This window comes from Pantherophis guttatus, chromosome 5, assembly GCF_059756535.1.
Source record: "Pantherophis guttatus breed Tessera chromosome 5, ASM5975653v1, whole genome shotgun sequence".
Lineage (NCBI taxonomy): Eukaryota > Metazoa > Chordata > Lepidosauria > Squamata > Colubridae > Pantherophis > Pantherophis guttatus.
In genome coordinates, this window is record NC_142067.1 from 29401724 (window position 1) to 29545902 (window position 144179).

Here is a 144179-nt window from a genome sequence, read left to right on the forward strand (position 1 = left end):
CTTCAATAGAATTTGAAAAACTATCTAAAAAACCCCAAAGCTTCCGGTTCTTAGCATACCACCTCTCGGGGTTCCAAAACCCGTCCTTGAGGGCGGCCCTAGATAACTGGGAGGGCCAAACTTGCGAGAGGGGGGAATCTCGCAGTGCTAGGAGTTCTGTTATTGAATACATCAGAGGTGAGATAGAATTGGAGGCGATGAAAGGCCATTTTCTTCTTAAGGTGTTAAAGATGGTTTAAAACAGATGGTTAAGACAAAAAGGGTAAAGTAGATAATTGTACAAGGAAGCTAATATAATAGAACATCGGAATACCATCTCCCTCTTACAATGATGGGAAAGTCTTGTGATTAAAATAAGTTAGTCATAAAAAGGGGGATGAGAGTTACAATGACCGCCCTCTCACGGCGACCAGTCCAGAGTTACAGAAACAAAGGAGAAGATGGTCCGTCCCATCCACTTGTATAAATATTACAAATAAATTGTTCAAGACTCTCGATGTCTATGCTTCCTCCCTTTCTGATACCAGCAAAAATCCGAAGATAAGGTCGAAAAAAGCAAAAGTGGAGCATCCAGGTGGAAGAGATGAAATCAAATAATCAGGATAATTAGGATAGTCAAGGAGGAAAAGATATTTTAAAAAGGCTATAAGTTGATTGAAACAGCTGCAAGTTTGTTTGTTTGTTTGTTTGTTTTTGCTGAATGGCCAAACTAGGCCTAGGTCTAGTAAGGGGGGGGAGAAGCAGACAGGGGAAGATCAAAAAATGTCTTCAGTTCTCAGCCCCCACCACTACCATGCTCTTTCAGATAGGGCCATTCAGGTGATTAAGTATTGGCATCACATGCTCAAGGATAATAATTTTGTGAATATTTCCATAAAGGTCTCTTCCTACTAAAGGTGGTTTCAGTAAAAGTAAGAAGATGGGGGGGGGGGGAAATCAAAATTGGCTGAACAATTATCAGTTGATAGAATTTCAAAATTATTAACAAATAATTCTGAGATGATGGAGCCTTTCAATATTGTTCCTTCCATTTTGAGAGATAGGGAAGAGTCAGGGAAGAGACGAAAACAACCTTGAACCTTTATATTGCAAGTTTTAGGCCTTTTGTATACATGCCTTTTGAAGGTACATGTTTGTATTGTGATTTCAAGATGCTGATGTCATAATTTTATTCATTATTTATTGGATAAGTCTATAAGGCTGTCCAAATGCATACAAACTTTGAATGTCACACATTAAAAACAGTAAGGAAAAATGTAACAAAGAAAGATTGATATATATCTGGAAGACATAAAAAATATTAACATGTAGAATCTTAAAAGAGGCCTGCCAGTCATATTAGTCCAAAGCCTGAAGGGAAAGTCAGATTTTTAAAGATTATTAAACATAATTAAGAAAAGAGACCACAACAATATTTGGAAGAGGCTGTTCTACCATAGAAGGCAAGCTCTGTGACAGAGTAAGCTCACTTCCTGGGTTCCATCAGATGATATTGTTTAGTCAATGGGAAGATACCAATCCTATTCCCTCAAAGCCAGGCCCTATAGGCTTTATAGGGACTAACCACACCTCAAATTGCACTCAGAAGCTAATTGGCAGCAACAGCAGTAGTGTCACCATGGCATGTCCATTAATGTCTGTAACTGGTGCATTCTGGACCATTTGAATGGTCTTTCGAAGACAGCGATATATATAGCTCATTGTAATAGTCCACACAGGCTTTGGCCAGGTTATGATAGTTATATGAATGTGTTGTTTTTTTTCTGGAACAGATGCAATAGTACACAAGATGGCTCTGCACAAAAGCTTTCCTAGTTACTACAGTCATCTTCTCTTTGAGTCCAGGAAACCACAAGACTGGACTGGTTCCAAATGAGAAAGTGCGACCACATTGAATATCAAATATGAGAATTACATAACATTGAGGACCAAAATATCCATGGCCACTTGGTCTTGCTAAGGTTGAATATAAGTCTGTTGTCATTCAGACCCTTTCGTCTGAATGAAACACTGGGACAGAACCTTTGGCCCAGGTTCAAAGAGTGCAGTTGGCTCTCAACAGCATACTAATGGTATCTGACCCCAAACAAATATATGACTTTACCCAGTAGGTTTATGTAGGAGTCTCAAGCTCAATCCACACTCCCACTCCCCACAACTTGGAACTACTCACATAGAATGGATACCTCTGCTGATTTTCACTAAAATGGATTTTAGGGAACATCAAAATTGAAGATAACTACTATCCCATATTCATAAAATAATTTTGAGCTAGGGTACAACATTCTGTATTTGCACACAGCTTTCCTCCTTTGTACAATTCAAAGAAAGCCATTTTTTCTTTCAGTAATCCTGCTGGGGAAAAAGTATATTTTCTTTTGGAGCTCCTTTAAATGTTCCTGTGACATACACACATACATAGTATCTTCCTAGTTAAAAAAATGCTAATTTCAAGTGATAGAAACGGAACCTCTAACTACATCAATTATGCATAGGGAATGGTTAATGTATGTGTCAGTGTGTATAAGAGTAAGAGAAACTTCCTTTGGCTATTTCATACTTTTGCTATGTTAGGTTCAACCTCTATGGTAACTCTATAGAGAATTTCTGGTTTTTGTATGGTTCTCAGCTCTTTTTGTTTCACATTCATCTACACAAATAAGTGTAAAAAACGAGGAGTGCAAATATGCAAAAATGTGACATAATATTAATATTTATTAGAATCCAAAAAAGAAGAGTCACACAGGAAAAAAGGAGCCACACCAAGAGAAAAAAATTGGTTGTTTGAAGTTTTAAGAAAGAACGAGAAGACTACATTTATTTTCTGTATATTACAAAAAGAGCTATGCAATGCTTTTGATTCCAACTCAAAACAAAATTGCTTTTGTAACGATTGAAAATGCGGGAACCAAACATGCTCAGGTAAAGAAGGGCATTATGCCATTTTTCATCAGCCTACCAAGACCACCAAGTGAATATAGTAAGGTCCATTGGACTATTGATATATGACTATCTAATTTCTTTGAACTGCAATTGCAATCAACAGCAGTATTTGATGCTTCATTGTGATCCTGGAAAAACAGCATTTAAAGAATTGCAGATCAGTATTATATTCCACTATACATAGTTTGAAACAGCTTTTTACCTTTTTTCAGTTAATTATTAAATTTATATGTACCACACATAATACAGCCTGATAAAAATGGTTTGCTGTTGCTGTTTAGATCAGAGTTTTTTTTACCTCAGAGTTATGAATTTTGGGATGTACACATATATTAACTCCAGTATAAAGAATAAAACACATGGAAGAAAACCTCTGGACCAAAGGTTTTCCCCCTTTGTTGCTGATTTGTCTTTTAAAGAACATAAATACAGAACATTAGAATCTCAATCATCTTTCAAGTTTGCAGTTTTCATTTTACCTCATTGGGAATGGGTCTGTTGAAAGAGCCATAAAAAGAGAGGTGGAGGTCAAAGCCTCTATTAATCTATTTCATATTTTAAAGATAGGCTTGGCTCTGCCCATTATTTTGTACATATGAAATGTTTTACAGGAAAAGAAAATCTCTTGAGTTTTGGTTCATTGTTTCAAATCTGAAATTCTCTCTATGCTTTGATTTTCTTTGCCTGGCCTTTATCTAGCCCTCGCCTGTAGTTTTTTTTCCTTTTTTCTTTAGTACTCTCTCTAGAATTAAACTCCCTTCTGACTGCTCCCTTCAAGATTGCTAATGCATCTGATCTATTCCTGGAAACTTCTGCTAGTTTCTTGCTGTAAGCATTTCTTGGTTACCCTATGTAGCAGCTTTTACATGTGCATTTTGTTATTATGGTTCAATTGCTTATCTATTCATTCAAAACAAGTTTTCATAACATTTTGAATGTTCTCAAAGAAATGGCACATTGTAGGCAGTGCTGGGCTGCAACCGGTTTAACAACAGGCTCTGTGAATGCGCGTTTCTTGGGTGCATGTGCGCTTCATGCACACGCAGGCCTAATGCACTTGCATGCAGCGTTCAAAATACAGCAATTTGAAGCTCAGCTGCTTACCTTCTAAAGCAGCCCCGGTAAGTAGAACAGCGGAGGTGCAGAAATAAACTGTGTCACACAAATCAGATGAGCCAGAAAAAAGGAAATATAGGACAGGATAGGGCGGGGATGGGTGGGCAGGGTCAGCTGATCGTCGGAACTGCCAGTTCGCCTAAACCAGTCCGAACTGGCAGCAGCTTGCTACTGATTGTAGGTTGTTTAATGCATCTCAAATAAATCTTGTTCAATTAGCATTACTTCAAACTAAGATAATGTCACTTATACTGAAATTGAGTTAATAAATCTCATTCACTAATTCTGTAATAGTAAAAAAAAAAAAAAGTCCTACAAAGATGTTCTTCGGATTCATTTTAGCACAGTCAACTGGAAATTTTGAAGGAGGTGCCCCTTAATATTTACTTCTAGACAATCATAATCATAAGTTTATTTGTCAAGCATATATAAGATAACAGGAAAAAAGTATAAACATAATCTGAATACATGAAAAGAGTAAGTAAAAAGGAATATTAGGACAGGGACGGTAGGCACGCTGGTGCACTTATGCACGCCCCTTACAGACCTCTTAGGAATAGGGTGAAGTCAACAGTAGACAGTTTAAAGTTTAAGGTTAAAGAAACTACAGAGTCAGGTAGTGCATTCCAGGCATTGACCACTCTGTTACTGAAGTCATATTTTCTGCAATCGAGTTTGGAACGGTTTACCTTGAGTTTGTATCTATTATTTGCTCGTGTATTGTTGTGGTTGAAGCTGAAGTAGTCATTGACAGGAAGGACATTGTGGCAGATAATTTTATGTACTATACAATGAGGAACTATATCTGGACATTCCTTTAGTTTTATGAATTATTTAAGAGGTTGGAAGGTTACAAAATGTAGATACTGTGTATTTTTTGTTTTCATTTTAATAAGCTATTTTTTCTTTCCTGAATGTTGAAAATGCCAGAGGAAGCAAAAGAGAAAGGCTAGTTTAGTGATTTCCTCTAATCACAGGACAAATGCCAGGTGCAGGAGATGGCAAAGCTGAGTGGATGGCAAGCCCGTGCTCTAATGATAAAGAATAGATTACCATGAGACCTCCAATCACAGAGCTTTGGGGAATGACATTAATTAGAATGTAATGATTTCTTTCTGTCTTTCTTGTGTTATTTTTGTTTCTTCTGAGCAGCAATATTAGAAAAGCTTTGGTGGAAACAGTGAGACAGAATATAGTAAGATGCCTCAGAGGAGACAGGAAATTGTACTGGGTAAGCCTAATTTAACAGATTGCAGCACTTCTACCTGTCTGCATTATATGAGCAGCGGCTATGTCACTGTGAAGTTTAGTAAATTTAGTAAATTTATGTATTTATTCTCAGCTCATCTATGATATTTTTTTGAAAAAAATATTTCTAAAACCTGAGCAAAGTTTTATACTGCATGCTGTCATTTACATTTGGTGAGTCATATCTTTCCTAGTGAGCCAATAGCACAAAATCATGAATTAATTCTGGAGGCGAAATTACAGATGAGCATTTCACCTCTCTTATTTAGAGTAACTAGATTGGACTGCAGCCCTATATATTTGTATCTTCTGGGAATAGGTGCAAATGAGAGTAAGGCTAGCACTGGAGTTTGAGAGAAGACCCTCCATTTATGTGGCAGCATAGAAAGGGGATTGTTCACTGTCAGCTATTTTTTTTCTCCAGAAGAAGTCATTTTAGAAAACTCTCAGCCATGAAGCAATGCTATTGCTGTTTGCCGTTCTATCCTGTCACTGAACCATTGGAGCATTATTAGCAAACATGTCTCCACAATCTTCTAGCATTATTAAGAAATGTTTTGCATTATATTTTTCTGCACTATTGTAAGGCAAACAAGGAAAGATGGACAAAGGAAGGCGAAAAGCAATCTAAATGCTCATGTACCTAAAATGGATGCATCAGGAGTTGATCCAACTTCTAATCAAAAACTTGAAACATATTCAAATGTCTGATAAGATATTAGCTAGTTAAAGATAGCTTGGTTTCCAATCCTATAGAGTGTAACTGGTGTAGTTGATATTGCTTAGATTTGATTGCCAATTTATTTATTATAACGTTCTCATCTATTCCAGATTTATAATAGTTGGAAATATCTGTACAGCAAACTATGAAAATATCTGTACAGCAAACTATTGCCAATGTCCCTTATTGCCACTAATTTCATTAGAGCAGAAAACTCATTTGAATCCTACCTATGAGTTTTCTTAATAACACCTTCGTCCAATAATTATTATGCCAGTAGAAATGTTATACTGTTATACTAAGTCTCAGGACCATATGGGTAAAAGAAATGGTTGTCCATCAATGATGGAGGAAGCCTATGGTCTTGCTGAAGAATATTTTATTAAGGACTTTTTCAAACTTAAAGCCAGCTATACAGATGTTGCAACTTCTTCCATTTAACATTGATTCCAATCCTGTCTTCTACTAATGCAGAAACTAGTTTGATTTGGAATCTATTTGGCCATAATTCAAAGATATTGGAGATTATATTGCTAGTCATGGGATATTATTTAGTATTAATACTTGTAATTTCTATATTGAATCTGTCATGGACTTTCTACCAGGAGAGTGTGTTTCCTTGTGGTTAGCATTGCTAATCTGAAGCATTTATGAAAACAATTCTAAAAAAGTCATATATAAATGTGTTGTTCCAAGCAGGGCAACAGAAATAAATCTTCATTGGGGCCTATCAACCAAAGTCACACATGCACCCCCCCTCCCAATATATATTGTTATGTTACAAAACAAAAGGGGATAGGGAAGAAGCAAGAAAGTATTAGGAGTTGTTCCTCATGATGAACCTGTAAAGAAAATCATAGATCATCCCAAATCATGGTTTGTTGAATGGATCACAGTGGCCAGGGTTCTCACACACATGTGACTGATTGAATTCACACAACATACTAATGTTTTGTCCCCAACCCCATGCACACACACCAACAGACGTTCAGGAGTTAAAGACCAAACCAGCCGGCAAAATTCTTTTCCTTATGATAATGGAACTTGGTAACAACCTAGTGGCTGCCTGCCAAGAATTTATTATTTACAAAGAGGAGAGATAACTTCTCCCCACTTCTGATACATCAAAGGAAAGCAGCTCAATAATTACAATCAAGTCCAGAGATAATCCTGTCAAGTCTTAAAGCAAAAGTCTGGCAATGCAGAATGACGTGGAAGCTTTCAGCTTTGTTCGTCACAAAGTTGGACTGGCCACCACGCTCCCTTTTATATCCTGTGGGGTGTGGTCCAGTGACTCAGCCTAATCTTGGACACACCCTTTCTTCTGTTGCGCGCGCTTATCTCTGCGATGCTGGCGTGGGTCCAGCCAAGACTCATTACCCTCATCACTGTCCATCTGTGGCTGCGTGGACGTGCTTGGCCCTGGCCCTATCTCTTGCCCTTCGGCAGACACCGAAGGCATTGCCAGAGAGGAGGGTCCTGGAGAAGGAGGCCTTGCCAACTCCTCCCCTTCACTCTCGGAGTCCTCTCCTGACGATGACACAGGCCCGGTAACGGAGCCACAACAACTAAACCACTACATTTAGTCAGGAATGGAATAGTTCAGTGGTGGGTTTCAAATTTTTTTACTACCGGTTCTGTGGGTGTGGCTTGGTGGGCATGGCTTGGTGGCATGGCAGGGGAAGGATGCTGTAAAATCTCCATTCCTACCCCACTCCAGGGGAAAGATACTGTAAAATCTCCATTTTCTCCCCAATCCATGGGAAGGTTACTGCAAAATCCCCATTTTGCAAGAGCCAAGGTGGCGCAGTGGTTAGAGTGCAGTACTGCAGCTACTTCAGCTGACTGCTAGTTCAGCAGATCAGCGGATCAAATCTCACTGGCTCAAGGTTGACTCAGCCTTCCATCCTTCTGAAGTGGGTAAAATGAAGACCCAGATTGTTGGGGGCAATATGCTATTTAGTATACTGTCTTTGGTGTAAGCCGCCCAGAGTCCTCAGAGAGTGGGCGGCATAGAAATACGAATGAATAAATAAATAAATAAATAAATAAATAAATAAATAAATAAATAAATAAATAATAAATAAATAAATAAACAAACAAACAAACAAATTTCCTCCCGATCAGCTGGGACTCGGGAGGCAGAGAATAGATGGGGGCGGAGCCAGTCAGAATTTTTACTACCGGTTCTCTGAACTCAAAATTTCCGCTACCGGTTCTCCAGAACTGGTCAGAACCTGTTGAAACCCACCTCTGGAATAGTTCCTTAATATCAAAAGGGTACAGGAGACCTAGAAAGAGTTAAATATATAAATGGTATTCAGAATATCTTTGTGAAGCATAACACTCTTTCTTTTTTGCCTGATTTCTTCCCTCATCCGCCTCCATCTTCTAGCTCTTTTAAGAAAAATAACAAGAAGTTTAATGGTATCGACAGACTCTTGTCTTCTATGTAAAACTGTTCTCTATACAAATGTATTGGGGGCTTAAGGGCACTCAAAGAGAGCAAGATTGAAGTTTCATTAATACATCCCCTTCAGCAACTATTCAGACTGACTCCATCACCCAGCTGTCTGGATCCCTTCTGGCTGGAAATGTCAGGACAAGAATCCCCAATTCAGCTGACATGAGGAGGAAGGGAGGGAGAGCAGGGGGATAAGATTAAATTAGTTGTTTGGGGTTGGTTTTTTTTTTTTTGTATATTATATTTAGCTTTTGCTTTTTATGTATGTCTTGTTCTCTCTCCATATCTCTTTGTCTTTCTCTGTCTTCATCATCTGCACAATAAATATAGAGTAACGCATGATCATTACAAAGTGTATGGTTAAATGTCATAGAAAAGTATTTTGCTCTCAGGCCACATTTTATTACAATGCTCAAACAGCAGCAGTATTTCAGATGGAGAAAGAAATAGCACCCTGAACATTTAGGATGATTAGTGCAATCTTATTTGCTGCAATGTTTCCAGGAGATTGTAATTGTTTGGCTTTCTTGGCACATTTTAATATTGCCATCACATCTTCCTAGAAGTCTCTTCACAGCAGGGTTTCCAAATCTGGAAGTTCACGAAGAAATATTGGACTTGGCACAATAGCATCATGGAACAGTATTGATTTGATCATGGGAGCTGCCCTCAAAATTTAACAGGTTCTTTTTTGCTTCCATCACATCTCCCTTCCTCCACACCCACAAGATTTTTGATTCCCTCCAACCAGTTTTTGAGTTTATCGTAGTGGTCAGTTAAGAGGGAATCATCTCAAAGATCCTAAATTATGAGTTTCACTGTTTGCACATGCATAAATGCTCCAATTTAAATTGCAAGTTCTTTAATTATTTCCTTGTTAGTGAGCATTTAGGAAAATCAATTTGTCAACATTGTCTGTGGACAATTTCATAATGTTAATTTGTATAAAGTATATATCCCATATATAAGTTCATTGTATCCCTTTTTTCCAGATATTTTACAGTTTTACAGTATATGAAGTGCCATGGTAAGAGTCCACTCTGTTTGGAAGTTGTAGGCTGTATGTTTATATCTTCTTATTTATTGCATTATATTATATTTTCATTGCTTCTCTGGTTGTTCCAACTGCAACCTGTTTTTATCCTTTTAATATTTCAATTACCATTACCATTCAATTACCATTGCAATCGAGGCACAATAAAATCAGTCAGTCACCAGCCCTGAAGTCATATAGGTTCCTTGTCTAGGAAACAACAAATCTCTTTAGCATCTCAAATCCACATCTTCTTCAGCCAAGCAAAGAACTTGTTACCATAAATAGTCTCGTGTTATTTCATTGTAACTTATTATCTACAAGTCATACATCAGCAGTTCTATTCACCTGTCTTAAAATCAAGTTAGATAGCTACCAATAATCAAATTTATGCATGAAGCACATTAAACCACTTCTAGCATTTCAGCTTGCAGTGGCTTAATCATAGAATATACCTATCCTGCAAAAGTCATTTGAAAGTAGGGTAAATGCAAATTCACCAATGAAAGATTCACCACTCAGAATAACAGTTCATTTTTAAGGAATTGATAGGGGTGAAATTTAGGTACGTTAGGATATGTAATTTGGATCCAGTTGTCTTTTAGATATATCCTTTTCTGGATGTTGTGATATTTTTCTAATTCAAACTATTGTGAGGTTTAAAAAATATTTTTAATTAGAATAATTTATGTAATATATTAAAAAAAATAGTATACAAAATAAAGGTGATTTATTGCATATTTTGCCATCAGAGATATTTGAACATGAAATGAATTATTAGGTTCATATCATTAATTTAATTAATCAATTCTGCATTGAATGTCACTAAATTAGACATGGAGAAAGGTCTTATTGTTTAGTCTTGGAACCATATGGAATGTCTGTATTCCTTGTACATATTTGAAAATGCTGAAACACCCATATTATTCTCAAGATGTTGCATTCTTCTCATTCCGAGCCTGTGAATAAGAGAGGTATAACTCATCATTAATGCTGCCAATGTTAAATAATTTTTTTCCTTTAATCCAACATTATTCAAGAGTAACTTATAACATGAGTTAGGACAGAGTTCCCCAAACTTTTCGGCTTTGCAGACTGGTGGGGGGAGGGAGTCGGGATGGTTCCATGTATGTGGTGGGTAAGCACATGTAGATCCATTTGTGTGAGTCACGGCTGCTCACTTGTTCCTCATGCAAGTAGGGATGCACACATGTGCACTCAACCACCTCTTCCATGGCCCAGTTCTGAAAGGCTCAATGCCTGGTAATGGGTCATGGCCTTGGGGTTGGGTACCCCTGAGTTCCTTTGTCACCCATTACCTTGCAAGGAAGCCAGATTACTGGGAACAGAGCCTAGATATTGTTCACACTGGTACCAATAAAGAAGACTATTGTTCAGGCTGGGAACACCAAATTTCATACCAGTGTAGCTTTCTGCTCAGTCAAAAATTGAGCACTCATGGGAAAAGAGTGCAAAAGGGAGAAAAGGAGTGGTGAGCCAATGATGAAAACTCAAATATGACACAAGTATGAATAGTGGAGCTTCTATTCACAATACACAATACACATTTTGATATTTTGGCATCATCATAATTGATGTCGCTGTATACAGGTAGTCCTCAACTTGCAACCACAATTTCTGTTGCTAAGTGAGACAACGAGAGAGTTTTACCCCATTTTACAGCCTTTCTTGCCCCAGTTCTTAAGTGAATCACTACAGCTGTTAAATTAATAATATAGTTGTTAAGTGAACCTGGGTTCTCCATTGACTTTCCTTGTCAGAAGGTTGCAAAGGTGATTACGTGACACTCGGGGACACTGCAACCATCATAAATATGAATCAATTGCCAAGTCTCTGAATTTTGATCATGATCATACAGTCAATGAAAAACAATCATGATTCACTTTTTTCAATGCCACTGTAAGGATCACTAAATTATCTGTTGTAAGTCAAGGACTGCCCGAAATAGTATAACTCAATAGCAGAGAAAAGTCCAAAATTTTGCTTGTGGTCCTAGGTATCATTGGAAAAACAATCTAAATAACACAAATCTCACCCACTTCTAGCCAAAATTAAAAATTTAGTATTATAAATAGAGAAATACATCCATGATAGGAGGAGGGTAGTTAGATCTGCCAGACAGACAGTTTGAGAGCCTGGTATTTATCATCTTTAAAAGAATAATGTTAATGAATTCTAAAATTATTTTAATGTGGTCACTTGTAATGTGGCCTCTTCTATTTGCTTTTTTTTTAACTTTTGCAAAATATGCATTTTATTTGTTTGCAAGGGAAGCAGCTGACAGAATAAGGCTAGAAATTTAGATGGAATATAACACTCAATGCTAGCCAGACAAGCATGTATCTGAACTGAATTGAAATGTGGATAAATTTTTAAAGTGTGATGTCCCACAAGCCATCTGTATGTATTATTTCAATAACTATGTCATTGCATATAGGCAAAGGCACATGTTTCATATATTTATAGGTACATGCATGTTACAGTCTCTAGTGCAATCTACATTGGTTCCCAGTTTCCTTCAAAATACGATTCATGATGCTAAGCAACACCTTTAAAACCCTACATGGCATGGGACCTGATTATTTGTGGGACCTTTCTCCCTAATAATACCTACCTGTCCCAGTGAATTGAATAGGGTAGACATAATCCAAAGCCCTTTCCTGAAATCCTACCACCTAGCTGCCCCAACCTTATGGAACACCCTCCCCGGCATGAGTGATTTGGCAGGTCCCCATCGCATTAGTCTTTCAGAAGGCCATTAAGACCCAGCTTTTTACTGAGGTGCTAAGAAAGGATGGGATGGGATGGGATGGGATGGGACGGGACGGGACGGGACGGGACGGGACGGGACGGGACGGGACGGGACGGGACGGGACAGGAATGCAATGCAATGCAATGCAGTGCAGTGCAATGCAATGCAATGAGGTGCAGTGAAATGCAATGAGGTGCAGTGCAGAGCAGTGCATTACAGTGCAGTGCAGTGGAATGGAATGGGGGTAATTAGAACTTTCTCTGAGGCATTTCAAGGAGATGATTAAGGTACAATATAGGGTTTTTGTTTCCATTTAATCATTTTTACTGTTTTGTTTTATGGTTGTTTTACAGTTGTAATTTTTACTCCTTGTTTGTTTAAGATGGGCAGGTATACAAATCTTTTAAATAAATATATAAAATGTGGTAGAAATATTTGCTATACTTCTTGCAATTGGCATAAATGAAAAAGTACTACACAGATTTAAGATTTTTTTTCCTGATATGCATATACAGCTATAAAAAGTGTTAAGAGAATAATAATAAGTTTATCTCTTTGTTCTATCAGATTTCTATTCCACGTGATTAAAAGATATATGCAGTTAAGATGATATCAATAGTGATGATTTTAACGCATGCTAAAATTCTTGACTAAAACACAAAATGTATGGAAAGACAAACCTGCTAAATGTTTGATTATTCTGTGAAATTGATATTGTGCATTAAAATTCATACAGAGATTTGCACACAAATTCATATGTATTCATGTGCATTTCTGTAATATTCTTCTAATCTCCAGTTTTATTTTAATAGACTTTTTTTTTTTACAAAACTATGCATTTTTATCACACTTTTTACCAATCATTCACATAAAATGTTTTAAAAATTAAAACATTTTTAAAGAACTGCATTCATATTGTTTGGAAAGGTGCTGAATGTCTTTTTTTTTTTAAATGCAAGAATATTAGGAAAAATAAACACAATAAACATGTAAAAACATTCAGCTGGAACAAACTTCTCAACCATCCCTGTGCCTAAATAGAAGTAATCCTTGAAATGTAGCAGGGAATATGTAATGCAAATTGCCAAATCCCCCTATGAGGAACTATATCTAAGAATTGGGGCACATTCCACCCATCACTGAATTTATATTCATCACTAATTTTACTCCAAAAGCATATTTAAAGTGGTCTGTGACTGTTTTCATTTCTTCTAACTTGAATTGCTGAGAATAAGAAGCAAAATTCATTTCCTACCTAAAGCTGCTGCTACTGGGTTTGCAACAAGAAAAATATACTTACTCCTGTTCCAAGCAAAATGAATAGGGGGAAATTTCTCCTGTACAATTCAATTTCTACCACCACTTCTAAAGAGAAAAGAGGCACTTATAAAATTCCATCTTTGTTCCAAGAATTTTAAATAGGTCAAAGTGACATTTTCTGTGGAATTTATATCCCGAGAGTTGGGAAAAGATCTGTTCAGTGACAAAAATGAAACTACAGCATACCCCTACCCCCCCAAAAATACAACAATATCCCACCCCAAAGTTTTATTAGTTTCTTTTGGATGTTAGTTCTAAACTAATTTTGCTACAAAAAATGATAAAATTGCGTAAGGTTGGGGACAGGATGGTGTCAGCCCTATAAGTAGATGAGACCAAATTAATGACTTCACAGAAATTCTACAACTACACTTTTCTGAAATAGACTACAATCACAGAATCTTGTAAGTGTTGTAGCACCTCTCCTTCTTATGCCACAGTAAATCAGAGAAGCATTTCCCATTTCCATGAAAGTATCTTGTTTCCCATAACTTAAATAATATTACATAAGTCAGCCTAGATAACAGTTCTTGCTTATTTCTGTCATAGTTAAATCAGTACAGACAATAGTTTTCTAAAATGGTTGAATTCAAGGAGAAGGCACACGTCTGCCTCCTTCAGGGTCAGATATACTACCCAGCCTTTGAAAGCTATTGTTGTGGTCTGCCAACAGCCTGCAGAGCTGGCAGTGGAGTTGGACAGTGAGGAGGCTGGGGAGGGAACATGGGCCAGTCCTGGAGTCTGGGGAAGGCCCAGACGAAGGCTCTGTGTCAGAGGCAGAGATGAGGCCAGGGCCATCTGAGAGTGATGCGCAGACTCTGGACCCTCCAGAGTCAGACAACAGAGAGGCAGAGGAACAGGGGGAGCCTGTTCCTAGTACGTGCATGTGCAGAAGGCACAAACAATTAAAACAAAAGGGACAATTCAGGAGTAAGGCCTGGAGATGATTGGCCCCTCCTATAAGGCTTAAAAGAACAGCAAAGGCACATGGGCACTTAATGGATTGTTAATTCTGTTCCCAGTTGGCATCTCTGTTTGATTCTGGAATCCATGTGGCTTTGCCAAGTAGGTCTTTGGCAGAATGTCAAGGGAGATAAAGGTTGGTGATTATCCTGAAGGACTTCTCCCGAAGGACTTTTTGCAACTAATTGGGACTCAGCTTTGAATAAACGTAATTCACAGCTGTTGCAATAAAAGAGGTTTTTGGGACTACTCATGTGTTTTAATGACTTAGGAAGCCTAGGTCATTGACCTAGTTATTGACACCTCCATGGTGCTTTAACAAACCAGAAGGATCTGTTCTGTGCTGTCCATCTATTTACGCAACACCATTTTTATGTCCCTAATTTCCTTCTCAGCTCCTCCCTTCATGCTTTTGTTCCTTGCTGTTTCCTCACAGGGCAAGGGACACATTCATCAGCTTCATCCACCATACCACACAAATACAAACCAGGGCCTCAAACAACTAGAATCACCTCAACAAAGCTCTCCATTTTCCCTGCCACACCTGATTTTTTCTGTTCCTACTGGCTGCCTGCTAACAAGATAATAAGCTGAATGCCTGTTGTAGTCCAGTGATATACAACTGAAGCAGAATGTTTACGAGACAAGAGTCCTTTTTACTTATATTTAAAGATAGCAACTATAAATATAATTTGAGACTTGGCACAGGTCAAGAGCTGAAATCCACTAAAAAAGCAAAAAACAATCCAAGACTAACATGTTTTTACATGTCCTGAGAATAGCATGTCAAAAGAAGTATCAATTGGATCTGACATGTCACAGCAGGCCCCAAATATCTGTCAGACTACAGCATTTTCTCCCCAACCCTAGTCTTGGTGGCATCACTGACTTTGCATCCCCACAGGCCCCACTGATTCCACTAATCCTGCTGGACCTAGAAACCCAACTTCACCACAGAACCATCCCCCTCCCTTACAGCAGCTGTGATTCACCATATGCAGACCTACCACATCAATTTCCTGCTACCAAGGCCTCCACAAACCCCAGATTCAGCAATGGCATTCCTTGGGTATTATAACAGACAAGTGTTAGTGAGTGCCAAACCAACCTTTCCACCTGATGTCAGAGGGATCACAACTACCACCAAACAAAGCAAGAAACCAAAAACATAACCACAAACACACACACATATTCACACCTATCTTCTCAGCCACCTTCCAAATACCATATTTTTCACTATTCACTTTGAAATGAAACTGGATGCAAATAGAATAGAATAGAATGGAATAGAATAGAATAGAATAGAATAGAATAGAATAGAATAGAATAGAATAGAATAGAATAGAATAGAATAGAATAGAATAGAATAGAATTTTATTGCCCAAGTGTGATTGGACACACAAGGAATTTGTCTTGGTGCATATGCTCTCAGCTTACATAAAAGAAAAAAAAATATGTTCATCAAGAATCATAAAGTACAACACTTAATGATAGCCATAGGGTACAAATAAGCAATCTGGAAACAATCAATATCAATATAAATTGTAAGGATACAAGCAACAAAGTTACAGTCATACATTCATAAGTGGAAGGAGATGGGTGATGGGCACGATGAGAAAATTAATAGTAGTGCAGATTTAGTAAATAGTTTGACAGCGTTGAGGGAATTATTTGTTTAGCAGAGTGATGGCATTTGGGAAAAATCTGTTCTTGTGTCTAGTTGTTCTGGTGTGCAGTGCTCTATAGTGTTGTTTTGAGAGTAGGGGTTGAAACAGTTTATGTCCAGGATGTGAGGGGTGCTACTGTTTAAAGCACTCTTACCATAATGTAAAACAGGATAAGCAACATTGAAGGATGTTTTATTAGGTTGCTTAAATCTAATGTTGGTGTTGTGATTCCATTTACTCAGTCACAGAATCATAAAACTAGAAGCTATTAAGGCCATTGTATCCAAGCTTGCCATCCTGTCCCCAGTTTCATGCACAGTAGGCATCCAAATTAAATCATCCCTGATTAGTGACTGTCAAGCATCTGCTTGAACATGTCCATTATGTGATGGGGAACCCATCATGTCTTTTGATATTTGGTTTTTCTGTCAAACTTTTCTTGCTATGAATACATTTTGTGTAACGTTCAGCCAGAAATCATTTATACTACTGATACAAAATGAATTATTCACTCTTTCTGTATTTGTAGCTGATTGGCATGTGTTAAAGGTGGACAATTATGATTTTTCTTTCCTAGTCTATTTTTTTCTTAAATCTTTATTCTTCCCTTCCTGTTAGGAGGTAATTACTGCATTTTAATCAAGTGTTTTTTGTTTTTTTTATGTCCCCCATTTCTCTGGCAGAGGGTTTGCAATAGATGTTTCTCTCTCTCTCTCTCTCTCTCTCTCTCTCTCTCTCTCTCTCTCTCTCTCTCTCTCTCTCTCTCTCTCTCTCTCTCTTTCCAGCACTGTGACTCTGGAATTTAACTCTTACAAAGCTCATCAGACTTTGGTCATTCAAGCCATGATCTATATTTACCAAATGTCAGGTAGATAACCTCCTGAATTGCATTTGTCAGTCTTGAAGTAAATAAATAAGCTTACATGTCAGAGTAAGAGTGGCAGTATTAGCAACATGGGTAATAATTAGAAGATTTGTTCAGCCTAAGTAGAGACTGATTTCAGTTCCCCCAGCAAAATTGCCCTAATCTGACTCAGGCAAACTTTTTCAACTCCATCCTTTGCATTCATATGATGTCCAAGCTTTTCTAATTTGTATGTATTTCTGAACATAAATTCTTGCTTAGCTTTTTAAAAAAATGCTTAAAAGGTCATGTTCCAGTTGAGAATGGCTTACACTTGAAAAGATACACAACGATTCTCAAATTTGAGTGTTGTCAAGGTTTATGTAGTTTCCAACCCTGCTACTCTAAATTGCACAGTCGCAAGTCACTTCAATGCATGGGTCAATGAACAGCCACTGACTTTTATTCATATAAACATTTGCAAAATGGAAATTATAATTTTGTTACTGAACAAACAGGAGAAGAGAGAATTTGGACCTGCTCGGTCTAGTGAAAGAGAAGCCAGTCCCCTGCATAAGCCAGGTAGGGCCAGAGATGTTTGAAAATAGGTTTGTTGAAAACCCAAACAAGGGCTTCCATGTTGATCTCCCTGTAAAAGGAATACTCAATTTGTCAAATCAATGATGTATAAAACAGCAGTTATTGCCATGCATATTTCCCCCTAATTACATCCTATTTTCGATCTAGTGCTATACTGTACTAACAAATAATTGCTGTGATTGCATTCCCTTTTTTTTTTTAAGCATTGGCTCTGATCTTAAAAAGAGAAAATAAACATTATTACCCCTAACACTTTTCTGCTCCACTCAATTCAGGCAGTGTTTCATATGATGGGTGACATATGATGGCAAAAAATTTTTGTTTATTCTTTGTTTTTAATTTTTAAATTTATTTATTTTGTCAAGCTTATATAAGATAACAGGTAAAAGTATAAACATAATTTGAATACATGAAAAGAGTAAGTAAAAAGGAATATTAGGACAGGGATGGTAGGCACGCTGGTGCACTTATGCACGCCCCTTACAGACCTCTTAGGAATGGGGTGAGGTCAACAGTATACAGTTTAAGGTTAAAGTTTTGGGGGTTTGGGGAAGAAACTACTGAGTTGGTAGTGCATTCCAGGCATTGGCCACTCTGTTACTGAAGTCATATTTTCTACAGAGGAAATATGGAGAGGTTTATCTTGAGTTTGTATCTATTATTTTCTCATGTATTGTTGTGGTTGAAGCTGAAGTAGTCATTGACAGGTAGGACATTGTGGCAGATAATTTTATGTACTATGTTTAGGTCAGACTGAAGTTGGCATAGTTCTAAGTTGTCTATGCTCAAAATTTGGAGTCTGGTGGCATAAGGTATTTTATTGTGGATAGAAGAATAGAGGACTCTTCTCATAAAATATCTCTGGACTCTTTCGATTGTATTTATGTCTGATATGCAGTGCGGGTTTCAGACAGATGAGCTGTATTCAAGAATTGGTCTAGCAAATGTTTTGTTTACTCTAGTTCAGGGATGGGCAAATGTGGCCCTTTTACAACCTGTCTCAGGAATTCTGGGAGTTGATGTCCACAGGTTGTAAAAGGGCCACATTTGCCCACCCCTGCTCTAGTTAGTAGTACCAGAGAAGAAGCTACGCAAGATTAGGTTAACAATTCTTAATGCCTTTTTGGCAATGTTGTTAGAGTGGACTCTGGCACTTAGATCTTTAGAAATGAGTACTCCAAGGTTCTTGACAGAGTGAGGGTCATCTACAAGGTCATGTCCATCTAATTTGCATTTTATGTTTTGATTTTTTTTGCCAATGTGCAAGACAGAGCATTTGTTGGCTGAGATTTGAAGTTGCCACTTGTTAGACCAATCTGACACATAGTCAATGTATTTTTGAAGGGTAGTTGCATTGCCGGTGGTGTTGAATAGTTTAACATCATCAGTGAAGAGAACACAGATGCTTTTAATATGATCGCAAAGGTCATTTATGTAAAGTATGAAAAGTGTTGGACCAAAAACACTGCCTTGGGGAACACTACTATTAACATGTACAGGATTTGATAGAGCGCTTCCTATTTTGACCACTTGTTGTCTGTTTGATAGGAAGGCAGCTATTCATTTATGTAGGAGTCCAGAAATGCCATAGGATTTTAGGTTTAGAAGTAATTTGTGGTGTACCACTGAATCAAAAGCTTTACAGATGTTGAGATGCTTCCTTCTGTCCCTCATCTATCCATTATTTGGACAAGTTAGAAATGTGACTGTGTGATAGAGCACGTGTTTTCTACCTATTCAGGGCCATTTGAATGTATACTTTTTTTTTTAATTTTAATATTTTTTAAAAAAAAGTACACTTTCATCTATACTTTTTTAAAAGCTTTCTCAAATGTCAATCTGAAAGTGATGGATACAAAGCAGTGGGCAGACTTGAGAGCTTACCACTGAGGAAACCCTGATGTTCACCTCTGTTTTAATGGAAGGACATATCAGCAAGGCCTTAATAATAACAGATAGGTTGGTATGCTGCTTTTGAATGGAAATTCAGGAAGCAAATGAAATATATACATTTCATATATACATTTCTGTAGAGAAGTAGAGAAGAATCAGGCAATACAAGGAAAGCCAGCATTTGTGAAGTGACTAGGCAAGGGCTAATTATAGGGCAATGGAATAGATGAGAAATGTTCATTTGACAAATTTATTTAGGAATACATTACATCACGGAGGAATGGTTTAATGATAAAATACCTTCTGTATTTCCAAAAGGTCTTGAATCCTTGGCTCTTACCATTAAGATTGGAAAGCCATTCTGTCTAAAGTATGAAAAAAATATTGTCACACTGGCTTGTCTCAGCATATGGCAGCTTTCCATGTTCCATAAAATGGTGGGTCTGAAGGATAAGGGGAAAAGTTATAATGGGCAACAATTTGATCTCACATTTATCTTGCAAGAAAATGAAATACTCCCTTTCTGAACACCAATTCCTTCCAAATGTGTAGAATTCAGCTTTCAGAATGTTCAATAATGAAAATACTTTGAGGTAATTTAAAAAGCTGAAATTCATACACCTGAAAGACACCAAGTTTTAAGAAAGCTTAAGTAGGAAATCAGAACTGTAGCTGTGCAATTGCACAATGGACCAAAGACTGATTTGGCACTTGGAAATATATATTCCTCTAAATGCTGAAATTTGACTAAAAACTATATTTAGCAATGTTCCTTGTACCTAAAAGAGGTGTGTGACATCTGTGATAGATATGGAACAGGAAAACCTTTCCTCAACATCAGCAAGTAATGAGGAAAATGTCTACTAAATTTCCACCTGCTTTGTTAGATTTATAGCCCAGAAACACTGTCAGGAAATTGGTGAAGGAAAAAAAAAATGGTGAAGGCAGGAGACAAATATGCAGGACCATGGAATTGGTGGAACAAGAGTAGATATGCATTAATAGGTAATTTATTTACATTATTTATATATTAATATAATATATAAATAATAAACAATATTACTGCCAATTAATTAATAATTGCTTATACTTACAGTTGCTTCTACAAGCTGCAGTAGCATGTGACAACTCCAGCCAACCTTACCTAATCTTGGAAGCTAAAATTAGTAATGAATATGGATGTATGATTGCAGGAAATCCAAGAAAGATTGAAAAGTCAAAACAGCTTCCTGAAGGGAATGATAGCCAACTTTTTCCTGTCATCTCAATCATCAGGAGTAGCTTTTGACTTTAGAAAGTCTTTAACTGATTTCTCCTCTGCCCACAAGCATGACTTGTGATGCCTCTGCTATTGTTCCAGAGAAGGGGACATTTTAGAGTTGTAGAGCCAATTAGTTTCCAAGGTGATTGTGTTTCTCGCTTTCCTTTCTTGAAATATGAATATGTTGTTTTAGTCTTTACTTCACAGCATGATGGGGTTCTTTTTGAACTGTAGAACTACTGCATGTTTGCATACTCAGTCCAACTTGAACCACAGGGTTATTATAGGGAAAGGAGAGCATCATGCATACCAATCGATTTACAGAAACAAATGAAGGTGGGATGCAAATCTAATAAATAATAAGTTGGTTTCCCATCTCAAAATAGCTAATGGTCATCTACGCCAGGGGTGAAATGCTACTGGTTCACTCCGGTTTGGGTGAACTGGTAGTGATAAAAACTACCAGTTTGGGCAAACCCATAGTAAAAATGCTTTAAAAAGTAAAAAAAAAAAAAAAAGGTTATGACGATCACAGCTGTGCCACACAATCGTTGGGACCTTTTTTTACTTCTTTAAGGCATTTTTTACTATCGTTCGGGTGAATAGGTAGCAAAAAAATGCTTTAAAAAAGTAAAAAAAAAAAGGTTCCGATGATCGTGCGGCATAACTGATTGACAATCAGCTGTACTGTGCAATCGTTGAAACCTTTTTTTCTTTTTTAAAGCATTTTTTTACTACCTATTCACCCGAACCGGTAGTAAAAAATGCTTTAAAAAGTTTTTTTTTTAAAAAAATTGGCCATCCCCACCCACACACATGACCCTCCCACAAGCCACACCCACCAATCCACACCCACAGAACTAGTAGCAAAAAAATTTGCATTTCACCACTGATCTACATCCTCTTACCACAAAGCAATTATTTCAATACATTTTGTATTCTTCACAGAAAAACTTGTCAGAGTTGCCAAGCTCTATATCTTTCAAATTTATCTACGATTTCAGCTAATCAACTAATTTATTAGGTCTGATTGGTAAGTTATATTAAACAGAATAGAACTCTTTTTATCTACAAATAGGATTGATTATGTGTGGAATGTGGAATGAGACTGGGTTTAACGTTAAGAGTATTTTGATCTCGAAAGTACATCTGGATTTATCTAATGCAGCAGTGCAAATTGCCTCATGATCAGAAAGGGAATTGTAATCTAATCATTTATCACAGCATTGTGAGATATCTGAATTTGAGTAAATGCAAAATATCTTTTCTTCAGGGGAAAAAAATCTGCAAATCCCCCCCACCCCCGGTTTCATTTTTTTTTTCTTCCCATGATGTCTGTGATTCCTAGCTTTCTTGACTATTACTACACAATGCAATAGTCTCAAGCCAAAAGAACCAGCTTATGGCTGACAGGTCACTTGGGGGGGAGTAATTACAGCTAAGTGTAAAAGAATAACGTAAAAGAATATTGCCAATCTGTTAATAGTGGGTTTTCTGTGAAGATAAATTATGCCCTAGGTTTGACCTTAGCATACTGGACGACATCAATTAAAGATTTGATTTCCTTTTAATTCCATAACTGTTTAATTCCAGGCAGTGTTTCAATGTCTCCTTGTCTTTTGCAACTCCTATTGTCTTCCTGGCCAGGGGCTGCCATTTTGTTTATGAAATGCTCTGTTGCACAGCAGGGAACTCAGACATTGCTCAGTATACGACAGCAATAATTCAGCTCAGCTCATCCCTGTTAAAATGTCAGATTTAGCATGGGTATCTGTGAGTGTGTGCATGTACATACAAAGAAATCACACATTCTTTGATTTAACACAATGTCAGTATTTTGTTTGGTTTCAATACTTCTATAAAGAAAACTCTTTGTTTTGTTTTGTTTCTCTATTGACATTTTCTACCCCTTTGGCTTATTTTGTCACAGTGCTACTATTGCTGTTAAAAATGTTTTTATAATGAAACACAGCAGTCCTTGAAATGCTCTGCCATCCATGCTTTTAAATCGGAACTAAATGGTTTCCATCTGTCTTAGCATCATCTGGTATTGGCGAAACGGTTTCCTTGTTGTTATTTAATGACTTTTTTGTGTATTAATTAAAAAAAGAAAGAAAGAAGCAGCAGAACAGGACATAATTTTATTTATTCATATATAAAGACAAGAATCTTGATTTTGCTTCCTGTTAGTAGGGAAATATGAAACAAAACATGTTTTGTTTGTGATGATAGCATGAGAATGCTTTCTTGTGGCATATGGTTAAGGTTAAGCAGCTTGGTTTCCCATGAGCATGACTGCTACTTTCACTCGGATGGCAGCAGCAAATTCAACAACAAATTCAGTATTGAAGTAAAGGCTATTTTTAGAAACTTTTAAAAGTAGACATTAATTATAATTGAACAATTCTGTACACATTACCAACAAGAACTTAAGGGTTTTAAGAAGCATAAACTTTGTGGAGGAATTAATCTATCTGCCAACATTCCAAAATCAAAAGTAAAGACATCATAATTCAACATACATTAACACAAGATGCAAACACTTTTTTCTACCTCTCCTCCTATCTTCCCTTTCCAAGTATATGTCCTGCCTCTTTAGCCTTGAGGGAATTATTTTTGCGTAGGTAAGTATACTGTATCAAGATTGCAAAAATCTGATAATCACTAGATGACCATAAAAAGTTAACTTTATGAATCTTTTTCCTACCATCTAGTGGCCACATGTAATTTTGCAGACCAGACTTGGTAGCTGATAGCAGTGTTCCTCACCCTCAACAACTATAAGATGTGTGGACTTCAATTCCCAGAATTTCCCAGCAGGATGCATTTTGCTTCTTTTTCCTCATCTGTCCTCTTTGGAAGAAAGAAATAACAACTTAGATGAAGGAGGAAGTAAAGTGACAATTTTGGTAAATACAGAATTCCAAGAGCTGAGTATGCAATTTCAGAAAATACAGTATAGAGTTCTAATGTCCTGAGAAATACGACACGAAAAAACAGACAAGTGCACACACAGGCAGACACACAACTGGCAGGAAACATGCACCTTCGTCAGAAACTAAAACAACAAACACTGGCCTTGTGTGACTGAAAAAGCTTAGGAAGCAAGCCCAGAGAAGGAATCAGTCAGTTGTCAAAGATGATGACAAACATCTGACATCTAAGGCCTCTGATTTAGGCTTGGAATAGTCTTTTGTTTAGTTTTAAAAAACAATAAAAACAAACTTAATGGAGTCTTAAATAAATATATTTGAGTTTCTGTAACACAAAACAAAAAAGTGGAAGAATCCATATTTTATAAACAACTAGATGCAATGGATTATATTCCATATTTTAAAAAACCAGCAACAAGCAGATTACAGCATATATTACAGCACCGAGGAGGAAGAGAGAGCACTTATAAAATTTTGCCTTATTGTTTGGTCTCCTGTCTATATCTCAAGCCTTTTCTCCTATTCTCACCCTCACCTTTGCTTATGTTCCTAGAATCACATGTTGGACATTGGGATAAGTAACTTACATTCTGGAAACCTGTTCCCTATAATAAGTACACTTTGTAGGCACAGAAGCTAGGTTTTCTTTTGCATACAAATTTTGGTTGCAAAATTTATATGCAAAAAAAGGGCTATTCTGCCTACCTAAAAATTGGAACAAAGCAAGTAATAATCTTAAATTCAATTGTTTATTTTTTATTATTTTAAAAACAGTATACTACTCTTCCAAGTACTTTTTTTCTTCACATCCTGCATCATTATATTTCTGCACAACATACATTAGCGTTTCTCAACCGTATAACAGCCATGCTGGCTGGGAAATTCTGGAGTTGAAGTCGACACATGCTCGCTGTGAAACTCTGAGAGTTGAAGTCCATGCATCTGAAAGTTGCTGAGACTGAGAAATACTGATATAGTTCTAACCAAGCATGACATCCCACAATGATTTTTTAATGCTTATTTCATTATGTTTACCCTGGGGTAGAAAATCATCTACAGCTCAACTTTAGGATAGATGTTTAGGGTTATAATTCAATTTTGATATGGCTAAAGTTGAAATGAATAGTCCACTTTGCAGAAAAGAAAATGAGTTTCATGTACTTTCCCTCTACATAGTGCTTGGAAATATTGTAAGCAGGAGGCTCAATTGTAAAATAATTTACTTTGTTTTTTAGTCAGGACTTAGTGTCATACTACAGTGTTTTTTTTTATTTAGGTAAGCATTTATAAGATTGTAGTCTTGAACTCTTTTATCTAGCCAATACAGAACAATTTGAGCTTCTATGGAAAGTCTGAATAAGTTACACAGGTAGGTCTTGTTCAGCAACCATAACTGGGTCTTAATGACACTCAGTCATTAAGGAAAGCAATTACTAAATGAAACATCACAATTTTATGATTTCACCTTTACTTTGCTTTACAGATCTTCAGAAGCTGTAAATGTGATGACTAGTTGCAAAAGTGCAATTTTATAATACCTACAGGAAATTGCTAAACAGATATTACCTGTACTTGCCCATTGCAGTCCAATCCTTTAAATGCATAGGCAGAATTGAGTACAATTGGGTTTATTTCCAAGTAAAAGGACAGCAGGATTTCAGCTGTCTTAGAAACAGAATTAAACAATTAATAGAATAAAACAGCACTGATCCAATTCAGGATATTAAAGCAGCTTCTAAAAACAAATATTTTTAAAGATTCCTCACCTGTTCCTTCCTGTCTTCTAATAAAGAAACCAAATATAATAAATACATAATATTGTATTTGAATTTTGGCTCCAACAACAGGTAAAAGATGAACTCACCATAGATGGTGGGTGGGGGGACCAAAGGGCTGTTTTTCTCAAAGCAATGTTAACATGCACTAATCCAATACCTGAATCAGCAAAAAAGTATGTCAACATAAATTATGATGCCTCTATAGCTCAGCTGTAATCTGCCTCATTAATGAGGCTGGTGAGTGGTCTGTCCTTACAGTTTTGATAAAGAATAAGTTGTGGAAAGTAATTGATGGGTCCCCTGTCTTGGTTTCTCCTTCCACTGAGCATCACTTGCTGGCAAGAAAAACCAACTACAAATCTATCTTCTTAATTTCTAATGGAGTGGGACAAATGAGTACTAGGAATAAAGGGTCTATCCACCTTTCAGTACAGTCAAATATTAGACCATCAGCAATCCTTGCTATGCACTTGTAATAAGTATTCTTGGAGGACTGTTAAACCAATGTCCAAAATTCATTTTGGTGAACTGGTCAAAAACATGGAGGCAGGCCCAAGAAGAAGAATATCCTTTCACTTCAGTCTGTGCCTTCACTATGCACCATTGAACTGGCCCAGGGGTGCTATTCAGCAGGTGCTGACAGGTTCTAGAGAACCAGTAGCAGAAATTTTGAGTAGTTCAGAGAACTGGCAAATACCACCTCTGGCTGGCTCCAGAGTGGGGTGGGAATGGAGATTTTGCAATATCCTTCCCCCAGGAGTGGGGAGGAAATGGAGATTTTGCAGTTTCCTTCCCCTGCCACGTCCACCAAGCCACACCATGCCCACCAAGACATGCCCACAGAACCGGTAGTAAAAAAAAAAATTAAATTCCACCACTGAACTGGCCACAGAGTAAAGCTACTTTAGGGCATGGCTTTAAGGTCCTTCAGAAGAGCAGTAGAGCTAGTAGTAAATAGCCTGTACGTATTTATCTACATTGCGGAACTTATTGCAAGAATAAATGGCATACTGGTAGACTTTAAATACAGCTTGAAAATTTCCTTTCTTGCTGTTGAAGCAGAGACATACACTGATAGAATTCAGAAGTTATTTACCCTGAAAAGAATGTGTATGTGTAATTGAACATGTAATTGAATTTTTTGTGTTTTGCTTCAAATAAGTAATGATGCTGACAGTGAGCGACCGAGGCTTTCTAATCAGACCTCATGGTCTGCAGCTTCTTCCCACTTAGCCCTATGGCCCTTCTCCATACCTAGTCAAGCTACCAGTCATGGAGGCAAGGCATGGGAGAATGTGAGTGTTAATCAAAATGTTATAGCACTAAATAGTAATAAACAGCAGCATTCAGAAGTACACAGTATAGAATATGAAATACAGCACAAAATGGTATTTCTCCCACTATACCAAAATAGTACAAGTGAAAACTAGAACCTTAGTAGAAAATCTGTAGTATATATTGATTGGTGGCAGCACCAGCCTGGTAGGACCAGCTTTCTTTCCTGGTTTAAATTGAACTCCCGTGCAGCATACAAGTAGTATTTCCTCAAATACTAGTCTTTTTTGTTTTTATTTGTTTGTGTTTAACCAGAGATCTCATGCTCTTTTGAATGTGTAAATCTGGTTTTTAAAAAGCAGGTCTAATGCTACATCTATGTATATAAGGAGACAATGTAAGCCTTTCTGAAATGCTTTTCAAAGCAACTAGTATCTAGTTGAAGATCAGCTGAAGATGGAGCCATGGAAAGCTCTATCCAGTGATAAGAAGGCATGTCTGAAGCAATCTAAAGAACCCATAGGAGCTGATCAAATCCCATCCCATCCCATTTCTAATTTTCTTTTCACTAACATCATCCATTAAGTGTCCTACATCAGGACTACAGTGTGATGGAAGAAATAAAACAGTAGTTTAAAACTGGAATGCAGATTATCAATGATAATGTTAAAGCTGTCAATAGTGAATGGAGAGGAGACATAAGCAATACCATTGCCATTACCATATTTCCCCAAAAATAAGACTCTGTCTTATATTTATTTTTTAAGCCTGAAATAAGTGCTTGGCCTTATTGCCATGCACTCAAAAACCCGATTGGGCTTATTATCAGGGGATGTCTTATTTTGGGGAAAACAGGGTATACATGATTAGTTGTCATCTTAATGCCATAGTTAGCAAGATTTTAGGATGAGCACAGAGACAAATTAATCCTTGAAGAAGGAACCTAAATAAATTGATTCAGTTTAGCTGCTTAGGATCCAGGATTTTTCCAGAGCAGAGTTTTGCTGCTAGAATGGACCTTTGAAAATATATTGGTTCTTGGAAAATGTTCTATGCAACTTAGATATTTGATCAGTTTGCTTTAATTCCTATTTCACTTTATGATCTCCATAGGTCCACCTTCTTGTTTTTTTCATCTTCCCACAAATCAGTGTTTCTGTCCTTAATGGGAAAGTTTATTTGAAGGTTAGGTTGGTGACTCCTTGCTATGTATGGCCCCTTTCTCTTTCCCCATGCTTCTTTTCAAAATACCTGCAGGATATGCTGATCCTCATTTTGTTTCGGTAGAATGAAGTGTCAGAAGAAATATTTCTGAAAGACAAGACTGGAAATATCTCCTTTTTGAAAAGAAGTGGAGATGCAAGTTAGGCCCTTTCTGTTGAGCTGTACTGAAATTAGTAAATGCCTTGCCATCCTCCTATCCTAATGTGTTAGCATGAGCAAAAGGTACTTTGAGAAATTCCATTCAATGATAATTGGATATATAAAATCTTTAGCTTTATTTCTGGAAACAATTCTAATAAATACATTTGCATTGGCACACACATATCTCATAGCTAATCTAGTTATTGAATTAAGACATTTTTTACATTTATACATACTTTGACCCATAAACTGTCTAGAGGCTGGGTCCTACAGAGCACTAAGACCATGAAAATGAAATATTACTATTAATGAAGCCATTTTTAAGTCTTTAACTGACTTGGTTCTAAATAGAACCAGAGAGTTTCCACTTTCAGTAAGTTATGAGAAGAATTCTTAGATCAGCATGAACATTAAGAATGTGCTTACTTACTTAAAGCAAGGCAAAGGAAAAAAACAATAGTCTTTCATGCACAGTAGCTGTTTGGGAGAAAAACATACATTCTTGTTAAGAAATTACCAGCAGGCAGACTATAATTCTTTCACATATATCTGGGAGAAGGTTCATATCTCATCCTAATTTCATTGTTTCCCAGTAAAAATTCCTTCATGAAAGCCAGGATCAATCAGAAATCTTGCTGATATATCAGCAATTAGGAGAGGGATGTGATCTGTTAAAAAGCAGGAAGATAGTATATCTGCGAAAATCTAGAGGACAATGGACATTGTTGTAAAGAGAAAAGAAATGCACCTTATTACCTTAGAGAAGTAAAGGTAATAAGAAAAGTACTAATGAGAAGCTTCTGGAGATGGTCTAGAAAAGTGAACCTTCCAACAACTTTTTAATCTCGACTTAAGAAGATATAAGTTTAGAGGGCCTACAGCAGGGGTATCAAACTGGCAGCCCATGGGCCTGATGCATCATGTGCAGGCCACACCCATCTCAGCTCCGCGGAGGAGAAAAATGTTATGAAACATCACGTGATGACAATGTGATGCTGTGAGTTTGACACCCATAGCCTAAAGTAATGAAAACATTCCTAAATATTACCATTATGCACAACACTTGAATCTTAAAGTACATGTGCTTGCTTTCTAGGATTAAGCTCTATTAATCATGCTGAAATTTAAAATGTGATTCTATTATTTTTTTAAAAAAAGAGTAAAATGGGAACTACAAATAAAAGCTCTTTGCGAATGATAATTGTCCATTAATACTAATTTTGTATTCATTTTGTTTTAATGACTGAATTGTTGACAGACAAAAAAGGCAGAATAACAAGGATGATTTAAAGACAAAGGGTGTTGATTTCAAGGAATGCTTTTTTAAACTTTCCCAGCACTAGCAAACTTCTAATAAGTACATTACTGAAAGTACAGGAAGAGAAGTAAGCTACTAGGAGAATGCAAATTTTATATTTTCCATGCTACATATTCTCCTGGCTGTTCCATATCTCTCATTTGCCCCAAATTCCTCAGAGTTGGAATGCAGGGTGAAAGGAACCTAAGAAATAATGAGATGGGTAGAAAAAAAGAGAGCCAATATGCCCGCTTTGCTGGCTAAATTGTCATTGTCCCCTTCTTTCATTCCACTTTCCAGCTCTAATACACAGACCTACAGCACCAGAACTAATACTTTTACCACACTGCATTAATTGTAATTGACTTGGTTATTTTACCCCTCCTCTCATTTGCCATGACCATGCCATCTGCCTTTTGGGAGTCTACTGACTTATTTGCTAAGCAGATTGTCCTTCTGGCAGTTTTATTCCTGGGAGGAAGCTACTTCTGAATGTTGTCACACATTGAGAGTAACACATGAAGGTTTTTTATGGCATTTTCCAAGCACAGGTGGAAAGATTTGTCACAGGCTCTGAGTTAATGAACTTTTGTGCGAAGGAGTCATTGAGAGCTCTCACTATGTGATGGGGACCTGCATTATAAGAAACAGGGTAGGCTTAGACATGGTAAGATCTAGGAGAACTTTCTCCAAACTGGTTGCCTTCAGATGTCTTCTACCTCCCAGATGTAATCTATATCTAGATCTGGGAATGTCTAACCATAATACATTACTTGGGAAGGCTAATATAAGAAATATTACATTTGAAATGTACTTGAGATTCAACTCTGGTAAGTAATGACACTCCCTATATCTTGCTGCTACAAATTCTCCTAATCCTTCTGACATTCCTTCTTTGGGGCATTATGATGATATCCTCACAGTTCCAGATTCTGAGCTTAGCTGTTCTTTCTTAATTATATATTAACATCAGTGCTGTAGAGTAGATTTGTCTGAGAAACTGTGACAAACACAAAGTCACACTGTTCTAATCCAGTATTATTGGTACAGGCTATATGCATGTTTTGTTATCTGAGGCAAATGATACAATAACCTCCCTCAAAACCTCACATAAAGGAATCAAATGGTTTATTTCTTCAAAAGTGATGACAATATACTGTGTTTAAGATTAAACGACTACCATATATGATGGCATATACAGCTCTGTGCTCCAATGTTTTTCCGCCTTTCCCTGTAGACTGTACGGTATGTGCCTCTTATTGCAATCATAATGTAACATACTTTGATTAACATATTTCTACCTTCTGCTTTCTGGAAAAGAAAGTATTGATGAATGATGAAACAGATAAGATGAACAAATCTCATTATGTACAGCCATCCAGCCTTCTGGTTTCAAAGATTTAGCTGGATGTTGATGGTGGTATTTTTCATAATTCAGAAGAAAGCATTCCTAAAAATAAAGAAAGAATCTTAAATTCTTTTTAAGGTGAAGAAGTTGCTTGATTCTGAGATAGAAAATCATGCCTCTTTGATTCCTGGTGCAACTGAGGACAAGCAGCTTTCCAGATTCCCTGGATACAGAGGACTTTTTGTTTAATTCTTCATTTGTGTCTGTGCCAGTTCTTCAGCAGTGAGTGGAACACGCACACGGTGGAAATTAGCCTGAATGCCAAGAGAACCCTTTGAGAATACCAACAGGATGCTGGGACACGAAGCAAAGATTATGCATATATCACCTGCTATACAAGAACAGAAGGCAGGGAGAAGGGGATCGATTGTATATCAATGTACAATCACATTATGCACAAACACATTAACTAAGGTCTGCAAAGCCAAATCTGTTAAGGTCATATTTATTTATTTTATTTAATTTATATGCCGCCCTATCTCCAACGGACTCAGGGCGGCTCACAACAGTAAAATCCACAATAACCACAGTACAAAGTTAAAATACCTAATTAAACCAGATAGAAGTTAAAAATCCATATAAACCTCATCAGTCCAGGCCGAGGGACTGTTTTTAAATTTTTAATTTGCAGCGGAAAGTGCGAAGCTCAGGGGCCAACCGGAGCCCCAAGGGGAGTTGATTCCAGAGGGTGGGCATGCCCACAAAGAAGGCTCTATCCCTGGGGACCGCCAGCCGACATTGTCTAGCTGACGGCACCCTGAGCAGGCCCTCCCTATGGGCGCGAACCGGGCGATGGGAAGTTGTTGCTGGCTGCAGGTGGTCCGCCAAATATCCTGGGCCTAAGCCATATAGGGCTTTATAGGTCATCACCAGCACCTTGAATCTCACCTGGAGGGCAACCAGCAACCAATCAAGTCGCTCAGGAGAGGTGTTACATGGGAGTATCGGGATTCTCCCATCACAACCCGCGCAGCTGCATTTTGTACCAGCTGAAGCCTCCGAGTGGTCCTCAAGGGCAGCCCCATGTAGAGAGTGTTACAGTAGTCAATACGGGAGATGACTAGCGCATGAGTAACTGCGTAGGGCATCTTGGTCCAAGTAGGGACGCAACTGATGCACCAGACGAATCTGGGTGTATGCCCCCTTGGTCACAGTTGTTATATGGTCTTCTAAACTCAACCGTGAGTCCAGGAGGACACCCAATTTGCATGCCCTGTCTACAGGGGGTAAAACTTCACCCCCTATAGTCAACAATGGAACCTCTCCTTCGGACCGAGATGCCGGTACCCACAGCCACTCGGTCTTGGCAGGGTTGCAGACAGGGAGGGGACTTCTTTGCTAATAACTAACTGTTTGTTAATACATTTGTTTTGTTTCCATATAAGACTCTGGGCCTATCACATAGTCAACTGCTACGAATTTCTGGATTCTTTGAGTGGCTGGATTCTTTGAGTGGTTGTAACTTCATGGTTCTTTTAACACCTAACTCTAGACTCAGTGCAAACCTTTTATGGTTTTCATGTGTTCATACATATTGATTTCTTTAAAAGTGCTGCTTTGTGTGGACATTTGGGCTGAATGGATGAGGATGGATGGACTTATGTTGAAACTTATGTATCAGCACAAGATGGAAGAATGTCCATCTTGTGAATGGACTTATGTATCAGCACAAGATGAAAGAATGACTTTTATAAAGATCACAGAAACCCTTTCATCAGAAAGAAAACCTTGCTCTGTCTATTGACAATCTCCTATGGGGTGGGTGTGTGGGTGTGTGGGAAGACTGTATGAATCTGATCTCCCTCTACCACCATTCCTAAAATCCATTTAAGTAAGTTGTATGGTAGCAGAGATTGGGTTCAAGAAAAGGTAACAGAGATGTACCAGTGGACTTTAACTCTCATCAATTTCTGTCAATAGTCAGTGGCAGATCAATTTCTACCAGTGGTCAGGGATTGTGACTTTGCCCAGTTCAGTTATAAAGACTTACAAGGAGTGCTCTAGAAATACTGAATTAAATCTCTTTCTGCAAGTGCTATAGTATACTCTCTGGGAGATATAAAAATCTACAATAAATGAACAGTTGTAAAGCTTTTTGTCACGTTATTTTAGTTTATCATAAAGAAAGAAAATTTGGTATTTTGAATTGGTCTAAGGAATTCTGGCAAAAGAGTTTGGCAAAAATCAGAAATGAGCCATATATATGGCTGCAATTTCTCGTGTTACTATTCAACACGTCCCAAACTAAACCTGTTACCCTAATAACACCAATAACCACAGTTGAAATTGATATTGACTTATCATATTTCAACAATAGAAGGTGAGTAATTTTACTGCTTGAGAGGCAGAAAAGACATTTAAGAAATCTAATATTTCTTGTAGGATTAATGTAGTCCAATTTGTTGAATAAACAACATTCCCTTCACCTGGAAATTTCATACACAGTCACCATCTGGTTTGACAATCCTGGTTTGACAATCCCAAATGCTTTGCATTTTTAGAAAAACTGTAACTCATTTTATTTTATAAGGGAGCATTAACCAGACTTCTTTCTCATTAATATTCATCCCACATTAGTTCTGCTGAGAGCAAATACTCATATTCATTCCCAGCAGGAAGTGCAAAAGAATTCTGCATACTGCTGGAAAGGAAAAGGAAATAATAGCAAGAGCAAAGGAAGTGAGAATCCAGCTGAGGAAAAGAAGGAAAGAGAAGGAGATGGGGCTGAGGATATGGGAAATAATTGATTGTTGAGCAACAGGATGGCAGAAACCATTTCGTCTCCACTTTAATCAGACCAGTATTTAAGGCTTTGCTAGGGCAGCAGCATTTAATTTGTTTTTAAGCATGCATTACCATTCTACTTTCAATATGCCTGCAGGGAGAAATGTCATTGTGTTCTTTGTTTGTGGGTATGTGTGTATGTGTGTTTAACCATGATAATTTCTTAAAATTGAAAAATTTCCTTCCTTTTCCTGATGAGTTTCGGAGATTCAAAAAGACATGTTTATGAATGGGATACGCTATAGCCGGTGCAGTTCTGCCCTCTAGCACCGCATTCCTCTCAGTGCGGTAGCTGCTTCTTGTAACAAGTGAGCACAGAGGGGGGGGAAAGCATTGCTGCTATATTACCACCTGCACAGTAGGACTTTTTGTAACTACAAAGAGATTAGAGGGAAACTTGAAGAGTCAACAATGCTGGCCTGCTCTTTCCTTGCTTTGCTTTTCTGAAGCATTTGTGCTCTGCTCTGACCTCTTCTTCCAATATAACAGGCAGGCAGAGAAAACACACCTGGCAGAAAGAAGGAATTAGCACACACACAAAAAAATCTTCTGCAGTATTTTCCTTTTCAGTCTGAGTTCTATTTCTTCTTTAATTCTTCGATCTTACTTTTCCTTGCCCAGACTCATTATCTTCAAGCCCTCCAAAATCCACTAAAAGCTGAATCCTTTTGTGATTTTTAGATAAAGCTTTGGACATAAGGGAATGTCTGCCAAGAGAAATAAATGTATTTCATGGCCTCACTGGATCTTTGAATGTAGTAGAGTAAAGTGCACTTTGTTTCGACAATGAAACAATCGGTAATAGTTGAGTTTAGTGAGTTAAAGGATATATAGAATAGATGAATCTGATCTTCAGGATTCTTTTAGCTTTCCTATGCATGCCATTCTCATTGTGCATAGTATTATGTTTTTATTATGCTTTGGAAAGAATATTTTCATTTGTATTGGGAAGGTAAGATAATACCTATTATTTATCTGCACATCCTGTGCCTACTCTGTTAATTCTCAGTAGGGACATGGGCAGTAGCTCATGTATTACGTTCATAACCATGCAACTATTTTTGGATTCCTTCAAAGGAGCATTTAAAACAGTAAATCTAAATTGGAGAGAGCATTGTATCTCACAATAAAAATGACAAAGTGGAGCCATGAAGATGGATTCAACTTCCCTGCTTTGAATATTAGAAATTTTCAGCAGGCAGATATTGAACCAAGGAATTGAACTGTCTAGCCACTAAATATATTAACTCAGAGTCTCTCCAAACTGGGGATTCCTCCCTCCCCATTCTGTGATTTAAGCACTAATGAAGTCTCTCTGAATAAATGAAGAAAGAAACCTGAGAGTATCCAAATGATCATTAAGAAGCTGCCATTTCCCTCCAAAGACCTTAAATGCCCATTTTCGCTTCCTTGCTCCTTCATCACAGTGGTGCCATAGTTTCCTAAGTATATTACTGCTCTAGTAAATATTGATTATGGTTTATGGTAGGCAAACCACAAACCAACAGCAATCACCCTACTTGGTTATTGATTTTTTTCAATCTCTTTTCTTAAAAGAACAGCCTATGTGAGATCTAGCCACTGAAAAGTGATACTCTGCCTTCTGTATTCTTTTGCCTTTGGCTGTTCTCTATCCTTCTGACCCACAGAGCTTCTGGCTTTGGGCCTTTACGGTAAGAGTCAAATACAGAAGCTAAGAAATAGAAAAATAGAGTCACTCTGTGGTTCTTCCTCTTGTCTCATATATTAGTTATCAAACATATAGCATACCATTTTATATCAGAACTCTGGCATATAGGAATGCTGAAGTCGCTTCCTTGATTAATTCGTTAAGTACTCTTTCAGAAAAGAATGAAAACTGGGTATTTTGGAAGTTAAATTGAATGGGACAAGCCATGTTACTGCTTACATGCAAACATTAAGTATTTGACTGTAATTTACATTTTAAAATCAAACTGACTCACTTTGTTGTTCCCAAACCAATAGTCAGACCATAATACAGTTACCTCATATTAACATATTTCCTTAGTTTTTTGAAAGGGTAAGATGGCAGAAAAGTGTATTAAAGTTGATAGACCTGTCAATTTAGCTTTTGAAACTATTAATGTTTCTATTTGTGTATTAGTTTGCTTTTATGAATTTATCTATGCATTTATCCCAGAATTCTGAACTGTACCCCCTTTTGCAATTTTTTATAATCTACTGTTTTTGCATATTACTTCGAGAAATATATGCGATGGTTGGCAATGCATGCAATACATAGTGTAAAGTTAAATGACAAGCTAGGGAAAGCATGAATAAGGGGATATAATTCAAAAATCATCTCTGAAAATAATACTTACATATGTCTCAGGTTAAAATTCATTCAAAACATTACAGGATACATTACATTACATATAAAATGTAGTTTGTAAAATAATATATTCAGCTTTATGCAATACGATCAACAGCAGAACAACAGAAGCAGCAAATTTATTTCACAACAGGATAGAGAAACCTATCAGTGAAGATATATACAACTGAATTGGACCAGAAATGGATGAATCCATCAATCCCTGAATGCAAATAGTATCTCCCCTATAATGAAAAACAAAGAAATGAAGACTTGTTAATAACAGAAAAAAATCCTTTGCTTATATTAATTCTTAAATGATCATTTAAATATTTGCATTTATTTTTCAGATATTTTAATACTCTCAGATTTTGTTTTCTTAGCATTATCCAACTAATTTTGCAATTAGCCCTCTCATGTTTGGGTTGCAAATTTAAATAAGAATGTGACTTGACTAAATCTGATTGTGATATTTTGCCAGTTAGAACTCTTTCATTCTCTTGTCAAAGCAAACTTCTTATAGTCTCATTCCTTTTGTAATCAATCACAATTTTTATGGAGAACACATATTCATAGTTACTTTGTTCTTCAAATGTAGTAGCAAAATATTAGTGATATTTTTTTTATTTTTCATATGTATCTGGTCTGAAAAATGTTTTAAGAAATATTAGCATATCTTCTGTCAAATCAAGTGGAAAGGTTTTACAATTAAATACTAGAACACTCAGTTTCTATTGTCTGAGTGCTTATATCCTAATGAAAAGCATGGGATGCTCAGTAGCAGCATTCATTCATTTATTTATTTTATTTATTTATTTTGTCAAACATGTATTTTATGACAGATACATAATTATAAATACATGAAAAGGATATGAATAAAAGAAAACATTAGGGCAGGGACGGTAGGCACGCTGGTGCGCTTATGCACGCCCCTTACAGATCTCTTAGGAATGGGGTGAGGTCTACAGTAGACAGTCTAAGGTTAAAGTTTTGGGGATTTGGGAAAGAAACCACAGAGTCAGGTAGTGCATTCCAGGCATTGACAACTCTGTTACTGAAGTCGTATTTTCATAAACACACACACACACACACACACACACACACACACACACACACGTATCCATACTAATATGACTGGTATGTATTGTCTGCCATCCAATGGGTCCATATTGATGTAGATAGAAGAGAAACTGAAAAGAACCATTCCCAGTTTATTATGGAATTATGGATGTTCATGGACATCTTAGAGATATCCATTTTACAGAGGAAAAATATAATAATTTTTATCTCCTGTCTTGATTTAGCTCTATTGGGGGCTGTTCTGTAATTTTCATACTTAGGGTTTGAGAGTAATAGAGGTCTGAGCATTCTTTCCTGAACTATATTAGCATGAATTTTGACAACATTTATAACATGAAACATTTTATTAAGATAAAACATCAATTAATTAATCTGTGTGCTAAAAGAGCAAGCAAAATGCACAAAAATCAAATATAAATTTATGTTGCATTTTTTTCCTGGTAAAGACTCTTTTTTTAGTTTGATAGCTAGAAACATAGACAACTGAAGGCAGAGAAAAGCTTAGTCATCCATCAAGTTTGCTCTTTGAGCTTTTCTCCTTACTGTTTTGTTTTGAATTCACTTATTATTTTAAATTATTTTTATTTTTGGGTTGTTGCACAAGTCAGCCAGATGTTCAGACTGGATTTGGCATTTTGTCTACCTATTGAGTCCTTTTCAAGGACCTGGGATAGGCAGACATGGATGTTTGATGGTATTACAGATCTTATTATTTTTATCTTTTGATTTTTGTCAGAAGATAGACATGTTTCCCAAGCATGTTTAAACTCAGTTATCAAGGATTGACCCACTACCTGGCTGGAAGTTGGTTTCAAGCTTCCATTATTCTTTTGTGACATAATACTTTTGAATATTGCTTTTGAACTTCCCTCCTGTCAGTTTGAGGTTATGCTCACACATTCTTGATTTTTGCTTATTATTGAAAGTACTGTCTTTTAGGACCTTCTTCACACCTTAAAATATTTAAAGGTTTAAATCATGTCTCCCCGCTTTTCCTTTTGTCCTCTAGGGTGCACATATTCAGTTACTCCAATCTAAGATGCTTGTTTAGTGAATGGTGGGCTGTTAGATTCAGTGATAATTCTTTTGCATTTCTCTTCAACAGCTAAGAATTCTTCAAGAAAGAGTCTCTACTCAGATTAGAAAACCTAGGATTTCTATAAAAATTAGTTGCAATGCCATTGCAAAACAATGAATCGTCTTTTTGTTTTTAAACAGCATACCTCCCAAAATTAGGTTGGCACCCACCCTAATCAGTTTTTTTTACCCTGAACGACATTAAAACTTGGCTCTTATGCAGAGCCTTGGAATAGATGAAGAGGGATCCTCATATTATGGATTGGATGATATAGTTGGTCCTTAAGGTGCTATTTTGATTTGTTGGTAATGATGATTTCTATTTCACTGTTGCATTTTTATCATTTGAAGATGCTTTCAGTTTGTCAAGATTGAGAAACATGTACATTGTAGTAAACAAATAAATGTAAAATTATATTGTTTTTATGCAAATAAAAACATGTATTAGAAATTAATATGCCTGCACTTGAAAAATATTTACATTACATATAAAATTATAATTGATAACTATTATTATGATGTAGTATACTTTGCTTTTTCATATTTTTTTTTGCATTTTAAGCACTTTTCATGTATTTTTTACCCACTTTTGGAAAGTATGTATTTGCATTATAATTTTATGTATGTTTTCTTTCTTTTTCTGTTGTTATTTAAAATAAATAAATATCTGTTAAACTTCACTACCATTCCATTAATATTGCTTAATGGAGAGATCAGAGATATGTCTTTCTGCTTCATTGTTGTTGCCTATTTCAACAGTTGTTCAAATATTGAACATAAATCCTGCAGTATCTGGATGGATATGTGTTTTATTCATAAATTCTAAATTATTCCCTTTGATGTATGTGTTGTTATGATAGAGAACACAAATTGTAAGATGATACTGGCAGTACATGCATGGTAGATGGATGGATGGATGGATGGATGGATGGATGGATGGATGGAAAGAAGGAAGGAAGGAAAGAAGGAAGGAAGGAAGGAAGGAAGGAAGGAAGGAAGGAAGGAAGGAAGGAAGGAACAGAAGGGAAGGGAAGGGAAGGGAAGGGAAGGGTTTCTTGAAAGTGATTGCCAGATAGATATAAATCTGATGGAATATTTTCAGTGAAATAAAGAGGCTAACGGTTTCCCTAAAGGTATCCAGTCATGATTGACTGGATACCTTCAATTGAATTGTGCTTATATCTGATTCTCAGCTAAGGGACCCTGAGTTGTATGAGAGACATTTCCATCAACATGTGGCCAGCATGAAAATACGGAATGCAGTAACCTTCCCATTGAAGCGGTATCTATTTATCTACTTGCATTTGCATATTTTTGAACTGTTAGGTTGGCAGGAGCTGAGGCAAGTAATGGGATCTTATTGTGCAGGAATCAGGTTTCAAAACCCAGGTGTTAGCTTTCCAGCTAATAAGCCCAGCATCTTAACCTCTGAGCTCTCACACCGTCCTTTTAACCTCTTAATTACAGACTCTGAGAGTCCAATGTTAAAAACCATACAAATGTATTAATATTGTGTCACTTCAGATATCTCTATTTGTGTTGGTCATCACTTTCATAATTCCTAGCAATATCAGCTAAAGGATTGTGGGAAAGAAAGGCAAACCACTTGGAAGATGAGGAGTTGAGGAAGCACTTTTTCATAAAGGTCAATATTGACATGCAGTTTGCTTGGAAAGAAGAAATATGAGCTTACAAAATAAATAAATAAAATGGTGGAGCACAAACTGAAAGGCTGAATTTACTTTGTCAAGTCTCCAGAAAATAAATATACTGATATACTGGTAAATTTCAGATATTTCCATGTCCCAAATTATATCAAAACCAACACATTACTTTTAAAAGTATGTATTTAAATGCATTACGAGAACCACTCTCACACTCATTTGTAATATGTGCTCAGGCTATTGTATCATCTTTAATGCTGAAATTTAACCAGAATAGAAATATAAATATGACTTCATATTCATTCTAACAAGGTAGCCAAGAAGACAATCATCTTATTACTGCTGCAATTTAATGTGTCTCTAATACATCATGTAACTGAAGCAAGACGCTACTGAATTTATAGGACCAATTATACTTAAAAAACAATCAAAATCGATTATGTTCACATATAATATCCTCTTCCAGCATGCAAACAATCTTTTTTTTCCCCAAAGCATTGTCAATTACAAGAACAATTTATTGGGAGTTGGGGGGAGGGAGGAAATTATAGAAGGACTTGGTTTGTTTGTTCTTCAATTTACTCATTAGAAAGAGGTGTTTCTGCCTCTAAAAAAATACTGAGATATCTTGTCTGCTGGTTCTTAGTATGGCTTGGTTTTTTTATGCTTATCCCAAGAAAGCTGCTACAAATGTTTTATTTCTAACTGCTTTGCATCATAAACAGCCATGTTGGTTCACTGGAAGGCAGCCAAAAACCAAAAGTAAAAAAATCAGCAAAAATAAAATTGCTTTATACAAAAAAAGATTTCTTCACATTTGAAAATAAGTTTTTAAAGATCTGGTTCTTTTTATGGGTGTGGGGTGTGGGGAGGAGATATGCCTGAAACAAATAGGACTCAAACTGTTTCTTGAATGCTACTTATAGTACTCCAAACTTAAAACATTTTAGTTTTTGCATAGCATATAGGTATGTGCATACAGAAAAAAAATCCTCTATAGTTGATTTAGAGTCAACATCAAATTCCCCTAACATTTTTTTTTTGAACAAAATTTCCAAAGAAAAGGGCTCCTGGATTGGAGCTGAAAGGCGAAAGGGATGCAGAATGCTCCCTCCCACATGCTGGGGTAGATCAGGTGCTTCAATAGAAAAACACTTAATTTCTACCTTGGCTCAAGCTGATGAATGGAGCAGAACTTGTGGCTCAGAAGTTAATACAACTGCCTAACATGTAGGCAGCCCAAGTTTGAATCCAAGTAAGGATATGGCTAGCTGATGATAGCTAAATAGCTTGAAATAGATCTATACTAATTTCCCTTTATTTCTTTATCAGCAAAATATAAATTTGATATCCATCCCTTCTCAGACAAAATGTCTAAGAAATGTCAAGAGTATTGAGGGTTTATGATAAAGCATAGTTCCACAGAATATCTTTTATATTCTGAGTGGCGGGGGGAATCCAAAACATAGGAAATGGTACAAATTGTAGAAGAAGCTATGAAGTATCCATAATAAAATAAGATAGTAGTAGAGACTTTAAGGTAACGGTTGTATTATTGTGTGAGATACATCTTCTGCTCAAAGTTCAGACAACTGACATTGACTATAAACTCAAAATGTCTTTTTTTAATAATTAATTTTAGAATCAAGGGTGTAGCTCAGGGCCTTAGTATGGACAATACTACATAGATGACTCATTAAAATATCAGAATTAAAATAGCAACAACTTTCCAGAGTTATGCAGAAATGTATGAGAAAAAAGCACAGAATGATTCAAGCTGTTGCATGAATGAGTCCACTGCATCAAAATCTGGGGAATTATTCAAATGTTGGACATTGGTTTGAATAGGAAATTAGAAAAATAATAAAATGACTCCACTGAGAATAACAAGTGTGATTAAAAGAAGAAAATACAACAAGTCACTTATTTATGTTAAAAATAAAAGAAATGGAGACATCAATGTTCACAATACATTATCCAGTTTCCTACCGGTAAAAACTAAGATAAAGGTTTCCTGTCAGTCATGTCTGACTCTAGTCTAGAGGATGGTGCTCATCTCTGTTTCTTGGCTGAGGGACACAGCATTGTCCAAAGACAATTTCCGTGGTTATGTTGCCAGCCTGGCTATATGCCAAAAGTGCATGGAATGCTGTCAACTTCCCACTGTGGTACCTATTAATCTATTTGTAGTTGCATGTTTCAAACTGCTAGATTAATATAAATGCCTTAACTATACTATAAGTATATGCTATAAGTCTTCTGAATGAAAGTTTTTTTTTACTTTTTCTTTTTCTGTCCCCGCCCCTCAGTAAAGCTTGCCAAACTGATGTTTCTGGACCCTCCAGTGACATTGCATCACTACTACTATGTCAACTGTGGCAGAGGGAGGGAGGGAGGGAGGGAGGGAGAGAGAGAGAGAGAGAGAGAGAGAATGAGAGAGATAGAGATACATAGGCACTAGCTATATTGGGATGACAATCTTCTTCAAGCTGGGAGTGGGAATGACAATACTCCAAAAGAGTTTATAGAAATCTTAGGCATCCATTTTTTAGATTTTCAGAGAAATTTTAGATTCTCATGACAGTGGGCACGGCAGTCATGCTTGGGAGTGACACAGCCCTGCTCCAATGGGACCGAGTCTGCTGAAAAGTTCTTAAGTCCCGCCTCTTCCTGTGTGGTCCAGTTTTTCGACTCGGTCTTCTCTGGGACAGTCGTGTCTGTAGTTTCTCTTCTCTAATTAAGGGTATTTACTCTGCTTTTTTATTTTAGTTTGTTTTATTTTAATTTCTGAATTGCCTATTGCTAGAGAGAGAAAGGCTTTGTGCCAGAAACCTTTCTGAGCCGCTTCAGCAGCTTTGATCTGCCGGCTGGTAGATCCATAGGCATTTTCCACCCACGAGCTTGCTCCGTGGCATTCTAAACCCTTAATATTTGTTTTGGAAGAGTTTGGAGGCATTTGGAGGCGTTTGAAACTGTTTTTGAAGAGTTTGAAGGCCTGTGAGCTGTTTTAAGGGCTTCGGCTCTACAGATGTTTGGCGTGAAGTTTTTTACCACGCCTGTGAGTGTCGCGTCAAGACGGACGGCTAGAGAATGCAGCATTTCCCAAGGAACATTGGAACTGCAAGAATTTGGGAGTTTTCAATCCCCTGGAGCCTGTGATTATTTAATTTGTGATTGTTTGTGCCAATTTGTGCTGTGGGAGGATTCTGTAATTTTAAGAATATCTGGAAAGTGAAACTGGTAAATTCAAAATGGCCAACACTATTCATTCTAAGGCTTCTCACAAGTCATCAAAAAGAAAGCAGCAGCATGGGCCTGATCCAGGGGAGGGCTGTTCTTCCCACACACACCCTGCTGCTAAAGTAGCTCACTCATCCGCTTCTAAAGGATCTAAATCCTCTAAAGATGCCATAGAGCCATGGAAAGGGCTTTTAAAAAGGCTCAAGCTGATAAGAACAAAGCCCTAGGCCCTCCCCAGGCCCCCACCCTCTCTGTAATGGCTCTCGCACAGAAACTCATGCTGCTAGATCTCAGGCTTCTCATACTCCTTCTCTATCTCCAGATAGATCCTTGCAAGGTGATACAAATTTGGCAGATGCTTCCACTGTTTTTCCAATATCCACAGCAGAGTCCAGGATTATTCAAGCTGAATCTCAGGATGTTGCTCTGACTGACTTTTCAGGTTCTGAAATTGTGTGTGTGCGTGGGGGGGTAATCATTCTACTTCTGCCCAAGATATTTCAGAAATTTCTCCTGCTTTAGCCTCCCTCATTTCTATGGCCATTCGCCAGGGCATTGCTGAAGGCCAAAGCTCACATAAACAGACAAGGAGGGACCCATTTCCGAGCTCTTCTTCAGGAGTCTCTTCGGCTGGGGCTCTGGGCCGAGTCCCACCTGATGTCTCTCCGCACAGAACACATTTCGGGGGTGTCCAATATTCAAGCGGACTCCCTCAGCCACACTACGATCGACCCAGCAGAGTGGAGCCTACATCCTCGTCTGTTCCAGGAGCATTCCAAATGGTTCGGCCATCCTCAAGTGGATCTATTTGCCTCAGCAGTCAACCATCAACTACCCTATTTCTTTTCCCATTTCCCCGCCAAGGGAGCGGAAACAGTCAATGCCTTATGCAACCCGTGGCCAAAGGGAATCCTTCTCTACACCTTTCCTCCCTTTCCTCTTGTAGCCAGGGTGATCCGGAAACTGATCAGCGAGAAAGCAGAACTGGTACTGGTGGCCCCTTATTGGCCTCGTCATCCATGGTTCGCAGACCTAGTGTCTCTATCGGTGGCCCCACAAAATTCCAGACAGTCAGGTATCACTCCTGCAAGGACGGCTAGTTCATCCACAGTCCTTCCAGCTAGCTGTTTGGAGATTGAGCGGTTCCTCTTGATGGAGGCTCAGTTCCACCAGATGTCATCGCAACCATTCAAGCCTCTCGACGCGGATCTACCACGCGCATTTACGATACCACATGGTCTGCTTTCTCCAGATGGTGTAGACAGCACAGTATCGTGCCCACTTCAGCATCGGTCGTTCAAGTCCTTGGTTTCCTGCCAGAAGGTTCCTCTTTTGGTCTCTCTCCAAATACTCTGAAGCGCCAGGTATTGACTATTTCATCTATTCTGTCTTACTTGTCAGCTGTGTCTCTGTCTAAAGACCCTTTGATTCACAGTTTTTTATGTGGAGCTACAAACCTCAGACCTCCAGTCATACACAGGTTCCCTACTTGGGACCTTACCAAGGTATTGTCAGCACTCACTAGACACGCCTTTGAGCCTCTTCGGGAGGTGGACCTCAAATTCCTGTCATTCAAGGTCTCTTTTCTGGTAGCCATAACCTCAGCCTGCTGGATTTCTGAATTGGCAGCCCTGTCGGTTCGACAAGATCTGTGTATTTTTCATGCGGACAAGGTAGTCCTTCGTCTGGATCCGGCGTTTATTCCCAAAATCAACTCTGTTTTTCACAGATCGCAAGAACTTGTTCTTCCCAATTTCTGCCCTTCTCCTCGGCACCGACTAGAATGAACATGGCACACTCTGGACGTTCGCAGAGCCCTTAAGATCTACATTGCCCGCACATCTTCTTTCCGTCATACAGAAGCTCTGTTTGTTGCCTTCCAGCCTGCTTCCATGGGCACCAAGCTGTCTTCTTCGGCCATTGGCCGGTGGATCAGGGCTACCATAGCTACGGCATATTCAGTCCAAGCCTTGCCGGTTCCCTGGAATATTACGGCACACTCCACAAGGAGCATGGCCACATCAGCAGCTTGGTCCACCAGGGCTCCCCTGGAGGAAGTCTGCAGGGCAGCCACCTAGTCCTCTCCTACTCCGTTCATCTGGCATTACAGGTTGGATACCTATGGCTTGGCTGATGCAGCATTTGGAAGGAGAGTGTTGCAAGGAATTCATCTGGAGACTGCTGCCCGGGTCCGGCCGGATCCCACCCTATGGGACATTGGCTTTGGTATGTCACAGGCATGACTGCCATGCCCACTGTCATGAGAATGGGCGTTGGTCTTACCTGATATGCCCTTTCTGTGATAGGTGGGCACGGCAGTCAGACCCTCCCTCTTGGGCCATTCTCAGACATGGGGGTGGGTGGCAATCTCATGTATGTTCTAATTTTCCAGACACAACAGTCTGCTGATCTACCTCGTCTCAAAACTGGACTACACAGGAAAAGGCGGGACTTAAGAATTTTTCAGCAGACTTGGTCCTATTGGAGCAGGGCTGTGTCACTCCCAGGCATGACTGCCATGCCCACCTATCACAGAAAGGGCATATCAGGTAAGACCAACACCCAATTGCAGAGGAAATTCCCTCTCTCTTTCTCTCCTTTACATCCATACAAGAGTCTAGCATGCTCATTTTATAGAGGTTTTCTATCTGTAGGCACCAATATTTCCATTTCAGGTGTGCCCACCTGAGAAGAATAGGTGAATGAGGTGATGGTAGGAAAAGATAAAGTGCTAGTTGGAATATGTTATCCCTGTTTTTCCTGGCATGAACACAAAATTGCAAAATAAGAGAGTAAGGGCTTCTTCTTTTGACTGACAAATAGAATTGCCCAGGAAAAAGTGCATTGAATGTCCTTCTAGAAGTCAATATTTGGACAGGATCCATCACCATTGGAACCTAGACCTATTTGATCAGGGAATCACGGAAGTGGCTCAGTGGTCAGTCTCCTTAGCTATACAAGACAAGCAGATACACTGGCCAACCTTTTTCTAATGTTATGGTTATCAGTTTTATTATAAGATGGATTGCTTTCTAAAAATACATATTGGCCTCATTTCCTGAAGCAAATTGTGGAATGAAGTTTAGAGAAGGAGATAGAAAGTTAGGTAACAAGACAAAAAATTGATTAAGGCTCCATCCCCACTTTCATCATATGGTCCAGATGATGACAGTAAAGGTTAATCCATTTGTTAGGTGTTGTCCAATCACCAGCTATTAGCATAACATTGATGATAGAGCTCTGATGAGCAACTGCTAGTTCTATGTCCAAGACTGTATCTTCCACTCTAATCCTTTCTTTTGACTTCTACTTCCATCATTCATAGTCATTATCATTGCTTGTACACCTGGACAGGAGAATCCTGTTCTAATTTTTGCACTGTCAAATGATTTGATCATGTCTAAATGAAAATGGGTTTGGCAAAAAATGTAAAAAGAAAAATGGGTTTTGCTCACAAAAGCAGTTTTGGGGCCTTGGTGCTATTGCCAGGCTATTTTTATCTGGTACCCAACACATTTACACTTCTTCTCCACATCTGCTCCAAAGAAGGATGATCATGTTAATGTTTGTATAAGTAACTAATTGCTGGAACTGTTCTTCATTCTAAAGGAAATTATGAGCTGAAAATAAATACATATACAGTACTCCAGTAGCTCTGGAATATATAATAGCATACAAAGTATCAAAATTAATATATCAATACACAGACATACACAGACATGCATATACACACTCATCATCATCATCATCATCATCATCATCATCATCATCTTGAATCAAGCCCACTGCGGGCAGGATGAAAATCTGTTCATTGAAAGTTAAGGGCCACAATCTACTATGCTGGCCAAGTACAGACTGGGTTGAAACACAGAAACACAGTGAGCAGACCAAAGACACACAGTTGGCTCCCATGGCTAAGGACCTAAAGGAGAGCTAAAACCTGGATCTCCTTGAGTCTAGCTCAATATTCTAATTAATATATCACTATGGATTTCCATATATACACTCATGCACATCAGTGGTGGGTTTCAAACATTTTTACTACTGGTTCTGTGGGTGAGGCTTGATGGGCGTGGGATGGCTTGGTGGGCACGACATGGCTTGGTGGGCATGGCTTGGTGGGCATGGCAGGGGAAGGATACTGCAAAATCCCCATTTCCTCCCGATCAGCTAGGACTCGGGAGGCAGAGAATAGATGGGGGCAGGGCCAGTCAGAAGTGGTATTTACCAGTTCTCCGAACTACTCAAAATTTCTGCTACAGGTTCTCCAGAACTGGTCAGAACCTACTGAAACCCACCTCTGATGCACATGTGTTATTTGTGTGTGCACAAAAGTACATATATCCAAATGGCACATATATTGAATATAATGTCAATATTTTGCATTAATAGGTGTGGAACAGAAAACGAACATTAGAATGTATCAATAAAGCCCCTGTCTTTCATTATAATGACAGCCATGATCCTATGTGAGAATCACATGTTTTTTGTGCAGATATGAAGAAGAAAAATAAAGATATTTTAATTTCAGAAAGTGGACCTTAATTATTTCCTTCTTTGCTTGCTATAAATAAAAATCTAGAAGGACTCTTATCAAAAATGACATAACACAAGATATCTTGCATCAGAAAAGTCTTGCATAGGACGACATTTCAGGACCCTTCCTACTGTTTTTTTATATGACATTCTCTATATTTTTCTTTTTTGTATTTTCATTCTCTTTGTTTGAGCTTTAGCTAGTTAAGGTTAGTGCTATTGCCTTTAAATTTATTTGAATCCCATTTTACAGCCTCCGACTAATAATTTCTTAATATTAGCTCATGTGATAAATTTCTAATGTTAAGTATTAATTGTATGCCATAGCAGTTACTTTTGTAAGTCATTTGTGAGTTTCATTGAAATAAAGATTGTAAAAGTATTTGATAAAATAAAACTGCTATATAAACTAAGAGTAAATATTAGTATGTTATTTTACTTCTGACTATAACACAAAGCTTCACTTTTCAACATTTCATATTTGTAGCTCTTACTATCAGGAATTACCATCAGGTAGGTATAATTTTAAGCATTTAGTGCTTCCTTCCTTAGATAAAAGACCTATCCATTTTAGTTGCTTGGATGCTTCTTCTGAAAATATTAGTTATAGCTTTCCTGAAATCTTAGGTTGATATATATATATATATTAGCCATTGTATCCAGTATCAATTCTTTTGGAATTATAATGTGCTGAAGAGTACATTCTCTCAGGGATGACTATTTACTGATGATGTTTGTCAGCAAATGCATTCTTTGCGTAGGATGTGCTGTCTTCTTCATCAAAGTGCAAACATTACCTGTAACATATCTAATGTTACAAAGAGGTTTAAAATTATAAAAGCTATGCCATCATGAGCTTCTTTATCCTCAAGTGCTGTATGATCATCTTATCAACTGTTAATGGAGAATGGAGGAGAAGGAAGGAATAAATGTACACTATGCATCACCAATGATAGTTGGATAGTGCACTAACAGACACAGAGACAATTTTTAAAAAAATCTTTAACATTTTTAAAGATTTAAAACACATGGCTAATAGCTATAATCATTATATGTAACAATCTAAATATGGATATAGTGGAGAGTAAGAAGACCTCCTCCAGAATATATTCTTTTGTTTGGGAGTGATACAGAAGAAGGTTAAATGCTGAAGAAGCAGATATTTGAAACTAGATTCACTTATAAGACAGCTCCCTGACAGCTCCTTTTCAATAAGCATTTTCACTTGATGGGAACCAAGAAGCAAAATTTCTCTGTCATTCTGCCTGCTTTCTGGAATAGCATCAGTCCTGGAAGCCTTTAAAGAGGCTCTAAAACTAAAAGCCAGCTTTCTACCCCAGGCTTGGATAGTTGTCCATTTGGGATGCAGTGTTTGTTCAGTATTTTAGGAGATTTTTAAAGTGTGCTTAACCTGTACCACATTCAGAATCAATCCTGAGTTGGACAGCATAAATATAATTAACAAACAAATGTACTGAAGAAAATGGGGTGCATTTGAATGTAATATTCTTTAATGAGCTATTGTGTGATTATTTTGCAGTTCTACTACTTGTTGCCTCATTTGATTATATAAAACCCGAAACTCACTATTGAAAAGTTTTTTTCTGTCTTTTAGATTTAAAAGAAAATAACTTTATTAATACATATTTGCCACAAGTAAACTCAGTAACCATTAAATTCAAAGGAGAAAGGGAAATTAGGAACCATTTTAAAACAGTTTTCCCCAAGCAACTAATTTTGGCAAAAGTGACATTAATCATGAAAAGCTCCAAATCTAGCTGATGTTAGAAGCTGCATGGAAAAAATACAGTGATAGCATTTTAAAGAACCTGATCATTTTCTTCAATTTTCCTATTTCTACTGACATGAAGGTAACATTTCTCCTGTAATAAGCTTACACTTCATTTTAGTTTCTCTTAGAAGTTCTAAGCCTCTTCTCTTTTGCAGGACTATTCTTGATAGAGTTTATTTCATTCAGGATAATTTTAAGCAGGTATTGAAAACAAGTTCTAGTTATTCTAATATCCCATTTAAAGTTTTTTTTTCAATTTCTGCAATGTCCAAGGCCTTTAAAATAGATGGAATCCCAATATTCTGGTTTCTAAAATAGGAACTCTTCCAGAAATGGTTCCATTGAATTTAGTGAAGCGAGGTAGAGCTGGAATCTCAGACCAGGGAGTTGACATAGTAGTGTTGTTTTTGTTAAATCTTTCCCTACATTCCATAAATCTTCCCAGATTTAAAGCTGTCAGCTGTTTGGGTGATTATGTTATAAACACAAGTGTAAATGTTGCCAAAGGAAACAGAATGTCAAAAGTCTTAACCATGAGAAATTCCTGTATCTTGTTGCCACTGTTCTGAGGCAGAGTTGGACTCACTTATTTGAAGCTCCTTCAGTTAAAAAGACAATCATAAATTCTACATAGGAGTGACCGATAATAAATTTTCTAGCCTTTGAAGAGATATATAATTTACATTAAATAAGGAGTGTCATAAATTATCCAGAGTTCACATTTTATTTATCAAGCTTGGAGACAAAATACAGTTACTGAAGAACTGCAATTGCTGCAGATGCTACACTGCTACAGTTATGGTGGCTTAAATTGGAAAAAAGTAGAAAGATGAAAGGACACAATTCTAATCTTTTGATTGCAGGTACTATAAAAGCCTTAACAACTATGGAAACCAACTATTGCAAAGACTATAAACAGAAGTCTTCATCTTAAATTCTACATTTCCTTACCATGCTCTTCATGTTGTAATTTAGTGAGATTTATTCCATTCTCTTTTGGCATAACTAAGCCCTGATAAAGATAGCCATTCTTTTCTCATTATTATTATTATTATTATTATTTTGAAAGAGTCAAGACACATTTTTACTGTCCTCTTTTGTATTGTGTTGTGCATTTCTATCAGGTTATATTAATTATACTTCAACTGTTTTACTTATTTTTCTTAAAATAATAATAATAATAATAATAATAATAATAATAATAATAATAATAATAATAAAAATAAAAATAAAAATAATAAAAATAATAATAATAATAATAATAATAATAATAATAATAATCTGCTTTGAGCATCACTTTGATAGAATGGCAAGAGCAACAGCTAAAGCAACAATGATGAAGGAAAGATGAGATGATTGATAAATGTAACAATGGGCTTCAGGCTTAAGAGACTGATTTGTAATTCAGGTTCTTGCCTATATGACAATATAATTTTTGTCTTGTTTTTGATGTCTAGTTACATAGACATAATGAGGACATGGTGGATTTTTTGAATATGTATGCCTTAATTTTGAATCAGCTCTGTTCAAAAGGAAGATCCCCTCATGAAATGCACATAGGTTGGTTGGTTGGTTGGTTGATTGGTTGGTTGGTTGGTTGATCAGGTTGTGTTAATGAAAATCTACACACACATCAAAAAATGTTTCTATAGTAGTTATTTTCTGAGGAGAAAAAATAATCCTATGCTGATAGATGTTTGTGGGTAATGATAGAATAATGATATTCTTCCTAAAGAATATTAGGAAATTTAGAAAAATAATATTGTTATATTTCTCTTGTACTATAAAATAACTAGAATAGCCTCAGCATGTAGTTCCAATGAATATTATAGTGTTTCAGAAAGCTGCATGGAAAGGGATATCACATTTAGGAAAAGGAGGGATGTATGTTCTGAAACAATCCTAAGAGAAGGAGAAGAGTTAAATGATATATTTAAGATTTCTGGCCCCAGCTGCAAGGAGGAAATAATAGACAGACCAGACCAAAACACTTGTTAATTGCTGATTTTATGGGCATTCTAGCATGCAGACATTCATTTCTGTCATGTTCCTTGCTGAGGTAGAAAAGTGGGGAGGAAGCAAAGATGAGAAGATTATAGAAGGAAAAAAACCTTTCTCTGTGTGTTTTAATAATATCTCCAGAATCATGATTTTTTTACAGAATTATGTATTCAATCTATCACCCTGAATTTGTTTTCTAATAATGGAGACTCTGTTTCTTATAATGGACCAATTACAATTGGGAATGCAGAAAAATAGGCACTGCCTGCATAAATGGGAACTGCAAACCTAGTAAGCTTTATCAAATGGAAATGACTGTTTGCCAGCTTCTTGCTGAGCCCTAGTTCTTGCTGCCTAGGAAAAATATAACAAGCTTATATTTTTTTCTGGCTGGCCACTGTAGCTCAAGCTTTATTATCACTCTCTTAATAACTTTGTGCATCCATAGATTGATGTATCAGGGTTCAGGGAAGCAGTAGGCACATATCTTAGGAAGAATTTAGAAGTAAATTTTGGAAAGTTTCAAGACAGTACAATATCTACAAATATATTGTGGTACTAATATTAGACTCAGTGTGGATTGAATGAAAATATCAATCACGAATGAAAATATTGCTGAACACATTGTAAGCCGCCCTGAGTCTCCGGAGAAGGGCGGCATATAAATCAAATTTATATATATAAATTTGTATTTATATATATATATTTATAAATATATAAAATATATATATCTGCTGTTAGGCAAATATCCTGCTTGGATCATTTGGAAGAGAACTGAAAATAAATATGGACAATATTATAATATACTTAGACATAGTCAGCCCTTTAAGGTAAAGGTTTAAAAAAAGTTACTTCATAGGTTCCCTGCATACTAGTTTATTATGGATTTGTATCAGAATGCTGAAAGCCTGCCAGGTTTGTCCCTTCTACTACTAAAGAAAATGAAGTGGGGTTATTTTGAGTTTCTTTCTCATTGTTATTTCAAGTTTTTTTAATTGTTCTTTTCTATCTTTCTCAAGATCATCTCCAATTTCTCAACAGACATCTATGATAAAGAATGTAATTGGAAGAAATGTAGAATTATTCACAGAGAACTTGTTCACTAACTGATAGGCAACAAATCTAGCAATCACACTGTAGTGCTATGTGCACTTACGAGTAGTAGTTCCAGCATTTTTGCTCATTAGGTAGTTGCAGCATTTTAAACTATGAAATTAATCAGTTGGACTGTTTGCACAGCCTTTTTTTTAATCTCCTGTGAATAAATACTTTCACCAACTGTTACAAGTCTCTGCATAAAATAAAAAGGCATTGTATTGTTTAATTGGAAAAGTTTAATGAGAAAAGGAAAGAACTATGAGAACCATATTGATAACAAAGAGCTTTATCAAAAATAGCTCACAAAATACCTCAGAGGTTTCCATACTTTATCTTCCTTTAAGCTGACAATCCTCATAAAACCCAACCCATCTGAGCCAATAAAAGCTCAGCTGGAGTGGGTCAGTGACTGGCTGCATAAAGCCTCACTGTCAGACTTCCTTTAAATGCCACCGAGACTGAAAAATATTAGTTGGATTGGTTACTAGCTAACCTCATCTGTATCTTCAAAAAGTTTCTCAGAGGAAAATCATATAACATGGCAGGAGTTTTGAACAGAGGAGATAAGGTTAAGAAATAGGCCTGCATTACTGGATGCAGTATGATTGAATGCTATGTAATTTAATTTGCAGAAAGTTTACCATCGACTACAGAAGGCTATAGATAGAATTCATTAGGTAATTGCACAAATGTTCTGTATAAGATGGGGGCAAGGGAGTATATTGAAAGTTTAATCAAAATAAGGGAATGAAGAAAACTTTCAAATATATGTCTGTATTTCTAAAACAATGATGGTTTTTTATCATTATGATTGAAATAACAGGATTATTTTTAAAAAAACTTTTTAATTATATATTTTAAGATTCCAGCATACAGTGGTTGTTCATTATTCATTCCTTCTTTATAGGAATTGAAATCTACCTTGATCTCCCCACTGAAAAGCAATGGGATTTTAATAAACCTAAATTAAACGCACAAGTTAATAATTTCAGGATTTTTTTTATTGGTGCCTTTGAATCATTGTTCATTCCTGATGACTGCCTACACTTGCAGTTTTCTTGGCAATATCTGTATTTGGTGGAATAGTTTTATAGCTTTGTATTCCACATAATATACTCCATATATTCTTCAAAATTAGTACAATTAATATAAAGTGTTCCTGCCCAGTGTGTGAATTATACTATTTGATGGTATAAGCTAGAAATTGGGAGACCTTGGGCCACTCATTGTGAGCCTTAGAAAACAGGCAAAGGCAAACCATTTCCAAAATATTGCCAAAAAACCTGCAAGGGCTAGCTGTAACTGAACTTTTCAGTACCTATTGCTATTTCCTGCAAGGACCTTGACGTGGTATTTCAAATGAAACCATGGCCTTGAGCAATAGTAGACAGCAGATCCCAGATTTGGCATATCCTGGAAGCATGAAGAAAGTTGACAGACAAAAAGTTGCCTATTTTGTCTGAAAATGTCCCTTCATCTATCTTTCACAATTATTGTTTGCTCTTCAGAAAGGCTGAAGACACCTTGGAATTCTTGATACTTTGGGCTGTGAACTGTATTTGCTCTGTGTGTCAATTAAAAATATTGCAAATTTCCAATTGCAAATTTTCTTTAAAAAGTGATTTATAGTATTATTGCTACAACATCTGATAGATAGATAGATAAACCAGAAAGTCAGACAGACAGACAGATAGATCTGAACCATAAGTTATTATTTTGTATTTTTTTAAATTAAATTCACATGAAAAGATGCAAAGCTTTTGAAAAATTGTTTTGCAAAATGTGTTAGTATAAGCAAAGTACAGTTAGTCTTCAACTTACAAACATTCATTTATTGACATTTTGATGTTACAATGGCCCTGAGAAAGTGACTTATCCCCATGGTCACTTGATCAAAATTCAAACCCTTGGCAACCAACCCCAGGGTCATGTCATCACCATTTATGATGTTCCCATCTAACATCTGACAAGCAAAGTCAGGGGGGAAGCTGGATTCTTTTAATGACCATGTGTGTCACTCAATAACTGCAGTGATACACTAAAAACCATGGCAAAAAAAATCTTGTAAAATCAGGCAAAACTCACTTAACAACCATCTTGCTTAGAAACTGAAATTCTAGTCCCATTTGTGGTCATAAGCTGAGAACTATTGTTCTTGTCTTAAACTGTTAAAGTAGCATCTTTCGAGAGAGCTTGCACTGGATATTTATTTTTCATGTTGTATCCAATATGCATACACAGCACTTCTACCGAAGATGATTTTCAAAGTAATTGAATAGGGCCTTGCAAAGGACACAACTGCTTTAACATGTCAAAGAAACTTTCTAAAATGATTTGGGAATACTTCTTTCAAATATTTTACATGGTGCTATGATCATTATTATTCAGTACAGCACGTGAATAGTTTGCAGCTAGCAGAAATAAACAACTGGCTTTTTGGTTAATTGTTTTTGATTGATTTATAGTCACTTTTGCAAATTGGGTATCATTGCAAGAAAGGCTGAAGACACCTGATGTCCATGCTTAACAAATGAAAAGTGTAGTCATATTCTTGAAATCAAGAATACGCACATATTTAACATATGAATTGGAAAACAATGTGTATTAGTTTGAAGCCCTATCCATTTTTTAAATTAGTCACCTGCAACGGACATTAAATAGTGTCACTTTATACACAGTACATAAAATCCCCAAACACACTCCCACCGAGCACAATTCCCCACCCCTAAACCACCCAAACATCCACACAACAGACCAAGTAATACTGCCCAACAGCTCACTGATGGTGGTCTTTTAATTCATTGTTGAGTGCAATTATAGTTCTGGGATTAAAAACTATTCAGAAAACGTGTGGTCCGAGTTTTAATTGTTCTGTATCTTCTGCCAGAAGGCAACAGTCCAAAAAGATTGTAAGCAGGATGAGAAGAGTCTCTGAGAATGTTATGCAACTTTCTCAAACAGCGAGATTTAAAGATATAGTCCAGGCTGGTAGCTGGAGCAGGATTGTGACCAGTCCTGGCTGTTGTCTTAATTTTTTTTTTGCAGACACTCCACTTGTTTGTATTTTCCGTAATACATTTATAATACACATTTCTATACTTTCTTCAGAATGAACGGCATCACATTTCATAAAATACCAGTAAAATGTAAAAAATAGTCAGAACAAATGTAGCAGTCATTTCCTTTTCACTTTTAATTAATTGAACATCCTTATCTGACTTGTTTCTGTCAATATACTGTATGTTGTCTACAGATCGGCTTATGTCTTTACATTTGTAAATCATAATGATTATGAAAAAAATAATAATAGAATTTTGGATTTCAATCTGTAGAGGCCAAGATAGGTAGTTCTGCACAAACTTGGAAGTATTTATAATTCCAATTCTTTCTATAGAATGGGAGAGAGTAATATGAGGTAAGCAGAGACAAGTATGTCCATAGTTTATAATCGAAAAAGTAAAAATGGCAGCCACAATAGTATAATCAAAGTTCCACCTATTTTTTTATGTGTGTTGCTGATTTTATTTGCATCACTGATCTTTTTGACTCTACCGTGTAGACAACCCTGGGGGAATATCTGTTAAAATTGTTTTAATATCATGATTTAAATAATTTACCATTAATAATTACAATTTCACCCTCAGATTGATAGATATATGATAAGAATTTCCTGCTCATCTACTAGCTGAATTCCATCTCTAGGTGAATCATTTCAAACAAACAATCTATTAGGGCCCACTTCATTAAAATCATACAAGATTTCTCTCCTTCCCTTTTATAGAATACAGAATAACAGAGTCGGAAGGATCCTTAGAGGTTTCTAGTCCAACCCCCTGCCCAAGCAGAGATCCTATACTATTCTAAACAAATAGCTGTCAATTGCTTCTTAAAAAACTCTAGTAATGGAGCAATCACAACTTCTGGAGGTAAACTGTTTCCTGATTAATTATTTTCCCTGTCAGGTAATTTCTCCTTAGTTCCAGGTTGGACCTCTGTTTGACAAGTTTCCATCTGTTATTTCTAGTATTGCTCTCAGGTACTTTGGAGAATATGTTTCTCCCCTGTTTGTGACAGCCTCTTAAATATTGGAAGACTGTTATTGTATCGTATTCCCTTCATTAGATTAGATGTATCCAGATCCTGCAATCGTTCATTATATGTTTACATGTTTAATGTAAAGATACATTATATGTATCTTTAGGGTACATTTTATAAAGCAGGGGTCTCCAACCTTGGCAACTTTAAGGTTGGCAACTTTAAGACTTGTGGACTTCAACTCCCAGAATCCAAAGGTTGGAGACCCCTGTTATAGAGTGTCAACATATTTTTTGTATTATGGTGACCAGAATTGGTTGCAGTATTCTAAGTATGGTCTTACTAAGGCAGTATAAAGCAGAACTAATACTTCACATGATTTCTGAGTTGATGCAACCTAGGACTACGTTGGAGTTTTATTGGGGGGAGAGGGCAGCAGCACACTTCTAGGATTCCTAGATCCTTCTCACAATTACCGTTGTTGAATCAGGTAGCACTTATTCTATACCTATGAATTTGCTTTTTCTTGCTTAAGTGTAAAATATTAGTTTTCTCCCCAGTGAATTGCATTTTGTTCAATAGCCCCCATTTTGTTGGAAAGATCCTCAATTCTTTCAGGATCTTTCTGGATGTTGAGCCTGTCTTCTAAAGTGTTGGCTATTCCCCCTTCTTGATGTTGTCTGCAAAATTGATGAATTTTCTTTATGTTCCCTCCTCTAAATCATTTATAAGGATATTGAAGAATACTAAGCCTAACAAAGAACCTTGTTTTTATTTCTGTATTTCATTTATTTATCTAAATATCCATTTTGCTGCCAGGGAACATAATTTTTTTTATTTAATATTCATATTTAATGTAAATGTAAATATTTATCTATATTTACATTCTTATGATGGGATCAGTGGGTAATGTGAAAAACAACGTTAATGGAACACAATATCAGATATCTCTTATTTAAAATGTCGCTCTAAAGTAATTTTGGTTCCTACTGATACTTCTTGTGCATGATAATTGCTTATCAATCATCCTTTCCATTTCTTTTTTCTCTATTATTCATTTTTCTAGAAATATAAGGAAAATGACACAGGTCCCTTTTCTTTTTCTTGCCCCCTCCCTTGTCCCATCCAACCAACTAGTAAGAAATTATTTCAGCCAGAATTTTTTAGATGACCTGAGAGGAATGTATTGAACTTTGGACTTAGGAAAATCTGAGGGAGTTTCCTTTTAGTTCCATTAGCAGAAAAATCCTGTTGTAATTCACTTCAGTTGTGTGAGAGCAATTTAAAAACTGGACAAAAGAAATTAAATATCATGTTTCCTCAAAAATAAGACCCTGTCTTATATTTCTTTGAACTCCAAAATAAGCGCTTGGCATTATTTTCAGGGAAGTCTTATTATTTTGGGGTGCATGGAGCAAGATGGGGATCCCCTTGCCGTTTTACCTGATTTCCAGCTCTGTGTTTAAATATTTTTGGGGAGGGCTTATTTTCGGGGGAGGCTTATTTTACCACATGCGCTCAAAAGCCTGATTGGGCTTATTTAATTTAATTTAATTTAATTTCCAATTTATATACCGCCCTTCTCCCTGAGGACTCAGGGCGGTGTACAAGATAAGAACATAGAATACAAATATTAAAAACAGTTAAAATATATATAAATTTGGCCCGAAAGTTAAGAAGTCACAAACTGATTAAAAGAATTTAAAAATTTCTTCTTAAGCCAGCCCGGCTTGCTGGAAAAGATAGGTTTTAAGGGCACGACGGAAGGCATTGAGGTCATGGATTCTCCTTATCTCAGGGGGCAACTGATTCCAGAGGGTAGGAGCCCCCACAGAGAAGGCTCTCCCCCTGGGGGTCACCAGCCTACATTGTTTGGCTGATAGCACCCTGAGGAGGCCCTCTCTGTGGGAGCGCACGGGTCGATGGGAGGTCGTCGGTAGCAGCAGGCGGTCTCGCAGATAGCTAGGCCCTATGCCATGGAGCGCTTTAAAGGTGATAACCAACACCTTGAAGCACACCCGGAAGACCACCGGGAGCCAGTGCAGCTCGCGCAGGAGCGGTGTTACATGGGAGCGCCATGTTGCTCCCATCACTACCCGCGCTGCTGCGTTATTATCAGGGGATGTCTTATTTTCGGGGGAAACAGGGTAGTCAGAGGGTTTGAGGACATTACCCAAGGTAGGCAAGTGATGGGAGATATGTGATCTTATTGCAAGGGTTTTTTTTGCCAAGTACTGTACAACCAGAGAAAGACTGAAGAGTGTAAATTGAGATGAACGAAGGAAAAGTAGCACACGATTAGTCAGGGCACATCAAAAATCTGATATTGAACCCTTTGAGAAAAATGCGAAAAGCAGTTAAGCTGTCAAGGGGAAAAGCACTCTGCACTCTTTCTATAAGAGTGGGCAGCTGTGGCATATTTTTGAGGTGAAAGGGAACATTTCTCCAGAATGCTCATATTATGAATCCTAGAATTAATCATGCCAGGATACAGAAAATTACATTTAATTTTATTACTCACCCATTTTCCTCCCAGAAATCAAGTAGAATTTGTAGGATGAATCATTGTGTAGTTAGTTGAGTCTAAAGCAACCACAAGAAAACATCTGTGACATCCTCAAACCAACAAATGTTTCTGAAAAAAGACAAAAACTGAGAATTAAGACAAAATGCTTTGCTCTCTACCAGCAACAGGTATTGGAGCCTTAGCAGCCTTTATTTAGAGGTGATATATATTTCCCACAACGAGTGATTAGGATTTCCTTTGCATTTGTTGATTCTCCTATTAAACCTATATTTATTTTCTGACTTTATTTATTACTGAAGATTCCATGGCATTTAGTCAAAAACAAATTCTAAGAACTATCAGTAAGAGAGATAATACACATGGAAAGACAAAATAGCATGATCCATGCTTTTCAGCCATGGCACACAACCTCAGCAATATAAATAAGACTTAATTGAAGGGGTGATATCTCTTCTTTCAGGTCTCATAGTTCTTTTAGTCCCATAGTCCCTCACTGGTTCTCAGTGGCCTTCTAAATCCCAACAGGGCTGGAGAAAATCTAATGTTGGGTAGAGTAATTTATTTATTTATTTATTTATTTATATTTGAATTTATATTTATATACTGCCCTTCTCCCCCTAGGGATTCAGGGCAGTGAACAGCCAAAATTAAAATACATACAATATAAAAGTTAAGATAGCTAAAATAAATTAAATCAATTGGCCCCCAATTTAAAACCCCAAAGCTATACAATTAAAAACTAACCCATAAAAAACCTAATTAGACTAGACTGGCTTGCTGAAATAAAAACATCTTCAGGGCCTTACGGAAAGTGCAGAGATCCAGGATCAGTTGTATTCCGGGAGGAAGCTCATTCCAGAGGGCGGGTGCCCCCACAGAGAAGGCTCTCCCCCTGGGGGCCGCCAGTCGACATTGCTTGACCGACGGCACCCTGAGGAGGCCCTCTCTGTGAGAGTGTATTGGCCGGTGGGAAGTTATCAGTAGCAGAAGGCGATCTCGTAAATACTCTGGCCCTAAGCCATGAAGCGCTTTAAAGGTGAGAACCAACATCTTGAAGCGCACCCGGGAGCCAGTGCAGCTCGCACAGGAGAGGTGTTATATGGGAGCGCCATGTCGCTCCCATATAATGTTGAAGTAAAGATAAGGTAGAGATAAGAAGAAGTGCTGTTCCATAGGAGCAGGGAGGAGGAAACTGGAGAAAGGTCACCTACATAGACACCAAAAGTTACCTTTCCTTAGAATGTTCCTTACAGATCTTACTGGATAGGCAGATGTCATTGAGACCAAGAGGTCCCAAAGATACCCAGTCCTGAGTTATCTAGGGATTGAAATAGTGGTGGGTTTCAAAAAAGTTTACTACTGGTTCTATGGGTGCGGCTTGGTGAGTGTGGCATGGCTTGGTGGGCGTGGCTTGGTGGGTGTGGTAGGGGAAGGATACTGTAAAATCTCCATTCCCACCCCACTCCAAGGGAAGGTTACTGCAAAATCCACATTTCCTCCTGATCAGATGGAACTTGGGAGGCAGAGAATAGATGGGGGAAGGGCCAGTAGAATTTTTACTACCGGTTCTCAGAACTACTCAAAATTTCTGCTACCGCTTCTCCAGAACTGATCAGAACCTACTGAAACCCACTTCTGGGTTGAAACATGAAAACAGCATCTTGATTTGCCAACTGATGACATTGCAGCTCTTGAAGTGGTGACTGTAATCTCCTCTGAGCAGGAAATTACTTTTGGCTATCTGCATCACTGTCTTTGCATGAAGAGTAGAATAAATTAAGTAGCTCACTCATCACATATGTGTCAGAAATTTGCTTTTGTTACATTTGTACAGACCAAAAAAGTCATTTTTACAGGTGTACTTGTGTTGAGACTGTAGAACCATGAAAATTAGCAGCTAGGTATTTAATATTTCTATGCATGGTTGTTCAGATATCCAAGAACTAAGGCCCAAAGCAAGCATCAAAACTCCAACTTCCAGATAGTCTCATCATTCACATAAATCAACTAATATGAAAGCTAAAAAAAAGTGGGGTGGGAGCCCCAACAGGGCAGTCCAAATTACCATCAAATAAATATTTAATATATGAGATGAGGATTTGGCTTCTGGTTGTTTTTACCTAATTCTACATCTGCCAGACAATTCTTTTTAAATCGAATGTCGTCTTCCCTTATGAATTTGTTTATTATTCAGCTGTAATAGTGGCCAAATATTCATCAAAACATTCAGAGAATTACGTATTTCTAAGATTCTTTTAAATTCACTTTTCATTCTAAACCCAATCAAGAATCATACACGCCCACACGCCCACACACACATAAAGATCAGAAAGTAGCATGTATGACCCATAACAGCTGTTGTATGACACCCCACATCCTTTTTCCCCCTTTAGCTTGCATGTTAAATGATTTGTGTGAATATTGAGACTACTAGAAATTTGAGAGTTTTGATGCTTGCTTTGGACCATAGTTATTGGATGTCTGAATTTATACCTGTAATAGCCCTTATAATGAGGGTCCCCAACCCCCAGGCTGTGGCCCTACTGGGTCATGAGCTATTTGGAAGCGGGCTGCAGAAGTGGAGGTTGAGCACACATACATCCCTAGTTGCGCAAGCAGTGTGCAAATTAGTGCATGTGTGGTCTGTTTGTGCAAGCAATGGGCATATGTGCCAGTCACTCACACAGAACCATATACTCCCCACCACCACTAGTCCACAAAGTTGGAAAGTTGGGGAACTCTGCCTTATAAGACAAAATTTCTTTATTTAGTTTAATTTTCTTATTTATTATTCAACATGTATTCACCACCACTTGGCAACTCCTTAAGCCAAACTTTATTCTCAGGAAAAACTGAGAAGTTCCAGCTGTGGATATTAGATATTTTAAGGAATTGCTCAAAGGTTCTGTGTAAGCACACACACACACACAACTGCTGAAGCAAACTTTTCCTTTTGAATTTAGAACATTGCACAGTCTTATCAACCATGGAAATTGGGGGTGGGAGCGAATTGCCATTAATTTCGCTGCAAATAGGAATGTGATGATCCTTCAAAACAGCATCTCTTGTAATGAATTCTGAAGATAAATTTAACATCTTCTAAATATCTCTCCGTTGAAAAAAATGAGTGTATTTAGAGAAGCTACATACAAAAAATATGTATATTCAGATAATTTGCATACACAATTCATACAAAATATGTATTTTATGGAAAACTGTGTACAAAATCAAAATACTTCTATTTGGAAATAGGATAAGACCCTGGAAGGCTTGGTGTATGATTCTGTTACTTGTATACACTCTTGCTGGATGCCAAATTGACAGAACCCAATGTGGTAAACAAGGATTTTTATGATGCTATCTGGAATTATTTTGAGTTTATTATACCTAAGGAAGTGGATAATATTCTTGGCTGCATCGGCACTGCCACCTTTAGCCAACTAATCAAAGGAGCCAACTTCTGGCTCCTTTGATTAACTGGGCAAAATTGCAAAAAAAATGTTTTTACATACAGTAAGTAAGTTTTTACATATCTTGATTATTTATGTTGACCAATGGTATTTTATGGGAAAAAAAGATTAAGCATATAATTGATCTAAATCCCATACTGGGGATGGAACTCCGGAACCCCATAATAAGATTTGGGGCTATATAGTACTGCATATAACTGACAAAAATTCGAATAGTATTAAACTGGTTGTGTGCTGCCTTCTGGTGGTCAATTTAAGTTAAAAAAAAAAAACCCACCCTACAGAGAATATAAACACTGTGCAAAACTAAAGAAAGTCCCTCCATCCCCACCCTCCAAGATAGAGTGGATGCTGTAAAACCTCATAAAATGATGATGTAATATATTATGGCATCTTTAGCTCTCTGCCTAAGAATTAATGAAAAGGAAGGTAGACACTATATCATTCTAAAGAGGGATTCAAGTGAGTGTTATTAATCTGACCAGATGTTTACAGGGGATGTATTTTTGACTGTAACTATGGCATGAATGGAAGAAACTGACTAGATTGAAAACCAATCTCAGGAAGTAGATCTATAACAATAGTTTCCCAAATGTAATGCTTATACAAATGCCGAAGTTCCTTCCTTTCCAGTTGTATTACTTTTTCTCAGTTGGAGGATAAATAAAATAAAATAAAATAAAATAAAATAAAATAAAATAAAATAAAAATAAATAAAATAAAAATCAGCTATTTATGGCACTTAAATTTCTTCTCAAACTTCTTACAATCTTAGATTTGTCTAAATTTATTTAGAGGGAATTTTGCTGGTAATATTTAACAAAGGCTATTAAGAGGTGTTTGATTTCCAATCTTGAGAGAGAGAATAAAGCTCTATTATCAGTAATAATAACCATAGTCTTCTATGGGAAGGGAAATGGTTCTTGCACTATTTAAAAATGACCCCAGATTGTTAAGGTAGATGTTAAAGTTGGGCTCAAATACAATCCTGACGTACACCTTCATTTAGAGGGAGGATATTTGTAAGAACCCATCAGTATTACATCTTATTTGCAATGGACTATTTTTGTACAGAATGTTTATAAGGATAATCACTTGTCTGGTAATGTTTATGTGTGTGTCTGGTTGTGCTTTCTCTAGAACCGTGATTGCGAACCTATGGCACGCATAGGCATATCAGTGGACACACACACACACACAAAATATGATATGATATGATATGATATGATATGATATGATATGATATGATATGATATGATGATATGATATGATATGATATGATATGGCATAGCCATATCAGTGGGCACACGAGCTCAGCTCCAGTGCGCCAGCCAGCTGATTTTCGGGCCTTCTGGGCCTACCAGAACCAAGAAAATAGACTGTTTCCTGCCTGCGGAGGGCCTGGGGATGGTGGGGAAGGTCCGTTTTTGTTTCTCACCTGGCTCCAGATCCTCTGTATGACTCTAGGGAGGGCGAAAACAGCCTTCCCCCCCCCCCTTCGGAGGCCCTCTGGATGCCAGAAACAGCTCATTTTCCAACTTCCAGTTGGACAGGATGTGTGATGTTTTTTGCTGTCCCCAGCCTCCAGAGACTCCTAGAGAGGCTCTGGACGCTGGGGACAGCAAAAAAGTCACTTCCTGTCCAACCGGAAGTTGGGAAATGGACCATTTCTGGACTCTGTAAGGCCTCCAAGAGGGTGGGAAAGGCTGTTTTCACCCTCCCTACACTCATAAAGAGGATCTGGAGCCAGGTGAGAAAGAAAAACAGGCCTACAGGGCCATCGTGTGCCAGGAGAGGGAGGGTCGCACGCGCATAGAATTATGGGTGTGGGCACATGCTTGCACAAAGCTCCCCCACCCCCGCTCCTGGCACATGATGGCAAAAAAATTAGCCATCACTACTCTAGAATATGTATATGCATCCTTTTTAGGGTTCTATTTGATATTTAAATTGAATGTTATAGGAACAAGAACAAGTTCAGAATTTATATAAATTAATTTCAACTTACAGAATTAAATGTAAACACAGTTATTATAATTCTGAATGTAGTCAATTGTTGTGGTGGCAACTTTTGGAAAGATTGTAAAAGCTGAAGTAAGATTATTCCAAAGAAAAATGCAGGATAAATTAGAACTAGGCAAAGGTCTTTTATTCTAAGGATTGGTTCCACATTGGTCCCTCTGTCCTCTTTCCTTCTCTCTCCCTCCCTCCCACTCTCTCTCTCTCTCTCTCTCCCTCCCTCCCTCCCCCTCTCTCTCTTCCATTTTGACTGGTTACCAAATGTATTATTCAAATGCCTTCTAAACTCTTCTTATTGCTAATTATATATTAAACAGATCCCAGTCTCATTTCTGCACAATCCCAGTTCCACCATGACACTGACTGAAAAGGTTGCTGAAGCTTGGTGGGAGCTTGTGCAAATGACACTTCTCTTTTTAGGCCTGTCAGTTGTAATGGAATATTTGATGAGGAAGTAATAACTTTAGAGTTCCTTATTAGCAAACCTAAAGACACGGTAGGAGGGTGGAGGGAAATTACACTTTCATCGGTTTTTATTTATTCATTTATGTTTTTAATAAAAGCATTTGATATAATATTTCACAGAGCAACAGGTTGTGGTTCTTGATTGGGGTTTTTTTGTGGGGGGAGGAGCAGTTTAGCACATAATTAACTTCCTGGTTTTCTTTATGGTTTAAAGTCCTGGAGTTCTCCACATTTCAAGAGGAACTTGGGGTACATTTCTTCAAAGAGATGTAAACATCCACTTTATTTTGCTAGAAGGGAAGTATCACATAAGCGTAGTGTTATATACTGACATATGTTAGATTCCTGGGAGGCATTAGTATTTTCTTTTACCTTTAGACAATAATTGCATTTTTAAAATAGAAAAGAAACCTATGTGATTTCTTACCAAAGTATCTTTTAGAGGGCTGAATATCTATTTCTAGTTTTCTTTAGTGTATTTGAGGATTCTGGTTAGAGTTGTAAAATTACAATAATTCCCAATCTGCGACAACACTATCCAAAGGTGATTATTCCGAAGAATGCCATCACAATGAAAGAACAGTTATTGAGAGATGAGCATACTGCTCTTCCAAACATCAGAATGGTAGAATAATTTGAGAAAGTGTGTGTGAACTTTCCATAGATTTCTTCTCTCATATATTTGTTTGGTCTTAATCCATTTTAATGTGCAAAAAAACTTGATCTCTGGTGACTCAGAATTTTAAAGATTTCTTAAATAGAAACAGAAACAATTAATTATTTGCTCTGTTATTCTAAAACAGAATGTTCACATAGCAACAAATAAATAATTATTTTTAGGAAACTCTGACCCCAAAAAGATCAAATCAGTTTCCTAGGCTAATCTTTTTTTTCTTCTTTAGATAATTTGATGACAACTTCTATCATGATCAGGAAGTATGGTCAAGGATTAGGGACTGTTGATTTAATTTCAGTTAGGACTAGATCTCAATCCTCATTGAAGCTAATCTTTTTTTTCCCCTTTTACTTTGATGGGATCCAAATTGAGATTCCAATAAATATTTTATTAAATCATCTCTCAGACATGAGTTGTTGGTCAAAACAATTTGCCTTTCATATAATCACAGTGATGTTATTAATTCAGTGGCTTTTTATTTGTACGAATAAAGAAAAGGTTAAGCTGCATGAAGGTGTACATAGATTTTCTGCTGACATTTTAGCTGACAAGGATAGAATTTTTGCAGGACATTTGGAAATGATTGTGTATACTGGTGAATAGTCTCTGACCTGAAATGTTCAAATACTTTGGTCAGAACAACAACAACAACATGAACTGAGGCAGAAAGAAAAGTTCCCAACACAAAGAAATATGGCTCACCAGCAAATATGGCTTACACTTATGAGTAAATTGTAATATAATAGAACACTAGAGTGTACTCACTACATCTACATAACCTCCTCTCAAGATTGGGTAACACTTTCTAGCAAATTCTGCCACATTGGAAGAGAAAAAGTCTTCTGATTAACTTTTTTGTGGCACATATTTGTTTGTTTGATTGATTTCTATAGCTGCCCATTTCAAGTTACTGTAGGTTGCATCTAGAAATCAAATTGTGCTTAATTTTGCACTGAATGTATCATATGCAATAAGGTTTTGCCTATGTTTACATTTTGCTGCCTTCAAAATGGTGCAGCTGGTTCAGACACCTCCTTTGGTAAGAAGGAGAGGGAGGGAGAGAGAATGAGAGGAGAGGGGAAGACGGAGAGGGGGGAAGACAGAGAGAGAGAGAGAGAGAGAGAGAGAGAGAGAGAGAGAGAGAGAGAGAGATATTTTTAAGGTCCTACATGGTAATGCATTTCCGTCTTTTTATGTAGCCCTCTGGATCAACTGACTTGACTATGTCATGATAAAAACAGGACATAACCCATTCCTGAACTGTTTCATATCCCACATTAAGCATTATTATATAAGCATATAAAACCCCACTTAACTTTTCTAAAATAAAAAGTCCCAACTATTACAATCTCTCTCATAGGAAAAATGATTGATCATTTCTGATTTTTTTTCCAGTTCTACAACATCATGATTTAGTAAGATCGTTATATTTTTCATATCCACAAGTCAGTATCTGGATTGTACAGCACTTTTAATAAGCTTGCAGCAATTTGGGAATATTAGAGGTACTAACTAGAAACTAATTTGAAATTTTGGAAGATATTTCTCTCTCTCTTCCCTTTTAATTAGTTCTTTCTGTGGATAAGCCTACTTTTTTATTTTTGCTAAATGAATTTCTTGCCCAAAATGGATCTTTCTAGTGAAGGATGTTCTCTAGATGTGATAAATTATAACTCCAATTAAGTGTGAAAATGCTATAAAGCTGAGACTTGCTTGCTGGTTATTAGCTGATGCAGTTATCTGCCAGGGGTTTGTGAATGGGTTGCCACCCGTTAAGAATTTATATGGCTTGTTTATTTTTGGAAACTCTGTATGAAATAAGTAGGAATCTACTTCAGCAATTTGTCTTAAGTAATTTACAAGTAAAAATGCATATTACTATGCTATGCACCTCTGCAAAATCTCTCATGTTCAAAGAATCACAGAATTGGAATGGACTACAAAGTTAATTATTTTCAATTTTCTACTGAAGTAAGTCTTGCTCCTACAACAGCCATATTAAGTGATTGCAAATTCAACATCTAACTAAATATTTCTAACATGGAAAGTTTGAGGTACTGGGGGAAACCTCATGGCCTTTCAGATGTAGCTGAATGACAGTTTCCTGGTCTTTTACTTTGCATAAGATAAGATAACCTTTATTGTGACTTTTTTCTGTGAACACACTGACACTGTTTAAAAAATGAAATCCGGATGCCTGCTCTCAAAAGTAAATCTATATATCTATATACCAATACCCATACATGCACATACATATGCTCTTTACATACACATAAACAACCCATATTGTATATGTAGCAGAAAAAAGAGTCTTGAGAGTTAACAAGGTTGATACTATATGGTACAAAGCTATTCCAGAATCTAGTTCTTCTGTTTTGGAAATTGTGAAACCTCCTCCCTGAAGATAATAAAGAAAACCAGTCATGGAGAGGATGTGTAGCATCCCAGACAATACTGTGGTCCTTGGTCCAGCATCGTTTATATGTTGTGTCCTGGATAGAAGGAAGTGAATAATCTTTTCTGCAATCCTTACCACTGTCTGCACAGCCTTCCTGTCCAAAACAGTAATACTTCCAAACCACACAGTAATACAACACAACAGGATGATTTCAATCTAATAATGAATGACGTCTAATAATGAAGAATGCTGGGAGATATGCTTTAGTAATGTAAGGACAACACATGATCCCCACTATAATTTAAGAAACATATTTCCCCAAATCCAAAGAACAAATTAGCTCAATGGGAAAAATGCTCAAAGAATAAAGGGAATATTCTTATCCTATTTAGGGGGTCTCCTTTTAAGCTATGAAATAGGCTGCAAATGTCTCATCCTTAAGAGAGTCTCTTGGGATCTAACTGAATTAGACAACTATTGCCTTTCTCCAACCTTCTTAGCATTTTCCATTTCCCCTTAGAGAAGGTTATTTAGATTGTGTTGGAGACACAACAATGAAGCTCCTAATAGAAGTAGATTGTCTTGATTCTTTTTAGTCAATATTCAAGTGTAGATATGGGATTGAAAATTAAAAATAAAAAGACAAAACACTAAAAACACACAGTTAAAACAATCATTCATCTAGAGGGACAGTCATAATAGCCTTGCTTTTGAGGCTTGGTGAAGAGGCCAAGTCTTCCCCAATTGACTAACTGTTAACTAACTAATTGCATTCAAGGGATATATGTCATGGATCTACTATATTCTTGCTAATATGTCAATAGCATGAATATGCAATAATCCCATTGACTATTATCAAACTTGAAATAATAGACGTAAGTTTCTTAAGCATAAATTAAAGTAGCCCTAATTAATTCAGACATTATGTAATTACCTTACTACACAATGTATGATTTCTTACATTGTACACAATGTATGATTCTTACTATTGTAAGTTCTATATACAAGTTATAGATTTATTAAGAAGTTTAAGAAGCTGCTCATGCACAGGTGATAACTAGCCTTTTAATTCTTTTTGTCATTCCTGTTTCCCTTGAATACATGCTTTAAACTGGAATCTAGTTTTGCTCGTCACAGTAACTTCTAGTTACTGCTACAATCTTCACAGTAACACACACACACACACACACACACACACACATATGTGTGTGTGTGTGTGTGTGAGTCTGCGTGTGTGTGTGTCCGTATGTGTTTGTGTATTACTGTAAAGCAACTAGCATAGTCCCACAGCACTGCAATTAGTACTTCATTTTGCCAAGGAAGAGCATTCTAAGTATAATAAGGTAACTATTGCAGGTTAAATATGTGCAAATTGATTTTTATTGTCGCTATTATTATTATTGATAGTATTTTCCCAACTTAGTAATAAGAACAATATAAATTATACCTGTTAAATCTCAAGAAAGGGTTTAGCAGAAGGTGGCTGTATTTAAAATGCCCTTTGGAGCTTGGATTAGCATCCTAGTTGTAAAGCTGAATTAAGTACAGCATTTAGTGTCATGTCATAGGGATTTGAAATACATTTTAACTGGTGTAAAGCTGCTCCTTCGTAAGAATCTATGTTGATTTCTATGAATCTGTAACATCTTTCTGAGTGATAACTTACTGAATCTTCAGTATTTAATCTTTGAAGATAGAGATGTCTAATTTATACTTCTTTTTCAAGTTTATATTATATTCCTCATTTTTGTTGTTGTTGTTGCTTAGCCTTCAAATCTCAAATGAATGGATAAGATTTAACTGAAATGACCTCATTTTGTAGGGTTTAATTATAGGGACTGAAGAAAAGTATTCCGTCAGAACAGATTTTTTTTCTGGAAAAATCTATGTAGCAATCTTGTAAATAATATGGCATATTTTAAGAATCTCTAGTTCTGTCATCTCTCTCCTCTTAAAGGAAAAGATTCTCTTAGTACATAAGAAGATTATGACTTAAGACCAGTTAGGACAGACAGTTTCACAGTGGTTCCTAAATGGTTAAATGTGAAATAGAGACTTACATTTATGTCCGTCTGATGTTGGTAGTCCTTCTTAGTCAGGTGGCTTCTGTACTGAAGTGCTTTGTGGAGATCACAGATGCAGCTGTCTGAGTGCCTATTTGTCTTTGGTATGAGCATAATTACTATTTTCTCTCTGGCTCTACTAATTGCTTTTGTAACCCTCCTGTCCTCTTTTCTTCCACCCCCCACTTGCTGGGGAGAAAAATTCCCTCAGACACTGTTCAACAAGACTGCGTCCACCAACAAATTGTTTCTGGGGACCGCTATTTACCTTTTTTATTTTCTGCTTTGTTAGCAACGCAGAGGTTTCATTAGCAGAGAGCAAATGAATTTTGGGGAGAGCAAATGGGAAGAGTGTACTTTTGCAAGGGGAAAAACATCAGAGCAATACAACTAAGGGACCTAATAAGCTTGAGAAGTAAGGTGAAAAGTTCCTTCATGCTAGTAAGAGGTGTGAATGTGAGATAATATAAAGCATGTTAGCAGAAGCAGAGGAAGACAGAGAACTTTTGATCTTTGGTGATTAGAGAAACTTATTTACTTTGGTGAAATGCTATAGGGCCGCTCGATGCTATATATTGGAGACCAGCACTGAACAAGGCCAGAGATAGCTTTTTTTCCTAATATCCTGATTGTCTATGTCTTATTTGTATAGGAGACTGTACAAAAAAAAATTACACTACCATTCTTTGATAACATCCTAAATGTTATTTCCAAGAGGATATTATTTTGCTTTAATATGATTTGTATTTGTTTGTTTGAATCCGAGTTATGTATTAAGGAGTCATACACTGCTCAGAATTGGCAAGTTGGGTCGACCTATGCAGTGTAAGTAAATACAAATTTTAAAAAGTCAAGAGCTTTAGGAATTTTTAATATATCTCCTGATAGTAGTTTTTGACCTTATATTTCCACAATCATATTATTGGAGTATAAAAATGTTAATTTGCTTTGCTACACATATTTTCTGATCTATAAAAGACTCCTGCAAGAAATATCCATAGTTTGTTTTCTTTTGCAACTTAACTATTGTAGGGAAGTCAGGAAATTCTCAGAGCCCTGGAGAAGTAGCTGGGCAATAAGAAATAGAAATGTTGTTTGGCCATCCCAATCAGTGCAAAAACAGACACTGCAACTCATCCATGAGCATTTCATTGACTTTTTTTAAAAACAACAACAACAACAAGTTGTTTATTTTCAATTTTATTAGAGGAAAACTATTGAACAAAACACAAAAGATTCACTATTTTAGTTAAGAGTAATAAAGGTTGAAAATAGCAGGGGGAAAAGGAATAGTAGAATTATGTAAACTGAAGATCCAAGTTTACCAAAAAAAAATATCTATTCCTCAAGAAGCTCTATTGGGAATATGTTCCCAATCTCTGTTCAAAACTCCACTTTTTTCTGATTAAGTCTTATGTTTTTATGCCTGGGTATTCTCAGCTTTACATTTCTCTCTTTGTTTGGGCCATCTATCCAATTTTTTAAAAAAATTTTTTTTTTGCCTACGAACAGTTTCTTTCTATCTCAGGTCAGTGTGCCACTGATCATATTAGCAACAATATACCTTGTATGTTCCTCTTCTCATGTGAAATTACTAGATGACTGAATGTTAAGAGATACTCCATGTTCTGATCTTCAGATTTTACAATTAGAACAAAGAAGGGATTTGGAAACCTGTTTTGGGTTCTTGGTTCATACCAAATAGCTAGATACTGTACCTGTGAACAGTAATAATACACATTATTCTGTTTCAGGTCAATCTTCAGCTCAGTGCAAGATTTGTAAATGGAGAAGCAGAAGTAAGGCTTATAAAGATCCACCGGCAGGGTTAAATTTGTGAAGAGACAGATGGAAAATGAGATTTATTGTTTTCATTAAAGCATTTGCCAATGTGACCAGAGGATTAATTTTGTGCAATAAAGGACAAACTAAATATGATAGAAGTATGAGTCAACTGAGAAAATGTATGATGTACATTAACTAGACTGGATTAAAAACAGCCAATTTAAATGAGGATACTACCACCTTTTATTTATTTATTTAACAATGCTAATGACCTCATCTAGCAAAACTGACTCTAAACAACATATAATTCCCACCTTTCAGTTTTCAGATTGAAAACTAATAATCAAACATAGCAACACAAATGATAATAAATCCATATTAAAAAGGAGAGAAAGAGAGGGAGGGGGAGGGAGGGAGGGAGTGGAGAGAGAGAGCTTGTACCAGCTTGGTGTGGTCGGTGAGGCATCAGGCTATAAACAGGGAGAGGATGAGTACTTGTTCTCCTTTAGTCAGGAAGCCACATGGTAAATTTAGGCAGAAATAGAACATCCTAACTTGCCATCTATCTAATGGTCATCTAGAGTTTTGAAATTCAGGTTTGGTATGATGGGAAACAATAGGCAATGTAAGCAATCATGACTACATCTTCTGCTTTGTTTACACATTAAATTTACTACTCTTCCCGGTTGGCTTGAAAGATTTATGCACATATACAATTCTGAAGGAGAGCTGTCATCAATCTGACTGGTTTTATTGTGTTGTTAGAGCAAGCTTAAGGAACTATGGCTTTCCTATTGCAACCTGATCTATAGCAAAGGGAATTATAACTCAACAATCACAGGTCTGCATTAGAACTAAAATGACATTTCTTTTCTTTTTCCTGTAATATTATTAGCTTACTTTTGCTTACTAATATAGTCTTGCTTAGTCTTTCTTTTTTAATCTATAAACACGGCATTGCAGAGCTTTGTATTTTTATGTATTTTTCTGCAACATATTATTTTTAATTAAATATAACAATTTCTATTGAATCTCAGTAGTTGCTCCAGATTGCTCTGAAGAGTGAAACATGCAGTCTTTAAAGTGAATAACGTAAATGGCTGATGTATATGAATGTGCATTTTATAAAAGTCACAGTGCACCATGGGAACCATATGAACCAAGTTGCAAAATAAAATGACACCGTAATATCCACTTACATTGACAGCATAAATAAGCAGAAATTAATGAAGCAGAATAAATAGGAAGACATCAATGAGTCACAGTTTGAAGCTCTTAAGAACTTTTTGTTTTGATTTAAAACAGACTTCTAATGATGAAAAACCAACCAATGTTCAAAGTTGTGGTTTTTTTTAAGTCTTAAAATAAAAAGCAATCGACATGAAAATGGATGGCTAGGTTTTAGTTTGACACAAGTAAGCTTTTCAAAAAAATATTGTTTGGTTGAAAAATAATGCATTTAATAAAATAAATAAACCTGAAGAAAATTAGCATGAATGTCATCAGAGTCATTCACTGGGTCAAGTCTCAGTACTTGACCCAGTGGATCTCAAGTGGATCTTCCAATACTTGAGGGGTTGCCACAGAGAGGAAGGGGTCAAGCTCTTTTCCAAAGCACCTGAAGGCCAGATGCAAACTGACCAAGAAGAGATTTAACCTAGAAATGAGGAGGAATTTTCTGACAGTGAGAACAATCAACCAATGGAACAGCTTGCCTTCGGAAGTTGTGGGAGCTTCATCACTTGAGACTTTTAAGAAAAGCTTGGACTGCCATTTGTCAGAAATGGTGTAGGGTCTCCTGCTTCAGTGAGGGGTTGGACTAGATGACCTATAAGGTCCCTTCCACTTCTGTTAATCTATTTAGATGTTCATAGATTCATTGCTTAATTATCTTTTCTGGGATCTCCCCAAGTATTGATGTCAGGCTGATTGGTCTGTAGTTTCCTGGATCCATTTTTCTTCCTTTTTCAAAGATAGGAACTATATTATCCCTTTTCTAATCATCTGGTAGTTCCCTGGTGATCCAGGATCTCTGAAAGATATGGCTCAGTGGTTCCAAGATCACGTCTACCAATTCTTTCAAAACCCCAGGATGTAATCCATCTAGACCTGGTAATTTGAATTTATCTAGAGTGGACAGATGTTGTTTTACTAATTTCTTGTTTGTCTTCCTAATCTTTTACATTTTACGTTTTTGTTAGGCCGGATTGTTCTTGTTGTTGTTGTTATTTTTTAATGTAAAGACAGATGCAAAGAATGAATTAAGCAGTTCTGCTTTTTCCCTGCTGTTGATCATCTTCTTGCCAGCTTTGGTCAATGCCAAAATCCATCCTTGCATCAACAAAGTCAGCATAAAAGTTCCCCACTAATGCCAGGCCCCTAAGCATAGTTGCAAAGCCATGTCTTTGGGGACTTCCTAAATGCTGGCAGTGTCAGAGCCAATCTGAACTGCAAGGGGCCATCACAGCAAAAAAGGCTTTGTTCTTGGGTTCCACCAGATGATTCTCTTTTATAGATGGGCCACATTTCATGCCTCTCGTGCCTGTCCTTCTGGGCCAAGTAGATGTAATTGGGGACAGAAGTTTTAATAAGAACTTAGAAACATTAAATACTGCATTCATAAATGGTATGGGAAAATAGTAATACAATATAATAAAATAAAACATTATGAATGTGACATAAAACAAAGTAGTTGTATAAGAGGTGTTTGTATTAATTTTATTCTATAGTCCACTTTTTTAAAAAAAAAAATGATTCTGGCCAGGACAATATAGCTAAATAGCCCCTTTTGCATTATATTCAATTTGCCATAAATCAGTGCTAACTTTGCTAGGCATTTTATTGCATCTCTTCTTTTGGAGCAGCAAGTTATTGGTGCAAACATGGTCTCCTGCATGGTGTCATTGAGATTATAGGATAAGGACAATTTCAGACTCTCTTTTCACAAAAATGGCGGAATCTGCAGCTGTTGTTCATCCAAGAGATTGAATTGGCTCCTAATCCATGTAGAGAATGAGCAAAACATCCACAGTTTATGTTATGCAAGAGAAACACTGTGTTGCAAAGTCTCTAGTGGAAAATATTTTAAATCTTTGATCAACAAAGGAATGAAATGCAACCATTGGGTGCCTGAGGGGCTAGAGTTTTACCAGCAGATAACTGGGATACTACGAGACAGTAGATCAAGCAACTTTGCTCCAAGGGGAAGTTGTGAGACATTGATAAGATTGTACCCTACAGAGTATATTTGGCAATTAAAGCTGTTATCATCCACTAAGAGGTTTAACTAGGATTTTTTCCCCCATGAAATGGTTACCAGGTGCGGGTTAAAAAAAGCTATCGTTTTATTTGGTTTTGCTGCCTCATGGAAACTTATACTTTATATATTTCACGGCTCCCAACATATTACTTGTCATGGATTATCACATTTAGAAGCAAAGGCTCTGATATTTTCCTATTTTGGAAGGGAGGGGAGAGAGTAGCATACATTTAAGAATTGTTGCTGCCTATTCCTTATTTTTTGAATCACAGTTTGAAGGGTTATCTAAACACATTCATTTGTGTTTAAGTATGGAATAAGAAAATTCAGGGTTCCCCTTGACTCAATTCAGAATCAAGATCATAAGCAATAAATACCAGTTTACAGCCATACATTCAGCACATTAAAGTAAATGGCCCTTATTCACTCCAGTCTGTCACTCTTAATAAAGCAAATGGGATGCATTAACCTCTTGGGTCATTGCTTTGAAGTTGCTGGTATTTCAGTAGTCATTAATCTGGTTTTAGGATATTTCTTTTTAGACTTCTTCATCTGTCTAACTAAGACAAGGAAATCTCCTGGAAGAAATTGATAGAAAGCTAGACTAAGAATTTAAACCCATCAGCTTTTCATTAATTGCATAATTAATTGCATATTTGTTTGTCACCATGACAAATTCAATTTTTAAAAATTATTTCTTGTTCTAAAAAATTATACCGTGCCTTGAAAAATCAGGGTACCCTAGGATTAGTATTACCTGTTTCTCAACCTTTGACAGCTCTGCAGCAGAAGAAATATGTCTCATGTATAAATAAATTTCATGTCTTAAGTTATATGAGGTGTATATTCATCTGATATTTAATAAACTGATGATTAGCAATGATAACCATTATAATCCATAGGAAGAAAGATAAAAATCTATATTCAACTGAAATAAAAAAATATATTAGTGTACAAAGGAAGGAATGAGGAAGGAAGGAATGAAAGACAGAATGAAGGAATGAAAGAAGGATTTAAGGTGACTTTAGTCACCCAAATCAACTGATATCTGGTGGAATCAAAAATTCCCTATCTGTAATGTAATATTTAAGAATTACTATAGAAGAGTAGTTAGTATATCATTGTGAATAGTTCTTTCAAGGTCAGACTCCGTGATTATTTTAAATTATTCTTTCAAATATGGTTCCTGAGTGGTGTAAAGTTTCAATAACAGTGTTATTTACAGATTAAATTACCATCATTTTAATCTCTAACATAGATTTAGTCCATTTTAGATAAAGCAGCAACTTACTTGTTGGTCACTTGTAGGATTGTTTAAATAGCTTAGGTTATATTTCTAAAATATCTCAGGAAAATATTCATGCTTACTTATTTGCCAATGGATTTTAAGTCTAGCCAGCATTGTAAAGGGGAAAAAAAACTCAAAGATCTTGGTAAAACATTTCTCTTTTTTTATAGTAAAAGCTTAGTGTTAAAAGCTGTAGCTCAGGGGCAACATATGTTTGTTATTTATAAGGTCACAGGATCATTTCCTAGATTTAGCATCTCTGGCAATGATAGAACAATTGATTTTTGAAATATTAGAAATCCACTGTCAAATATCATCAACAATGGTGCACATGAATCTACCCCCTTTTCCCTTATATTTCATACTCTAAATGATGGATATTTTTTAGGAGCTTTCATCAGCCATAAATAAAATTGCAAATACTAATGTCAACAGTGGAAAGTAAATTGTAGAACTGTATATATGGAGGAAAATATGGTAGAATTTGGTGTAGTGGTTAAGGCATCAGACTAGAGAATGTAAGTTCTAGTCCTGCCTAAGTCAGAAAGTCAGCTTGTCTCAGTCCTAGAAAGTTTATTCTGTTACCAGACTTGCAAATACCATTGTTCTTTGGGCAATGTGTCTCCTCTGTGAGTATAGTTTTCCTTGTGTAAATTTGTTCTCTGTTAACATTCCACTCTTATTCTATTCTCTCTTCTTCAGACAAATAGTTTAAGGAGAACAAGCATTGCTGTTATGCACGCCTTTGCATAGAAAGTTGTCAGGCCTGATCTGACCTGCCTTTCCATCAGGATTATAAAGGTGACAGATAGTCAATTTTGGGGATTCATGATCCATTTTAGCACAGTGCTTCACCTTGCAGCTAAGTAATATGGCTGTGATAAAATCAGCTATAATCACTGCATCTTACTCAGCGTTGCCTTGGCTGTAAATATTGCCTCCATAAAAAACATCAGGGGGGAGATTGGAATGGCAGAGAAAATGTCTAAACCAAGCAAAAAGGTCTGTTCCATCAGACCTTAAAAATATATGGTGGTTATTCACAGCATATGCTACTAAATTTCTATGGTTTTGTGTTAAATGGATCATATGCCTTTTTAAAAGCCTTTTCTTATTTTTATGATCTCTTCTATTGATTCTTATGTCTCAGCCTACCGCCATTCATAATTTGGAAAAGATTGCTCAATTTGCATATGTAAGAGCTAATACTCTTCTCCCCCAGCATTGCTGGTACTTGGGCCATTCTTCCCAAATTCAGCACTAACCCATGCTGTGCACTTTTAAATTCACAATCAGGAGACCAGCCTTAATAGAGTTTCTAATCATATGGAAGTTTGTAAGTCATTTAATTTGAATATATTTATAACTTCCCTGCTTGACCTTGGAGTTTTGTAGAAGAATGCCAGGGCATGTCTTAAATGCAAATGCATTTATGCCTGGTGGGTGTAGGCACAATGTCCTTAAGAAAGTAAATATTGTTAAACACACGGGGAAATTTTCAGATATATTTTTGTGTAAATGACTTCCTGGCAAAATTTTGTGAATTTTACAACCGAATGTATACTTTAGCTATCTAGTGTACTTCTCATTGCTATTCTTAAAATAATGAAATAGGGAACACGATAACATATTTGAATATTCTTCAAGATGTAAAAGTAAGAGTGAAGGTTTCCCCTTTCCAGTCATGTCTGACTTAGCGGGTGATGCTCATGTCTGTTTCTTAGATGAAGAAGACAGCATTGTCCTAAGATGCTTCTGTGGCCATGTGGCCAGCGTGACTATATTCTGAGGTGCATGGAATGCTGTTATCTTCCAACCGAAATATCTATTAATCTACTGGTTTTTGCATGGTTTCAAAATGGTAGGTTGGCAGGAGCTGGGGCCGGAGCTGGAGCTGACTCCATCACACAATGTTTGGATCTTGACCTTCCAACCTTCTGGTCAACAAGCCCAGTGTCTTAACCACTAGGCCACTGTATCTCCTTACATTCTGCATTTTAAATCACATGATAAATTTGCATCTGTGTCACCCATGTCAGATTTTGTGATTGTATACCAATTAATTAGCTATCTGTGTGCATCTAGTTTACAGTACTTGTGGTTCTCCTCTCTATAAGACAAAATTTACTGTCTAGTGAGGCTTGTGTATGCAAGGCGTTGCCATTCAACCTTCAAATAGGTCCTTCTCTAGTTCTTGTTTTATGAAAGCTGGAATATATTAGTTGCATTCGTCATTTCATTCAGCAATATTTCCCTAAGTAGTGTCATTTCATTATTTCATCAAAATGTGAATAATGTTATGAAGTTATCTAATGAGAAAGCTAGCTTCATGTCTAAAAAATATGCCGGCATTTTTCTTACTGGAACAAATAATTCTGTTGTTTGGGGGTTTGGGGTTTTTTGTTATCAAACTACTTCATGCCTCATTGTGTCCTTCCATTAAATTAAAATAATGATGTGATATAATTTAAAGACTTGCAAAATATGTTTGGAGTTTAAAAGTGAATGCATGCAATCAGGTTTCCTCCCACTCAACCCCATAAAATGTCACAGTGAAATAAACAGCACCAATAATACTGTTTCAGGTAGTCTCATTGAAACATCCTCACGATAAAATGAAGATAATGTCACAGGAGAACCAATTATGCATTACCAACAGAGTGGATTAATATGGTCATAGGTCTGTTTTACTTTCTGGAGATATATATGTCATTCTGTTCAATTGCATTCTCAATTACTCTTTCCATTTGAAGTAGGACTGGGTTATCATTTTCTTATTCACCCTGAAAGAGGTTTGACTATTCCAGTCAAACATTTACATGACAAAAATAGATTTATTTTCCTTCCTTCCTTCCTTCCTTCCTTCCTTCCTTCCTTCCTTCCTTCCTTCCTTCCTTCCTTCCTTCCTTCCTTCCTTCCTCCCTTCCCTTCCCTTCCCTTCCCTTCCCTTCCCTTCCCTTCCCTTCCTTCTCCTTTATTAAACTTGTCCATGACAGTTCTGAAAGATCAGTTTCTGTTTTGTATCCTGCCCTGAGAAAGCTCCTTTAATTTAAACTGAAATGTGGTGGCTATTAAAGTTCTAAAGGCAGGGAGAAAGTTACTCCAATTGCCTGTGGTGAACCATTCAACATCAGTGTGATAGTAGTGATCATGTGAGCTTATTTCAGTTTGAAACTAAATTGAAACAATCATTCAACGTGTGTTAAGAGCCTTGGAATTGTCAAAACCCACCCAATGTATTAGGGTGGTTGTGACTTCTCCCATACATTGTTACTTGACTCTAAAACACAAAAGAATGACTACATTAACATGATTGTTGTTTATTTTTAAGGTCTTCTATGTGACACAATTCAGGGGAATTCATTGAGGCTGAAAAGAAAAGAGTCCCTGGGTTAGGCTAAACAGGCAATATGTGGCCTTCCAAACATCTTTGGAACAAAATTCTATTTTTCTTTATTCATTGGACTCAAAGAAGAATAAATTTTAAGAGCCCTAAAGTTTGCACTAGATCTACAGCTAACTTGAACGTCTTACTCAAAAAAGCATTCATCAATGGTTCTTCAACAATATGGCTAGAGTAAAGGCAATTTCAATTTTAGATTTTACTTACAGCACTATAACTTCTAGATTATAGAAATTAATCCACAATTCCTGTAATTCCCATGTAATTTATCTTTTTGTAGAGGATGTAGTTTCCCTCAACAACCACTCTACCACACTTAAGTCTAGCCATCCAAGTAATTTAGTCTAGAATAAATGCAGCAGTGAATTCTTTCACTGATTTTGCTGCCATTTCTTTCCTTTCCCTTAACTTTTCTCCCCTTAAATCAGAGTTAGAAAAAAGTCCAAAATAATGAAAGTGTATCTCATTCTTGCCAGCTAGGAAAAAAAAAAGAAAACAAAAAGCAAAAGTTGGTTTATATTGAAAGCTGCTAATTAGTTAGCAGAGATTTGAACTCTTTGAGGCACCTCCTAGAAACATGGGGCAGCAAATACATTTAAAATAACATTTCACTGTATTAGAAAACACAACATAGCAAAGGGAACCATTTTAAAAAGAAAGTGGAGATTGAATATGCATATTGCTTTGCCTACTACCCTGCTTAGTAAAAGTATTCAATTTGTTCAGTGCAAGCCATGCATCCTATTGATCAATCCATCCACGTAACCTTCTACCACCATTTTGCTTGCTTGTTTTGTATTGCAAGGAAAGGAAATTGCACTGATTCCCTGTATTTTGCTTGTGCTCCATCAGATGTGGTGCTGTTGTGCAGTGTACAACCCAAACAACCATGTATTTTGGCCCTGCTGACCCTCCCAAAGTAATTAAAACAGGAGAAAACTTACTTGTACAAAAGTGCATTTTCAAAAGGCAACTGGACTTTGTTTTCCTTGAAGATGTTTCACTTCTCATCCAAGAAGTTTCTTAAATTCTATCAGTCAGAACTAAAGAAGCTTCTTGGATGAGAAGCTAAACATCTTCAAGGAAAAACAAAGTCCAGTTGCCTTTTGAAAAAGCACCTTTGGGACAATCATGACCTGGATGACTGAGAATCTCCATAGACATTTAGTCATGCAAAACATATTGTTGGAGAAGCAGAAAGCAACCACAACCTGTAGGTTTTCTCTTGAAATTCAAGTGAATATGGTGATAAAGAGCATGGAAATAAGGAGAGATGCACATGTAGCCTCACCTAGTTAATAGGAACTATCAGATAGTAAGTCTTGAACACCAATATTACTAATATCATGAATAAGGCATTGTACTTTATTCATATGCTAAAACCTGTATCAGGAAATGACAGCAAACCCTACTTTAGAATAGGAATAGCTAAGAATAAATTATGAATTATGCCTCTTCAATGGATTGAAAAGTAAGGCTGCAGCATGTTCTCTAAAAGTTATTGGGAAGCATGTTTTCACGCCATGGCTAATTGGATATAATGGGTGAGCCTTCATAACTTCAATTGATATAGAAGTATAGCAATAGTACTTAGACCTATATACCGCTCCACAATGCTTTACAGCACTCTCTGAGTGGTTTACAAATTTCAGTATATTGCTCCCACCAATCTGGCTCCCCATTTTACTGACTTTGGAAGAATAGAAGACTGACTCAATCTCCTGGCTTTGGCCAGAGTTAGCCTGCAACACTGCATTCTAACAATTGTGCCACCATGACTCCTATGTTTGTGGTTTAATTTTTCCTTCTTGAAACTTGGAAAACTTTGATAAGTCCCACGAACCAAACACCACCCGTGTTTCTGTCTGTTTAATATTAAATGGAGAAGAGTTGTGTTTCAACAATAATTTAGCCAAGTGCCCTCCTAGATTCTACATCTGAAGTAAAACTATAGATTTAGGATCCATCAGTTTTGTCACCTTCTGATCCAATGAGAAAGCCTACGGCAACTGTTAAGTTCATTATTATCTATTGGCTGTCTATTACTGTACCTCAAATGTTTACATATACACTTTGGAGCATATTTTAAAAAGTACTGAGATTTGGGAACAGCTGAAGAGAAGGGGTCAAAACTAGAAAGTATGAAGAAAGATTGAAGAATTTGAATAATATTAAGTCTTGACAAAATTATGACACTCATCAATGAATGCCACATAGATTTTTTCTTGTTCTCTGTCAACTCACAGTGTGAGAAATAACATAATAGATTTAATTTACAGGAGAGCAATTTTGATTAATTGTTAGAAAACATTTTCTAAGAGTAAGAGCTTGGCAGTTGAAGGAATTATCAAGGGAGATGTTAAACTCACTTTCATTATGTTTAAGCAGACACTGGACAGCCATCTGTTATGGCTGCTTTAATTTCATGGAACAGGTGGTCACAAACAGTGGCCTAAATACTCCTTCCAAGTCTTTCCATGATTTGTGTTTCATTTAAACATGATAAATACATAAATAATCAACTTTATATTTTGCAGATGTCATTACAGGATAAGAGCACAGACAGTGCAAATTATGTAGTAGTGATAAAAGTGAATATTGTTGTATTTGATTGATGTCCATCTGTTATAATATTTATTCTATTCCATTGGATATTAATATGCTATTACTTCCTCTAAAAACATGAAATTCTAGAAAATATCAATATCACTTATTCCTGGTATTTTGAAAGGAAATGTGATTATCTTGTTTCTTGAGGATTACATACATTGATTATTTCTTTTCAGGGTAATCAATGTTATTCAAAGCATATAAGTGGAATAAGCCAAAGGCATGACATCTAAATTAGTTTTCATCAACACTCTTCACTTTATGTCTTAAGACTCTTCTGTTCTTTCAATTAATCCTTGCTTTGATCTAACCATATACCACTTGATACAATGGCTTTTCCTTCACTGCTCTCTTTTTGATAATTTTATCATCTTTATCCAACCATGACTGTCTATCTTTCCTTTTCTCTTGACCTATTTGTTCTTTTTCTCATAAGTTTTTTTTGTAATTTGATAATCATTCATTTTTCTCTATCTCCCCAAAGCATCTCAATGTATTTCTTTCATACCACTTTTGTTGTCATCACATCAATTTTTATTCCAACTACATTCATTCAGTATTTCTTCCTTCCTAATCCAATCTTGTCTTACCACTCATACTTCTGAGATAATCCATTCTCACTGTATTCATATTCTTTTTTTATCTTTATCTGGATAAAGATAATTCTCAGTTTCATTTAACAAAGTGATCAGAAGCATGTTCATATATATATATATATATATATATATATATATATATATATATATATATATATATATATATATATATATACACACATACACACATACACACACACACACACACACAACATTTTTGTTACTTTTATTTCTTACAAAGAACTACTATCCTTTAAGAAGAGCTATGGTAACATATGTCCTCAAGCAGACATTTGACTAGGGAAAGTGAGTCCTATGATGGAAGTAGTCAAGAATTGCAGTAGGGAGTAACTGTTTCTCAGGGAGAAGAGATAAAGAAACCTGGAATCTTTGGTAAGCAGGAAAAAGTATGCATATCTGTGGCATGCAAAGGCAAAAATTCGCATCTAATAGTTATATTAGACAAATGCTTTAGTGCGGTAAGATTCTTGTCTATAGGCAAACAACAGTAAAGAAACTATTCTAAAATAACCCCTTGTGTTTTTCTTGGTTCCTTGAGCCTGACAGATCACTCATTTCATCATGTTTGCCTTTAACTTTTATTGATTTTATGTAATACCTTTATTTGATTGTTGTCAAACTGTTGGGTAGCATACGATTATGATTATTATGATTATGATTATTTTTCATTTTGTACTTACTATCTTACTACCAGCATTTGCATACCTTAAACGTTTCTCATCTTTAGTACTCTGTCTACCATGGTACATTAATTTATTGACTTGAGTCTAGTATTTTTGCCATTAATGTGTTACTCACAGCTGTTCAATCCATTTTATCTCTCAATCACTACAACTTTAGTCTTTGGTAAAAGTAGTCCATAACTTACAACCATAATTGGGAGTGGAATTTCAAGTGACATGGTCATTAAATGAGTCAACAAGTGACCAGATCCAATTTTACAACCATTTTTACCATGATCCCTTGTGAATCACAAGGTTGTTAGGTGAACCACATGGTTGTTAAGAAAATTCAGCTTTCTCAATTGATTTTGTTTGTCAGAAGCAGGCTGGGAAGGTTGAAAGATGTGATGTGGTAGTCAATTACACTATTACATATCAGCAGTTCTACCCTTGATCTAATTCACACATAACTCGTTTTAATTTAATTTATAAAGAATCTTTTAAAAACAGATTAGCTTTGATTTCTCTAATTATGGGGAGAGGGGCGTTCGTGCCATTTGAATTTCTGGCTCTGCTGCTTTTTCTAAATTAAAATGCATTCAGGTAAAATTGTCAGGTAATATGAATGGTAACATATATGAGGTATAATTATATATTTAATCAATGTTTAACTGATCCATAGTTTATGCTATCTAGTTTCTTGGGTGTGCATAACACATATAATCATGAACTAAACATGCAACTTGAATACATGTAGCCTACTAGCTAAAATATAGCATGCTCATTAATGATTCAATATGATGCAAATACAAGTGTTGCAAATACATTTAATAATTTGAAAATGTGATATTTTGATTCTAAAGTGAAAAGCATACAAACGCAGGTAGTCCTCAACTTACAACAGTTTGTTAGTGACTGTTCAAAGTTACAATGGCAAAGTGATTTATGACTGTTTTTGACATGACCATTGCAGCATCCCCTGTTGTCACATGATCAAAATTCAAGTGCTTAGCAACTGATTCAGATTTATGACCGTTGCAGTGTCCCTGGATCATGTGATGACCTATTACGACCTTCTGATAAGCAAAGTCAATGGGGAAGTTAGATTCACTTTACAACTGTGTTACTAATTTACTAACTTACTAACTTAACAATTGTAGCGATTCACTTAACATCTATGGCAAGAAAGGTCGTAAAATGGCACCAAACTGGCTTAACAACCTGTCTCACTTAGCAACAGAAATTTTGGGCTCAATTGGGGTCGTACATCAAGGACCACCTGCATTAAATTTAGAAGCCGCAGAATCTGTATAAAGCACTATTGTTAATATCATTTATCATAGTTACCAACCATGTTTTTGGAAGGTATTGGAGTTGGCTAAATTCATAAAGCCATGGTTTACATTCCACAGAGATTGGATTCATGCGCTGCAATATGTCGCTATCTTCAGGCCTTTAAGAGATGCTTATGCTTATGCCAAATCATTTTATCTATGCAAAGAATATACAGACTGAGCATTTGATTTGTTTTTCATTTATTTGGCTCATTACAGATCATGGACATTTTCTTACCTTCGAGGCATTTACAGAAATAATTTTAAATATCCCCCCCACCCACTGTCCCCTTCTCTTCAGATGTCAAAAACAATCAAATGTTAACTTTAATTCTAAAATAACACCAGCAAGGGGAAAGCCATTAGCCCACCTTTTGGCCTTTTTCATTAATCGGAAAAAGCAAAATATGGCATCATGTATGAAAAATAAAAATTGATTAAAATTAGCATTTCCTAGTGCGCTCAATATGTTTAAATATTGATGTGTTCATCTCTCCATCACTTAAAAAAATTATAGCATATGTTTTATAATCCCCCCATTTTTTTCAGAACAACTATTTTATAGTTCTTGTCAAAATGAAAATATGTTTGTAGAAAGGCTTTGGGAGAATATTATTCACCAAGAATAACTCCTGTGTACAAGCGCTTCCGAAATGGGAGAAACAGAAGAACAATGCATTGAAAATTCCTTAGGCAATTATGCTTAGGTTGATAGTTTTTACACAAAATCTGATTTCAGTTACTGTTCCTATTCTGTGTTATGCTGTGTTTTAGGTAAAAGGAAGAATTAATGGAAGTAAATGAGAAATTTATTTATTTATAAATTTATAAATTTAGTTAGTTAGTTTATACTGGGTAAACGTATGTAAAATTCATATATTCAGGGAATTGTAGTCACATACTGAGGAAATTTGTTTACAAGCATTGCACTCTTCATAAATTATAGATAAAATATATATTTGCCTATTGACTGTACATCCAAATATTATATATATAAATGCTGGGTGAACATTTTATTTAAATAATTAAATACAAGAGAAATCAAACAAACAGAATTCATAAATGGAGAAATTGACAGAATCTTAAACTGACTATTTTTCCCCTTTGAGAGAAAGTCATGGCCCCATTGGATCCCAGGAGGAGGACAAGATGGAGTTGGGGCTGATGGAGGAGGATGGTGCGGCCTCTCTGACCCCAGAGGAGCCAGTGGGGGACCAGGATGAGACAGTCCTGCATCCCTCGGGCCTTGGAGGAGTGGCCAGCAATGGAGAGAGGTGCAGGATGACTGAGCAAGGGAGGAGGAAAGGGAAAGAGTAGGCAGTGAAGCAGAGGAGCGACGGAGCTCTGGGGATCTCCCACGCAATTCTCAAGCTCTGGGCATCCCCCACCTGATCCTCAAGCATGGATGGTGGAGAGGAGGGCGAACTGATGGCTTGAGGGGAAGGCGCCCCACCCCTTGTCACAAGTCTCACCTGGGGAATAAGATTTTAAAAGATACTGTGGAGAGGAGCACTTGTCAGGAACAAGTGTTGTCTTTTTCTAGCCATGCTTGCATGGCCGACATCTTGCTACCTTGTCTTACTGTGCTTAACCTTGCTTTGCTTGGGTTCCACTTGTCTTGCTTTGCCTGGTCTGGCTGTGGGCAAGTACTCAGTGACACAGCTCTGCTTCAGGTTATGCTGCAACCCCAGTGACCCCTCCATGCAATGAGTACTTCCTGGAAACAAGTTTCCTGAACTCTGTCTGCTCTCAGAACTGTCTGCTTCTCTGGACTCACAGCAGCCAGGAATTAGTGGAGGTGCATGTGTCAATTTGGAGCATTGCTCTTGGACCTACAGTGAACTGTGGGAACTTTGTGGGGGGGGGAGTTGGAGCAATAAAAGAGAGTCTTCACTCTGGCTGTGTTGCTTTCATGGCCAGCCCCAGGTCATCACAGGAAGGTTGCTCTTCTGATTCTAACAGGTTTAGGAAACAATTAGAAAAGCTAAGGCATTGGTTGTTTTGGAACATAATTTATCAGTATTTATGAGTTTCTGAAGATAATTTTGTAAACATATGTTTTGCAACAGTGGAAAAATAAAACATTTTTGAAATGTATATCCTACAACAAATATAATTATTCTAGACAAGAAATAAAAGTCAGGTCACATGAGAATTAGTATCTCTTTTAACAAAGTCCAATAAACAATTGTTGTTAGTGGTACCCAAACATAGGATCATTGGAATAGTGGATCTAACAATGAAGAAAAACATGGAGGTCCATCAGTATTTCAGGGGAACCAGATCTTTTCTTTTACCTTTTCCTGGTCCTGTATTTCTAGCCATCTGTAAAGAATTCATAGTGGATAGTGCAATGTTCTGTAAATACATCTTTTCAATCATCAGATGCTTCTTTTGACTAAATCTCAGTTCGGTGGTTTATTGCTTCTCTTTCCATTTATAAGCAGAGGGCAATAACATTGGACTGGCAGAGATGCGATAAAGCTTTATTTCTAAAATTGTATAAATTCCCTTTGAGATCTCAAAATAGTGGGAGACAACTGCAAAGTTTGACTGTTTTATTATTAAATAAATTTTTCATATTCTGACTTGGAGTGGGAGGAAGGCATCTACTGCAAATTCTCAGGGCTCATAAGAGCCGGTTTTCTTTCTTTCAAAGTATAAGAACTGCCTATTTTCCTCTCTGCTTTGATTAGCTGGCATAAATTGTTTTATTTGTCATATGCATGTGAAAGTACCCAGTCCTTTAAAAGAAATTTCTAGCAAATATGGCTTTCATTTCCCATGTGGTTAATCACTTGTAGACAAATAAAATAAAAGCCAGTTTGCTAGAAACTTACAAGAACAGCTCCAGTAGCTTGCTGAAATGTGCTCTGTGGATTTTAATTTGAATAATTGTCCTGATACCTTGATAGCCTATACATTGTTCTGGATCATCAATATATTGTTTTGTTATGATTTTTTGCTGGAAGTTTTTTTTTAATGATTATTTATATATAACCTGTAAAAATAAGCCTTCGTTATTGTCTTCTGAAAGCTGGGTGTGTGTGTGCAGGGACAGACGACTTCTTTCTGCTTTCTTAAATCACCATTCCATGATTCAACCACATAAATACTATATTTAAAAAAAACAGAATATATAGCAGAAATGTGTGTTATATTTAGGGTCATCGAATCAGTATATTTGAATATGGAAATTAAAGATTATATGCTTGAGGCAGGACTGAACTTCACATCATTCTTAAATCTCTTTCATCCCATGACGTTTTTTCAGGAATTATAAGATAATCAGGCTTCAATAAAATAGTGATTTGAAGAATGATATCCATAGGTTCACATTTCTATCCCCAAAGACTATAAGAATAAGATTAAAAAAAAGAATGTTTTCATATCAGTGGCTCTTTTCATAAGAAATGGAGACAGATAACTTCTGTGTAAAATATCAAGGCTTGGTATGTAGCTAGAATGTATATTATGATCATGTATTCTTCCCATAGTATTTTGCTATGAATGGAAAGTCATATCCCTTGTCTAATGCCAAACAAAAATGCCCAAATTTTTTTTTTCAAATTTTACTTGCCTTTATACTAAAATTCAGCCCATTGTTTTGTTATTTATTTATATTTTGTAAATCTGGTTCCGTTAAAATGGATTCTATGTTTTTCTGAAGAATTGCTGTTCAGATACAACCAAAGTGACTGATTCACCCTTGTGTCTAACAATGTCTTAATTTATTCATCAATTAAGGAGTCTGATGGTAGCAGTTCTTAAGGAATAGTGGTTAAATTTTCCTTTATTGTCCTATTGTGTTTTTAATTTATTATTTGTAGTGGGTACAAATGTACTACTGATGTATGCCTATCCCCTAAATTTGTTAAAATCTCCCAAAATATCAGGAGATGTAAAGGTTGACAAAGGTTAGCTTCGGGGGGTAATTGAAACAGAGTTCATTTCTCAAAATGTGATTCCAATGCATCATCAAAGTGTTTACATTTATCAATGGTGTATTATTTACAATAGTGTACAGTATGATGCACATTTCAATCCATAAACAGCAGCAACTCATTTTGCATAAATATTCATAGATCAAGTAGACCAATTCTTAAACTATATAAGCAAAACAGTGCTTTGAATCTGTATAAAGGACTTTGTCAAATTATTTGGATAAATTTTTCATAAATTGTGTTTAACTGTTCTTTTTTTATAAACAACTAAGATGGAAAACTTTTCTTTTGTGTCTGGTACTCCAAGATTATGGCACTGAAACTGCAAAACATGGAAGCACTATTTTTCATTATGTTTATTTTTTTTAAAAGCAATAAACTAACTATTACTGATCCATAGGCAATGGAATAGATTCTTATTTTGAAGAAACCTTAAAAGAATTTACTCTTTACTAAGTGCAGCTGGTAATTCTGTGACTGCTCGATGCAAATACACATTTGAGTCAAGTCAAGTATGAAGTTTTATGAAAACATTTTGGTGCTTTGAATTTTCACTTATTTCTAGAATAAATTTCCAGTTTTCCAAGCAGGTTTTTGAAGCACAAATAAATAGGAATTTTTCACAAGGAGTTATTATTTTAAAGAAATGTGATAGTGAAATGTGATTCTGTTAATCTCATACTCATTTTTTAAAATTGTTTTTATTTTAGCAACCCCACATTCAATTTAGCCATCTATCTGAATTCTGCAACAACAAAATCCACTTGACCATTAGTAGACATTTTATGTGTCTTCCTTTTATTATATTTTTCCCCAGGCAAGCAATTCTTCCCACTGTATTATCTTTTTGCCTGCTTTGCCATAATGTGTACCATATTTGTGAGTTTTTAAACTGTGAATTATACTGCAATTTGCTATAAAGCAAAGATCTTGCTTTTTGAATCCCTGATAAGCTTAATAGGTAAAACATTGGTAAATTTGTATAAAATTGAGACCAAACATACATCACAAATGTGTGTATTCGTAAGTATGTATAAATTCACATTAAATGAGAGATTCTGTAGACTTTCTAAAGGGAACTGAAGCAGAAAACTTCACTTGAGATGAGGGAAAAGGTTTTTCTTTTATAAAAATATTACCAATTGCTTTCTGTTCAGAAAGCACCACTGTTCATTATCAGTGACCTTCTTTGCACTGGTAAAATGGAATACATTGAGGATGAGCACAGTTTTTACTTCAAATTGGAGAAACAATTGGCAATAGCGGGGTATGCTATGCCATGCCATGCCATGCTATGCTATGCTATGCATGTTCTACAAGATGTTAAGCTTCTTTGACTTTGGTGTTATGGTTCACCATTAAATGACCCATTATTTGTTAAGTATACAAAATCACCAATTTTAGAGACTTCTGGTTGATGTCACAGCAGGAACAGACTGGAAAATAGTGAGCTTTGATGAGCCATTCAAAATCCAGCTGGACGAACCAGTGCCAGGAGCCTTTCGAGCCATAGCCGTCTTGCAGGAATGGTGAACAAAGGAGAGGCATTTTGTGCACCATGGGGAATTGGCAATTTCCTCACTGGAACAGAAACAGCTCTCCTGAAGAGGCAGCAGGGGCGGTGGCCATCTTATGGTGTCCACCTTGAAGCTGGGACAACCATACCTAAGAATTGAGCTGGAGTGGCATTTGGACAGAGTCCTAGAACTGGGTGAGATAATTGGCAATTTATACTAAGAAAAATTGAAATTGGAGTCTTAAAAGAAATTTCTGAGCTTGGACTAGCAGCTATCTGGCATTTGGGGGAAAAAACATACACACAGAAAAAAGAAAAAGCGGGGACTATAATACAAAAAGCCTAAGAAGAAGTTTTAGATCTGGAAAATTGGGAAAAGCAAACTATTTCAAAAGGGAAAAAAAGTGATTTTTTGAGGAAAACAACAAGTTATAGGAGGATTTTTAAAAAGTTGTGATAAAAGATTATATAAAAGAGATGAATGAATATTGAAAAAAAGGGGAAGATTAAAATACATTATAACTATGATTATGATTTTGTATAAGATGTATAAAATGTGACTCGGTCAAAACTCTGTTCATAAAATATGTATGATGAAAGAAAAAAATTAATAAAACGTATTTATTAAAAAAAAAGAAATCAACAATTTTACAAGAGCAATCTACTGTGGAGTTCATTTGCTAAAAGGGCATAACAGGATAAAATTACACACTAGGAGGTATGAAAACATTCCAAAGTTATCAATATCTTCATTAACAGAATACAAAACCTTAAAGTAATTGGAATGTGGAAAAAGCAAACAAATCCACGAAACTAGATAAAGAGACTGCTATAATTTAAGAAGGAGATAAAATCTGGGTTTGGGTTTCTGTATTAAGCCCTGATTATGGTTCCAAATGGGATTTTTACTCCTTTTTTCATAGGTTTCTTATTTCTTAACGGCTATATCATACATACTATAAGCATGTCAAGTTCCTCTCTATATTGAGAATAGCTCTACCACTTTTATTTGAATGGAGTAGAAAGATAATTTTGTTTCCTTAGTGCTGTGTGATCACTGTTTGTCAACCTTTAACATTTCTTTCTAAACAAGATAAAAGGAAGAACTTGATGATGGAAAAATACTCCTTTGAGGATTTTCATGGATCTAGACTTCCCCAAACTTTGCAAAATATGCAAAATACATTTTGGTATTTGGATTCATAGCATTCCAGTTCCCTGTCCCCAAATTTAGTGAGTTGCTTTCACTTGCTTTCAGGCAGGATAACTTTAAATGCTATCTTGGAAAGATGATGAAATATTTTGCAAAAGACAATGATAAATGAGGAAGCTTTAGAAGTATTTGTGACCCTATTTATATTCAACAGCAGAGTTCCTCTAATACAGCATTGAGCATACCACTATCTGAAACACCCTTTTGTGAGAAAAGGTTAGCTGGTTTCTTGATATGCAAATTGAGATGATCCTTCTTCTCCCCTTCCATTTCAAATACAGAAATTGAACTGAAGGATGACAGAAGGGAATATTTGCCACTTATAATTACAGCTGTCTGTTTCTCATTGTGTGAGATTTAGTACTTAAGAGTTCTCCTGTGTTCTCTTCTCTACCTTGAATTCACAAGTGCTCACATTTGCTGCTGGGCCATAACCAAGTATTATTTTCCACATATAACATTGAAACAATTCAAAGAGAACTTGTAATTCCACATAGGGACAAGCAGAGGAACACTCAGAAACAGGTAGCAATAGCAATAGCACTTTGACTTATATACCACTTCACAGTGCTTTACAGCTCTCTCTAAGAGTTTTACAGAGTCAGCTGCCACCAACAATCTCATTTTACCCACCTTGGAAGGATGGAAGGCTAAATCAACCTTGAGCCTGGTGAGATTTGAACTGCCAAATTGCAGTCAGCCGGCAGTCAGCAGAAGTAGCCTGCAGTACTGCATTCTAACCACTGTGCCACCATGGAAAATATATTCCATCTTGCATCTTGGTGAGATCTGCAAATGCAAATTAATGGAAACGATCATGGCTAACACCTGCAATTGGGAGGCAAAAAGGCAAGCATTTAAAGAGCTGGATTTCCAGCTGATAAGTATCTGCCTTGAACCTTGCACAACTTGCACAACTGTGTGATGTCCACATGATACCATGAGTGGGAATTGAGACACTAAAGCAGGTGTTGCAGCACGCTCCTTTCCTGTTGGTTTCAGTGGACATCTAATCAAAATGTTTCAAAATATGCAATGTTACCTTGGTGATTTCTGATTATGCTTGCTGAAGTGGCTTTTAAAAAGTATATTCCAATGAGAAACCATTCCCTTTATTCACTGGATGAAGGTTTCTTAGCTGACAATAACACTTAGCAAGAGTGAGAACCACCCAGTGTTGTCAGGGTCACTTTGAGACATTAATGAAATTAAGATGCGCAATTCCTCTGTCAGGTAAGTAAATAACATTCTTGTTCTTATAGACAGGGGAAATGAAGCGCAGGAGGGTTTAGGTGACTTGCCCAAGGTCGTGCTATAATGAACATTGGTCTTTCAGCTGCATATTTAAGGTCTGTGGCTTTCATGCTCATGATGTACTTCAGGCCTTTAATTCATATTTGGTTAAAAGCAAATTATCCAAACTGGCACGTATACAAGACAATCCTCTTTCTCCCATTAGCAGGGGATGCAGCTCTTTGCTATCTTACATAAAAGATATTGCCACTCATATTTAACTCTGAATAGTTAGTACCTTATTTATTTCATGCATATGCTGCAAAATTGATAAATGCTTTTTTAACAGTTGTCAAAAGTAGAGTCACTATCATAAAAATGAAACCCAAATAATAATAAAGGCAATATGTATTTTTATATATATATTTTTAAATCCCAGCAATAAATTAATAAGTATGTTAAAGAACAAAATCATGAGAGAAAAGGGACATCACAGCTTGATGGAGGTCATTTGAATGGCTTATCACAGCTTTAATGGTTAAACAATCAGTTGAACAAACAAGAGAGACTATCAACTGATTTGATTGGACAATAAGCCAATATATTTTAAAAGGACCTCGTATAGCACAAACTCTAAGTATTGAGGGAACCTGTGACACTTTTGATCTGGCCACTTCCTTGCCCCCGATCAACATCCATACTGTCTGCACTGATGTGAGATCCATCAAATCAAAAGGGCCACAGTTCCTATCTCTACACTATATCTCACACTATGTGACGACAAATCAGTGGTAATATTCATCCAGTTCAGCTGGTTCGAGCAAACCGGTAGTGATGACCCGCCCACCCGCCCCGGCGTTATACTATCCTATTTAGCCACATTTTCTAAGCCGCGTGCATGCATGCAAGCCCACCCGCTCGCATTTTCGGTGTGTGGCAAACTGGTGGTAAAATTATGTAAAACCCACCTCTGAGACAAATTATATGTTCCTGTTCTTTCTTGTAAAGTCTGAGTTCTTTTAATTATAGATGCTTGCCAAAACAGGCAATGCTATGCTTTTACTGTGAATAACAGTTTTTTACAGAAATAGTGCCCCCAAAAGCCTTGTTCCATTATATCGCCATCTATTCACTGCTGACATTTCTGAGTCCAATAAGGAAGTCTGAATGGGAGTCTATGCATAGTTTGTTGAACAGAGATAGAAAAGGTAAAGACTTGGAATCCAAAACTTGACTGCTAATGAACTTCAGAGCATGTTTATGTAATTTTATTTTTAAAAAATGCAAGTAGCATTGGTATTGTTTCCCAGTCTTTCTAATGTTTCCTAATCTAACCAGGTCCAGTCCTGATTTGTTTTTACTAGATCACAATGTCCACTGCATGAGCCAAACATGCAAATAATTAGGATTTATTTATAAATCCTAATACATCCAGATTTCTGGTCATGTATAGCCATCATTTTCAAATCTTCCTCAATATAGGAAGGGTGGGGATTAAAGGTAAGACTGATACCTTGGGACACACTTTGGGTGGTAACAATAGATGTCTTCTGTGCCTTTACAATATTTCTGTATCCTGTTTAAAAATATGAAATGAACAATTTAGCAATTCTATACACATGAAACAAGTGGAACTTACTGACATGTTAGATCTCTTGGCTTAAAGCCTCAACAAAAATATTTGGATTGCATTAGCTAATGAAATTTTGGATGTTTCCATCCCTTGTTTTTCTTGCCAATCATCCTGATCTGAATGTTAAGAAAGTTTTATATAATTATATTGAAAAATCACATCATTGAGAAGATAAATTAAATATAATAATGCCATAAAACAAAATGAAACAACTGTATTATTTCCTTCCTCATTATTTCAACATTATTTTGATGAAGATGATGATGACATCAACACATTTCTTTTTCAAGGGACAACATTTACTATATCATATTTCTATATTGATTTATTGATATTTCTGTCTCTCATGGGGTGTATGCTAGTTTTGCTATGTCTCTGTCATTCCGTTCTTGCTAGATTCTGTAGAATGTCATGCTTCTAATTCTCAGACATTTTTAGTTTATGTATTTAAATCATTTTTAAATCAACCCTATATAATAATATTATTTGTATGATTTTACTTTTATTATGATTATACTTTTAGTGCTACTTGTATGATTTACTTTTATTGCATACTTGTAATAAAAGAGGAAATTAAACAAAGAAGACAGCAACAAGGCTGTGGTTAGCAAACTTCATTAGTAGCATATGGTAGCCAAAATAGCTTTTCTTTTTGGTATTTTGATCATCCAGTGATGAAGCCAATGATCCACAAAAGCTCACAGTAAATATATTAGTCTTTAAAGAGCCACAAGACTAAGGTTATTTTTAAATGCTAACATATATGTCAAATGTTATGCTAAGGATAGATAGCTTTATTTTACCTTTTCCCATTTCTATCTCTTAACAAAAGTATATGGAGTTTTTGAGCAATCACTTTTTCTGTTTGCTGCCCAAGAGGCTTTAACCCTTTCTCACACAGCTGATCAGAGACTCTGCATGAAATCAAACAGCCCCTTAATGTGAGAGCTCCGGGGTATATGCCTGAACTGATGAGACAGACTGTCAGTCAGATGCCTCTGAAATAATTTGTTTCCCTTGAAGAATGATGTTCTATCTATAGAAATGCTTTATCAAGAACTGCCCCCCCACCACAAGTCTTTCTACTTCTATTCCGTATATTTTTCTTTATGAATAATTGTACCACCCATTTTTATTTTTTTTTTCATACATCTTACTCTAACAGATCTTTCTTTTTTTCCCTAAAAGCTGACATTGTTGTACTGTGATTGTTCAGCTCATAAAGAAGATGGAACCGAGTAGCAATCCAGAACTAGTTGTATAGCAGCCATTACATAAAATGTTTTATCCCTATTTTTTATTAAGTGCCTTTTTTAATAGTGGGGAGGGAGGGAGGGAGGGAGGGAGGACGGAAGGAAGGAAGGAAGGAAGGAAGGAAGGAAGGAAGGAAGGAAGGAAGGAAGGAAGGAAAACCTATTTTACCATAAGCATATTCTGACAAAATACTGGTTTGCTTCTATACTTAGTGGTACTTAAAAAGGTGGTAGTGTAATCATGATAACTTCACTAGTCTAATATAAGTTGGAGTTGTCTGAGTGAAAATTGGAGCCTTCATTATAGAAGAAGAATTATACAGAAAAATAACCTGTATCTTATATTAAATGACAGAAATTGAAGAGTATTATACTGAGAAGGGCCTACAGTAGTTGTGATTCACAGAGGGAGAATACCTGTATGATATGTGTGTTTAGAAATAAGTATTGATCATAATTATATCTAGCAGCAAGTGCTTACTTAAAATCTGAGAGGTGCTTGATTGGTACTTTGAGGTATAAATAAGAGCAGAATACTAAAATCGTTCTTCATCCACAATATGTAGCCCTATGAAGTTCTTCAATATTTTCTATTGAAAGTCTCTTGAAAAACCTGACTTGTTGCCTGAAAACCTGCTGAATTAGCATACAATGAGTGACACGTGGGACTATGAATGTATAAGGGGCTGACAGAATTTAGAGAGTGCATTTTCCTCAAGAAATTGTTGTAGTACCAGAACCTTGAGGAGGCCGCTCTTACAGATTCCTTTGGAGACAAAGATGCCAAGCTTCACAAAGTCCATTAATGATGCTTTGTCTATGCATGCTATAAGCATTTAACAGAATACAAATCTAACTTCTGTCCCCAAATGTGTCCATATCCTTCAGCCAAGAATGTTGTTATTTAAGAGATACATATAATCTAATTTCTGCAGCTCTCTTTGCCTGACTTGGCAGCCCCAATTTCTACTAAGTTTATTCCTGGGCCATATTCATATTCAAGAATTCTAAGAAGAATTCTTAGCTATATTCATTGCATTACTTTTAATATCGTCTTTGCTGATATAGTAAGGGAATTTGGAAAATTTGAGGGAATCATCCCTCTTATGAATGTGTTATTCACAAGTTACAGCAGAGATAAAAAAAAAGTCACTTGGAACTCAAAACTACTAAATTAACTGATGTCTCTCTGGAGTATATATTCATAAATGGTATGGTAGACAAAGAATCAAAATAGAGGTAATTATCTCTAGTAATAACTCATGACCCTTATGCAAACTGAAGATAATTTTTGCCTGAACAGAACAGGCTTTACCAGAATGTATGAGGAGAAAAAAACCACCCCTTCTTAATCCTTGCCCCATGTTTTTGCACAGGTTTAATCTCAGTGCAGATCTTGGTGCAATAAATTAATTAAAGGTATGGCTCAAGTTTATCCTTCCTTCCTTCCTTCCTTCCTTCCTTCCTTCCTTCCTTCCTTCCTTCCTTCCTTCCTTCCTTCCTTCCTTCCTCCCTCCCTCCCTCCCTCCCTCCCTCCCTTCCTTCCTTCCTTCCAGTTCAAATTTCCTTTCACTTCCCTTAATCTTTTTGAAAGGATTACACTTATCCGCATTATATGGAAGAAATCTTCAGCCTTTGGAGGACAGGTTAAGGATATTCTTGCTATATAAAAAGTATTGTTGTAAAGTTTCTTCAGTTCCATTTCACACTGTTTCTTATCCAGATAATCTTTGCACAGGGAAATATAAAGGTTTGTTTGGCTGTAAATCAAATGGGCAACTAAAGTACAATTTTGAGAATGTGTACACAAACAGATATTATCTTTCAATAAATAGTCACCAATGGAACAGGCTTATACAGAATGTTCACATGGCATAATAAGCTTCTGGCTACTCACCTCAGGCACTTAGTTTCTTCATAAATAGATCAAGAGTTGAGAGGGGGCTTTTGCTGCCAAATTGCTGATTTGTGTATTCAATGCGAGCCCCCACGGAGAGGCTCGCAACTTGGGCGTCCTCCTGGATTCACAGCTGTCTTTAGAAAAGCACTTGATGGCCGTGACCGGGAGGATTTTTCATCAGGTTCGCCTGATTTGCCAGTTGCGTCCCTTTCTGGATCGGGACTCCTTACGCACGGTCACTCATGCCCTCATCACTTCCCGCCTGGACTACTGCAATGCTCTCTACATGGGGCTCCCCTTGAGGTGCACCTGGAGGCTCCAACTGGCGCAGAGTGCGGCTGCGTGGGTGGTTATGGGAGCGACATGGCGTTCCCATGTAACACCTCTCCTGCGCGAGCTGCACTGGCTCCTGGTGGTCTTCCATGTGTGCTTCAAGGTCTTGGTTACCACCTTTAGAGCGCTCCATGGCTTAGGACCTGGTTACTTATGGGACCACCTGCTGCCACCAGTAGCCTCCCACCGGCCAGTACGTCTCATAGAGAGGGCTCCTCCGGATGCAGTCAGCCAAACAATGTCGACTGGCGGCCCCCAGGGGGAGAGCCTTCTCTGTGGGGGCATGTACTATCTGGAATGAGCTCCCCCCGGAGATACGGAGGATCCCGGATCTACGCACCTTCCGCCGTGCTCTCAAGACCTTTTTATTCCATCAGGCTGGCCTGGCCTAAAAAACTGTTTCCCTTTTTTCTCTTTTTAAAACGTATATTTTGATTCGTTTTTAATTTATTGGAGTGTTTTAAATCTGTCTTCGGCCAAATTGTTTAATTCAATTTTATTCAGTTTTAAATTTTGTATTTATGTTTTTTATCCTGTGGCTGTTCACCGCCCTGAGTCCTTCAGGAGTAGGGCGGTATACAAATCAAATAAAACTAAACTAAACTAAACAATGTTTAAAGTATTCTAGACATTGAATGCAAATACCTGCAAAGGGGTTGTTAGCAGGTCTGCAAATCTTAATACTTCATCAATATGAAGGTATGCAAACAGCACACCTTTTCCCTCCACACTTTTAATCTTGCAGGCTAAATTCTGGCAAAATTCCACAGGCTTTGACATTTTCTTTCAAGAAGCAATGGCTAATGAACAGATATTATGAACCTAATAACTTACAATAAGTTCTATTTGCACATAACTCTGTAGTTACATGATGCTTAGAATTAAGAGAAATAGTCTATGTTCACATATTGCAGGGGTGTCTAACTCAAGGCCCATGGGCTGGATCTGGCCCACAGGGTGCTTAGATTTGGCCCATGGGCCCGCCCTGGAAACAGTGAAGGACGGCCCACAGTGCCTCTGCCAGCAAAACTGGAGTTGGGAGGGCTACACACATGCCTCCTGGCCATTTCTGGCCACATTGGCCTCCTGTAGCCCTCTGCCAGTAAAAATGGAACTTGGAAGGGTCGTGGCCCTCCCAGACTGTTTTCACTGGCAGAGGGCCTCCGTGGCCAGAAATGGAGCCTCAATGAGTGACGTCACACTGGCCATGCCCACCTGGCCACATCTACCCAGCCCCCTAAGGTCAAACACAACCCTGATGTGGCCCTCAATGAAATTGAGTTTGACACCCCTGACATATTGTATTAAGGAGTGATGAGATGCATAAAGTTACATGCATACAGTAGAAACCCAACTTGTAGTTTGTTAGTAAACTATGACTAAATAAGGTTCATGAGACAGATTACAGCCTTTTGTTGTTGTTGTTGTTCTGTTGAATTCCTATTTCAATAAGAAACAAGATCTATGCAGTTTATAATATAATTAGTCTTTAATTTTCCATGCTTGTCCAAAGTTTACAATATACAGTACTGTAGTTCCCTAATTATATTAAGGAAGTTGTGTACAAAAAAAATAAAAATACATAAAAGTGTATTCTTATATATTAAAAGGCATAAATGTTTTTTTTAATACTGAGTCTCTCTCTTTCTCTCCTGCCAACTGTAATATTCCTTAGAATTAATCTTTTAAATTGTTCTTTGTGCTTTTGTTTTTGAAGAAAAATGCAGTTTAGCTGTATCTGGTAGTCATGTAACCATCATTTTTAAGAACTTAAGAAAATTACTTTGATATACATTAGCTAATTTTCCAGAATAGTAAGATGGCAGTTGGATTTGTAGAGTAAGGTTCAATATGTGACAAAATTTTCAGCAAGCATAATTATCTTATAAACAGATCCATAAATTAAATATGTTCCCTTCCAACTGACACTTCATATATTAGAAATATTATAAATAATTAAGGGAACTAAACTAAAACTAAAAAAAGAGTACAGATAGTATCAGAGAAAAGATTTAGGAACATTAATATTATCGTAGCAAAATCTGTGCATTTATTAATTCCAAATATGCATGTTTCTCTGTGTGTGCCTTTTAGCTAGAATCTTGTCACTGTCAACAGCTTTGTTGGAGCTATAATGGGAAACAATATGTATGAACAGAAATTTCATGTACTAGTGCAGACACTCCAGGTGCCATGCCAATCCCCCCCCTCCCCTAGATTGAATGAAATTCTTTATGGAACAGAAGGGGGGGGGGATAAAAAAACTAAGTTGAAGCAGAATTGGGACTTAACCCTAATCAAGTTTCTTTTTTGAATTCCTAGTTTAGGGCTTTGGTCCACATTAGAATAGGAAATAAAACCGAAACTTGAATGAATGAAATACAATTATTGGGTACTTAGGGACAGCCTAACACCGAAAGTACTAACAGGCCCACTGCTGGCATACATGGCACCTTTGGGAACAGTTTCACTTAGCTCCTCCCAAAACATTTTTTTTCAATTCCCCCCCCCCATTTTTTTCCATTTTCATTTTAGTTTGCATACTCAGAGGCCCTGAGCAAAACCATAAAAATGCAACTGTTTTTGGAAGACAAAGTTAAAATATAAATTTGTTGGACAGTAGAAAATAGGAGTTGAACTCAAGGAACTTTTTAGGATTTTGGGGATGCCCCCCCCCTTTTTTTTTTTTTGCAAGTATCAAATGCAAAACCTATTGCATTCACTTGAAGTTTGTCTTTAAACAAGTTGACAATGAGGCAAAAATCTTCTGCCCAAGATTGTCCCTGCATGGATTCTTCTTTTCTTTCTGTTCCAACAAAACATAGTCCCTAAATATTTTTAATGTTATCTAAAAAGAGACGGCTGACATATTTTGTACTTTTCGAATAATCTTTCCACACAATACTTTAAATATGGTGAGAAGTGAAACTCTCTCTGTTGTTCCCAATCCCCAATGGGACATATGTATATACATCTGTTGCACATATATAAGACTATATTACATTCACATTGATGTGCTTCGCTTAATTAGGAAACCTGTCCATATTTGGCTTATTTATAGTAGCTATCTATTTGAGGTATTATACATAATTTAGCTTCCTCTCAGTTGTCCTTCTTGTGTTCTTTCTTTGATATGTTTGGCTAGAGAAAACAATTTAATAGACCCATGGTGTCCCAACTTGTAATGCAGTTTTATTTACATATGCTTAAAAACTGAAATATGGTTGTTCCACTTATTTTCACCAAATTTCACACATCAGGAATTTTCAATTTCACTGAATATAATAAATCTGAGAGAAACGTTTAGGTTCTTTTATTTAACTGAATGCATTGCTAACACTCGCACACAATAGGTGTAATCAAGTTTGTTTGCTTGTTGTTGTTGTTTTTAGTAGAGCTGAAAGAGATGCTGGCTGACCAATAGCTGTTGAATCAGTTGTGAGACTAAGGTCACAACCTTCCATAATTCTTATTTTTATACAGTCCAGCTATTGGAGGAATACTTCTAATGAAAGATCATTGCAAAGATTTCTTGCCTTGGTGAGACTGCAAATTCTTCCAAATATTTTTGCTTTAGTAGAAAAAACAGTTCCAATTTATTCTCATTGTCCCCCACCCCCAGACATGATAGTCCGTGTGTAAGACTTACAATGTGAGTGAGAAAATGTCGTGACTTTAAGAAAGTAATGTTAAGTTAAAAAAAATATAACAGCTATAGGTCACATAGTTAAACTTTTATTCAAGTTTTATTGGTTTTGCATTTTAAATTTCAACAACAGGATTCAGAAATTCTGAAACTATTCCAAATACGCAGTGTCAACATTTCAGCACAGATTTCCCATGCTTAAACTAAGCAAATTAGTGTTTTCATCAATCTAAATTGGATTTATGGATACATACATACATACATACATACGTACGTACATACATACATATGCACACATACATAAAAAGGTACATACACATAGAGAGACACTCTATACATACAGATAGACTGTAATACAGATGTATTAAACATAACTTCTCAGTTCTGCTTTTCTGCTCTTATACTTCTACATTATTCTGCCTCTCTTTCTGAATATTTTTCCCTTTCTGTTTTCTTACATGGATTTTTTCCTTTCACCCTTTCTGTGTTTCATCTTTATCACCATTATGGTTCTGTTTCTTTTCTGCTTTTCTTTCCCCCCATCCTTTTGTTGACATATTTCTTGGCTCTTTTTTATTTCACTATATTTGGGTGTGCATCTGCTGTATGGCCAAGTATGATTGTGACTTTTTTTCCTTTTCCTCACCCTTCTTACCCATCCTTTATCTCTTTCCCACTCTTTCTCTTTTTTCCAATTCCATTAACGAAAGTAGATAATAACTTGTGAATTCAAGTGGAACTTCATTTCTTAAACTGCACACTCGTGCTGGAACCCATTAAGCTCAATAGCGAGAAATGAGAGAAATCATAATTATCAGGCCAGTAAAATACATGAAACATAAAATTTGTCAGGGAAAGTAATTGAAATTATTGGAGCAGTTGCGTCTTGGTGCTGTGCAGGCCTGGAGTGATAATGGAAAGGTTATGGGCAATGTTTAGCAATGCTGATGAGGCCCAAGGTGACTCACACCATCCCAGTCAGCAACTTTATGCTCTGCTTACATTAATTTGCTAATACATCTTTAGAAATGGCCAGGCTAAAGAGATGAAGAAGTCCAGAGAACCTTACCCAAATTCCGTAGTATTTAATGATGCAAAATGTTTGCTTTCTTTGATGCAAAATGTTTACTTCATATTTCATACTCTTTTGTCTCTGTTTCCCTTATTCATACACTTGAAACGTGACCCATTTATTCTCTTACTCAGCTCAAACTCTCCACAGAACCATATCTATATTGAAAATCTGACAGTTAGTTTAGTCTAATAATCTTAATCAAGGGAAAGGTGGAACAGGACTCAAATTAACTATTTACCAAGTAGTTACTTTGTATCTGCAAAAGTCAAACTTCAATTATTTATTGAACTGCTTTATAAGTTTCATATTTCTTCCAGTTACTTATATGGAATATATAGTACCAATACATATGTCCAGTGGTGGGATTCAAGTAATTTAACAACCAGTTCTCTGCCGTAATGATTTCTTCCAACATCCAGTTTGCCAAACTGCTCCAAAAGTTAATAACTAGTTCTCCCGAAGTGGTGCGAACTGGCTGAATCCCACCACTGCATATGTCACATTTTTTTCTTCCTCTATGGAGGAAGTTTCTAAGGCAACTTTCAGTCCCAGAGTCATAAGTTATATATAAACTTATTTATTCATTTAACGAAAGTATATGGTTGACCATCCAGCAGTGGTATTTTGGGTGGAAAGTAATTTTTTTTATTTTATTTTTTAAAAAGATCATACAGTTTTGAAAAACAATTGAAACAAATATAAGTTAAGACCTGATAAAAGTAGCCAAATATCACATACAATCATGTAGGACCTCTATTAACATCCCAGCTTTAGTATTGTTTAGGAATACCGAATTTAGGAACATTTTTTTTTCATTTCATTTTATTAGATTTATATACCGCCCTACTCCCGAAGGACTCAGGGCGGTGAACAGCCAGAAAGATAAAACACACAAACTTCAAAATTTAAAAGACAATATAAAAAATTAAAATTTTAATTTAATTTAAATAATTAAATAAATAATTAACTTAATTTAATTAAATAATTTGGCCCAAAACAATTTAAAACACCCCTAATGTTTTAAAACCAATTTTAAAAGTTACAATTAAAAGGGAAGTTAGGCCAGGCCAGCCTGTTGAAATAAATAGGTCTTGAGGGCATGGCGGAAGGTGCGTAAATCCGGGATCCTCCATATCTCCAGGGGGAGCTCATTCCAGATAGCAGGCATCCCCACAGAGAAGGCTCTCCCCTTGGAAGCCACCAGTCAACACTGTTTGGCCGAAGGCACCCTGAGGAGCCCCTCTCTATGTGAGCGTACTGGCCAGTGAGAGGCTATTGGTGGCAGAAGGCGGTCCTGTAAGTACGCTTGTCCTAAGCCATGGAGCGCTCTAAAGGTGGTAACCAAAACCTTGAAGCGCACCCGGAAGACCACCGGGAGCCAGTGCAGCCCGCGCAGGAGAGGTGTCACATGGGAATGCCACATTGCTCCCATAACCACCCGCGCGGACGCACTCTGAACCAGCTGGAGCCTCTGGGTGCTCCTCAAGGGGAGCCCCATGTAGAGAGCATTACAGTAGTCCAGGCGGGAAGTGACGAGGGCATGAGTGACAGTGTGTAAGGAGTCCCAATCCAGAAAGGGACGCAACTGGCATATCAGGTGGACCTGATAGAAAGTCCTCCCGGCCACAGCCGTCAAGTGCTCTTCTAAAGACAGCCGTGAATCCAGGAGGACGCCCAGGTTGCGAGCCCTGTCCATGGGGGCCAATGACTCGCCCCCAATAGTCAGTGATGGCACCAACTGACTATATCGGGATGCCGGAAACCACAGCACTCAGTCTTGGATGGGTTGAGCCTGAGTCTGTTTCTCCCCATCCAGATCCGCACGGCCTCTAGGCACCGGGACATCACTTCAAGGGCATCACTGGGGTGGTCCGGGGTGGAGATGTACAGCTGAGTATCATCAGCGTACTGATGGTACTTCACCCCAAAACCATGGATGATCTCGCCCAGTGATCATCCGATGTGATAATGTGATCATTATCACATTGCTTCCTTGATGTTTGGAATTCCTTATAAACTACATTGTCAGAATGTTGTCAGAATGGAGCCAATGTGAAGTAAATTTTCAGCCATTAATATTTTTATAACAACAGTTACACTTTGGAGTTAACCATTGTAGCCATGGTTTAATGGTCATTTTTGTCACTTTTCCAGATTGTTTTTTTTTTTTTGCTTTGGAGAATATGTAAAAGAATTGCTTTTTGTAGAAAAAAAATCTGTATCTATTTCCACTAATAGAGAATAGCTAAATAACATGGTAGGGATAAAAATAGGTATGTATTCAAAATTGACACAGCAGAAATGTAAAATTGTCTGTGGGGTTTAAGCAGAAGAAAAAGAGACAAAATATTTTTATACTTTTGTTTCTATGACATTCTAAAAATCAGCTACAATAGAGAGAAAATTAGACAGTTGCCAACTTTTTGACTGGGATTCTTCTTATAATTCTACATTACCAAAAATTCAAAGAATACATTTTGTAAGTACTGTGCAAGACATCAGACAATTAGAAATATTTTCAGTATTATTTTTCTGCAATGCTTGTGATATCAAAATATCCATGGCACATACAGTACATTTAAAGTATATGAACATGTATCTTGGAAAAAACAATCTGTGAGGGAATTTCTATTGCTCAATGGCTATGAAATGCTACAGTATTTTAAATAATTATCATATGGTTTATTTTTCAAATATCACTGATGAGAGTTGCTTGCAAATTTCTATATGGCACTCAATGTGCTTTAAAATGCTAAACACGATACAGAATAACAATAAAAATGTTAGACCCTGCTCTGCTTTATGTGAGACCATCCTAGGGTATGTTTAGTAATAAACAGAAGACTATAAATTTCAGCAAGTACTTGTGATTCAAGTGTGCGGAAAATTTACTTTACTACCCTAACCATAATTCTTTCCCTTAGAACATTCAGTTATGTTTTCAGTCCCTGTTTTCTGGCATCCCTCTTTGATAAATGTATTATTATCATGCTCTTTAACACCCTCCATTACTGTTTTGAGGTGTTGGGGATGGGTGAGTTAGTGATTTTATATATGTGCATATAAAATAGTTCATTATTTTATATTATTCTGTTTTTGCAAAAAACATTTGAAAACATTTATTCATGTAAAATATATTTTCCTCAGATTTAAGGATATTTTATTGTCAGATATGTTTTCATAAAATATAATGTGCCAAACTGTGGGAAATTTTAAGAATAATGTTAAATGCATTGCAGTCTACATGTAAATTAAGATGTAAAACAAACAATATTTTAAGAAATGGATCTAATGCATATGTAGAATTCTGTTCTGTTCTGAATGTTCTGGGAAACTCCTGAAATCCACACACACACACAAACACACAATGAGTAAGCATGTTTATTTCACACAACCCACCCTGTAGTCATTCCCCATCTCCCAACTCTTTGTGAGCAGTCCTTTCAGGTCCATTCTCAAACGTCATAGATGTAACAAAGGCAATGACAAAAGTCAGGTCACAGTCTCTTTCGTGTACTGGCAGAACAACAGCCCCACCATACTTAGAATTCTTGGCAGACAAGGCAAACATAGTTTCAAGAGATTCAAGGTGCAACAAGGCCAACCTGACTCCTGCAGGTTCCAGACATGACAAAGGCAACTTGGCATCAATGGGCTCAAGTCCCAATGAAAGCAACCCAGTCCCAATGAGTTCAAAACTCAACAAACACAACATGGCTTCACTGGGTCCAAGGCACAATAGCAGCAGCATGACTCCAACAGGTTCAAGGCACAATGCAGGTAGCTTGGCATCAATGGGTTCACTGCACAACAACTGCAACATGATCTCAAAGAGTTTAAGGCATGAGTCAAGAGCTTTCACAGATGGACAGATTATGAATGTTTCTCTCCAACAACCTTCAGGATCCAAATGCTGAACTATGTAGGTGCAGACTGATGCACCTCATTAGGAGGGGTGAGGCTGTGAGTAGCCTCATCAGCCTCCATTGTGCCTCCTTCCACTTGGCTCTGTGTGACCTTGGTTGGGACCAGCAAATCCTCCTCTTCACTACTGACCAGAGGTCACAGATGAGCCGCTTCTCTAGACTGCAAGGCTGGCTAGTATCTGCACTCACTGGCTGTATCCCCATCTCTTCTTCTGCTGTGCAGTCAGCCGTTCACCCAGTCACTCACTCTTAGATTCTTCCAAAGTTCATGGCACAGTTGACCCTCCATACTAGCTACTGAGCCCTCTATATCCATCTGATCCCTGTCACATGTCCCCAGAGCCAGCTGTTCCTCATTGTCTGAGCTGGCACTTGAATGAGCCATTCCAGAGACAGTGTGGTGTACTTAAAATGCTAAACTAGGACTAGAGATGCTCTTACCCTTGAGTCAGTCTTTTTCTCAACCCAGCCTGCCCCACAGAATGATGGTTTTCAGAGTAAAATTTAAACTATCAGTTAAACTGGGCTTGTTCCTACAGGAGAGATAATAGGAAATAACAAAAAGATGGGATGTCAACAATAGCCCAGAGTATCTTTTAGACTTGTGGAAAGATTCAGTTTGAAAGCAGCATAGTTAAATCATCCTTTCTAAATGAAACTTCAAATTAAATTGCATAATTGATTGGATGTATCAAAACAGATTAAATGCTTTCAAATTAGAAGAAATGCAATGGATTTTTTGCATATGTGCAGAAATATATTTATTGAATCAAATCAATTCTATTTAACATTTTTATTTTTATTTTATTGACTCATAAAATAGGATTTTAGTGATTTGTATACTCCCTAGAGCTGTTGGGATTCTTATATGACCATTGTTGTACTTGTTATCATTAGACTTTGAAGATCAATTTGTTTTTTAATTTATAGTCCTAAGCCAGAAATGAGCTGCCCACAGGTCCAAGTCACAGGCCGTATGAAGATGGCCAGCATTTCTTATGTGGCTCTCTGATCTCCTGAAGCAAGTTAGAGTAGGTGACTATATATAGTATAGAAGGGATGGAGTTGCATTGTCGAATACAAATCCTGAAATTCTTCACCTCTTAGAAATCCTTCCAAAACACTTTAAGTGAGAAATTAGGATGGAAAGAAAGAAAGAAAGAAAGAAAGAAAGAAAGAAAGAAAGAAAGAAAGAAAGAAAGAAGGAGGGAGGGAGGGAGGGAGGGAGGGAGGGAGGGAGAGGGAGAGGGAGTGGGGGGAAAGAAAGAAAGAAAATCCTAAACCTAAGCCCTGACTACAATTTCAGGCAAGTTATATATCAGACAAATTTCCAAAAGTAATAAAGTTTCTCTTAGATAGAGGGAAAGTTTTTGAAATTTGGAAGGCTTTTTATACTTATTACTCCAAAAATATATATAGAGTGGAGTGGAGTAGAGTGGAGTGGAGTGGAGTGGAGTGGAGTGGAGTGGAGGGGAGGAGAGGAGAGGAGAGGAGAGGAGAGGAGAGGAGAGGAGAGGAGAGGAGAGGAGAGGAGAGGAGAGAATGTTGGTATAAACTTTCTTATATGGATACAAAACACCTCCAAAGGACACAAAGCCAATAGAATTTTAAATGGAATTTTATCATAAAAGAGTATTATAATGCAAACAAAATGACGTTGTCCTCTTTCTCCTTTATTTTTAGCTTTAAAACCACTAGCAAAGGATATGTGACAAGCAAATGAAATCTTAGAAACTAGACTAAGAAATCGAGTATAAATTAAAACTATAAGCAGATGAAACTTTATTCATAATTATCCACACAAAGGCCTCTTAGAAGTCATAATAGAAAGTATACAGTAGTATATTTTGTTATCAGTATATCAAATCAATAAGAACCAGATTCAAGAAGTTAACTGAGGAAGAAAACTTTACTTATAGAAAACAAGAGGCTTTGTCAGCAGTGGTGGGTTTCAAAATTTTTTGCTACCGGTTCTGTGGGTGTGGCTTGGTGGGTGTGGCATGGCTTGGTAGGCGTGGCAGGGGAAGGATACTGTAAAATCTCCATTCCCTCCCCAATTCAGGAGAAGGTTACCGTAAACTCCCCATTTCCTCCCGATCAGCTGGGATTTGGGAGGCAGAGAATAGATGGAGGTGGGGCCAATCAGAGATGGTATTTACCGGTTGTCCGAACTACACAAAATTTCCGCTACCGGTTCTCCAGAACTGGTCAGAACCTACTGAATACCACCTCTGTTTGTCAGTACTCAGTTTTTGGTGAGTACTTCCAGCAAACAACTTGCAGCAAAATTGTTTTGCCCTTTCAACCTTCAAAGTTTGCTTCTAGACAGAAAACCTAGACAGAAGACCCCAGGTCATCCTGTTTAAACTCATCTCAAGTCTAACACTTGGGAGCAAGGGTACCAAAGAATGGAAGGGCTTAATTAGCCAAGAGCCATACACAAATGGGGCCATCGGTCAGCCTCACCAGCCACCAGAAATCCCAAATAACAGTTTTCTGTATTAAGATACAGAAAAGGAATGCAGTGATGCATTCTTGGAAAGCAAAATCTACAGCTTGGAGTCAGGTAGTGATCTTATATAAATTACATCATTTACTATCAATAAATGGATGCATATTTGAATTAGATCATTTGATATGTAACAATAGGAGGATCAATAAGAGAGTTAGAGAAAATTGGTGGATGTAATGGCATGAAAACTGGTGGATGTAATGGCATGTTACCCCAGTATTAATTGCAAAAATAAGTACATCATAAAGAAATTATTGGAAATATAATAAATTGTGGATCATTTTTTCATGTTCGGTGGCAATGTATGAAGGAGTGACAATATTGAGAAATGAGGGTTCATAGTGGAATAAAACAGATTTTAAATGTGGATTTTACTTTTCAGCCTGCTATTTGGTAACAGCTGCTAGGATTCTTTATGTTTCTCATGGGAAGTTACAAATTCCTTCCATAGAAGAAAAGGAAAACTTACGGCAATATGTATCAATTCAGTGGTGAAATGTAAAATTTGTTACTACCGGTTCTGTGGGCATGGCTTGGTGAAGGGGTAATGTAACTGGTGGGCATGGTCAACTTTTATTTTTCTTTTAAAAGCATTTTTTCTACAACCTCTTCAGCTGACGCTTTTTTTCTTTTACTTTTAAAAGCATTTGCTTTTAAAAGTTAAAAAAAGCCTCTGATGATCGCACGGCTCAGCTGGGCATGGAGGGGGAACAAGGATTTCTGCTACCAGTTATCTGAACCACCCACCGCCATCACTACCAGATCGGGCGATCCAGTCCGAACCAGGAGCATTTCACCCCTGTATCAATGTCAAAACTAATTTCATACCTGAAAAACAAATCTGCTAGAGTCTAAATCTCTTTTTTGTTAATGCTCACCCAGATATGGTAGACCTGTCAATTGTTTCATAGTTATATGTGTCTGCAGCCTTATTCTTGATTGCAAATAACTTTGATCTTATAAAAGAGTAAAGGGAAAGGGGAATATATGTACTGTATGTATGCATCAGTGGTGGATTGCCCCTGGTTAGGACCGGTTCACAAGAACCGGTAGTAAAACCGGCAGGAGGCTCCACCCACCAATCCCCACGTCATCAGGAAGCTTCTGTGCATGCGTGCGTGTGGTCCCATTGTGAATTGGTAGTAAAGGTAAGTACAACCCACCCCTGGTATGCATGTATGCATATGCATATGTATATGTAACATAATGAAATAATATTCTCCAAAACATAAGGCACAAAGAGCCTTGGTGGCACAGCAGACTAAAGTGCTGTTAAGTAACACCAACTGCCTGCAATTACTGCAAGTTCAAATCTCACCAGGCTCAAGGTTGACTCAGCCTTCCATCCTTTTGAGGTAGGTAAAATGAGGACCTGGATTGTGCGGGCAATAAGCTGACTTTGTATAAAAAAGAACACTGCTTGGGGGGGGGAGGCGAAAGCCCTACGAAGCAGGTATATACAAAAGTATGAAGGCTATTGCTTAACGCATTGTAAGCCGCCCTGAGTCTCCGGAGAAGGGTGGCATATAAATTGAACCAATACATAAATAAATAAATAATAACAGAAAGGAAAATTTATGAACACTGAAGTTGTTCATGTTGCTGCATTCTTGTAGAATCCAGGTTGAATAGCTATGCCTTCGAACCATACTCAGGATTTGTGAGCATTTAGAATCTACATTCAGGAATAAAATGTGAAAACACTAGGAAGTTTTCATTGATTCTTAAGGACCCTTTTAACATTCCTGGTATGAAATTATAAACAGTTGTAGATGTAATGTTAAACAATCAAGAAAGCAGCCTGCTCACTATTTACATTTTCTCTACTCACCAGTTGTAAGAGACTCTTTCAGCTCAAGTTGCCATGGTGATCATACAGCACTCTGATTTATTGACATTCATACTTCCCTCTTCTTAGCCACTAGATCATGTAACCTCTTAACTTGCCAGTATTTTATTCTGCTGCAGGGGGAAAAAAGAATTTGGCCAGCAAATCTTTCTGGAGAAGTTTTTAGCTTTTTCCACATATGTAACAGGGGAGATGAGAGATAATGCCTGTATGTATTAATCAATAATTAAGACTATTAATCGGGCTAAGGTACAATGTGTCCCTGAAGATAATGATAAAAATGAAGAGAACCCATTCAGACTATTGTGCCACATTCTTCATTTTAATGGAAATTGCTTTCAATTTTTCTTTTTCCCCCAAAGAAGAATATTTAAATGAAATTCTATGAATTGTGGGAGAGAAGCTGTTCCAGTCAGGAGGAGTCAAGCAGAAGATCAGTCTGAAAACTTTATGTGACACAAAATCCAACCCTTCTTGACTGTTGCTGAACCTTACGTAATCTTCCCAGTGGCACCCTGCCAGTCTGGGAAGATTACTGTGAAATAGGCATCAAGCAATAAAGTAGATTCTGTGCTACTGTGCTCTGATTGTTCACATCTGACATGAATAGGATGAAGAAATCTTCATAAGGTGTCAGAAATGTATATGTGTCTGACAGCCAGCATTCCTTCCATAACTTCCTATTCTTCAGTCAAACTCTCAATTGGACATCATAATATAATTTTCTTTATGAATCTTTTCAGAAGAGATATTCAGGCAGGGATGATACAAAGTGGTAAAAGATGTCTAATAAAGAAATGGAAGAACACTCGTTGCTACTTCACAAAAAGAAAGCTAGTTATCAGTCATTCAAAAGAAAGAGAATAGAGCTAAAAAGCAAGTAGAAAAAAAGTCTAGAAGCAAGATTTCCATTTAAAAGTTTTCAAAAGTAAAATGTCACAATTTTTAGAAGTGAATTATAGAGCTGTGACTATCAAATTTTAAATGAATTATTTATTTGATTTTAATTTCAAACATATTTGAAATAGTTGTAATGTAATAAATACACTAACTGATGAGAGCTAAATAGCTTCAAATAGATCTATACTAGTCTCCCTTTATTTCTTTATCAGCGAAATATAAATTTTATATTTAGTTAGTTTAGTTTAGTTTAGCTTATTTGATTTATATACCACCCTACTCCCGAAGGACTCAGGGTGGTGAACAGCCACAAGATAAAAACACATAAATACAAAATTTAAAAACAGAATAAAACCGAATTAAACAATTTGGCTGAAAACATATTTAAACCACCCCAATAAATTAAGGATGAATTAAAATTTGTGTTTTATAAAGGGAAAAAGGGAAAAATTAGGCCAGGCCAGCGTGATGGAATAAAAAGGTCTTGAGAGCTTGGCGGAAGGTGCGTAGATCCGGGATCCTCCATATCTCTGGGGGGAGTTCATTCCAGATAGTAGGTGCCCCCACAGAGAAGGCTCCCCCCCTGGGGGCCACCAGTCGACATTGTTTGGCTGACGGCACCTGGAGGAGCCCCTCTCTATGAGAGCGTACGGGCCGGTGGGATGCTACTGGTGGCAGCCGGCGGTCCCTTAGATAACCAGTTCCTAAGCCATGGTGCAGCTCGCGCAGAAGAGGTGTTATATGGGAACGCCATGTCGCTCCCATAACCACCTGCGCGGCCGCACTCTGCGCCAGTTGGAGCCTCCGGGTGCTCCTCAAGGGGAGCCCCTTGTAGAGAGCGTTGCAGTAGTCCAGGCGGGAAGTGACGAGGGCATGAGTGACCGTGCGTAAGGAGTCCCGATCCAGAAAGGGACGCAACTGGCGAATCAGGCAAACCTGATGAAAAAAATATTTATATTATACACACACACACACACACACACACACACACACACACACACATTTGTTTTCGTAGATTTTCACAGGTACAAATATGCAAGTCTTGGCGTATTCGGGTCTTTTCCCGTGAAAGATTGAGAGTATCTTGGCGACGTTTCGATGAGGTCCCACTCGTCATCTTCAGGCTGATGTCTTTGGCTTGGGCTTTGCTTGCACAAGCATGAAGCCGAAGACACCAGCCTGAAGATGACGAGTGGGACCTTGTCGAAACGTCACCAGGATACTCTCAATCTTACATGGGAAAAGACCCAAATACGCCAAGACTTTCATATACACACACAAACACCCACACCCACCCACCCACACACACACACACACATACATACATCCATATACACATACATACGTACATACATACTTACATACATACCCATATATACTTGAGTATATGCTGCTGAAAGACTTCTTTTCCACCCAGCCACTGGCAGTAGCAACCAGTAGCAACCCACCACTGCCGTAGATGACTGGGAAAGACCGGAGAACACCTGCACTCAAATATAAGCCGAGGGGTACTTTTTCAGCATAAAAAATGTGCTGAAAAACTCGGCTTATACACAAGTATATATGGTACATACGGTACATACATACAGTGGTGGGATTCAAATAATTTAACAACCGGTTCTCTGCCCTAATGATTTCTTCCAATAACCAGTTCACCAAACTGCTCAGAAAGTTAACAACCGGTTCTCCCGAAATGGTGTGAACTGGCTGAATCCCACTACTATATACAGTCAGGTCCAGAAATATTGGGACATCGACACAATTCTAACATCTTTGGCTCTATACACCACCACAATGGAGTTGGAATGAAACAAACACAACATGCTTTAACTGCAGACTGTCAGCTTTAATTTAAGGGTATGTATATCCAACTCAGGTGAACGGTGTAGGACTTACAGCAGTTTGTATATGTGCCTCCCACTTGTTAAGGGACCAAAAGTAATGGGACAGAATAATAATCATAAATCAAACTTTCCCTTCTTAATACTTGGTTGCAAATCCTTTGCAGTCAATCATAGCCTGAAGTCTGGAACGCATAGACATCACCAGACGCTGGGTTTCATCCCTGGTGATGCTCTGCCAGGCCTCTACTGCAACTGTCTTCAGTTCCTGCTTGTTCTTGGGGCATTTTCCCTTCAGTTTTGTCTTCAGCAAGTGAAATGCATGCTCAATGGGATTCAGGTCTTGTGATTGACTTGGCCATTGCATAACATTCCACTTTTGTCCCTTCAAAAACTCTTTGGTTGCTTTTGCAGTATGCTTTGGGTCATTGTCCATCTGCACTGTGAAGCGCTGTCCAATGAGTTCTGCAGCATTTGACTGAATGTGAGCAGATAATATTGCCTGAAACACTTCAGAATTCATCCTGCTGCTTTTGTAAGCAGTCACATCATCAATAAATACAAGAGAACCAGTTCCATTGGCAGCCATACATGCCCACGCCATGACACTACCACCACCATGCTTCACTGATGAGGTGGTATGCTTAGGATCATGAGCAGTTCCTTTCCTTCTCCATACTCTTCTCTTCCCATCACTCTGGTACAAGTTGATCTTGGTCTCATCTGTCCATAGGATCTTGTTCCAGAACTGTGAAGGCTTTGTTAGATGTTGTTTGGCAAACTCTAATCTGGCCTTCCTGTTTTTGAGGCTCACCAATGGTTTACATCTTGTGGTGAACCCTCTGTATTCACTCTGGTGAAGTCTTCTCTTGATTGTTGACTTTGACACACATACACCTACCTCCTGGAGAGTGTTCTTGATCTGGCCAACTGTTGTGAAGGGTGTTTTCTTCACCAGGGAAAGAATTCTTCGGTCATCCACCACACTTGTTTTCTGTGGTCTCCTGGGTCTTTTGGTGTTGCTGAGCTCACCGGTGCATTCCTTCTTTTTGAGAATGTTTCAAACAGTTGTTTTGGCCACGCCTAATGTTCTTGCTATCTCTCTGATGGGTTTGTTTTGTTTCTTCAGCCTAATGATGGCTTGCTTCACTGATAGTGACAGCTCTTTGGATCTCATTTTGAGAGTTGACAGCAACAGATTCCAAATGCAAATAGCACACTTGAAATGAACTCTGGGCCTTTTATCTGCACATTGTAATTGGGGTAATGAGGGAATATCACACACCTGGCCATGGAACAGCTGAGAAGCCAATTGTCCCATTACTTTTGGTCCCTTAACAAATGGGAGGCACATATACAAACTGCTTTAAGTCCTACACCGTTCACCTGAGTTGGATGTACATACCCTCAAATTAAAGCTGACAGTCTGCAGTTAACGCACATTGTGTTTGTTTCATTCCAACTCCATTGTGGTGGTGTATAGAGCCAAAGATGTTAGAATTGTGTCGATGTCCCAATATTTCTGGACCTGACTGTATATATTGGTCATTTGGTGTAATTTTCTTCCCCTTCATTCCTTTTATATCTCCAGGGCAGTTGTTATCACAATAGGGCTTGACTTAATGGGGCACTTGATACATTCAGATAAATACATGCTCAGTTCTAGTGTCTTTAGTTTCAGAAGATTCAGGACATTTAAAAGAAGAGAATAATTTTCTAAATTTAGTAAGTGGTAGAAAGCTGCTTGTTTGCATTTTTGTCTTTTAATAACAATTTACTTCTACATTTGTTTTCTGTGTTTACTACTCAGCTTCTAAAAATCCCATTTGAGTTAAAAGGCTTCATGCTGAAAGAATTCATGCTTTTATTTTTCGAATTGCCATTGTCCTCTTTGCTTAAGTAGAGAAAATGGTTTAAAAACACAGCTACACAGAAAAGCTCTCAGGAATTCTGTACCTTTCCAACTCTGAAATAGCAGCAGTGATTTAAAAGCATGTGTGGAATGGAGAGAAGAAAATATAATCTTGGGTAAATAAGTTTTATTTTTTCTTAGTCTGCTATAAATTGGGCTCTTTTAAAGAAATATTCAAGTGCTTTTAAAAAATGCCACTTACAAATGTTTATGACACATTACAAACACAGAAGTTATATAAAGTTGTGAAGTTACAATAATTCATTATAATTGGGGGTCATAGTAGAAGAGTTCAGTAAGGTCAAATTCCTAAATGAATGGGCCATGTGATCTGTAATTCAAATGCAGATCAACCCATGTCCTCTTTTGCAAAGCTATTAAATTGTACAAGGAAAAATAAAGTTGACTGAAAGGATTTGGCTTTTTAAAAATCTATTTCTTTAATCAGTTTATATAGTTATCCAGCTCAATTAGTGACTGAATGGCAAAAAATAGCAAACTAAAAAAAAACAAACAAACAAGTACAACAAAAATTAAAATACATAGCAGCCAAAGAAATACAACATCCATAATTACTAACGTAGTTTGGAAATAGGCCCCTTCGTACACTGGGGCCCTGGACTTAGCCACTAAACTAAATATTTAGGGCTTAATTACCCTAATTGCTCAATACAAATGATCTTATATTCAGTATTTTACTTTTTATTACCAGTAACTCAAAACTAAAAAAAGGAAAGTGAATATATCTTCTAATTTAGCCAGCTAATTAAAGCTGATCTCATCAATGAAGCATCTCTAGTCAATCCATACAGTAATTAAAGTTTGTTCTCAGTTCTGTTCCACAGTATTTAAATAGCATTTACACAAATGTTTATGAAAAGCAAATAATAATATAAGTATTGCACATGTCATTAAATAGAACCTCAGAAACTGAAGAAGAAGAAGAAAAAACAACTGTTGCCTGATTACTGAGTGTTTTGAACAAAAAAGACATTAAAAGAAACAGGTCTGTGGTTCTGATTCAGTAACTATGGGGGAAAAAAGGCTAAAGTGAGAATTGAAATTTGGCTATGAAGTTCAAGCCTTCCCTCACTCATTATAATGTTGCAAGAAATATCCTTCTGGGTTCAGCTCCAAGTGGGGAAAAAGACACTGGAAACATGGAGACTGCTTGGAAAGATGGTTTAATGGTGGACAGGATCACATGGTTTGAGTTCCTGAGGGAGAGGAGATACAGCAAATCCCCGGGTTTTATGCTTTCTCTGGCTTTGAACTTCCTGAGGCCCAGAAAGAGTATCCTGATTGGTTGTCAGACTCCCAGGGGGTGGGGGTCTTAGCTAGCTTTGTTGGCTGATGTAATCTTCCCAGGTGCCATGTGGTGAGTTTCTGTTGCTATTGTGTTGCAGATGCAGATCCTATTGTCAAAGATTGAGTTTCTGCCTCTTGCCCATTAACAAAGGTGTGTGTGGGGGAGGCAGGAAGCTGCTTTGTCTTTAAAACATGTTTCTCCATTTCTCATCCAGGAAAATATAATATTCTGCCTTTTTAATATTTCCTAAAATATTTCATCCTTCCAGGAAAGGGGTAGGTGCTAACTTCCTACAATAGAGAACAGCTGATTAAGCTCCATATATGAACATATTTAGAATCACACTGTTGGAAGAAACATCCTTCTAGGTTCTGCTCCAAGTGGGGAAAACAGACACTGGAAACATGGAGACTGCTTGGAAAGATGGTTTAATGGTGGACAGGATCACATGGCTTGAGTTCCTGAACAGAAAAGGGCAGATACAGTAAATCCTTGGGTTTTTATGCTCTCTGGCTCTGCATTACTTGGGGCCCCGAAAGAGTATCCTGATTGGTTGCCAGACTCCCAGGGGGTGGAGGTCTTGCTGGCTGATGCAATCTTCCCAGGTGCCATGTGGTGAGCCTGTCTAGATGGGTCCCATTGTGTTAGTTTCTGTTGCTATTGTGTTGCAAATGTCCTTTGACAAAGGATTGGGTTTCTGCCTCTGTCCCATTAACAAAGGGTGGGGGCAGGAAGATGGGAGCTGCTTCCAAACAGTTATCCCAGGGAAATATAATATTCTGCCTTTTTCATATTTCCTAAAATATTTCACTCTTCCAGGAAAGGGGTGGGTGCTAACTTCCTACAACACTAAAGAACAGAATTGACATTTTTCTGGTTTGACTTTGTTTAGTCATTTGAAAATAATAATAATAATAATAACAACAACAACAACAACAACAACAATAACAACAACAATAACAACAACAACTGCAAAACTTCCGAATACAGAGTGAAAAAGTTTTGGAACACAATACCTCGGATATCACAATTGTGGAGAAGAAAAAAGCGTGGATCATCGACATTGTCTTACTGGTGACAGCAGAATCGATGATAAACAACTTGAAAAAGTCACCAGATATCAGGACTTGAGACTAGAACTGCAGAGACTCTGGCATAAACCAGTGCAGGTGGTACCAGTGGTACTCGGCACACTGGGTGCTGTGCCTAAAGACCTAGGCAAGCACTTAAAAACAATTGGTGCTGACAAGATCACCATTGGTCAACTTCAGAAAGCCACCTTACTGGTATCTGCTTGTATAATCCGCCGATACATCACACAGTCCTAAACGCTTGGGAAGTGTTCGACTAGTGATTTGAGATATGAAATCCAGCATGGTTATCTTGTTTGCTATGTATACTGTCAAGTCTGTGTATAATAGTAATAATAATAATAATAATAATAATAATAATAATAATAATAATAATAATAATAATAATAATAACAACAACAACAACAACAACAACAACAACAACAACAACAACAACAACAACACCTTCCTTAATCTTGCTTGAGCCACAGTGGTGCAGTGGTTAGAGTGCAGTACTACAGGCTACTTCTGCTGACTACCAGCTGCCTGCAATTTGGCAATTCAAATCTCACCAGGCTCAAGGTTGACTCAGCCTTCCATCCTTCCAAGGTGGGTAAAATGAGGACCAGATTGTTGGGGCAATATGCTGATTCTGTAAACCACTTAGAGAGGGCTATAAAGCACTGTAAAGTGGTATATAAATCTAAGTGCTATTGTTATTGCTATTTACTTCCTATGCTGATGCATCTTGTTAACAAAATTATCTCCAGGAAAACCAAAACAGTATAATTTCAGTTCCGTTTTGATGTTAACTCCAGCAGCATTGGAGTTTGCCTGGGTGGGTTGTTGAAAATGCTGTTTTCATAAATTATTCTATTCAACTTTTGGGAATTTGATTAATGAATTGGGTGGGTAAATGTTTCATAGAAAGATCTAAGAGCACTTTGCACACTCATTGCAATATGGGACTGTCTCAAAGAGTGATTTTATTTTTCAGTACTTCCTAGACGTAGACTGATTTTTGTGACCAAAGGAAATAAATGGATTAACAATTTTATATCAGGATATTCCAATCAAGATCTGGATATAAATCTGTCACAGCAAAATTTTGTTTCAGTAAAAGGGCAGTGGAACAGATGAGCTATACAGTATAGCAATCTGAGCATCTTTCTTCTATCCCAATCCATGTGCATCACTGTATGACACATGATCTACTTATAGCTGAGCATACAAAAGGCTTTCTCCTTTTTACTTAAAGGCTGTGGAACCTTATTCAGGAGTCCACCTTAGATGAGAGATGCCACTACCCAATGCACAGAAAAGATGCAAGCTGTTGAGAATGCTTTCCCCTAACCAGGAAAGTTGGAGGCTGTTGCATTTGTAAAGAGGAATAACTGGGTTAGAGTAACTTCTGTGCTTTGTTTCTGATAGGAACGGTGTGTGCTGTTTCCTAGGCAACATGAGAAACTGTTTTCTTTTTATCAGAGAAGGATAATTGTTTCAGAAAGTCAGAAAAAAAATCTTCACTTGATTTGCCTTGTTGGCAAGTGTTGGTTTGTTTTTGTTTTTTGTTTTTGGGTAGGGAAGGGAAAGGTGAGTAAGAATTACTCAGAGTAACTAGCATTAACAAGATTGATGAATAGCTGTATTGTATAGCTGATGGAAGCTTTTATTTTATTTGGAAGAGCCTTGGTGGCGCATCAAACGAAAGTACTGTTAAATAGCACCAGCTGCCTGCAATTATTGTAAGTTCAAATCTCACCAGGCTCAAGGTTGACTCAGCCTTCCATCCTTTCGAGGTAGGTAAAATGAGGACCCGGTTTATGGGGGCAATAAGCTGACTTTGTATAAAAAAGAACACCACTTGGGGGGGGGGCGAAAGCCCTACTAAGCAGATACATACAAAAGTATGAAGACTATTGCTTAACGTATTGTAAGCCGCCCTGAGTCTCCAGAGAAGGGCGGCATATAAATCGAACCAATAAATAAATAAATAAATAAATAAATAAATAAATAAATAAATAAATAAATAAATAAATAAATAAATAAATAAATAAATAAATTTGTATAAACTCTTAAAAACATGCAATGAATTGCAAAGATGGCAATCTTTTTAACTTTATCTTTTAATCATTTCATCGTATATTGAAGTCCCCTGCTTCAGTGATTAACTTCAAGTAGCAGGAGGAGCATAAATAAACATTTATATTAAACATCTATATTCTTTTGTTTTCCGAGATACAAGGTACTTCTTATCATAAAACAATTCTGTAAAAATATTAAATTTTCATGCAAATGTTTAGATGTGTGCATTACAAGGAAGTAAAAACCTAATGTTTATAAATGCCCACTCATATATTACAAAGACTAGGGGGTAAATTGAAAGTAATCTATCAGTTAAATGATGTTTGTTTTTCTTATTTCATAGGGTATAAAATGGTCCTTCGGCACTTACAAATTATAACAAAAGCCTTGACTTTAACAACTGTTCTGGAGCCCATGGGTGTATCTTATTTGCTGGATGATAATCTGTGTTTTGCAGTTAGACTTCCTGTCCCCCCCCCCCTTGCAGATCATAAGAGATATCTCAATAAGGCATTTGTAGAAACAAAAATATTCAATTCCTTTCTCTTCTCTCAGAAAAGAGTCGGAGTGGTTCCACTTTTACAACAGGAACACAACATAGACATTTTAGACTGACAGGTTAGAATAAAAAAAAAGATGATAAATAAAAATAGAAAATGAAAATATGCAAATTAACAGTTCTACTGTTCTATCATCTCTCCCTAGTTTTATGATTGCTCATGCTGATTGTGTTAGAAGTTTTTCTTGGCAAGGAAAATACAAATCTATATAATCAATCTATATAATCAAGCAACAAATCAGCGATCACCTAGAAGCAAACAAAGTAATAATAAAAAACCAACATGGGTTTGTAAAAGCAGATCATGCCAGACTAATTTTACCAAAGTGACAAAATTAGTGGACCAGAAGAATGCTGTTGATATAATTTACTTGGACTTCAGTAAGGCATTTGATAAAGTTTGATAAAGTAGACCATAACATACTACTAGATAAAATAGAAAAATGTGGGTTAGACAGCATCACTACCAGATGGATTCATAATTGGCCACCAACGACACTGTGTATAGTCCTCAATGGAACTAGATCTACACGGAGAGAAGTATGCAGTGGGGTACACAAAGGGACTATTTAGGCCCAGTTCTCTTCAACATCTTCATCAATGATTTGAAAAGGGGCTAGATGAGGAACTCATCAAATTTGCAGATGACACCAAACTAGCAGGAATAACCAACACTCTGGAAGATAGGCTTAAGATACAGAAGGACCTTAACAGACTTGAACATTGGTTGCTATCTAACAAAATGAAATTCAGTGGTGAAAAAAAAATAAGGTTCTACATTTAGGCAAGAAAAAGAAAATACACAGGTACAGTATATGTGGTACCCGCTCAATAGTAGTAATTTTGAGAGGGATCTTGGAGTCCTAGTGGACAACCATTTAACTATGAGCCAGCAGTGTGTTGCAGCTGCCAAAGAAGCCAACACAGTTCTAGGCAGGGGGATAGAATCAAGATTAAGTGAAGTGTTAATGCCACTTTATAATGCCTTGGTAAGACCACATTTGGAATACTGCATCCAGTTGTGGTCGCCATGATGTAAAAAAGATGTTGAGACTCTATAAAGAGTGCAGAGAAGAGCACCAAAGATGATTAGGGGACTGGAGGCTAAAATATATAAAGAATGGTTGCAGGAACTGAGTATAACTAATTTAATGAAAAGATCAGGGGTGACATGATAGCAGTGTTCCAATATCTTAGGGGCTGCCACAAAGAATAGGAGTCAAGCTATTCTCCAAAGCACCTGAGGGCAGGACAAGAAGCAATGGATGGAAACTAATGAAGGAGATAAGCAACTTAGAACTAAGGAGAAATTTCCTGACAGTTAGAACAATTCAGTGGAACAACTTGTCTCCAGAAGTTGTAAATGCTCCAACACTGGAAGTTTTTAAGAAGATATTGGATAACCATTTATCTGAACTGATACCCCGAGTAGGGTATCCTGCCTAAGCAGGAGTTGGACTAGAAGACCTCCAAGTTCCCTTCCAACTCTGTTATTCTATATGTTTGTTCTATATGTTGTCTTTGAGGAGACTGGTATTTTGGAGGGTATTGTTTTCCTTTATAAAATTGGAGAAAATATGCAAGAAAACGTATAGAATTAGATAGGACACATTTTCCTTTGTGGAGGAAGGATTGTATTATATTGTGTTTGTATATCCTTCCTTTTCTTTCCTTTATTACTCTTCTGTACACAGTAAGAAGGAATGGATGTTTGAAAGAGATGAGCTTTTTTCAGATCTCGGATGTAATGGTGTGTCTATTCTAACTTTTTTAGGACTTACTATGTATGTCTTTTTGCCTTGCACATTTAAAACACATTAATAGGCTGTGCAAAATGAAAGATCAGCAGAGATCAATGCTCTTCTTTTGAAATCATTTTTTGAAAATATGTACTAGCATTCAGCAATCTACTATAAGTCTTGCTGGAATTACAGAATATACAACTGTAGGATTGGATAACCTCTGCAAAAGGCAAACTATGCTGTCAAAATTCATTTAGGATAATAAAAAGCTGGGAGAAAATGCTATATGATAGCTTGGAAAATGGGAAATTCCAGGATGCTAAGTATCCAACTGTATTATTCTGTATATTGTTTTGAATTGTGATTTCATTTGCTTGCTGACAACAATGATGTATTTTAAGTGTCAGCTGAACAATTATATAGCAGCTTCCCTATATAAATATTAAAGTAGAAAAACAAAAATGAATGACTTTTTCCAGAAAACAAATATACCTTTTGATTTATTAAGAGGCGTTAATTTATTAATTATTAATTAAAATTAATTATTAGCAAACATTAATTTATTATTTAGTATGCATAAATACTGATCCAAATAAATACCATAGACATCATGACTTATATCTTTGTGATTTGACAAGCTGTTTTAAACATTAATCAGCAGTAGGGAAATATGGTTTAAGTTGGAAAGCAGAAAAAAGTTATATTATCTGCAAAAAAAGTAGAAAAGAAGAGTATTAAAAACATTTTTAAACATAGAAGAAAATCTAAAAAAAATCCCTACTAATTTTCCTTTTGATAGTTTCCAGCTGGTTTAAATCAGTGCTTTCCACCCTTTTTCAAGGATGACAGTGCTGATAGAATTATCAGAGATTTTGCCTAACACACTAAGAAAAGGCAGCTATAAAAAATTGTGCTAAAATGAAAGGCATGCTTGAATTACAAGTAGTTGGGTAAAATTTGGAAATCATTCTTTATAAAAGATTGAAAAAACCTTACTTTATTGAAATTTGATAGAAATTGTTTTTTAAGTGATGCCACAAATCTGAACTATAATAATGCTAAAGATATTTGTGTATGTTTAATATTGATAGTATTAAGGTATATGTGAGTGAGGCATCTACAAGAATCAATGAAATGTTAGAATTGCATTAACCTTAATTTACTGATTGAATTATATAAAATATAAAACAACACAGGAAAATTATGCATCTTTTTTATATTTATTACCATCTTCTAGACTGACATTTGTGAAAGCACACATGGAACCTACAACAAAGGCCAGTTAATTAAGATCTAGGAGACAATTAAATGAATAAAACTAGCAGGATTTAGAAGGTGCCATTTAAATGACACTTTCTGAAGAAGATGTGGATATGCATTGCAAATGTCAGGAATACTAATGTTATATTTTCTTAAAAGATCATTTTGAAAATAAAGAGAAACAAATTGAAATACAAGTTCAACATTTTTTAAAAAATGTATATAAAATTCAAAATGTAACAAAAGAAAAAAGCAAATAACTAGCATATACCAAATCTAAATTCATATCCTGTAATTGTCAGCAATTTGTATATTTATTATTCTTTACAGCAAGGAGGGGAGGAATGAACATCTTTGTAATTTTTCTATTAAACTTTCTATAAGGTGCTCATGCTTAGGATTCATTCCTTCAATTTTATTTTACAACAATGTGAGGGGGACTGAAATAATAACATAATAACATAGCAGATTAAACATAAACATACTAACTGGCCAATCTCATCCTACTTTCATAAATGATAAAGACTTGAACCTAAGCTTCTCTTTTCTACTGCAACACAATATCCACTAAATCACAATTCTGCTATAGTTGTTCAATAATCTTTGGCGAAGTTATATTTTACACTCATTACTAAAAACTGGAAATCCAGATTACATAGCACAGATAATTCTAAATAGTGGACCAACCTATATTTATTCTTTCATATTTTCACTCATACATCAATTGCTTTGTTTCCATATTTATGCATAATCTGAAATAATTCAAAAATTAATACACATTTCAAAATATATTATGCTGGAATAAACCCTATATTTATTCAAAAGTATGTCTCAATGAAAGTACAATAATAATTATTCATACAAGATTTGAACTCAATAGGTATCTTTCCCCTCTCTGTCAAAATATATATCTTCTAAAGTTCTATACATTTACAAATTAGTTTTTGTAATTATAACTTTTACAAAATTTGAAAAAAACATGTTTTTAGAAATTTTAGTGAAATTATATGTGTGTTTGTACACAGACATAGACACACAGACACACCTTTCATTGATGTGCTTTCATTCTCTGAGGTAAATTCAAATTTCTATCACCCCCCCCCCCCCCAATATCTACTATTTTTTATTTGGTTTCTCAAAACATGCTTCTCTGCAGGATGTAAGAATATTTTAAGATATTGTAAGAATATACCAGAATATTTGACATATTCCCTGTTTCTAATTATTTTTAAGCCTTCAGTATCTGGGATGTATTACAATCAATCCTGTTTGCCTTGGCTATTAATATTAGATGTAAATTCTGCCTTTTCATTTAGGAGTTCAAGTGCTTCCCCTTCCTATATTTGCCAACAACAACAACCTTAAGGGATAAATTGAGCTGAGAGAGAGTGACAGGCCAATAGTTATTAAGTAAGTTAGTGTGGCTAATGGTAGATTAGAAACTGCTCTGCCTAGTTTCAATCCAAGCCCTTATTCACTATACTGCACTGCATGTACACTGCAATAGTATTGAGTGATTGGGTTAATCAATCTGTGGAAGATATGAGTTCACATCTGCAAGTGTACTTAATCTTGTGAAGAACACACAGACACAAAAACCCTTTAATTTAACAACAATTTTAATAATGATATATGATGTTATATCTTTTATGGGCTTTGCATCAAAATAAAATTGGTGCTATCTTTGAGAAACTCTGAGCAAGTGTTGATGAGAAAGCTTTACACCACTCCTAGTAAATCCAGTGTTGGAAGAAATATCCATCTGATTCAGTTCCATGTGGGTGATGGGAAAGATGGTTTAATGGTGAAGCAGAATCACCAAGCATGTGTGTATCTGAGTAGCTGACCACAGGGATTGGAGACTGAGGATTATTTATACCCTCTCATAGAGTTTCCTGTTCCTGTGGAAGAATATGTATTCTATTGGCTGCTGTCAGACTCTCATCCTAGGAGTTTGTCTGAGATAAGTTTCGTTGAAATGTGCTGATGCAATGAAGGGGCTTGTTGTGCAATTCCTACTGTGCCATATATATATATATATATATATATATATATATATATATATATATATATATATATATATATATATATATATATATATATATATATATATATTCTCTCAGGTTTTCGCGGGTGTTTGTATGTAGGTCTTTGGTTATTCGGGTCTTCTCCCACGTAAAATTGGAAGTGTCTTGGCGACGTTTCGATGAAGTCTCATTCGTCATCTTCAGGATGGTGTTCTCGGCTTCGTGCTTCCAGCTCCTGGTGTTTTTATTATTATTAACATTTATACATTCGTATTTGTAGATTGATTTTATTGAATTTGATTAGATTGCATGGCTGGTAATATGACTAATATTATTTAGCAATTAATTTACACAAAATGTTGTGATATGATGTATAATTGCTTTTCCATTTTGGCATTTTACCATATTCTGCTATGTATCAAGAAAATGAATTATCCTGAACTGATGGATTAAGTTTCCAGGAAAATATATGTATGTATGTATGTATGTATGTATGTATGTATGTATGTATGTATATGTATATGTATATGTATATGTATATACACACACACACACACACACATATATGTATGTTAAACTAACCATCTCAACAAGGTTAAGAACTAGACTAAAAAAAGGAGTCACAAGATGGAGTGCATTAGTTAAATCTGATTTATTCATCATTTATACATGCTGAATAAAATATGTAGAAAAGTGTGTGCTCCTTTGATTGAGTCTTTGAGTTGGCAGAGTTGTTTTTTCTTCATCATCTCTGAAAAGTATCATCTTTCTCCTCCTGAAAGCTAAGAAAATGTAAAGCAAAACATTTACCTTATAAAACAATTCTAACAGATTGTAATTTTTTATTTTATTTTGCCAACAGAATCATCTAGCATTACTAGATTTTGGATAAAGCTAATGGTGTTGTTTTTCAGTGTAACAAAGCTTTATAGCTCATTTTGTTTTTCTTCAGGACACATGACAATTACATTAGCTTCAATCAAGAAGATTAGAAATTTAGTTACAATTCAGAAACAGAATTCCATGTATCAGTCTTTGTTATGAGCATATCTGCAAGTTTGCCAACTCTGATCTATTCTCAGTAAAACCAGGAGTAAACAAATTATTCATCGTGACTTTATTTGTCCTTGTTTATCTTACAGTGCGAAGACATTTCTTGCAATATATATATTATTTTATCTATGCTATACCATAGATTAGAGACAGTTATTCTAAACAAAGGCCAAAAGGCAATTTTAACATTTATTTAAATATATTTCTGTAAAAATATATTTACAGAAACATAAAAGTTTTCATATACTATCATTCCCATAAAGACAGGAAAATCTTAACAATAAATTGATCACTTCCAAAATTGAATCAGCCAAACCTGCCTAGAAATCTGAGCATGTGGTTTGCATATTTATAGCAACACCCTGATTTGTGCCTTAAGCTTTAATTATTCCCCAACACATAGCAAATATATCCTCACAGATTGTTTTATTTTCTATTTGGCAGGTTACTAGTACTACCAACATTAAGGCTCTAAATTCTTCTCAGATTGAAGAATGTTAATCTATCCTTCTTATACCTGTGAGGCAAATTGTTGGGATACTGAAAAAGTGCATTTTGATTTTGGCCAATTAACTTTGGTATATAAAGCCCATTTCATATTTTGACTGGGAAAGTTGCTTTATCCTTGTATTTAGACAATTTTTTTATCTATTTTTTTGTCCCGGAGCCCAATGGCTCTATACTAAATATGTGCATTAGAAAAAGGTAGATAAGGTCACTCTGCTGAGCTTAAATTGGAAATTAAATAAATAAATTATCCTTGAAGCCTTCCTAAATCATCCTAATTGGGTGCCACCATTCCAACAGTATTTGAGTATAATATAACCATATTTTGTCTCCATTAGTTACTTTTTAACCCACTTTCTTCTCCTTTTCCAATTCAATCAGGACATAAACCTTAATGATGCTATAACCTGCACAGTCAAATTTTAGAAAGCCACACGCGCTCTGATTTGATTGCTGCTTGTCCCTTTTTACAGAAGACTGGTGGTCAAAGATGAATAATGGATGAATATCCACCTCCTTCCTCCATTTTCCCTTCTGTCTTTATAATACTTGAGCAGATGATAGCTTAGTTGCTGTGCAGATTTATCTTTTTCTGAAACCTACTCTTGATCAACATCATTGCCTCTAATGACATGACAATATGTTCACATTTATAACAGCTTGGTGGGTTTTTTTCTCCTATTCAGCCACATGTTTATTCAGGATGTAATGAAAGAATTATAATTTTTCATCCAGCATCAGAATTCTGTACAAATCTTACTTAATATATCTTACCAAGTAAAATCAAATTCAACTATTTCTTGCAATCACCATCTAGTCTTGCATAGTGAGGGTGGGAAAAATGTGAGGATGAGCCTCTCAACACAGAAGGGCAAGGTATATTTCAAAGGAAGTTAATGAGAACTGGGCCCAAAGTTGCCATTTTTAGCTAAAAATTGTGATTCTTGTGGATGTATCCATATATGCAGAAAGTATGAATTTGTATCATCTAGGTTATTATGAGCCATTACTGTATGAAAGGGCTTCCTATAGACTGAAAATCCAGTAAAAGATGAGAATGGAAGAGGTATTAAATGGAAGATATTAAATGTAAGGCAGTGTTTTCTATAAATATGATTTGGGTTGAAATCTTTCTGGGTAACGTGAAATGATAGACGAGATGAAGAAAAGAGATAACAGAAAATTGTTACCTATGGCAATATAATGAGTACAAATATTTATTTTGCTTTTATTAAGTCAAAACAAAGAAAAATGAACAAAGAAAAATGAAAAGAAAATGAAACTAGCATATAGGGCACATGCAGATGTAACCATTTGATCCATGGAGATCCTGAATCATCCAGGTCATCATTGTTTCAAAAGACAACTTAATTTTTTGGGTTTTTTTTCCCTTGAAAAAGTTTTTCTTATCATCCAACAAGCTGAGAACTGAAGAAGCTTCTTGGATGAGAAGTGAAACTTTTTCAAGGAATAAAACCAAGGAAGTCAATTTCTTTTTGGATAAGCACGTTTGAACGTTCAGCAAGGTTTTCAATGAGTGGTAGCCATAGGTAATTTATGCCAATAAATTGTTTATTTTTAAAGTGCTAACATTAACACTCTAGTTCCCTTGTCTTGCTATGGTGTCTCATCATGGTGACAAGTGATAGGGGGTGACTTCTGAGAGGAATAAGTGAAGAATGTTGTGAACATTGTATCTGAAAAGAGGAAGAAAGTCAGAGACTGCTGCTACTGAAAGAATAAGAGATGACTTTCCAAAGAATTTTGACAGAATTCTTGTCCATCATAGAACATTGTAGAACAGAAGAGGGCTTGATATTACTACTCCACAATAATATTCTTAGAAAAGGATCTGCATAGAGAACAGATTTTTTTTAAAAATGTATAAATTATGTCTAAATCCTTTCGAAAGTCATCTCTTTTTGAAAAGAGGATACTGATGCTCTTCAAAAGAGGGAAATCGGGTACATTATGATCAAGGGAAAGGAGAATACATATTCTTTCATTAGAACAATATCCATGCCTTAGAAGAGAGCATGCCTGCAGATAGCCCCTTCCTTGCAAGTAACTGAGCAATTATGAACAGCATATCAAGAGCTTTGAGAGTGCCCTTTGCCATTAGCTTAATCAAAATGTTTTCATTTTGCTATGTTGCTCTACAATGAAGATGGATTTTTTTTCACACAGACACCCACACACAAAGACAGACATACACACAGAGATATCAGATTCCCCAGATGGAACTCATATCAGGTGCTGTTGCTGGAAACATTTTGTTCCTTCCTTCCCTTGCCCTGCTTCTTAGTTGCCATCATTTAACATTTTAAATATATTTAAAACTAATTGTTTTGTTTTTTTTTCTATTAAATTCTTGTTAACAGATCTTCTGTCTTGAGATACTCATCTTATGGATGAGTTACAGAGAATAAAGTACTAGTTATTTTCGAAGGAAATTCAAATAGTCATCTTGTAATGATTTCCCCCTCTTACATCTTTTATTTTTTGTCTTTTTTGTCCCTTCTTTTCTCAAAACTGGTGCCATTTTCTCCTTAGATGAGAGAATAAAATGTAGGGGGAAAGGTTTTATAAACATTTCAAAATAAGAAGGCAAGAATGTGTTGCAAGTGGCTACATTGTAAATAAGAGAAATGAGATATATTGCAGTAAATGATTTTAAATACATGCAATGGATCAGGTATATTCACAGATCAGAAAGTTGTATGGAATTGGAATGATTTGTGAAATCACAGTTCTTTCCAATCACAACCTCAAAATGTATCAAATGGTCCTTGCAAAACCTACATATTTTCCATGTTCACAGTAGCAAAAATAATACAATTCACCTTATTGTAACCTTCTGGTTATAATTAATGCATCTAGTAAATAATCCCAAAGGCCTGTCACTGAAAACTGATGCCACAATTTCCACCATTTTGAAATAAAGGACACACAAATCTAAAATACATTTAACATATTTTAAAACTTTTTTTAAAAAAAATGCAATACTCATGTACATTGCATGTTCTCAATCTCTTTCCATCATCACTTCTCCCACTTAGTTTTCCTAAGATGTTAATTGGCAGCAAAAGGTTGCCCACATAAATGAAACAATCAAAATTTAGTGACTTATATGCTTTTCAGAAAGCTGTTACACATGAATTCTTTTAGGAGGAAAACTATAAGGAAGTGAGATTTGACTTCATTTCATAATACAAGAAAATAGTTTTCAGTATTTGATAATTTTCTATGATCTTATCAGTCCTCTAGTCACATTGTATTACATACATTATTATTCTGTTTAATTTCATCCTTGCTTAATGTGATTTGACTAGCAATATAAGAAACAACATAGAATGTTATGCTTATTTAAAGGAAATATGTATCATGAGAGGTATTGAAAGCATAGGACAAAATATTTCCAATAAAGCAAGATGGTTTTGAAAAACAGTTTCCACATTTCTGTCAGAAAGCCTATGCGTAAAACTGTGGCAGAGATTATTGTTGTCTTTCACATAGATAAGAAGATAATTTCTGTCACAGAACTATTCTTAAGGAGGACTACATTGTAAGATAAAGTGCATTATTTATGTATTTAAATTATTTGAACTCATTTCTGAGTTTAGAATATTTTTAGAGTACAACCAAGATAATAAAATTCCCTGGGGAATTTTAGAATGAAAAAAATGCCCCATGATGCAAAACATATCTTGTCCAATGTTATTATTGAAAAATAATATTTTGTCTTGGAAAGAATGATAGTTTCTTAAGTATTTTAGTATATTGACCCTTGAACATATTTTCATTCATAAGTCAATGTCAAAATCTTTAAAGTATTTAACGGTATTGTACTAAAATAATGTATATAGATTATAAAACAACATCAAAGCTGCCTAGGGAAAGGCAATGAAATTGCTTACATTTGCATATTTAATGTAACATGATTTCACTTGGGTGACAGAAAGCCATAATGAAGCAACAAACATGTCATAAAAAATTAAAACAGGTTTTAAATCTTTCATCTCCAGAAATATTGTAAGTTTTGGAATGATGTCAATGAGCCTTAAATCAAAATATTTTGAACAGAATAAACATTTTTCTTCTCCTTTGAATTATATAGACATTGGAGATAGCTTCATTGCCATAGTATTTGCTGGGATTCTATCTGGTTTTAAAAAAAAAAACTCTGGCATTGTAGCTAATAAGTATTCCAAAGAGTTGTTTTGTTTAGCAGATCTGAAGATTTTACAAGATTTTACCTCTGTGATAAAGTTTTACCCTATAAAATAAAATATATTTTAATTAGTCAGATTTATTGTCTTAAATGAAAAGTGTTGCAGTATCTCAATTGTTCTTACAACCACCCATGGTACTGAGTGTTATATTTTTATTTCTGCCAGGGTAATCACATTTGAGTTTGAATTATTTAGAAGACTGGATAGCCTTTATTTTTTGTGTTCTTCCTTCATTTTTATTTGTTAATTTTAATTAACATCTGACCTGAAAGGATAAAAACATATTTCTGGGTTACCTATTCAACTTAGACTTTGCGTGTTCTGTAATTGTTTATTATTTAACAGAATATCAGAGTTGGAAGGGACTTCAGAGGTCTTCTAGTCCAACCCTCTGCCTAGGCAGGAAATGCTTCAGACAAATGGTTATCCAATATGTTCTTAAAAACTTCCAGTGTTGGAGCACTCACCACTTCTAGAGACAAGTTGTTCCACTGATTAATTGTTCTAACTGTCAGGAAATTTTTCCTTCGTTCTAGGTTGCTTCTCTTCTTGATTAGTTTCCACCCATTGCTTCTTGTCCTGCCCTCAGATGCTTTGGAGAATAGAATAGTTTGACTCCCTTTTCTTTGTGGCAACCCCTGAGATATTGGAACATTGCTATCATGTCACCCCTGGTTCTTCTTTTCATTAAATTAGTATTACTCAGTTCCTGCAACCATTCTTTATACGTTTTAGCCTGCAGTCCCGTAATCATCTTTGTTGCTCTTCTCTGCACTCTTTCTAGAGTCTCAACATCTTTTTTACATCGTGGTGACCAAAACTGGATGCAGTATTCCAAGCGTGGCCTTACCAAGGCCTTATAAAGTGGTATTAACACTTCACATGATCTTGATTCTAGCCCTTTGTTTATGCAGCCTAGAACTCTGTTAGCTTTTTTGGCAGCTGCTGTACACTACTGGCTCATATTTAAATGATTGTCCATTAGGACTCCAAGATCCCTCTCACAATCACTACTATTGAGTGAGGTACCATATAAATTGTACCTGTGCATTTTGTTTTTCTTGCCTAAATGTAGAACCTTATTTTTTTTTCACCACTGAATTTAATTTTGTTAGATAGTGCCCAATGTTCAAGTCTGTCAAGATCCTTCTGTATCTTAAGCCTATCTTTCAAAGTGTTGGCTATTCCTGCTAGCTTGGTGTCATCTGCAAATTTGATGAGTTCCACATTTATCCCCTCATCCAAATCATTGATGAAGATTTTTTTTTTTAATTTGATTTACAGTATATGCCGCCCTTCTCCAGAGACTCAGGGTGGCTTACAATGCGTTAAGCAATAGCCTTCATACTTTTGTATATTTATACAAAGTCAGCTTATTGCCCCCACAAACTGGGTCCTCAATTTACCTACCTTAGAAAGGATGGAAGGCTGAGTCAACCTTGAGCCTGGTGAGATTCAAACTTGCAGTAATTGCAGGCAGCTGGTGTTAATCACAATGCTATCAGTCTGCTGAGCCACCAGGTCCTGGTGGAGATGTTCACCAGATGTTGAAGAGTGCTGAGACTAAACAGAACCTTGGAGTACCCCACTGCATACTTCCCTCCTTGTAGATGCAGTTCCATTGAGGACTACCCTTGAATGCTGTTATTCAGCCAGTTACGAATCCATCTGGTGATGATGCTGTCTAACCCACATTTTTCTGTTTTATCTAGTAGTAGGTTATGGTCAAATGCCTTACTGAAATCCAAGTAAATTATATTGACAGCATACCTCTGGTCCACTAATTTTGTCATTTTGTCAAAGAATGCAATGAGATTAGTCTGGCTTGATCTCTTTTTGACAAACCCATGTTGGTTTTTGATTATTACTTTGCTTCTAGGTGTTCACTGATTTGTTGCATTCTGTATGTTTTCTATAATTCTAAAGAACACTTAGAGAGAGTTTGGTGTAGCATTTAAGGCACCAGGTAGGAAACAGAAAGACTATAAATTGTAGCCTTACCTTAAGCATTAACCCAGCTGGGTGACCTTGCACCACACATTCTCTAGAAAGAAGTCAATGGCAAATCACTTCTGAAATCTTGTCAAGAAAACTACAGGAACTCATCCAGGAAGTTGCCAGGAATAAACAATGATTGAAGGCACATACATACAAAATAACACTTCAACATGATGCTTGTGAGAGTTGTTCTATGTAACAGAACACAGACTGCTTTGGTATCATTATACTTCATACAAGTTATTTATGATATTTGCATAGCAAACACAAATCCATCTGAGGAGAAGAATGACAGAGAGTTTTGCACTTGAAAATGAAGAGAATAAACTAACAGTCTTCCTTTCTCTGCTTATTTATGATGTCTGAAGGATACACATTGTACTTTCTCAAGGCTGTCAGAGTTGGGAAAGTGGCTATTTTGTCTGGTTTTTTTTCTTTTTTCTGGAGCAGGTGCAGATTGAAAATACACACACACACACACACACACACACACACACACACACACACACAGTGTGCCACCGTTATTATTTCAATCTAACATTTATATCCCATGTGGTATTCAGTGTAGTACAATCCGTGCTTAATAAATCACCGCAAAATAAATAAATGCCTAACTTTAAGAAGATGAAATTGCAGTTAAGAACTTATGTCACTGCAAGGTTGAAAGTTCTGGGCAGAGATTGTTGATTAATTAAATCATTTTTAAAAATTCTAGGAAATGTAAACAAGGTCAAAGACAACTTTTAGGTTTTTGAAGAACAGCACTTTATAGCTAATATACAAACAAAAGTCTTTCTCAAACCACTCATTTTCCATTCTTTATTGCATTTATTATTACAAAACTTTGTATTATACATGATTTCTAGATGAAGGGTTTTCTCTATGGAGACAATAAAGGCTAAGCAATTTATCTTTGTAGAATCCATCACTGCTTTCATGTAAACGTAAAGGATGGCTGGGCAAACCTTTGCTAGAAAGTAGTGCATTTTTCTATTTATTTATTTCTTGCTTTGTTTTTTTCAGTGCCAGTCTAGTAACTTGACTGACCTTATTGGGTAGGACTTTCTAAGGGTGTGAGATGATTGCTGTAACTTTTTAGCTAGCTGAATGCTTAAAATAGCAAAAAAATAGCCCTTAAAAAGCCAGAAATACATAATAAATTTGTCACCAAATTTTGGCACAGTGATCAAAATGAATTTCAAGAGTAATAAAAAAACCAACAATTTCACAACCATAGATGCCCTATGGATTATGTATTGAAATACATTTGTAAATATATTACAGAACAGTAGAGTTTAAGGAGACCATATTGATAATTATATAACTCTATATTATATAAGTTTATACGAGATGTGCTAGATATGTATTTACATTTATACAAAAACTTTCATCTTCCATTTATTATGGGGCATAATGGCTCCACAGTTAAAAACACTGTCAGCTACAAAACAGACAACCTGTGTTAAAGACCTGAGCACAGTGCAATGGGGTGAGCTCCAGTTACTTGCCACAGCTTCTGCAAACCTAGCAATTCAAAAGCGTGGAAATGTGAGTAGGTAAATTGGTACCACATCAGTGGGAAGGTAACAGTATTCGATGCACCTTGGTGTATAATCTGCTGGCCACATGACCATGAAAGTGTCTTTGGATAACACTGGCTCCCTTGGTTAAGAAACAGACATGAGTACCATCTCCTAAGTCAGAAACAACTGAACAGGGAAATCTTTACTTTTACCTTATGTTCTTTATTTAGACAATATCTTATGTGTGCTTGCTAAATTCAAGAAGCAATAAAATTCATTATTGATCATGTTAAATATATGTAATTATATGGTAGTAGGATTTTAACTCAAAATTATTGATCATTGAAAATTATGTCTCTGATTTTAGTATAAAAGCCTTTGAAGCTAAGAACAATCCTGGGTTATTCCTAATAGACAGAAGAAATCAAAGTGCCAAAAATATAGTATACTCAATTGCTTTGAAACTCATCAAATTTGGTACTCAATGGATTTTGATGCAAAAATTTTGTCCCAGTACTCATCATTTGTTTAGTATTCAATGTACAACCTAGAACTTGTTGGTGTCAGCCACCTTGTGGTTCACCACAGTATTCCTTATGGAAAAATTTGTTTGGTAATTATTGTTTCATTGCACCTCCCAGAACAAATTAACAAATTAACTATGAGTACCAAAGTACCACTGTATAATGGTAGTTTAAATATTATTGTAAACAGTTTCTGTACTAAGCAGAATTCAAAACAATGGGATCCAGTGGGCTTCTAAAAATCCAATGTATTTATAGTTTTTTCTACATATATCCCTGAACTATTTTGTAATACTATGGAAACTCTATGGCAAATATTGCCTTCACAAGAGTATGTGATCAGTGAAGCATCAGGCTTCCACATTTACCATGAGTTATTTATTAAGTGGTGTCACAAAGTTACTAGTCTTAGATTATTGATCTCTGCCTTAGTGAGTCTGTGGTTTTAGTGCTTATTGGAATTAATTGATTCCAGTGTTTGTAAACTCTTTTTTTTAAAAACAGGAAGCAAATAATTTTAGTGTAGATAAGCTAGCCAAAAGGAAAATATAAAATATCTGAGAACTTGGCTACTAAGATCTCTAAAGTAGACATTCTACAAAAGACTTTTTTCTGATTATAATCCTTTTCTTATAAAAGAAAATCTACTTTTAGTTGGATATTAAATGAAGCCCTCTTACCAAAGGAAGTAAAAGGGAAGAATAGTGAAATGAAATTAAGAGAATTTTGTGAAAATAGTCTAAATAAAGACATTTTTTCTCATCATCAAAACCTGGTGTCTTAATTTCATTTTTTTCCCTCTTTCATGCAAAAAATCAGGAAAGGATTTCCATTCAGAATTAAACCTAGACCATGTCTAAGTTTCTCAAATCAAAGCTGTTAGTTTGGCTGTCTCAGTAAGTTCCATCATCTTTATCATCTTTCATTGTGAGTAAAGTGAAATCTTTCCATTCTTGTACATTAACCCAAATATGCTTTTTCAATGGTTTTCTTTGTTTTTTCCTGAAAGATGTTTTGCTTCTCATCCAAGAACTTCTTCAGAATGGAAGAAGCTTCTTACATGAGAAGCGAAGAAGTTTCATGTTTATCATATTAATACCAAGAATTTTACCTTCTTCTCAACCTCGAAGTCTGTTTTAGTCATCTATTTAGTCAGTCTATTTGATAGTGTATCTTCATATTTTTGTTACTTTTTGTCTTCTGTTTGTCAACCTTAAAACCTGCTAGTGTACCAAATTCTTTTAGTGTTCCATTAATATTTTAATACCCTTTAAAGGTCTTCTAAAACCAGCAATGTCACTTGCAAAGGTTCCTAATTTATAAGTCTCTTATTAATCTTTAGGCACATAATTCATTCTGTGTTATATCTCTATTCAGCATATAAAGAAGTAAGATAAACCGAAGGAACAGTGGTGAACCTTGTCTTTATGTTCTTGTACTTCACATGATTTAATTAAACCTGAATTTATGATTATGTTTTCTGTGGAAATATAAAACAAATTTATCAATTTTATACATTTATCCCTGAAGTTCATATCTTCCAAAACTTTAAATAGAAAAGTCCAATTCAAATTGTCAAAAGCTTTCTCTGCATCTAAAACCATTAATGTCATTGTATTTCATTAGACTGTTCAAAATATTTTAAAATATCCAGAGAAGTTCTAACATTGTCCTCTGACTGTCCTTTAGGTAAAATCCCTACCAGTCCTCATGAATAAATTATTGCTTTTTTTCCCCAATCAATCAGCTGGAATTGTTGTGAATAACATAATCCTTATTAGTAAGGACTTCTTTTTCTTCTGTTAAATGATGTTCAGTGATCAGAGATTGGCTGAAAAAGTTTTCTTGACAAAAAATTTTTTTATACTGGTTTGCAATGGCCGCTTTCCTAGAACTGAGAAAAAGTCACTGAGTCAAGGTCACTCAGCTGGCCTAATGCCTGAAGTGGGAGTAGAACTCATAATTTCCCAATTTCTAGCCTGATACCTTAACCATCATACTATACTGGCTCTTATTCAGCAATGATATTGGTCATTGAACTAAAATCTTGTCTTTCTTTAAATATTAATACTATATTTGCATCTATCTAAGTCTCAGGCATCTTTCCTCTATAAAAAATAGAATTATTATCTTGCAAAGGTGGTATAAATTCATCCTCAGGACACCTATGATATGAGCCCAATAATTCATTTGGTTCAGGTCCCTTTCCTGGTTTAATTTTTTTTTTCCTATAGCTTCAGCAACTTCTCTTATTGTTATACTGTAGATTCATTCATCTTTGGTAGTGTCTGCCATTTTTAATAGTCATCTGTTTTCTCCCAAGAAATATCAGTCTTTTATACAAATTGGAATGATATTGATGAAACATTTTTTGTATGGCCACTATGTTCATTAATACAATAGTTCCATCTTGTAATATCAATATAATTTTTTCTTTTTCTTTTCTTATTTTTTTTCCACCAGACATTTCCCTGGTTTATTTGCAAAGTTATTTTTTGCATCACACAATTCATTTTTATTACCATTATTAGGGTTGCCAGGTGTCCACTATTTGAACGGACAGTCCGCTTTTTTCACATTATGTTCACTATTTTTTTTTCACAAAATAATGGACATTTTTTTTATTCAAAAGCTTTATGATGAAATGGTACATAATCTAAAGCTATACAGTCTAAGAGAATAAGGATAGGAGAATAGCATTTTGTCTTTTCTTCATAAGTTAGAATGAGACAAAGATCGAATATCCATTGAACTCGATTCTCTGAAAAAATTAATGATGAGATTAAAATAAAAATATATTATAAAATTATGTACAGTTCACATTTTTAAAATGTATTGTAGCTTGTGTTGACTGACCTAAAATGGCGTCGAGTGACAAGAGTGACAGCGGCGAGATTTCGAATTCTTTAAAACAAAAGGGAGGAGTGTCCAAATACACCAAAGACTGGGAAGCTACTTTTGCATGGATTACCAACGACGAAACCAACAGAACAAATACGACGGCCTACTGTAAATTGTGTCAGAAATCGTTCACAATTGAATATAATGGTATAAAAGCTGTCACACAGCATGCAAGCATAGAAAATCATTTAGATAAGGAGAAAATAGCTTCCAGCATCAAGCAAATCAATTCGTTTTTCATAGTTAAAGACTCCTCTTTCAGTGAGAAAGTGACTGTAGCTGAAATGGCTGAAACTTACCATGGGATCAAACACCATATTTCTTTCCTGGCTCAAGATTGCGGTATTAAGTTAATGAAGCAAATTTTTGATGATTCAGAAATTGTAAAAAAGATGTCTTGTGGAAGAACCAAATCATCAGCTATTGTCAATGAGGTTTTGTATCCTTTTTCTATTGAGTTGGTTCTCAATGATCTTAAAACTGGAATTCCATTTTCTTTTTCCACTGACGCATCAAACAAGGGAAATCGCAAAATGTATCCCATTGTTGCACAATATTTTACTTGTGAAGAAGGACTGTGCGTGAACATTTTAGACTTTTATGAGAATTCTTTCGAAGATTCTACATCAATAAAAAATCAGCTGTGTCAAGTTCTTAGTGATAACAAATTGGAAATAAATAATGTTTCAGCTTACTCAGCAGATAATGCATCGGTCAATTATGGAGTGAACAAATCCGTTTGATATCGAAAATGTAGTGCTGAAGGTTTTTGCCGAATTTTCGAATTCTGCGAAGAAACAAGAAGAGTTGAAATCATTTTTTGAGTTTTGCGAGTCAGAATTCCATGAAGTTTTGCACCATGTTCCAACACTTTGGTTAAGTTTGTTTAAAGTGGTCGAAAGACTGCTGGATACCTCTAAAATCCGCTGGATACCTCTAAACTGGATACCTCTAAAATCGTATTTTATTTCTGTTGGATCTGATGAGTGCCATAAGGTTATCTGGAACCTTATTTCGGATCAGGAAAATGAACTCGCAAAGGACGATGAACCAACAATTTCAGAATTGTATTTATATTTCACGCACTTCTTCATGTCAATAATGCAAGACACCTTACTGAAGCTGGAAAGCAAGAAAATTCTTGCATGTGATCTTCACATTATCATGTGTAAGCTGTGTGATTCTTTGCAAAAAAAATACGATGAGCAGTTATTTGGAATGAAAGTTTTATTTGCCTTACGTAAAAAACATTTGCCTGAGAATGCCGTGCAAAAGTTCAAGAAAGAAGCCATCAACGTGTATCAAAGAGCCATTGCGTACCTAGAAAAGTGGTATAATTTCACCGATTCAGTATATGAGACGCTAAGTTGTTTCAATCTAATTGATCGCAATAATCCTCCAACTTTAGAAGAAATGACGAACATCTGGTTATTATCACCATGGTGAGAAGAACTTCCACCCAACACTCTCTTCGATGAAATTTCTGCCTTAGAAGAAGTTTATGTTCATCTGCAGGGCGATTCATCCCTTGATAAGTGGACGTACTTTTTCAAGAAAGAGCCAGCTCCGAGTTTACTGAAACTGTTCCAGTATTGTGCATCAATTCTGGTATCAAATGCAAACGTTGAACGAATTTTCAGTGTCATGGGAAATTTGTGGACTGACAAACGTAACCAACTGCTTGTACCATCAGTTCGAAGTGAACTTTGTATATTTTTTAATATTTCTCAACATTGTACTGAAATTAAAGAATTATTCCTTAAGCATAAAGAATTGATCGAAGCTGCGCAGTCAAATAAAAAATACACACAACAGCAAAGTAAAATGTAATTTAATATTTTACATATTATTATAATATATTTGATGTTTTGAATTTTAAGTAAAGTTTTGAAGTGATTATTTTAATACGTGTTAAAATGTTTGTAAGAAAATATAGAATTTAATTGTAAATTTTTTTTTAATTTTTGTACTACTTAACCCCTCCCCCCCCGCTTGTCCGCTATTTTTTGGAAGTAGACCTGGCAACCCTACTTACAGTTAAAATTGATAACTTTTGCTATAAAAGTTTAACTGATGAGAGATGTTTATCTTCCCTGAGGATTTTTTAAATTCTTCTTTTCTTTTTTAATGTCATCTAAAATAGCCTATATTTTGTCTTGGCTCTTCTTTTTGATGTACCTACATCATTTTAGATACCTACAACTGCTGTAAAAGACATTTGGAAGACACTCCTTTATACAGGTTATTCTCGATTTACAACAGTTCATTTAGTGACCGTTCAAATTACAATGGCACTGAAAAAAGTGAGCTACGACCATTTTTCACACTTACAACCATTGCACCATCCCCATGGCCATGTGATTTATGTTTGGATGCTTGACAACATTCATGCATTTACGATGGTTGCAGGATCCGAGAGTCATGTGAGCCCCTTTTGCAACCTTCTGACAAGCAAAGTCAGCGGGGAAGCCAGATTCACTTTACAACGGTGCTACTAATTAACAAATGTGGCAAGAAACGTCATAAAATGAGGCAAAGCTCACTTAACAAATTTTTCACTTCACAACAAAAAATTTGGACTCAGTTGTGATTATAAGTCAAGGACTACCTATATTTTATTTCTTTATCTTTTTTCTGCACTTTTGGCCTTGAGTTTGTCTATCCCCTCAGATTCTCAATATTAGTTTTTGTTTGTTTTTATATGGCTTTTTTTTAAAAAAAATTAAATGTTATATAAATAAAAGACAGTGGCAACTGTGAATTTCAGGAGAAGCATAAAAAATAGTTGAATGTAGTAAGAACTGGTTACTTAAGCAGTCTGTGTGGTAAAACTAGAAAATATATAGTAAAAAAAAATATCAATGGATAATGTATGAATTCAGACTGAATATCAAAGTGAGAAACCACCATGAAATAATTACAGTGAAGTACTTTAGTCATATAAGGAGAATTAATGAGAATCAAATCACCTAAGAGAGATGGAGGTGGTTAGGAGTAATGTATTAAAGTCAGTGGTGGGATTCAAATAATTTAACAACCGGTTCTCTGCCTTAATGATTTCTTCCAACAACCAGTTCACCAAACTGCTCAGAAAGTTAACAACCGGTTCTCCCGAAGTGGTGCAAACTGGCTGAATCCCACCACTGGTTAAAGGGAACATAAGAACCATACTGCTGTGCCTATATGAGATTGTTGAAGTCTTCAAAAATAGAAAAATGAAAACTTTAAAAAAGAGAAAAAAAACCTCTCCATATTAATTGGTATATTGATATGGTGGAAGCAAATGTGATTTTCAGAGAAAGAAAAATATGGACATGGATATACAGATTTAAATCTATACTGATATAGATTTCATTTCTGTTTCTGTTTTCTTTTCTTTTCTCCCATATCTTTATTCTTAGTTTTACTTCCTTATTCTTTACTATTACTATTTACTATAGCATTCTTAAAACCCTGAATGGCTATATATGTAAGTATGACAACAACACAGTCAATTTTTATTCCCATGGTAAATTCTCTCTCCCTCAATAGACTCTTCCTCCCCCAATGTATATGCTTTTAAAATTCCTTCATGACTGCAATATAGTATATATTAATTTTAATGAAATAAAATTCTGGGGAAAACTGTTCAAATATAGTATTTTCTTCCACCACTTTCCCCAGTGTCACAACATGTTTCACAGATGTTAGTCTTTATTTAAAAACTTAATATATTATTTTCACGTGCAAATTTGTGTCAGAATAGCGGGGTCATACATAGTGCCCAAATCCACAATCAAAGGAAAGGTTTGTGAAAGTTTTGAGAAAGAGAAGACCTACGTTTTGCCATCTCTCATATTATTCTAAGAGCCTGACAATCCTGAGATCATTTCCACCCCATCCTTTTTATAGACTCAGATTTCCTGGAATACTATCGTGTTGTTAGAGCCCATGAGTTTGCTGACAGGATTCTCTGCCAGAAAGAAGAGGGATCAATTTATTTTCCATAGCACCAGAAGTCAAAGCAGGAAACAATGGATTGAAACAAACCAAGGAGAGTAGCAATCTAGAACTAAGGAGAAATTTTTTGACAGTGAGAACAATCAACCAGTGCCTTCAGGGGTTGTGGGTTACCCCATCACTGAAAGATTTTAAGAAGAGACTGGACATCCATTTGTCTGAAATAGTATAGGGCCGTGATGGCGAACCTATGGCACAAGTGCCAGAGGTGGCGCACAGTGCCCTCTCTGATGGCACGTGAGCCGTCGCCTTAGTTCAGCTCCACTGTGCATGTGCGCACGCCTCCCGCCAGCCAGCTGGTCTTCGAGCCTCTGCTTTGGGGAGCCTCACGCGCATGCAAGGGGGGCATGTGGGGGGGGCAGGGCACATGCAGGGGGTTGTGCATGCCTGCGGGGAACACATGTGTGGGGCCCATGTGTGCATTGCATTTTGGGGGTTCAGGCGCACATGCGCATATGTGCGCACATGCACATGTGCTTTGGGCACTCAGTCCGGAAAAGGTTAGGCATCACTGGTATAGGGTCTTCTGCTTGAGCTGGAAGTTGGACTAGAAGACCTTCAAAGTCCCTTCCAACTCTAAAGATGATGATGTTGATCAGGTTAATATACCAGGAAATCCAAAGCTGGGAAATTCAATGTGCAACAACTTTCATGTTGTTGCTAAAAAAAAGGATAGATGACATCATTTCAAACTTAACTGGAAAGAAAATTTACATTTGTATATGTTGTATCCAATTGTTGGATTTTCCACTATCTGCAGATTCTCATAGAAAAGTTTTAGTCAATGGAACAAAAAGAAGACGGCTTGTGCATTGGAGCCAGTATAATATTCTCTGTTTTTGGCAATCTCTGCAGCAGATTTGGACGGACATAGAATGCTGTAGCTGAATGAAGACACTATTGAAAATTTGTTGTCTTTATTGAGATCAAAGAGCATTTTGCCAATGGAAGGACATTAATTGAATGCAGCCCTATGTTATTTTGTGTAAATTGAAACCATTTCACTTTGCTTTCCATCAAGAAAAGCTACTGAAATACATAATTATTAGGTCCATAGTAGGAACCTTCACTGCTCATAATTTTCATACGTATGACAAGCCTGCCTCTGATGCACTGATATTGAAATATGTTTGTAATTAAAACCAAGATTAATTGGAAGTTAATTTCTCTTTTTCTACAGCTGTGTAGCCTACGTGATTAGTATGACTAAACAGCCAAGAACTGCCACATCAAGTGGCCAAAGTTTTCTTCCTTTAATTTTCTAGAAATTGAACTTTTCTGTTGTCAGCCATGCTACAACTGATTTCTCTTTTAATCTTTAATTTCTATTATATGAATCAATCAACAGTATTAACCGTATTGTGTTTGAACAACAATGGTTAAAGTCAGTGGTGGGATTCAAGTAATTTAACAACCGGTTCTCTGCCCTAATGATTTCTTCCAACAACCAGTTCACCAAACTGCTCAGAAAGTTAACAACCGGTTCTCCCGAAGTGGTGTGAACTGGCTGAATCCCACCACTGGTTAAAGTTTCCTGGGCAAAACAACCATTTGCCAAGTCCCAGTTCTAGAGACTCTTGATTTATT

General features: G+C 36.4%; 1 long non-coding RNA gene across 1 annotated transcript; it reads right to left on the bottom strand.

Annotated features, from left to right (window-relative positions):
• Positions 1-35975: 35975 nt before the first annotated feature.
• LOC117662322 (uncharacterized) lies at positions 35976-111195 on the bottom strand. Its single transcript, XR_004590322.3, has 3 exons — positions 111133-111195; positions 59063-59176; positions 35976-36263 (listed from the first exon to the last, which is right to left on the bottom strand). It is a non-coding gene; the product is annotated as an uncharacterized LOC117662322 (long non-coding RNA).
• Between the last annotated feature and the right edge of the window lie 32984 nt (positions 111196-144179).